Below are 123,079 nucleotides of genomic sequence, written 5' to 3'. Positions count from 1 at the left end.
GTGGGGCTGAGCTGTGTGACGAATTTGCCCTGTCTTGCAGGACCTTCCTGCAGCTGAGATGGGGCCATTTCAGTGCCCAAATTCTGCATTGTGAGCCATGGGAACAGCAGCACGAACGAGTTCTGACAGAGCTGGCTCAGGTGCCCTCTTCGAAAAAGAGGATTTCCCTGCTCCTCTGTTTAACCAGATTGCAGGAGCAGTCCTGTCCCCTCACACAGGTGCCACGAGGCTCTTTTTCCCTGGTTGCTGGCCTGATCTGCAGTCTCAGGGTTGGAGCTGTGGCCAGTGTAAGCTCTTTGCTCCTCTTGTAAGGCAGTTTAAGCCAGCATCAAGCTAAATTGCTGACACAATAAGAGAAGTCCTTATTTTACAGCTTTGCAGCCCTCATTATACATGTGAAGAGCTAGACATTTTTATTATTATTACTGTTATTATTAATTGTTTCTAAATATTAAAAGAAAAAAAAAAAAAGAAGGATGTACCTTGAAGTGTGAAGGAGTCTTGTCTAAGCATTCTGGTGAAATAAGTACTTCCGGAAATTTTCATTTCTTTTTTTTTTTTTTATTCCTGTCTCCTTCAAATTGCACCTGTCCCACATCTGTATCAGGGGCTGCTTCTGGGCTGGGGTCAGAGCAAAAACCAGAGGCTCTCCAGTCCTGTGCAGGGCTGTCACAGTCCTGTTTCAGTCTGTGCTTACTTGGAGCCCCACAGGGAGGGACATAATCAGTCATTTCCTTTGAAATTTTCAGCATTTCAAAAACATGGGGGCCCTGAGAGCCAAAACACCCTGCTTTCTACAAAACAGGCATGCAAAATATGTCCATCTGCATTTCTGTAAAAAAAAAAAAAGGAGGAAATACCACCTGTGTCATTGCATAGGACAAGTTAAAAATCATCCATACACACATCTGCATACACAGTGAGGAATATAAAAACTGGTTTGGTTCTTGATTGGTTGTTTTGTGGGGGTTTTTTTTGGGTTTTTTTGGGTTTTTTTTTTTTTTTTTTTTTTGGTTTGGTTTGGTTTGGTTTTTTTTTTTTTTTTCCCAACTACACCAAAGCTGTTCTGAAGCTGTGTGCTGCCCAGAGACACTACTTGATTGTTTGCACTGAAATGCTGAGTTTCATCTTACTGCAGCAATGAACACAAGCCACCTTACTGAAGCTATTTGCTGCTGAAAGGTTTTGCTGCATTTTGTGCTGTATTTTTATTTGTGGCCATCACTGGGGCATTACAGCTCAAACACAGAAATATTTAGTTTATGCAGAGGGAGCATGTGTGAGTGTGAGGGGCAGGAATATTTAGTAGGAAAGCAAATTAACCAAGTATAAATCTATATCTGGCATGAATTTTTACAGGAAATCACAAAAGGATTTCTGTGGCAGGTGGACTTCCCCAAACTTTCCCTTAGCAGCAGCTACACAGCTTGGAGTGAGCAAGGATTTAAAAAGATGTCGTGCAGCATGGGCTATTTAAATTTCTTCATCTGAACTCGAGGAATACTTTCACAAGTACATGGACAATATGTCTCTTCCTGTGGCTTTCAGGAAGGAAAATCTCCCAGGATCAGCTCCAGAGCACCCAGGGAAAACACAAAACAATGCTAGCCAGGTACACATGGGGAAAAGAGGAATCAGTCTGTTTAGAGGATTTTTTCAAAAGCATTTGCCCACCCACTTAACATAGACCCTGTTTTATTTGCAGCCCCTCCATATCCCTCATGCCAGGGATTAGTGCAGCCTCTGACCACTCTGTCTCCATTTGCAATCCTGTCACCAGCCCAAGATACATGACCTTGTGACATGTAAAAAAGCACACGAGGTCTCTGATTAACTTCAGAGTATTTAATTACTTTTAAGGAAAGAAAAACACTCCCAAAGAATAACTCTGGAACAGAAGCGAGTTCACAGCCACCAGCAAGTGTTTAACAAAATTACCAGGGAAGCTAAAACGAAATCAATCGATGTGATGCTGTCTATGCAACAGCCACAAAATAAACTGTGACCCTAGACCATAGCTGTGGCCAAAGTTCTGGCTGGCAGGGGCTGTCAGAAACATTTCTGACTCAGGTGTAAGGACTCTCTAACAAGTACTTTCTGCTTCCAATAATTTCTGAGCAACTTAAGCTCAGTATTTATTTATCTTTCTATATATATATAGTTGTTAGTGCTCATGCTGTTCTTCATCTCTGTGTAAATGACTGATTCTAGTTTGTATATTAAGTCTTAAACTTTTCTAGTGGAGTGAGTTCCACAGTCAGTCACACACAGAACAAAAATTATTTTACTTTTTATATGTTTTCTACTTTTTGTTAGCATGAATTGTCCAAATTCTGTCTTTAGAAGTAGCAGAGCAGATGTTCCCACCTTCTGCAACCACATCCTTTTTAATTCTTTTACCATGTTACCTTTTCTTTGTCTCCTTTCTCATGAACAATCAAAATAATTTTAACTTATTTTCATACACAGTTTTTGCAAACTGTACTTAATATAACTGTTTGCCAAGAGGTGCTGCCTTTTTTTTATTATTATCCTTTCTGTGGGAAAAAAAAAAAGTAATAAATTCCCAGAGCTTTTTTCTCTTCAGCTATCTGCAACCCATTCTTCTGCTTGATCTCCCTGCTGTGAGCAAGAATGAAAACATCACACCAGTATAAGGATTTGCCCAGAACACAAACCTTTACTTGGCACTTGGTGTCATTGCCAATCCAAGAAAACAGGATCACAGGCCTCATCTGATGAGATGCCACAGCCTGGGCGAATAAATTATTTTTTTATATTTCAGCTGAAGCAGAAAACCAAGGAACCAGATGTAGGAGGGGGCAAATAAAACAGTTCAATCCACACAAGGTGGGTCCACAAAGTTTGTCACAGAACCAGGCACACCTACCTGGTAGAAACCTCTTCTTACAGCTCTCAGAAATGAGTGGTTTGGCTGCTTAAAGAAACATCATCAAAGGTATGGGCAAAAGCAGTATGAATTAGTATGAATTTGTAGAAATGCAACTTGAAGAGTTTGATGGCAAGGTTCACTCTACTATTTACTGCACAGGTTAAAGCATAAAAAGGAAGATCAAATTAGAAGCAATTTGAAATGATTTATATGGAATCTGGGAATGCCAAAGCAGGTAAAGGTGTGAAGAATATAGATGCAAAGATAAAGCATCCATTAGCAGCACTTAATCATTGAATTCTTTAACATTTGCAACAGTGATTCAGTAGGGCTCACTACAACAATGACTTAACCATAGATTTGAGACAGTAACATTCATGCCACAGTCAATTCACAGGCACACAAGTAAAATGATGTGCACACTGATTTCTATGGCTCTAAAGGTTTGTATCAAAAATTCCCCTCAGGTTCAATGAAATACTCACACCAAATCATTGTACTCACCCCAAATCATCAATACTCACACTTTGCATTTCCTGACAGGCAAGGGTTTCACTTTGAGGAATGCAGAGATGTGGTGGGGTGGGGAATCAGCCTCAGCCTTGCTGTCAGAGATGGTTCCTTGAGTACCACAAGCTTGGCTTGGGAGCTCTGAGAGGTTCCCCAGTCACAGGGAGGTGCTGGTGCTGCTGCTGCAGTCCAGGAGAACTCAAAGAGTCTCACTTAGGACCAGCATTTATAGAGTCTCAAGATGATTGACTTTGGCCATCAGTAAGTTTCCCTCCTGACCACAACCCAAGCCAATGACCACTGTGCTTTTTTTGCAGCTTCCCAGAGTGCTGGAACAATGGTACCATTGCACCCAGGCTACAATTCACACTGGTGCCACTCCACTCAGGCCACAGCTCAAGTAAGTGGTTTACCAAGGTTACAGAGGAGAATTGCTTGTCCTTTGTTTCCCACCTTTTTTGGGTGGGAAGCTGATGTTTCTGGTACTTTCCACCTCTATCATGCAAGAGCTCCTGGTACAACCAGGGAGTGTCTTATGGCTGGACTGGTGTGGTCAAGGGACACTTCAGCTCTCAGCTGGTTCCACCAGGGTTTATCAGGAGCTTCTGAGATCACAGAGCAGGCCCAAGGATGAGGAGGGTGGCAGATGAACCACCACAGCAATCCAGAAGCATATCACCAAAGGTGCATGAAAAACAGTCTGTGAGATGGATGGAAAACCAAAGGGAAACTAATTTTCCAATTTTTTCCAAAAAAAAAAAATGCTAACATGAATTTAATTTTTCCCTAGGGTTGGTATCCTTTACATATTACAAGATTTTTTATTAGTCTAGTTACACGGGGATGAATCCAGCAAAAAAATTTGCAAGGGAAACCTTGTGGAGGTCTTGTTCTTTTAAATTACCTTCCACATTTTTTTTTCTATTTTAGTGGACAAAAAGTAGAAGGAAACTCATCCTGGCAAGCAATGAGTTGGCAAGTCGTGAGTTGTGGCTCCAGGGATTCAGACTGGATATTGGGAAGAATGCCAGCCAGGACACAAAAGAGAGAAACAGGTTACTGAGGTCATACCTGGCTATAAAAATGCTGTTAGAGAGGGAAACAAGTGAAGGATAACCTGGTGTGTGTACAGAAGCATGGAAGGATGTCCTCATGGTTTAATTCAAAAGCCATGAAAATTAAGAAGAAAAATTACGAAAACTAAGATGATGAATTCTCATTTTTACCAGAATTTGTCTGATTCTGAGAGCACTGTTAGTCCTTTCATCCCCTCTGAAATGGAGATGCTGATTCTCATCTAAACCTATTCAGAAGGAGGTATGTGTTCTACTTACACTGAAATAAAGTTAAGGCAAAATTGTGATCAAAAATTTGACAGCCACCATAGTTGACTCCAATTCAGTGTTAGCACTTATTGCCTCTTGTTAGCCCTGGTCTTTCTCTATTTATTTTCTTGCCTGGTCTCCAATTTAAACCACCAAAGGGTGTCTACCACTAGACAGTCATAATCTCCTTGAGGCCGCTAAACAATTTCATAAACCAAATCCTAAATGGAAATGAGAAACAGCCAGGAGAATGAAGTGTCTGTTGCCATAAAGAGCTAAGGAGGATAAATAGCCAATCCAAGGCATCCTGAGTGCATGCTCCAAGATAATCTCTATATTTCTCTGGACACAGCATTGTGAACATCCTCAAGATCAGCTGATTACTGAGATGAATTAGCAAATAAGAGCCCATTACATCAGGTGTTGAGAAGGACTTTAATTGTGCTCTGGCTCCAAATGGGAAACTTTATACTGTGTCACAGCTGTTAAAACAGCAGAGCCTTATGGAAACAGTCTTGGATTACTGGCCCCATGGAGTGAAACATTTTGAATGGAAGGGATTATGCTTATTATTTCTCAGTGCATTGTGTTTTCTTAGATATTTTTACTGTCATTATTATTATTTACCAAGTTAATTGATAGATACACATGCTTAATCATGTTTGCATGTATATTTAATACTTTCTTCTACTGGTATAATTTGAATGTGGTCATAGGGAAAATAACATGAGACACATGAAATAGTTGCCCTTTGTTAAGGTTAAGATCCTAAGAAACTTGGTGAGTTTGCTTCTCAGCCACTTGCCAAGTGTCCTACTGCCTTTTACCTGATGAAATCTGATCCTTTGTCAGGTAGAGTTTAAATGGTATTTTGTGAGAAGATGATCACCATAAAGGGACTGCCTTCAGTCTTAGCATAGGCCATTTGTTTCCAGAATAATTTTCTCTTTTATCAGAAGAGCCAAGTGGGGAAAAACCCAGAGGAATTGATTAAAACTTTTAATCATGTAATTTGTCTGTTGCAAAGGGAAAGCACCAGACTTGTAAATTGCATTTCCAGTTCATCTGTTAGTCTGTATTTCATTACAAATCTGAGCTCCTGAAGTTTCTAAGTAGAAATGTGACAATCTGATTTAATGCTCTTCAGGGAAATGCCTTGGACTCTGTGCATAGACTTTCATAGAAGCAAGGGCTAATTTGTGTATATAAAAGATTATATGGCCATATAATCACATAGTAAAAACTCTTCTATGGCATATGTCAAGTTTCTTAGAAGCATGTTCAATGCTGAGAACAAATATGTGAAGGTTATTTGAGAAGAGTGGATAAATGGGGAAAAGATGAAAAATCAATGGATACGGTATTTATCATAAAACACAGTTATAAAAAAAGGAACCAAGTAAAGAAGAAATATTTTCACTCTGTTGGAAGATGCTCAAGTCCAGCTGCCCAGCTATGTCTATAGGAATCTCTCCCTGCAAATAGGAGTTTTGAGCATGTATTTATCTTCTATTTTTGGGGCTTTGTGGGCCACTAAGCACTGTTTCTGTGCTGAGATGGTGCTACTGTCTCAAAACTTCTTCACGAGCCAAACCTTGCATCCCTCTGGATATAATTAGTATGAAACATAAGGTGTGAGCTTTATCTCTATCTTTTTATCCACAGTTAAGGCAATTATTCTAATGTTCTAGCTAAATTTCAGCATGTTGTTTTTGGACAATCAGACACGTGAATCAAAGAGGGAAAACACAATGCAATGCTCCAGAGCACCAGCTTAGCCAGAGAGGCCTCAAGGCATAACAATTTCAGGCAAATGGTCTTTTTCTGCAAGAGTGTCCTACACACCAATGACGCTGCAAAAACAAATTATGGAAAATGGAAATATCAATATGATTCCTAGGATCCATTTTACGTGTAACTGCTCATGTTCAGAGAGGAACCTGCCCCGATGCACGCCCAGCTGTGCTGATGTGGGACCTTGCCTTGTGCCTGGCAGAGCCTGTTCCCCAGGCAGGGCAGGAGCTGATGGAGGCAGAGCCTTTCCCCAGGCAGGGCTGGAGCTGATGGAGGCAGAGGTGTTCCCCAGGCAGGGCAGGAGCTGATGGAGGCAGAGGTGTTCCCCAGGCAGGGCAGGAGCTGATGGAGGCAGAGGTGTTCCCCAGGCAGGGCAGGAGCTGATGGAGGCAGAGCCTTTCCCCAGGCAGGGCAGGAGCTGATGGAGGCAGAGCCTGTTCCCCAGGCAGGGCAGGAGCTGATGGAGGCAGAGGTGTTCCCCAGGCAGGGCTGGAGCTGATGGAGGCAGAGCCTTTCCCCAGGCAGGGCAGGAGCTGATGGAGGCAGAGGTGTTCCCCAGGCAGGGCAGGAGCTGATGGAGGCAGAGCCTTTCCCCAGGCAGGGCAGGAGCTGATGGAGGCAGAGGTGTTCCCCAGGCAGGGCAGGAGCTGATGGAGGCAGAGCCTTTCCCCAGGCAGGGCAGGAGCTGATGGAGGCAGAGGTGTTCCCCAGGCAGGGCAGGAGCTGATGGAGGCAGAGCCTTTCCCCAGGCAGGGCAGGAGCTGATGGAGGCAGAGGTGTTCCCCAGGCAGGGCAGGAGCTGATGGAGGCAGAGGTGTTCCCCAGGCAGGGCAGGAGCTGATGGAGGCAGAGCCTTTATCCCAAGCAGGGCTGGAGCTGATGGAGGCAGAGGTGTTCCCCAGGCAGGGCAGGAGCTGATGGAGGCAGAGGTGTTCCCCAGGCAGGGCAGGAGCTGATGGAGGCAGAGGTGTTCCCCAGGCAGGGCAGGAGCTGATGGAGGCAGAGGTGTTCCCCAGGCAGGGCAGGAGCTCCGGGGCCGCTCAGCACCGCGGACAGCGGCGGCCGCACCGCGGGTCCGGGATGCGGAACCCGGGCTGGGCTCCGGGAACGGGACCGCAGGGAATCGCTCCCACTCTGCAGGGCAGGGCTGGCACCAACACAGGCGTCTGCTCTCTGATCTTAAAGAGGCTTTATGCACATTAAACATCACAGGGCAAGCAGCCACCATGAAAGGAGAGAAATCCATCACTCCCTGAGACACACCAAAATCAAATTACTGGAAGCACGGGCACAGCAAAGCCTCAGCAACAGTTTCAGGAGGCTGTCGCTGTCTCTTTCCTGTCTTCTTCAGGAAAGAGAACTCAGGAAAGGCAAAATTGTTTCAAATGAAAGGCTTGGTTGCAACTCCCTTTTGATACCACAGTGCACATCTTCCTTTGGCAGGTTTGCCTGCTCGGTTCTGCCCTACAGCTCTAGCCACAGAGTGATCTTCTTCCTGCAGCTTTGTATGCCAAGCATGATGCCACAGGTAGGAAATACTCAGGTGAGCAGCTGGGATCAGCTGTCCCAGATGTCCCCCAGCTCTCCTGAGGAGCAGAAAAGGCTTTGATTCCGTGCAAGCACTGCTCAGCAGTAACAAAAACATCCCTGAATTACAAACCCTGTTTTCATCACACATCCAAAACACAATCCCACATCAGCTGCTGTGAAGAAACTTGAGTCAACCACAGCCAAAGCCAGCACACCATGTTTCATAGCCTCCATATGATCCAAATGTACATGAAACACAATTCTGTCTTCTCACAGTTAACAGGAGCAAGACTATTTCCTTGATATCACTTAAAAGATATTTCTAAGATTCATAGGAGATCAAGTTCCTTATTTAAAAACATCAAATGTTCTTTCCAGAACTATGGTTGCATGTCTGGCAAACTTCTGTGAGAAATGACAACATTACAGAAGTTCAGTGGGGACAGAATGGGCAGACCTTGGTTGGTAATCAGAGAGCTCCAGTTCCATCACTTTGTTCATTTGCTTTCCCTTTCCATTCTGCTCCCACTCTTATTTAGTTTATCTGTGAGATTTGCAGGTAAAAATTCTCCCCTGCTGTGCATTTGCATAATTAGGGTAGTCAATAAGCACTTGTTTCATATTAATAACAATAATAAATAGCTTTGTTAGTCCTTAAGAATACAGTAAACAGTGGAAAGTCTTCAGCCACAAGTTCAAACCCTTTAAAGAACTGTTATGCTAGTCTGTATTAAACTCAAGATAAATGAAAATTTTCTACCTGATCATTTGTTTTCACAGTTTAGAGGGCAGATATATTTCTCTCTAGATGCATTAGCACTATAAAATATTCCTGCTAATACCTGTGGGACTAATTACTGAAAAAAAAATTCCAGAGTTCACCTATCTAGAGCTTCCAAGAAGTTTAATATCTGGCTATATGTGAAGACAAATATGCTTCTGCTAAGAACAACCCTTGAAACAGCCTGCACTCTGTAGGTAATTGGTATGGATATGCAGATAACACAGAAAAAAGTTCAGTGGCAGAGAAGATTTTTCAATGTCTGTTTGTGCAGGCTAAAACAGAGAGTAACCCAACAGAAGAGCAAATCCAGGAAGCAATCTTTGGTGTAAAGCTGAATATTTTTTCTTTGTTACTCTGAAATTTAATGCATAAGATTTAAAAATAAGAGACTAACCTAAACAACCAGATCAGGGGTTTTATGACATTTTCATAAAGAACTATTAGGTGTTTCATTGCAAGTTCTTGTTGTGTAAAAATCAAGAGGTGACAAGTACCAGAAAATGAAGAAAAACGTATTCAACTTATGTAAAAGAAATATGTCTGCATCATAACAAGAGGACAGGGGAGTTCTGTACTTTCAAGGTGTGCTTTGGTGGGTGGTAGTGTTGTGGGGATCACCCAAGTGTGTGTGGGTTAGTATTGTGTCTATTAACTCTTGGTAGTCTGGGATTGGAGAGGAACCAAAAATATCTTTTGCAACAATGCTAGTAGGCAATACTTTCAGTCTGGGTTAATTCAAGAGTTAATCTACTGGTGAACTTCTGCAGTAATTTTCTAGAACTGGTGAGTTATGCATCACAAAACAGTGCAGGACTTCAATTCTCTCCATAGCTAGAACTGTGTACAATTGCTAATTAATATAATGCTACTTGGTCTATGTTGTTCTGTAAGAAATATTAATCTCCATGTACACAGTGTGCTTTGAGAGAGGAAAAGGGAATAGCACAGGCAGCACCATGATTTCTTGAGTTATCTTGCAAACAACCACATTGAAAGGACTCAACAGTAATATTTTCTAAAATTATAGGGAAAGAAGAGATGTCTTTAACTTAAAGGAAATAACTTACCAGCCTTATATGACCACCTGTTTTGGTTTTTTTTTTTTATGGGGAGAGTAAAATTTTAAAAAGAGAAGTTTGAAAATCTCTCAGTGGAGAAGTTCTACCCTGTATCACAGAGATGCATTGCAGAAGGCTGGAGACAAAGCAAAGGATTTTGAAGCCTCCAAGTACAAGACACTGTTTAGTCAGTACTTAATAGTGGAGCATGATCCCACAGCCCCATTTACCACAAATTCTTCTGACTGTATTTAGCAGCATAAGGCCTTTGGGGTCAGGGTGCTCACTTTACAGTTTTGCCCTTGGAGTCTCAGAAGTAAGGAAGCATTTCAAACCTTGAGCTTCAGAAAGAATTTAAGAAATGCACAAGAGAGCCAACTTTTAAATGAACTGGAAAGATTTTATGAGGACAGAAGATCAACAAGTGACCAGGACTCCAACTGTGAAAGAAAATGTGAGAAACAAGCACCTCTTCTAGTGTGAAATTGGTCTAATTCTTGGGGCCTTTAGAGTGGCAGTATCAAACAACTGGCCAATATCGTGTACACTTTCTGCCATCACATGGCATCAAATCCATTACCACACTCTGTGAAGCAGTCCAATCTGCCACAGGTTTGTTTAACCCCTCATTTCAAAGAGGAGATGGAGATTTTTTTCCCCTCACCCAGAGCTGAATTTGTCTTTCTTAATGCACCTGGAAGCCAGTCTTAGCATGCACCTCAGTGCTGCACACAAGCAACTGCAGAAAAAACCTCATCCAGCCAGGAGCTGAATGGAGTGGGGTTGCAGGTGCACCTGGTCTTAAAGGGGGTTTAAAAGAGAGGTGAGGACAGACCTTTTGATAGTGTTGGTAGAGATACAGCAAGGGGCGATTATTTTAAATATACTGAATACATTTTTTACAATGAGGGTGGCCAAACAGTGGCCCTGTCCCTGGAAACATTCAAGGCTAGGTTGGATGAGGCTTTGAGCAACGTGGTCCAATGGAAATGTTCCTGCTTATTCCAAGGGGGTTGGAGATGGCTTTTAAAGAGCCCTCCCAACCCAAACCAGTCTGTGATTTTATGGCTGCTGGGTGGTGGCTGCATTGGTGAACAGGTAACTCCAGTTGTACCTGGAAAGAGGCACCTACCTCAACTAAGCCCTGAGCAAGCTGCTGAGCTGCAGATCACCAGCATGGGGCTCACAAAGGGGTGAAGGCTGCCACACCATTTTGGATATTTAGACATCAGATGTATTTGCTGGTTTTCATTTGGAACATCTGACAATGCATTTTTATAGTTTTGAGGGGTTTTAGGTGTGATTAATGAAACAAACTGGAGTTTTGTCAAACCCTGCTGTGAATGGCGCTCACAGATCTATCATGCTTTTCACTCACCCTGCCCTGCTTTGCACCATCACCTGGAGGAGCAGGTGTCATGGGTCTGCTTGCTGGATCTGCCAGTGCTCCCAGCCTGTGCTTGTGTTGTTAAGAATTCAAACAAATCTGCTACTGCAAGATATCTTGATAGTGAAAAATGCAGTCTGTAGAATAACTCCTCTCAACTCCTTCTAGTCCAGCTGCTTTTACTGCTTCCGTGGCAGCATGCAGGAGGAGCACTTTGAGGTGTGTGTGAGTGACAGTGCCTCTCTCTGCTGGGCAAGGCAGGTAACACTGCTCCTAGTAAACAGAGATTTGTTAAACCACTGCTCTGATGCCCTTGCCAACACCAACTCCTATCAGATCCCAGTCCACAAAGCAATATTGATCATCTTTCTAAAGGGTGGAATTTCCACACTGATATTGTTGAAGGAAGGAGGAACATTTTTTCGAGAAGAGGTATTTCAAGGCAAATAACCCTCCAAGGAGCATTCATTTTCAAATCAGCAACACACAAGTATGGCTAACTCACAAAACAGCAGCCAGTTATATATACAGGTTTCAATGAGGCTTTTAGGAGAAACAATGGGGCTGGTTTTAAGGGTGGTTGGCCTGCTGAAGTGCATTTCTCTGAACAGATACAATGCTGTAGTGCTGAATGGATTCAATAGTGCTGTCTCAAACATGGCCAGGAGTGTCTGGAAGTGGGTGGAGGTAGAAAGAGCTAGTGGGACTCTTCTTATGGCTGGCTCAGGCTGCCTCCTCCAATCCTTTCTTTGCCCTGGCAGGGGCCATGGTTTCCTTCCCCTTTCCCTCTGTGACAAGTGTCCTTCTCTGCATGAACAATCCCCATCTGGAAATAATAGAATGAAATTTTTAAAAATGTGGGCTTAAAAAAATTCAGGCATAACTTTGTCTGAACAAGATGTCTGGGCTGCAGAAGACTCTCCTAAGGGAAGTGAGTATATCTTGGTACCTTGGCTGTTTGAAACTGGGAAGGAAAAATACATACACGGTTAGAATATAATGTAGGAATCAATCCTGCCTTGGCCTCTGTAAGGAAAACAAGTGACCTTAATGATCTATTCTCTCTCTAGAGCACTCACAGAGAAAGCCGTGCTCGCTCCAATTCAGCTGTGTGCCCAGCACATAACACAATGGACCTCACTCCTCGGGAAGCTCTAAGTGCCACTGAAATAAAAATAAACAAGTCCTGCACAAGATGGTGAGGGCACCAGCAGCCTACAAAAAGCAGCTCTCGGGGGCCACACAAAGTCTTGGAGTGGGGGGTTGTGCAGCAGGAGAATTTACGGAAGGAAATTCACTTCCCTCGTTGAAAGATACACTTCAATTCAAAATGCATGCCTCTTTTTTGCCATTACAAATTTCACATGCACATTCCTATCTATGTCAAAATAGAAACACAATGGCTGCAAGCTTATGGGTGACACCACTGAACAATGCCATAAAATGCAAGACATGAGACAGAAATACACAAATAGCTGCAGGCCATGATCTGCTCTCAACTGTTTATGTGCTGCTCCATTAATACTAATAGGAGTTAAGTGTGCAGAATAAAGTGACAGCTATTGCCCCTCAGCTCTGCCAACAGTCCTTAAGGTCCAGCCAGCACTTCTTGGTGCTACACTGCCACTGGGCTCTGGGGAACAGCACAGTCCATCTGCTCTAACACCGTGCAGGCTGTTTTTAAGATTCCTGTCTCCAGTCTCACTATGAGCTGTTGTAACGTGAAAGTAACAACAACAGTAATAGTGCAGTCTTGGTGTGCTGATATTTCTTTCAGGAGAGGAGTACTTTGACAGAGCTTTGATACTGAAAATGGTGCTAAAAGGTGGATTTGGGTGTCCTGAAAAATGTCTTGGATATTTTTCAGCAGAGAAAGCCTCAGACAATACCATGGTAGTATTATGTCCCAGCCATCGCATGGTTTAGGGGTTTTCTGGGGGAGGAATGATAATATTGTTTTTCTTTTTGGTGACATTGTCCATTACCTCTCTGGGTTCTGAGAAGGAATTACAAACCCTGCAGGAACAGCCTTGGGATAGTCTGCTCTCCAGGCAGTAAAATAAACGACAATGATCTCCTGTACTGGATAGTTCTCATGATGTGCCACTCTCTCCTTACCAAATTTCTGAAAGCCAGGCAGCTAAAATACTCCCAGTGGCGCAGAGATGATGTTCAGCTAACCTCTCCTTCTAGTTACTCCTCTGTTCCTAGTCCACATTTTCCAAACAATTTTCCAATGTGTGTTGAAATAAATTTTTAAATACAGCTCAGCTAAACCTCACTTCAGCCTCCACTCCTGGCAGCAGAAAGTTTCTATCAACTTCAGATGCATGGAATCAGGCCAAGTGCAAGAAGTTACCACCATGTGAACCACCTGAAGCTTTTATTCCTCCTAAGGTTTGAAACACATAAGTGTTCACACATACAGAAAAAAAAGTATCTTTTGCCTGATCCACCTTAGAACAGATTACATTTGGATTTTTTGCACACCGGGCTATCCTTGCTCTGCTGCAAGCTCAGAGCTGTAGCAGTGTGGGAAGGATGTTGTCCTGCTGCTCTCTTTGCTGGTTCTATGCTTTGCTAGCCCCAGCTCAGCCCCACACCATCACAGTCCTTGCAACCTTGTAGAGCCTTGGTTTTTATGCAAAAGCAAACAGAAACACTCATGGGCTTGGGGCACTGTGCAGACTGGCACCCCTTGAGGGGTTCTCAGGGACCTCAAAATAGACAGACACTGAGACAAAGCATTTACTGCTAAATGAAAACTAAAGTCAGACCTGCAAGGTAGATTTGCTTTTAATCCACAATTTAAAGGGAGTGATTTCTCTCTCTTGCCCTACTGCGCTGCCCACTGTGCAAGCTGGGCTCTAGAAGCAGAACTTGAAGCTTACTGTGCCTTTTGAAAGAAAATGTCTGAGGGCCTCTTTTATCTCTTTATTAATAGGTTTTGACTAATCCTCTATTCATTGATGTCCATTATAAGATTATACAGCTAAAATTAAGTTAGTGCATACAGTATGTCTACAATGAATTCGATAATTGTGTGTTTCCAAAGCAAAAATTTGTTCAACAATTATGGCTGAGATCAGCAACTGGCATCATGGTCTTTGTTGCTGAAATGTGGCAGCATTTCTTTGCCTGCACAAGTTAAACCCCCAAATCAAGGTGGTTGTGCTCTCTGGGAAGAAAGAGTGAGAAGTGAGTAACATGCACAGGGTACAAACATGCATTTTGAGGAGGAATCAAAAGCCCCAAGCTGGCACCAGTGATAAGTGTGGTGTCAGGAACCATTCTCAGAGAAAAGACGCATTTGCAGCTCTATTCAAGGTTTATTTCTATCAATAGGATTTGATAGATGGCAGCAGGTCAGGAAGGCCAAGTGGTCCAGGGCACTGCTGCTTTTTTATGAGGAGGTGCACTAGATGATGCTGAGTTAGTTACTTTAGTTTATTTTGTATTCAGGGCCTATTATGAGGCTTGACAGATACAGGAATCTTCCATGCTTCAGACATGAGAAGATGAAACCAGCATGCCTAGTGTATTCCTCCTGCCTGGTCATTACACAGGTAGGTAAAATCTGGTTACAAGTGCTCATGTGAGGAACTTCCAGGAAAGGCAAAAATTCAGAATAAAAATTGGCAGCTAACTACAAAAGGGGAGTTAATTTTTCCAAGAAAAATGCATTATACTTCAACTAGTTGCATACTGTGCTGAGCAGGTAAATTTTAAGAGCTTTATGGGACACTTGTTTATAACTAAAATAGTTTTTGGGTTTTAAAATTTCTCCCCTGTTTTCACAAGTTTTCCAAAGTTATTCCCTGGTCCTGACTGGCTGGTCCTGCTCTGCCTGCCTTATAAAACAATTCTCTTGGGGGCTGGCTTGTCAAAGCACAGGGTCACATCTGCAGCCCCTACTCAAGCAAAACTCACATTGGCTCACCACACTTCACAGAAATAAGGTCTGCAGAACCTGGCCTTCCCTCACAGCCAGAGTAATATGTCTCATTAAAAGGGGAATCACTGAAGAAGCTGCTCCAAAGAAGCCAACAATGAGACCTTCCATCCTTCTGTGTTTATAGGGAGTGAAACTCTGCCCTCTTCAAAGCCAGGGACATAATTGACTCTGACGTACAGAACCAGAAATTTCACATTTTAAGTAGATTTGATATGATTTCTGCAGATGCCTAGAAGAGCTGCAGGACCATCACAAATGATTTCCCTCTCTGAATATGATATATTGAGCAGACTCATGCCACTCACATTAGCTGTGCTTCTTCACAAATCCAATCTTCCCATTTCATGTCCCTGGTATATATATCAGACCTGAATGGGTCTGCATTTTATCTTCTGTTCCTCCATTTACCCTTGCATTTAGAATAGAGACTGATAACTCCCAGACCAAAGGATGGCTTTGAGACAGTGCTTCCAGACTTTAAGCTGGGAGTTCTGTTTAAACACCAGCTGCATTTTTCTCAGTTACATTCTGCTACACAATATTTTGCTTTCATTCTGGATTTTTTGTTGGCAATGCAGGGGATGCAGAGTACCTCAATCTGGCTAAAGAGTCCCTTAAAGAGAGAAATTCCCCTTGGAGCAGTAGGGAAATGCATTCCCTCCCAAACTCATACAGCCTCTGAGCAGCCAAAGCCTCCTAAAAACCAGGGAAGAGCAAGCAAGGAAGGAGTGGATCAGACCAGGCAGCTCACTGGCAGGGCAGGCCTGGGGTCCTGCCCTGCATGCCCTGGAGGATATTTCCCTTTCACTCAATTCCTCCATGACAGTGATATCTGCCACATCCAAGGATCAATGCTTTTCTGTGGATGAATTTTACACTTTCTGAATTAAATAAAAAACCAACCAAAACCACACAAAAATAAAAAAAACCCCACAACCCAAAACCAAAACAAACCAAAAAATACCCAAACCAAAACAAAACAAACAAAACAAACAAACAAACAAACAAAAAAAAAAAAACCAACAGAAAACTCTTTCCGAACCAATACTAAGATTTAAATAAGAACTAACCATTTGGTTTTTTGTGGCCTGTATTTTAGGAATATGAGGAAAGGGACACTGAGTTCAGTAACAAGGCTGCCTGGAGCCAGCATTTCACCCCCTGTCCCCGTGCTGGTGCTGGCAGTGCCTTGAGACAGCCTGCCAAGGTAAGGCTGCACAATTACTGGAGCTTAACTTTCATAGCCATAAAGTGTCAGATGGAGATTTGCAGTTCTAGGATTGCTCTAAATATTCTTTATTCTTGTCCTACCACTCCAAAATCTGGAGCAATTCAAAGCATAGCAGGTAGCTGGAGCTCTCAGTTTCCTTCCTTATGATTGCACTGCCTCAGTGAGATGTGGTGGCACTGTGTTTAACAGTGCTGGTGAACACTAAATCCCTGCCACATGCAGAATCTGGAGTGACATTCATGCAATAGCCACTCTGAACAGCAGATCAACTTGAAAAAAAGAAAGGCAAATACTTTCTTTCCTGTATCCATGCAAAGAAAGAGAGATGAAGTCTTTTTATTTCATGTTACTGGCTATAAACTGGCCCAGCCTTCATAATCACACACAGAGACAGAGCAGAGAGGGATAAACACAAGTGGTGTGTGCCTCTGTTTCTAGCAAAAGGGGAGTACCAGAAAAACAACTAGGAAAAAATCCATTATGAAAATATTTTACATTCTGTCAGCTTTTGCCTTTGTCAGGGAAGAAGTAAAAAGGCAGGAGAGCATGATATTAAGATGCCACTACCTAATAATTTCTTGATAATTGCCCTTCAAGAGCAAATGACAATGAAATGAGTAAGGTAGAGCTTTCACCCACTCTATCCTGATTTAGGCAGCATGCTTTGGTACACACTTCCTTTGAGTAAACAGTACCTATAGTTATACAGGATCTATTCTCCCATTGATGTGCCAGGGATTTATGTAGGTGAGCCCCATTAATGTTAATGGAAGTTATGTGTGTAATTCCCCTTTTTCAGCAATGAGAGAATAGACCTTTATGTTTCTAAGGTAATTACAGCCTTAGCTCTGGCTAGGCTGTTCTCCCCACCCTCCCCCCTTTGATAACTTCCTTGCTTCCCTCCCCAGCATTGACTCTGGGAGAAAAAAAAAGGGATAAATTCCTCCATTCAGAAAGGAAAATTGGAGAAATAGCTGAAAGGTGAAACAAATGTAACTAGATCCACTCATTGTGTGAAGGAAATGCAAATACAGGAAGCCAATCACATCCGCTACCTTTGCTGTGCTTTTGGGGACAGATGTAGATTGATTTTCCCTAAATTGTGTATTCACTGGGTATTCACTGTTTTCTAGGCATGTAGGTTATTTAGAGAGAACAAGGGTGGTTTTTTGGTACTGCATTGTTAAGCAGTTTTAGAAAAACTACATGTATTGATACTGCCAGACTTCTGCAGAAAATGGTAAAGTGAATAGAGATTTTCAGAGAAGGAATTAATTGATTCACAAAACCACTGTTATCATCTGAATCTGAGCTGGGGGATGGTGTATCCCATGTGAGAGGCTAAACATTCTGGAGTTTTGTGAGACCACCTTTAGGAGGTTTCTTAGCCCTGGGTTCAAGGCCAGCAGGTTTCAGAGGGTGTGCTGTAGGGTCAAGCACACCCTCTGAAACACCAACACCCCTCTGAGATTTTAAACATTATATTTGTGATTATGTGACAGATTATCTCTGAAAGCCATGTGCTAGCTTTTGCACTGAACCTCCTCATTTCTAAAACACAGATACCAGTGTTTTCCACTTGGAGTAGGATGGGAGAAGTTTATCTTGCTGGTACACCCAGAGTGTGCAGAGAACACCTCTAGTATTTAATTGCTTCATCTTTCTAGGCATTTCTGACAATAAAATCACGGCAGGAATATTCTGCATCTTTCTGAGGAGATCAGGTTAGCGTTGCAGTCCTGCTGCCTCCGTTTTGGCCCCTGCACTGCCCTCCAAAGCTGGCCCAAGGTGTCTCACAAGGGATGGGGGCACTGGGGGTCCCTGCGTACCTGGCTGGGGCTGGGGCAGGACCTGCAGGCTCTGAGCTCGCTGGTTCTCTGCCTGCTGGTGCTGGTGTGCCTCTCTTCCCCCAGCACAGCAGCTGGCACCACGCACAGCACGGCCCCTCCTTCCCAGCCCAGCCTTTGCTGGGTGCTGACATTGACAAAAAGAGGAACAAGGGCATTTTTTACACCCTGGAAATGTGCTGCCCTCCCCAGCTCTGCTCTGCCAGTGCCTCCAGCCAGCCTCGATGCCAGAGAGGTGTTTAGATGAGCAGCATCCTTTGACTGCTGGTGTGAGTGTCGTTGTGATTTCCACCAACGCCCCTCTAAAGCCTCAGATGTAAATTCAAAAGCAAAAGCTGCAGCTTTGGAAGTTCCTGGAAGCTCTGTAGCAGGCAGCTCGAAGTTTTGTGGGTGCACCAACAGGGACAAGGAATGCCACTGCATGCTCTCACTCATTTTTCATTTTTCTCCCTTTTGTTAAAATTCTTTGCTTCATCCTTTTTTCCCCAGTTATTACAGAATTCAAGGGGGACAGATGGGTGCCCATCAGGATCAGGCCCTCATTTAGGAATCCTTCTATTTTACTAATCTCCTGCAAAAATAGGAGTTGTATACTCTTGTGGTTCTCTGCCACCTGGCAGGGATAGCAGAAAATATCCAACAGTGTCTTATAGGCTCACCCAGAGTTTAATACCCCTCCTGCCACATCAGGAAAAGAAAGGAAGAGTGGGTGGAAACTTTTTTTAAAGTATCAAATCAGTCAAAATGCTGATTTATTTTCTTAAAAGCTTGGTGGAGATTAACCCCTGTGACATTTACAACACTGGATTACAACATTAACTGGATTGAAATACCACTAGAGCTGTAAATGTGAGGGGGAGTGGAGGGAAATGATTGGAATGGGGAGAAAAAAAAGTTTGACATATTCACCATACACTCACCTCCCAAAAGAGGAAGGAGTGGTTTTCAGAGGCTGCTTCTCTCCCTTTTATTTTTTTTTAAGTGCAGGAATACTGAGGGGAAAGTATAGATCCACACACACCAGCAGCAGCTCATAAGCAAAGCTTCATCTGAAAGCTTTCTCTGAGCAGTCCAGTGAAAAACCAGAACCATTTGGTGCCCTGGAGCAGTTAATTTTCAATCCCCTTGAAAATAAAAACGATTTTTAAATGTTTCTAATGACCTGCTCTGATTTCCCTTGCTTTGAGGTAAGGTTTGTCTTCTGCTCTGACCCTGTGCAGTGCCAGAGAAGCTTGCAGAGCTGGGGGAGACACAGTGGGATTTGCAGGAGGATTTTTTGGGTTAGTTTGTCCAGTCACTTCTGCTGCATGAGTTCAGGCAACTTGAGGGCTGTTCTATAATGAGGACTCACATGGGTGACCCTGGAACAAGCCCTGCTCACCTTACTCATGTGAATAATCAGTTCAGGTCAGGAGACAGAGCATGATTCACCTGCAGATCACTCACAGACTGAGGTCTAGGTTTGACTCCGATTTTCTAAATTAAAACTCCTCAGAAATGCCACCTTTTCAACCAGCAGATGCTCTGTGCTTGCTGAGCAGCTCCTCCAGCACATCTCAGGGGGTGCACATGGGAACACCCAAACTCTGTCTCCCTGTGTCCCTTTGAGTTCCTTCCTGTCTTTGCTTTCATTGCAACATTATTTGAAACAGAAATAAACCCATGAAACATCCAAAATTATTAAAATATGTCTGTATACTTTAAAAATAAAAATACATTTTGGGAAAATTAATGCTATCGGCATTTTTACTCTGCATTGAGGTTTTAACATTTCCCTTCATTTAACTTTTCAGCTTCCAAGGGAATTCTTTTTTATCTTGATCGTCTTCATTTTCATCCATTTTTGAGGTGCTTTTGTGGTCCCACCTTATTTCTGAGATACACCTTACCATAACATTTTTAAGCAGCTGATCCAGAAAATGCCATGCCAGAGACAGAGTAATTTTATCATGATGAGAGCAGTGAATCAGGCATTCAAATCAAAAAGGCACCTTGAGATAACTGACCAAGATTAAACTCTGATAGCTGCCCTTTCCTAATTTGGCATTAAAATATACTCATATTTTTATATGAGTCTGGAAAATGCTAACAGTGTGATTTGCAAACTTTAGCTGCCCAGAAGTGCTTTAGGAGGTCGGCAGGAGAATGCAGCACTTTTTGCTGCTCTCTCCAAATGGATACTCCACATTTCTTAGGCGCTTTGTGTTCGGGGGGTTGGTTTGTTTGTTTTACAATAATTGTGCAAGAATCGTGGCTTTGTCTTACCTTCCAACTCTAACCATGGGCCCCTGTTCTTTGAGCAGAAAATCTCTGCTGATTAAGGAATCCAACATTTTATATGCCCTTTTTTTCTCCTTGTACTGCAAAGGCTCATGAAAAAGTACATCTGAGTAGTTGTTCTTTGGTGAAAGAATTGCTACTGTAGCTTTTTTTCTGTGTACATTGGTGTGCTATGGAAGCTTTTATTACTGGGTTTTTGCATTCAACACCTTGAAACACTTCCATGAAAAGAGTCTCCTGAGTGTTTTGTCCTTGCCTAGAGCAGTGTCTAATGAAAAATAATCGTTATGAACAAATTCGGAGAGGAAAATATACCTAATATATCCTACCCAAAAACTTGCATTCAGCAAGATTATAATAATACACACAGACTGTATATCTCTCTACTTTATCAGGCTGTGGGAGGCAAACTCCTTTGACCTATGAAGTTGATCTGTGAACTGTGTCAAAAAATTCAAAACCTCACGGTTGAGGTTTGTGCATTCTATTAGCATAATTTACCACCCAAGCTGTAAATGTACATTTTGCACAATGGCATGCTGAACAGATAGCATTTTACAACTTCCTAAGGGGGAGTGTTTATATCTAACATTTCTTGTGTACATTTGATTATAAGTTTGCCATAATAGCTGCCTTTTTTCCCTTCCCCTGTCCTTCCCGTCCTCCCCCTCCGCCCCTGCCCCCGCCCCGCTTGCTCTGGAAGTACCTAATAAAAAAATGTCCTCTCTACTTCAGGTCCTGGATGCTTATTTGTGCCACATAATGGGCCAGCATAATCCATAGGGAAACTGACTTTGGGCTGGATTTACCCAGCTCCTTCCGAGGAGGAGGACAGAAAAAGGGATGTCAGACCCTTGGGCTGCATTTGGGCTCCTTCAGCTCCGAAACAGAGTTAGTGCATTGGGAACAATAAAATGGAAGAAAGATCCAAACCTGAAGCTGAAATATAAGAATATCTTGGCTTTTCATTTTTTGTCTTTTTGGATGTGTGTGTGTGTGTGTGTGTAAAGGGTGTTTGTAGAGCTTACTTCATGGTTACTAAAGCTTTGTATGACCAATTCAGAATCAGCAAGATGATGTGTGCCATCCCCCCCTCTGCCCTAACCCCTCTGGCTACACCCTCCCCTCCCCTTGCTTTTTCTTTTTTTTTTTTTCTTTTTTTTTTTTTAATTCCTGAAATTAAAATGTGTTGGAATGCTCAGTGCTGCTTTTCACTCTCTTTTCAATGGGCCCTTTAGTTTTTCACACCAAGGTGTCCTTTGGGGTGCCAGGTCAGGCTACCAAAACAGCTTCTAGGAGGGGATTAGGACCAATTAACATCTTTGTACACAAAAGCCACTGGCAGCTGAACAGGCGGCCTGGTGGCCTGCTCGGGAGCTGCATTTTAAATAGGGGCCTTCTGTACTTGAGCTCAAGTGGGAAGAGGCGGAGAAAGTTTTTATTTATAATTGAAAATGCTGCTCCTGGATAAAGTCTAATGAAAGGCAGAGTGGTGTTCAAAAGTATCTAACAAATACCATTTGAATATTGGCCTTTATTGTATGATTTCCATCAAGGATAGCATAACAATATAGTCATTTCTCCTACATATTGAGATGAAGTGATTTTTCTTGTAGAGGAAAACAGCTTCATCCACACATAGTGTCAGCCCTTCTGGTTTTCATTTCATGTTTTAAATTCAGCTTTATATTGAAGACGCCTGCTAGGATGGCTACTCAAGAGTGATACAATTCCATAAATCTGTTTTTGAAGGGAATTCTGCCCTTCATTTCCCTGATCCAACAAAGCTCAAGTCCATGGAAGAAAAAAAAAAAGAGAGAGAATTTAAGTATATGCGTCAGGATGGAGGGGGAGGGAGTTCTACACGGAATCACAGTGTTTCATATGAGTAAATTTGCATTTATAACCCTTGGATTTGTGCAAAGAGGGAAAAAAATAAAGAGCTCCAAGTCTGAAGTGCTGAATTCAGCTGAGTCAGACCCTTAGCAAAGGTAATGGCCTCAGCAGCTTGGCCCTGGGTGCTTTGCACCTGACTTAACATCTTTACTTCTGCTCCACTTTGTTTTCAGTGGATATCACTTCTAAATCATCACTCCTGCAATCTGATCAGGCATTAAAGCAAAGGGAAAGGGAAAGAAATATATGGTGTGAGAATTACCGTGGTACGAAACCCAGCAATTTACAAGGGCTCGTAAGTGGGAGTTGTGTGAGCTCGCAGCAATGCCACAACGTTTGTAATAAAACTGATTTCTCTGTTTTGGGGATGAGCTGCTTTCAAACACAATATTTCTAATCTGCATAAGCATTCCTCCTCCCACTTTCACAGCAGTAATAACAGGACACTTCTGTGTACTTTTATCACTCGGATAGGAAAGTAATTTCTAGGAGTTTTCTAACTGTGTGTATGGTAGGGGAAAGACTCAGGGCAGGAAATAACAGCACAAATGTGATGAGTTCACTGGGCAAGCGGGTACTGACATCCTGATTTATATGATTTCAAATGAAAGAATTGTTAAGGTGGAAGGATGGTGCACAGAAGCTTTAGAGAGGCTTGCAAGTGGCTGGCTGAAAGTAAATGAAAGGGAGATGAGAACTTCAGTCAGCCTGTGCTGGCTTGGCTGCACTGCTGCACATGAAGGATGCAGTCTGCTAGAACAGCACTGGAGGAGTCATTTTCCACTGGTTTTTATTCACGTATTTTTGGTAAGCAACAAAAATATGGATTTCTTTCTGGGCTGACGTGAACAGAAAAACCCTAATCACGATCATTTTCAACCTCCTGGTTTATACAAATAAAGGGAGATTCCACTTAGCGCGATGTTCTGCAGCAAACATTAATACACTCGCTATGTGTGGCTTTGCTCCTTCCTACCCCCTCTTTAGTTTCAGATACTGTATTGTATTTCTTCCGACATGTTGATTCTACCTAATGTTAAATGGTAATTGGCAGTAGTATAGGTGGGGAGAGAAACATTGTTATATTTTGTTCATTTTTCACACTTCAGCAGTTATTCCTTTCTCTCCACGGCTGTACGCTTATTAGTGTATGAAATGCAGGTGTGTGGGAAATGGCAAGCACACATTGACAGGTTATTTTGTTGGCCACTGCCTAATTAGTAGCATAGTGGATGCACCCTGCTAAGCTTTAGTGTGGTGCAGTAGAGCTGGTCTGTTCTAATTTCCTCACAGCTTTGATATTCAGCAAGAGATTGACGGTTAGCACAAAGAGCCAAAGCGCGACGGAGGCCTGCAGAAACAATGGCCCTTCTTGCTTGTAGACACCACAGATGTGAGAGAAAGCTGACTAAAAACAATTGGCCGACACTGTCTAATTGTCTCCAATGTCAGCATCATTAATGTTTTCCCATGTAAAAAGTAAAAGGCCAAGGTTGTATCCTCCCTTTATTTTGAGTCACATGATTATGTAACTTACTGAGATTCAGATTAAGTGTTAATTGTATTTGTGCAATAAAGAAACTGAAGCTACCTTGAATTTAATGAATATGTACTTAATTAATTTTGACAGCCTTTATCTTTATTACCTATTGAATAATCACAATCAGAATTAATAACATTTATAGGCAATTAAAATTACAGCCTATTTAATGATAATATATGTTTACATCTTTTGCTGAGATACAAATTATGAATACTTATTAGCAAAGAAGTTGTTTCCCTGCCAGGAGGGTTTCTTGTCTGTGTTAACAGCAACAAACAACAATAATCAGTTCAATGTGTAATAGTGCCTTTCACATCAGACAATCTCCCAAAGCACTGCACAAGGGCACATGAGAAAAGGCTTCGTGGAATTTAAAGGTAATCACTAAATGGCAAAAATTGTAGTGTGCCTGGAACAAATGCTTCAAAATTACATGCAATAAGGCAAGGCCAACAACATTTGAGTAGTTTCAAAGCTTTATTTTCTCGCAGAAAAAAATAATGAGGATAAAAAGGGTCCATTGAGGACGCAACATCAAACTCTTTGCTGACCCAATAATATCAGACCAAAGATTCAATATCTCCACTGGTACCAGCATGGCTAAAAGCCTTTTGGCTCTGAGATCTTACATAGAAATCCTCCAGAAGAAGAACAGACACAGCTCTGATTCTACCAGTGCCCACAAGAGTAGGCGGCTTGATATCAAATAGAGTATATCACACAAATAAAGATGCTTTGGAACAGTGAGTCCTCTTTGCCACTGTCCAGAACTAGTAGGGTTTTTTTGCAAAATTAAAAGAAAAACGAAATATATGGTCCAAAGAAAGAAGGGGGTTCAGGCCTGGGGTTTGACAGGCATGACTCAAACCACCAAATGCAACAGAGAGAACCCAAGTGGTGCATGTGCCCACAGAGCTGCTGCACACACCTGCACACACATGCTCATGTGTCTGCACAAGCCATTTTATTCCTTGGATGTTTGTTTTCTTACCATCTCTCCCTTGTCTTTGTCCCACCACACAGCCATTATCCTCAGAGAGCTGCACAACTTTCACCACATGCTGGGACCTTGCAGAACCCAGCTCGGGAGAGAACTGGGTCTGATACCCACGAGAAACAAGCAGCTACCTCACCAGGCCTGAACACACAGCAGTGTGGTAAATCCTTGTGAAGGATTCAAAAGAGGCATGTCCAGACTTTTGTGCTCAGAAGGAGCTTTGCTTTGCTTTCCCAATCTGCTGTCCCTGGTGCCCACCTTGATTTTGCAGGGAGAAACTTCTTTCTCACTTCTGGCCCCAAATCAGCAGGCACAGCCACTGGAAAAACCTGTGTCAGCAAAGTAATACTGAGTGCCTAAAATCTCAGTGCAGGAGAGAGCAGAGGGCTGGGTGACACCCATGTCTCAATCCCACTGCCCAACACATAGGCTGGTTTATGCTAATTAAAAAAAAAACAGACCAAACCAAACAAAACCCCAAAATCACCAAATTAGCGAGATGCACCACAGCCCTTATGTTATTTAATGTATTTTGAAAGTTAAAGAGAAGCCCTAAAACTGCAATTATTTTTGTCTCAAGCCACAGTGTACCTAAGAAATACCAAGGGCCACCTCCATGGCCTATCAAGACGACCTAGCCCTGAGCAGCAACATTACAAGCCAGGCTGAGCCTGCTGACCCTGGGGACAGTGATTTATTCCTGGACTGCCTTTGTTTCTCAGCACAGATTCAGCCTTTGTAACACCTTTCTGAATGGTCAACCACTAGAAAACAGCACTGCCTTCAAGGTAAGATTCTGCCAACTCCCTTCTTGCACAGGGAGACAAATAACCAGTTACTGCTGGGCACTGACAGAACAAATAAACAATACATCACTTTATAACAGCTACTGTGCATGAAATCATTATGTTATATTATAAAATCAATCTCTATATATTGTTATGTTATTTGTTAAGCTGTGAAGTGCATAAACAGCAGTTTCACAACGCTGATTGCCTGCTGCATTCTCTTTATTCCAGTGCAAGATCTGCCTCTTAAAGCCCATAATTCATCAACTTTATTACACTTAAGACATTGACTTCTCTTTTCCATCAGGCATAAGGAAGTGAATCATTAATCCTTTTATGCAGCTGTGTGCTTTTAAAGCATCTTTTTTTTTTTTAAATGTGTACTTGGTTGTATTTAAGAATATTGAGAGCTCCAAGCCAGGTTTCTTCAATCTAGGGTTGAACATAACCTTTCCTGCACTGCAAAGAGGCTGCAAGGAGGCTATGCTTCTCACAGAGCTACTCAGAAAGTGCAAACCAGGAACAGATCCTGCCTGTAGCAGAAAGTGACCGGTGAGTCCAGGGCTTGTTTGACTTCTGATGGAATGACAGCCAAAGGTGAGACCTTGGGGGTGGTTCTACAACTGATTATATTCAGGAATTTGGGGTTTTTTACTCATTATAATGTACTGGAGTTCAGTCCTAGCCAAGCAGTTAGTTATCAGTTATTGGCTGCATGATGCTTTTCTCTACATAGCCAGCAGGGTAACTAACGTGGGGCAGGGTGAGCATGCCTGAAAGCAACCCCAGAGTGCCCAGGGGAGCTGAGGCCGTGCCCCTGCATCTGTCAGTGGGCACAAGGCTCCCATGGACAAGTCTGCTGCAGTTGGAACTACAGGGATGAGAGCTGGAACTTGTCACACAGCAGAGGTACTGGCCCACGTGGAGGGATGTGCCCTGCTGGCCAGCCAGGGGACATCCCCAGTGCTCCCTGTGTGGCACAGCAAATACGGGATAAGCAGGGCCTGCAGCACGAATGCACTGCTCAAAGCACAGCAGTGGGCACCAGCTCACTGAGCAGAGCTGCCCAGCATTACTAGCCCAGGCACTTTTGTTCTTGCTGCAGAAGACATTCCAATTATCCTTTCCTCAGATACCACCTGCCTTGGAATACAGGATGCCTTTAATTGTGGTTTACATTAATAAATATGAGGCATCAGCTTGGTTTTCCTCAATTCATTTACTGGCAAAAGATAAACTCCAGGACTTTGCAACTTCCAGGGCATTTTCTCTCCCTTTTTGTGGCAATGTACTACTGAATGACCTGTTTGAAGTGAAATTATGCCCTTATAAACTACCCTTGCATTCCTCAGAGACATTCAGTGGCTGCACAACACACCCTGCTGCAGCCATACCTGACAAAATGACAGAGGGTGAGCACTTGGAAAAAATGTGGTCATAAAAAAAAAATTAAAAAATCACAGGTTTTGCCTGAAGTGCACATCTACAGGAGAAAGGTCCCTATTAGTGCAGGACATTTTAAAGAAGTCTTTAGCAGTGTCTTCACCATCTGCTTTGGGAGGCTCTGATCCCCAGATGTTGCTGCAGGATACAGAAACTAGGAACTTCTGTACCTAAAAAATTCTAATGTCTCCTTAAAAAAAACATTGGGATCTTTACAAGGTACAGATTACACTGAATTTCCTACCAAAAGAACAAACTTTAAGCTATGTTTCAAAACCCAACCCTCCACAAGTACTCCCATTACCTGTTTTCAGTGCCTGTTTTATCTTTCCATTCAATTTTCACATGAATGCATTTTGTTTAACTTAATAAAAGGAAGTTTCAATAAATGGCTCTGTTTCATCCATTGCTATGGTACCCATCAGGGAGATCAATAAATGAAGCAAATCTTAGTAGAAATAAGGAGGCCAAGGGGAAAAAAAAAAGCAGGTGAGTTTTGCAGTTTCATCCACTCAGATAATGGCAGTCTGCAGTAATGTATGCAAGAACAACAGTATCGACTTGTAATCCATTATGAACCAAGGTGTTCGCTTTGCTGCACGGTCTTGCTTTCATTTTTTAAGATTTCCCAGTGGCTTTTAGTACTTTACATCTTCATTAAGGATTTTAAAAGCAAAGATCCTTGCTTACATCTGAAATACTTTCCTGGTGCTGTGATGAAGCACACTAATGGATTTCTGAATGCCATTTTCATTATAATATTTTTATAAGACCCCTTTTTTTCTCTATTATTACATTTGCTTTTGTAAAGTGATTGAGACTGCTCATCATGTACTTTAGATCCTTTAAATATTGTTCCTGTTTACCATCTTGGGAGAGAGTTGGTATTTTATTCATATAAGAATAAATATTCCAGTTTGTATTTGGAAGCTAAGTGAGTTTTTGCAGAACCTACATTTATCTCTGGGATGGGTTAGGCCATTCTTCAGTAATAAGTAATGCAGTTAACTTCAAACCATTTTCATGTAATATTGTCTGAGGCATTAGTCAATGCAGTCTTCATATTTGTAAGTGTCCAGGGTTCCATAATTCCATAATTCCATAACAGTAAACTCGACTTCATGGGATAAATGATATTTAGGGCAGCTGAAGTATTGGGAACCTCACTGTGTCTGTCTATGAGCAAAGGGAAGATGGAGCACTGCAGTGTCCTCACCCACCTGCTAAGAGGTGGCTCCTGCTCTGAGCTCTGAGTTGCCAAGACACAGGTGTCTTAGTTAAGGTATTTTTGGGTCATTTCCTGTTCCCAGGTAGGAAGATCTCCCACTCAGACATCCCTGCTGGTCTACAGACATAAAGATGCCCTTTATTTAATCAGTCAGACCACAAACCTGACTCCAGTCCAGCAAGACTCCACCAGCCCAAAAGCCTCTCCTGGGGCTGCTTTGCTCCAGCCTCTTCAGGCAGCCCTGCAGCTCAGGGGCTGAGGGCTGAGAACCCAAACCTCCCTGATCCACACAGTGGCCAGGAGCTGTGAACAATCCCTCCACTTCTGCTGGCTGTGTTGGACTTCTTGGTGGCTCCTCCAAGGTGTTCACTAACCCCTTGAAAACACTGTGTTGGATTCTCTCCTGACAAAACAAAGTGGGAAGGCAATCGAGCTGGTTATAACACCAGCATTTCAATGGCAGGCTCTCTGTCACTGTCCTTTACTGCACCAACCTCTCTTGATTTAATTTCATGGGAGGAAAGACCTGACTTTTGTTCCTTTGATATATTTCTCCAAGTTTATGTCAATAGAGATGTACTTTAATAATCTAAAATGAGTGTGGTTCCTGGCTGCTCAGGACACTGAGGAAACCTATGAAAAATGACTGCTGTATATATCAATAATGTTAAGTTATAGAGGTTTATTACAGAGATTTTGCAATGTTTTTTTACAAGTGTTTTTCAGTCATTTCTGCCCCAGTATGTCAACAAGCTGACTCAGAGGCTCAGGATTTGCTCCAATGGGTAGAAGTCAAGGAAAGAAAAGCATTTCTTGAGATTGATGTGTGTTATATTCTGCCTTAATGCATCTTTTAGCTGACCTGTCAGAAATATTTCAGACCTATATATCGTGAAAATCTTATTTCAGTTCATCTGTGATATTTGTGCTGATAGCTCTCCTCTCTTGGACCAATGACAACAATGCTTTATAGAATTCCTGCATAGTTAAAAGCAGATGCTACCCTTATCAGGCTGATGAATCCCACATGTTGAATGTGCCAAAGCAAGGACAAAAGGGCCAGAGTCATGAGCTCAAGGTCTGCTGACAGGCAAAAGGAAATGGGAAAAACAGCAACAGAGGCAGACTAATGACAGCACTGGTATTGCCTCCTTTATACCAGTCTCTGCATTATCTACTGAAGCTGACTATTTTTTGGGGGGGATTAGGGTGGAGAGGTTTAGCTGGTATAGTGTCTGCAAGAGTTTTTATAGCAGCTGGGATGATGAGCACAGCGTTCAGGTAGGGTTGGTCAGGTGCCATTGCAGTGCCAACAGACTGAATACAGCCCTGAGCAATTCCAGGTATGAAATCCCATAGCTCCACAGGGTGGGTGGTGGGCTTTATGAGCAGAGGGAAACTGGAACCTGAAGGGACGTGGAAAATACCTCATCAGTGCAATGTTTTCCATTGGCTGAGCAGCTGAAAGAAATGAAGAGGGCAGAAATGCAGGGGAAGACAAAGTACACACCAGAATGTTGATTTCCTGTGCTAAAGTCTGCCCGCCTTGTTGTACTCTCACTCCTAGGATTTGACCCAGTCTTTGATATTTCCCTTGCTGTTCTCTTTTTCATACATTTCTGTCCAACTTGCATTACTTGACCATTTCTACACACCTTGAACTTGCTGCAGCTCCACTGAGGCAGTTGGCTTCCTCCCACACATCAGAGAACTGGAAAGCAATTGGTATTTTCAAGATATTTCCTCCTGAGCTCCTGATGGGAGGATGAGTTTCCATTGTTTGATAAAATCCGCTTAGTTCTTAACCTGGAACTCAAGGCTAAGACATATTTCAAAGTATTACTGAGATGCTAATAGACCAGAGACAAAGACAGTAGAGCATTAGAAACAGCATAGTTAGAAAATTTATATTTACTGAAAGTGTGGCTTTCAGTAGTTCTGGACACACAGGAATTTGTTCTGGTGAGACTGCATAAGAGAGGAAATTGAAATCCAAACTGTTCATCTTTAGGTTGCTAACTCAGACTGGCTCAAGATTTATTTGTTGATAAAATAAATCTAGCTTCTAGAAAGAGACAGAAAGGTATTAGTATCTGCCAGCATGGGTAAATTGTATGAATGACTTGTGAGTGGGATAATTTAGAGTGTTTTTTGACTGCAGTCTGTTGTTCTTCAGCAGAAAGAACGGAGACTAAATCACCATTGGTGCCTGCCAAGGACTTTATCAGATCTGGATGGGCCTGAGACTCATTACTGACCCTGATGCTGGCACCAGAGCCAGGGCTGGAGATCTCATAGACCCACAGTGCCAGCTCTCCCCAGACGGACAGCAATTCTCACTTCTGCAAGCTGCCTTCATTTTCAGACCCTTTCTACCAATGGATTTGGTCAGAGGATCACCCTCACTTCCACAAAATGGAGCCAGTTCCTTTAGAGAAGTAAAATAGTTATTCATAAATGATAGGGCAGAACAGGCTGCTGAGACAAGCTTGGCAAGCTGGACTGTCTCCCACACAAAACACAATTGCCTGTGTTTTTCACCAACCACACCAGAATGCCTTCCTTACCAGATTAATAAGCACTAGCTAGTTAAACAGACACCATTCTGAGGCACCACAGGAAGCAAAAATGTAAAAGCATTTTTCTGCCAAGCATTTGTTCCAAAGAAATCTGCTGTTCAATACAGACTGCCTGGTTTTGGCTCTTCTGATGCCTCTGGAGTGGCTTGGAGGCCTGTGAATGTGTCTGGTGGAAGGGAGGCTATCTTCAAATGCTGCTGTGGCTGTAGGTCAGTGCATTCAGGGCGAGGACCCAAAGCCAGGGTGGAAGTGTGCTGGTGTGACATTTTTGCTACAAAGCCATTCTATACCTATTTTCAATACCTAAGCCATTCTACACCTATTTCAACAGCTAGTCTGGAATCATCTTGGAGCTGGTGGTGTTGCACAAAGTGTAGGAATGAATCTCTTGTCTCACATAAGCAGTGTCATAGGCATGGGAGACTTGATTTCAATACCAGCAGAGAGTGGAATGGCTCTGCATCTTCCCCTCTCTGGAGGGGATGCAGCTGCTTGGACTTGCAGCTGTAATCCTGTCCTGAGACAGGAATGCATGTTACAGCAGAATGGCCTAATAGAGGGGTTAGTGCCCCCTTCACAGCATTCCCTTTTCCCTTCCTTCATCCTGCACCTGCAGCTGTAAATTCCTGCTCCAGCGAAGAATTGCCAAGATTAGAACCTTTGTTCAGGGCACACGTGCCCAAATATTTTCTTTGGAAAGTGCAACACCTGACAGGTCATCTTCAAAAGAGTAGTTGTTTTGGGTTTGTCTTATAAAATCACCTAGAGGTATTTCCTAATTTATAGAATATTAATTTCCTAATTTTATAATTTTTAAGGTATTTTCTAATTTATAGCATCCTCTCCCTAGGGAGGAGAAGGACAGGAGGCAGGCAAGGATAGTGTTCAGCTCCCCCCTACATGAGTGACCATTTAGGATGGATTTTCCAGAGCCCATCCCTGGGCTGCTCTGACTCAGGGCAGAGACTGTGCTCTCCAGGATGCCCCTGCCCCATCTCCCCCAGTGTTCTGCCTTGACAAAACCAAACTGTGTGGCCAAGAACTCTCCCAGCCACCACAGGGATCCCTGGCTGGGTTTTTAGAGCTGCCACAAGGTGGTGAGGTGCTACAGCTTCCCAACCAAGCAGCAATAATTTGTTTTGGTTTGGGCTTGATTTTTTTTCCCTTACAGAATGAAAACTTAGTGGCAATGTAATCACTGAAACAAACCCAAAATTTGGTTTTACTCAAAAATTTGCCACTGAATGCTTTAGTCCACATCATTAAATTTTGGCAAGTCTATAAACAAAAGTAAACCTTATAAAGACACATATGCAACACAGCTTTACAGTTGTCTAAAAGGTTTTACTGTGGGTACAGAAGTGTTTTACAGCAGGTACAGAAGTAGGTACAGTGCATTCTCACGCATCTGTATATAAATAAAAGATCTGAATCTTTGTAGGAAGTGTCCAACAATTAGTTAATTACAGGTTTTGGGGTTTTTTAAATTTTTCTATGGCTCTCTATTTGAGGACAGCCTTGTCTAAAGACAAGTTCACATTTCCACCCACCAGCCCAATCTTTTCCAGTGCCTGAGGCCTTTGGCATTATGTATGAGATCATTCACCGAATGGTTTAGAAACTGTTTTTACTCAATTTTCAGTGACACTTAGCATCAGCACATCCCGTTGGTACCAACACCTCGGGATTCAGGCCTTAAATGAAAATAACTAAGGAAAGAAACACTGTCTCTTCAGTTTCCTCATTTGAAGTGTAAAATTTTTAAGATCAAAGCCAACCTATTCTGTGTGAGCTCCTCTGCAGTATTTTGGCTCAGGAATGCGAAAGCAAGATTATTATTATATTTTTTAAAGTATTTTGCCTGGATTTCTGCGCATCTCCTGTAAGTGGCTTTTACTGCAGAACAGTCTGATCTCTTCTCTGGCACCTTTTCTCTAAAGCTTCATCAAGTGCTGCCAATCACAGCCTGGATGGATTCAGAACTTTGCCTGTGGAGGTGTGGGAGTGGCAGGAGAGGTATCCTCAGGGAATGTCAGGACCTCCAGCCATCCTGGTGGGCTGTGTGACACCCAGGACACAGTGACACACCCACAGCATGGTGGTTGGGCATGTGCTCCCCAGGCTGTGCTGAAATGTGGGTCAGAAATACTGCTTGGGTCACATTTTGCATATGCATTTTCTCTAAGATAGCCTGATAGAATCTTCATCTTATCAGAAGATGCTTGGTACAGCCAATGCAAATTACATACTCATCTTCCTGCAGCAACAGAAGGAGAAAATAACAGAATAAGGGATTGGGTGTTTACTTTGGCTTCTAGTGCAAAGTGTAAGTGGCTACCATAGCAATGTGAAGCAGATTTTAATAATTGTAGTTTAGCAGATAATCACCAATGGCAAACATTGCTGCTTCACATGTAAGGCAGAGTGGGGAACAGATGAAAGCAGGAGCTGGGGATATCTCAGGCAATGACAGTGGAACAGCCTGATGCAAACACCCAGCAAGACGCCCCAAATCCCTGAGCCTCACTTAGGCAAGAGCTTCTCAGTCCGGCCACATCTCAGGGATGTGGCTCAGAGGCCAGAGCTGCGAGTCTGAATGAGGGAGTGAGGTCAAAAACACCCAGCACAAACCAGATCACAAGCCTCTCACTCGGGGCTCCTCGGCTGAGTGCGAGTGGCAGGGAACAACACAAGATGGCTCTGCTGAAGGCTGCAGTGCACTGCCACACTACTCACATCAGCTGCTTGCAGAATTTCTTGTCTCCTTTCCACCTTTTATCCTTGGGAATAGTGTTCTTAATGAATCTTTCCTTTTATAAATGTTCATCATTATCTAAATTCCTTTTCTCTTTCAGTTATCACTGTCTCTTCTTGTAGGTGGTGTTCACAGGAACTTCTTCCAGGGAGAGGAAAATGACGAGTAACCCTTTGTTTGCCTTTCCATCTTTTCTTGATTTTAATAAGACATGAAAGGCAAAAATCTGAGACATCTGTTGTTTCTTTCAGTCATTTCCACAGAGACATTAGATAGCATTTCAAGCACTCAACTGACAAAACAACTCACCTTGTGAGAACACTCTGATTTATTAGATTGTTTCATTGCACTAGTTTTATACAATGTAGGAAATAGCTTTCTTCTCTGAGACTACCTCCATTTTTTTGCATAAAAGCAGTATTTTCACACATCTTTAGGGTATTTTATTATATTTATTGTATGTTTATTATATATTTATTATATATGAGTAATTATATGCTTGATATTTGGAACATGAAACAAGTCAGTTAAAAGTAATGCAATTAAGCCAGCACATAACTGACTGATCAGACCCAGAGATGTGGCTAATGCCCGATTTGTCATCTATCTTAATTTAAAAACCTTAATGTAGAAAAATAATACAAATCAAAAGCACTGAAGGAGTGAAAATATCATATATACTACTTCTGGTGATAGGAATAGTATACACTCTTATCCAAGGAATTTGTTTTGATAAAATGGGTTGAACTGGGAATAATTTTAAACTCAAGATGGTTACTGAGAACCAGCATGACAAGCAGGATTTTCCTACTCATTGTCACTCTTAGGAGGTATTGTATGACCTGCTTTGATAGGGAAGACATACTGGAGTGTCCTGTTGACCAAAAGGCTCCGTGGGAGCAATCCCCAGTGGGCACACTGTATTCCATTTTCACTGTCTGTGATTCTTGGTTTCAGACTCTGGTGGGAACTTGCAGCTTTTTGAAAGGCCATTTAATGCTGAGAAGCCACAGGGCAAAGCTGGGAGTTCTCTTAAATTTTAACATTCTGGGCCAAGTTTAGTACCAGTAAGCCTCTACTGAGAGCAGTTTTTTATCCTTCCTGAGCAGCCCTTTATAATCCTCTCAGGCTTTCTAGTTCAAGGTTCATTACAGAATTTCTTTATCTCTGTTTATAGCACAGCCAGGAGCAGTGCTGGTGTGAGCTGTAGGAGCTGGCTTGTGGCACTGCAAATCAGCAAAAGCAAGTGTTGCAAAGGATGTATTTCTCTGCTACCTGATGATGTACAGTTGGGCAAGTGGCAGGAAGTATGTGGGCTATTTTTATGGAAATAAATTTGCTTATTCCTTGGTGCCTTCTGTGTTGTTGAAGGACTTCCAGAAATGCTGGTTAAGCAGGTGAGAATCCTTATGGCAACTTCGAGGTTTGTCCCTAAATTCTTACAAAGAACCCAATTTTCTGCTGACATGAACTGATAGAGTTCCACAACACACAATAACGCCATGGTGATTTTTATCAGCAAAATACCTGGCATAATTATCTTAGTGTAGTAAGTGTGGTCAAGTGGTGTAATGTAATCCAACACCAGCTAAAGAATGCATGTGACAGCTTTGTTTTGCAAGAAGGGAGTAGAAAGGCTTGTTGGAAGGAGAGCCCAAATGCCTTTTAATTCAGGGAACTAGCATCTGACCCTAATTATGTGGAAAAATGGAGGTAGTGCAAGCACCAGAAAAGGGACAAGTCTGCAACAGGAACAAAAGCATCAACTGCTGTTGAGCTGTATGCAAAGTTCAACTGAGAGGGAGAGAGAGACAGACAAAGTGGCTCCAGTTGCACATAAATACGAGATGGAAAGTGTGTTGAGGAAGCAGGGCAATGGGTTATTTTTCATAAGCTGCAAAATTGCTTAATAAAAGTGAAATGACTTGCCCTTTCTGTAGAAATTAATTATGATGGCAACTTTGCAGATCAGCATAATAAAGATGTAGGCAAAATAATAGTGGCATTGAATTCAAAAGCTATGCATAATGAATGGTCTTTTAAGATGCTTATGATCAGTACCAAAAGACCTTGACTGTTGTATAGTAATGTATTTAAGTTCCTAACTAACTGATTTTATTATTTAGTTTGACATGATGTTAGTTGTTTATCAAAGACCAAGGTATGAAATAGTACTGCAAGCTCCAGGAATAACTTACTGAGGAATAAGGTTTTTGCATTCAGTGACACTTCATCAGCTTGTAGTGTGCTGTTTTCCTAAGATTTCTCCCATCGTAAACACCTGTTCACACCAAAGTCAGATTATGTCCATGTTTCACCATGAAATTATGAGCACAGAGATATTTGATCCTATATGGCTAAGGTTTTTTCCCCTTTTTTTAAAATAGATCATCCCTTGCTCCTATGGGAAAAAAAAACAAAACCAAACTTTTTTGCTATTGTCATTTACACCTAGTGGTTTAAAGAGTCCTGTACAACTTCTCTTCTTTTTTGCTCTGGCAGCCCAGTTATCCAAATTGCTGCAGAGCAAAGCAAAGAACCCCAGAGGAGAACATAAAAGCCACTGCAACAACAGCCTCCCCACTTCAGGAAAGGGCTCTGAAAAGTGACTCAATTTCTAACTCTCCAAAAGCGTGGTATTTGTGTCTGACAGGCTGGAAGCATGGGAGATCCCATTAGTGAGCTATTTGCTATCTCTAAAAATGTGTCCTGCAGGTGTTGGCAGATGTTCACACCTCAGTGGGTGAAATCCACCACCTGGCTGTGCTTAAAGATAGAGGATGCACCCATTTCAACCAAATTATTTGAGGTGAGCATCCACAAAGTACAACGAACTGCTAGGAAGGTGAGTGGATTTAATTTGCCTAGTTATAGTTTACAGTTGCAAATTTAATATCCAGGATTGTCAATTATGGTACAATTAGAGCATTTAAAAATGCCATGATAAATACTTAATCTTCCTCTGATTTATCCCCCAATCAATTTGTGCCTTTTTGCTGTGCAGAGACAGACATGTTTGCCATCCTAGATGGAGATGACTAGCAAAGATCATCCTAGTGTCTCTAATCAAATGGTTAAAGTTTTTCAAATGAATCTGTATTATCTGAGTTTTTTTTAATCTTTAATCATACTTATACTCCAGTTTGAATGTGTGCTGATTAGTTAGTTTCTATCCTAGGGAGACAAGAAGTGCTTATATTTACCCTGATATATTATGCCGGTCATTATTCAGCACTGATTGGTTTGATGGAAAAATATACATTACCTCAGCAAGACAAGCTGCTTAGTCTTATTCATCCTGTTAATTAGATGCTCAAATAGCTACTGCCATTTCTCTCTTTTTTTTTTTTTTCCCAGTTTATTGATGGTTGTTTATCTGTGCTGTGATTATGTAGTTTATTTTATCTTGTCCCCCCACTTCTCATAAAATCTGTTCTGGAAGTAGCAAACAAATGGCTGTAGTGGTGCCCTGAGGATGTGCTCAGCCTGCAGTCACGGCTCTTTCCACCAGGTAGCTCTCCTCAACAGGAGGGTGATGAATCCTCAGGAGTCAATTCAGGCTTCGCAGGGGCTGATGGACTGCACTGCTTCCGAAGGGAACGCCTTTCTCTCCCAGCCAGAGGGGATCACTGCTCCCTTCCTTGCTCTTTGCTCTTGGAGATGTTGGGCGTTTATTTATGTGGGAGAGGTAAGGCTGCCTTGGTATCCCTCAGAAGGATATCCCAATGTTATCCCAAAATGAGGAATGGGAATATGCATATGATAGTTAGATAGATAGATAGATAGATAGATAGATAGATAGATAGATAGATAACAACCACATCAAATTCCTGACTGTTGTACCTATTTGATAGGGTACCAAAATCTTTACTTCTGTATGCCCAGTTATGAGTGTTGTTATGCTAAACAGCTACTATGTAAGAAAAAAAAATTCTAAGGAATTATAGATAAAGTTCACACTTTCTTGATGGTCCCAGGACAAAATTGTTCATACACATGATAATTGTTTCAAATTTAATTATTCAAAATTTCAAAATTCAAAAATTCTATTATGCTATGAATTCCTAGGTCTTCACTCTAGATCCTATAGATTTAGGAGTTATGTGACTAATCACTGCAACCTGCTCCAGTTCGTCATTATATAATATTTTCAACTTGCCAAGTCCATAATTTGACTATTCATCAAAGTCCCATCCAAGAGGCGAACCATGGAAAAAGTTGAAAAAATGTTATGCAAGCAGGTACAACAGCCTGAATTACACATACCTCTTGGGATCTGATCATTTGCATCAGGTTCAAGCATTAGTCAGAATCACAGGAGGTGTCCAGCATCTCACTAAGATCTATCCCAAAGTAAGACAAAGTTAGAACTACCAGTATTTTTTATTTTCTTTCTTTTTTTCCCCCTGCAATTAGCCTAATTTATATGACTGATGGCTACTGTGTAATTGAGAATATCAGACAGATTCTCATCCATTGCAACCATGAGTTGGTGGAACTTAGAGCTGTGATGAATCCATCTGAATTTTGGTCTCCCAAAGGACATCAATTATTAGTAATAGAGTTAACTTTTCAGCTATCTCCTAACTTAGAAAAATATTAGCAACAATTGATTAATTTATTATTATTATTATTACTATAGTAATAATAATACTACTGCAGTGACAGCCATCCTATTCTTGCAACCAGCATGGTCTGAAAAAAGGAGATCCTTGTTTTAAATGCTGACTTTTCAAAGTATTTTAACTGGATGTAAATATAAGTGAATAAAAACAAAACCAAAAATTATGAAGCCCTGATATAGAAAGTATGGGAAGTGAATTCTTTTGATGTGGACATATTACTTTAACTTGAGTAAACAAATAAAATAATGGAAGAATTGACTTGCAGCCTTTGCAGATATCAAAGGGATTTTATGCCCTGTTCTGGCTGCATACAACAGACAGAACATTGTTGGAGGATGAAAATGTTCGGTGCCTTGGCACTGTGCAGGGATAAGCAACCCTACAATGAGTCTTTTGCAGATCCTGCTATTGCACTGCATAAAGGAAATTGGTTTGGAAATGAAAGGGAATGATATCGGCAGTGGGAAGAGGGACTTGGAAGGAGACCTGTGGCTGAAGGGAAGCCAACAAGGCAGCCCAAGAAAGGACACTAAAAAGTAAAACACTGGCAAAACTGCTCTGACTTAAAGTGGGGGCTATTGAAAACCAAGGTCATCCCAGAACTCCAAGGACCTAAATAGGACCTCTGTGTTCCTTCAAATGGAGGCATTTATTGATGTGTGGCTTTATTTGTAGTTTTTATGTTCAGCTTCTGGTTACAGACACAGATTCTGGTTGACTCTTTTCCACTAGGTTGAAAAGCCCTCAAATATTGAAACTGCCATAACCAAATAATTTGTTTCCTTTTTGCTCAATTAAAAAGACGAGGGTTTGAAGTCTCTTGTTGCAAAGCACTCTCCTCAAACCTTAAGTATTTTTTTTTCTCTTGTGCTTTCTTTTTAATTTTTGGTACCATTTTTTCAAGAACTGGATACAGAACATTTATTTTGGTCCTGTCAGTGTTGCAGAAGAAACTTTTTACCCTGCTGTCACCATCCCCTCCCTTCTTTTGCAGCAGTAACTTTCTGACAGCACTTACATAATTGCTTGCACTTTGCCTCCCACTTCCTCTACAGAGCCTTCGTTTTCCAAGGTCATTTCCCATTCTTTGCATATGACTAGGAGCACAAATTCATAACTTTGTAACATTTGGTGCAGTTTGGTGTTTTGTGCTGACTAGCTCAAAATAAGCTGACTAGCCTATGAACTTGCCTCCTCTGCCTTACAGGGATCATATCACGCCTCTGAGACATCAGCACAGCTCACATGGCTCTTATGGCTTCTTTCCAGGATGTTACACGTGTCATTAACTACCTGTAGCACAGAAAGTGCTGTAAATAATCCATATAGAGTCTCTTCATGTTTTAAAGGTTTAGTAGATAAAAATGTGAAAACTAGAGGACACTGTACAGGAGGAAGGAGGCAGGAGGACTGAGCAACTTTTTTGTAGTAGGGTCTTTTTCCTTTCACTCTCTGGTATTTCTAACGTTGCCACGTCGCTGTGTTCTGACCTGCCTGCCACAGGGTTGATGGGTGCTTGCCAAAGAAGGAGGGAGGGAGGGAGGGAGGCATATGAACTGTACCTTTGCCCATGCCAGTCAGGAGATAGCTGCTGCTCAGCTGACTGCTGAGCTGGAGCTCAACAAAACGTATAAACAGAATCAAACTCTGCATCGCACTTACTGTCAGCCTTGGGGTAAGCTGGGTAAGGTAACCATTTCAATACAGAGATTATCACTGGATCCCTGCCTTTTTCAGAAAGGGATCATCAGAGAATAGCAGAGAGAAGTGTGTTCTCCTGAGGTGAACACAGCAGGTCTCTGTCTAAGCCCTCTGCCCTAATGTTGTACCAAAGTTTCCTTAAAGTGCTGGACAGTGGCATGCAGTTGTTTTCCCTTGGATCCTCACAAACAGAAATGCAAGGGGTTTCTTAAAACCTTTTAGTTTTCTTTGTACCAAGATACTCAAACAGCCATTTTATGTCCCCCCACTCCTTTGGGCAAGAGCTCCTCGGTGGAAAGCTGTGTTATGCAAGCTGTGCAAAAAGGCACATTAAAAATGCAGCCACACACGGGCAGCTGTGTGGGGAGTGGTGCAGGAGGGTTTAATCCCAGCTCATGGGGGACTGACGCTGTGGGAGACCCTGCCTGGGGTCTGCAGTGGGACCTGGACGGGCTGGATCGATGGGCCATGACCGACAGCTTGAGGCTGAGCAAGGGCAAGGGCAGATGCTGCACTTTGGGCACACCAAGCCCTGCAGCAGTACACGCTGAGGGAGAGCGGCTGGAAAGCAGCCCGTGGAAATGGACCTGGGGGTGCTGGTCTACAGCCAAGAAGGCATCCTGGTCTGTATCGGGAATAGCGTGGCAGCAGGCCCAGGGAAGTGATGCTTCCCCTGTACTGGGTACTGGAGAAGCCACGCCTTGAGTGCTGTGTCCAGCTCTGAGCCCCCAATTCAGGAAGGACACTGAGGGGCTGGGGTGAGTCCAGGGAAGGACACAAAGCTGGTGGAAGGTCTGGAGCAGATGTCCTACGAGGAGAAGCTGAGGGAGCAGGGCTATTCAGCCTGGAGGATGCTCTGGGGAGATCTCCTCACTACACAATTCCCTGAAAAGAGGTTGGAGCCAGAGGGGGGCCAGGTTCTGCTCCCTGGAAACCTGCGACAGGGCAAGGGGGCACAGTCTAAAGGCAGGGGAGGCTTAGGTTGGACATTACGAAGAATTCCTTCACAGAATGGGTCATCAGACATTGGATGGGCTGCCCAGGGACGCGGTGGAGTCACCATCCCTGGAGGCGCTCAAAGAAAGTCTGAACGTGGCACTTGGTGCCATGGTGTGCTTGACACGGATGCGTTCGGTCACAGGCTGGGCTCGATGACCTCAGAAGCCTATTCCAGCCGAAGTGACCTGCGATCCCGTTCGCAGCCGGGACCCCCGCCCTCAGCACGTCCCGCCCGGCGGGGCTGCCACGGGCCGGGCCCGCCGTGCCCGCACCCGCACATGCTCACTGGGGCGCCGCGGGAGTCTGGGCATGTGCAGAGCGGAGCGGGCCGGGCCGCTCGCCGCGCCCGCCGCGCCCCGGGGCTGCGGCCGCCGCCGCCCGCCCGCTGCCAGGTGAAGCGGCGCTCGCTGGGGCGGAGCGCAGCGGGGCAGCCGCCGGCCCGTGGCGGCGGCGGCGGGGCAGGATGAACAGCTCCGACGAGGAGAAGCAGCTGGAGCTCCTCGCCAGCCTGAAGGACCAAGGTAGGGGCGGGCGGCGCCGCCTTCTGCGCTGGAGAAAGCGGCTCCCCCCGCTCCGCCGCGGGCCCGGGCTCGGCCGGCGGGAGCGCGGCCGCTGCGGAGCGAGGGCCCCGCGCCCGCCGGGGGAACGGGGCGAGGCGGGGCTGGAGCGGCCTGGGCGTCCCCCGGCCCCGCTCCCAGGCCCCTTGCTCTGCCCATGCGGAGGGAAATAATAAAAGCCTTGACGAAATAAAGCAGGGGAGTGGAACGTGTTGGCTCTTCCCCGTGTAGGTGCCCGCCGCGGCTGCCTCGCCCCCCGCAGGTGCCCGCTCTGGCTGAAGATGGCTTGGAGGGGATCATCCCAGGGGGCTTTTGCAGCCCAGCCGGTGGAGCGGGCGTCGCGGGGGCCGATGGCGGTGGCGGGAGGCGGTGGTGGCGCACATGGGCCCGGCAGTGGGAGCTCGGAGCCCGCAGGAGCGGACAGCTCCGGGGGTGACAGTCTGTCCGCCGCGCTGTCCCTCCGAGGAGCTCAGCCTCGCCTGGAGCCGAGCCAGGCCGTGCTAACCTGGCAGCGTGTCCCATGTCCCGCTCCCATTGCAGGGTGCGGTCCTGGCCGACCCATGGAGCCCTGCCGTCCCAGTCCCCATCAGCGAGCAAACTTGGCGCTGGTGGCTCAGGGCTGTCCTCATGCGCTGTGGGTTTCTGTAGCACTTCAGTACTTCCATCCTTCGGTGTCGTGTGTGAGTCAATTTCGGTGCTTTAGTAGGAAAGGCCAGAATTTCAGCATGCTCAATTTCTTGAGTGTATAGTTTGACTCAGAACTCTGTAATATTTAATCCCCTTCAAGAAGGTGCATGGAAAAAAGTTGGGATGCTCATGAGCCATTTTTAACTCTTCCATAGTCAGTCTGTCCCGGAGCCAGGTTGATCCAGCAAAGCTGCAGCCTTGGTTAGGTGGGCACATTCAAATGTTTGAAGACCTCTTTGAATTGTGAATATCTTCCCTATATGGGCACCAAGCAGTCGGTGTTGCCTCCTGTGCCACAGCTGTACGTCCAGGAGGTGTGAAGGAGCCACGCTGGAATTCACATCTGGTAATTCCCACACCTGAGCTCTCCTGATCTTCCATGAGCTGGGGAGGGCAGTTTGGAAAGGAACTATTGGACAAAGTTGTGTAAAAGAGTGAAATTATAGTGCCAATCTTTCTGTCATTCATTCTCACCATGAATGTGCTCCATCACTTTTGCTATATAGCAGAAGCTTTTCCTAACCAAGTTCCATTTGAATATTAATGGACTATTTATGACCTGCTTTATCACTTTTTGGGTTTTCCTGTACACTCAGCTTTGGAAATTCATGATTACCATCAGCACAAGATAGATTCATTACGTGTAAAATGATAATGTTACAGCTGAATGTTTAGGTAATCTGAGACCAAAAAATAAGGCTCAAAATCTGGTTCTCTTGCTGACTGACTGCTCCCCTCGGGTACTGTTGCCTCCAAGAGAGGATTTGTTAAGATGACAATAATCAGTTGCAAAAAATACAAGTTTGTGTCACTCTTTAGAGAAAACAGCCTGTTGAAATTGTTTAGAGCAGGGCTTCAGTTCTGCTCCCTGAAAGTCTTCTCCTCCAGTGTGCCAGGTTTCCTTAATGTCTAAGGAAATTTTACAGGACTGGAAGAATTAGTTCAAGGGAAAGTTACTGTAACTTGAAGACTGGCTGTCCCAGATCCACCTGAGCTGTTGAAACAGAAGCTGTACTTGGCAGACCCAGTCCTGTAAGGCTCTGTTCTTGGTGGATGTTCATCCTTAAACACAGGAGTTTTGGTGTGTTGTTGTTAGGCTAACGTACACTTTTGTGATGATGCAGCTGGTAAGAAAGTTGTTTTATGTAGGCAAAAAGTTAGTCAGTTGAAAAAAAAATCAGTAGTTGTGCTAACTGATGAGTCTGGTGCCTAGAGTGAACAACTCAAGCAGTGAAAAAATAATGAGATAAATGAAATTATTCTAATAGTGAAATAAAATACATTGTTACTGTAGATAAGTAAATTTGCTAACTCTTTATAGACTATAATTTGGAATAGATAGTGTCCCCTCCATTTTTATTGATAACAAAACAAGACTATTTGTTAGTTCTGCCAACTTCTCTTAAGTAATTTTAGGATGGTCTGTTGAACGGAGTCTCTTAATTTTCTTGTTTATTGCTTCCAAATGCAGATTACAGTATTATTTTGGAAATAAATGCAGTTGGTGGAAGGATCTGCTGGATCTGAATATTTGGGGTAATGGGTACGCTGACTTGTCCTACTTTTATTTTGTTCAGAGCGGTGTACGGCTTCAGGTTTTTGTAACATTTTCATGTGTAGTGAGATTTCTGAAAAATGCAAATGGGTTTGGAAAGGTTTCAGAAAACATTCATTCAGTAGACATTGGCTTGGTTTCTTTTTCAGGATGTGTTTTTCTATTCTTAAGGCTTGCCTGGCACCAGGTAAATGAGATGTCTGAGGAGTGGTGCTGAAGGTGGGTAGCAGCATCTGTGGCTGACTGCTGTCACATTTCAACTGCTGCTTTTACCTCTCCTCACCAAGGTCAGGAGATTGAACCTGAGGCAGGTGTTTTGTAGCTGCCCACTCAGTTCTCATGGCATTTGTGAAGCTCTCTGAGGCTTGGGCAAATTTGCTTGGCTGTTTAGCAAAGCTCTGAGCAGCAGCAAGGACACTGAAGCCGTCTGTGTGCAAGATACTCTTATCTTTCACCCATGCTGAATTTTCCAAGTCCTGTGTGTTAGACTCAGATACCTGATACTGATCATTCTTCAGCTTGCTCCATTACTAAGTTTAAGGTGAGCATCGTGAAGAAACAAGATCTCTGTATTGATGATATTTTGGACTTTAAAGTGTTGTTTGAGTTTTGATCCTCAAATAGTTTTCTGAAATGTCATGGTTTAATAAAGCAGTTTCACTATAAATATTACTATTGCTTCCCCATACTGTAAGTGATGTTTCCAGTGATGCACACTTCTATTCAACTGGCTGTTATATTTCTATGGGTAAGACTTAAAACAAAAAAAAGCAGATTGGCAAAACTTTGTGTTATTAATGGTTGGTTGTAGAACCTGAGGAATGGTAGCAAACTTGACTAACAGCTGAATCATAACAGTAGCTGATTACCTGCCTGGAAGATTGCCTTGTTTATCTTTGGTTTTATTGGCACTGCTGGTGCCCTTAAAAAAACAGAGTCATCTTCTGCAATAGTCCCTTTTTTGTTCAGGTGAAAACAGGAGTCAGTGATCAAAGTGTCTGGAGTTATAAACTAGGTAAAATTATACTTCAGTACTGTCATAGTTACATTTCTGGTCACTTTGCAAAATTACAGTGGTTAACAACTGTGCTAACCACACATACACTAAAGGTATTTATGTTGCCTGGATTTTTTTCTTCATTTTCAGATGGTCTAACTTTGCTCTGTGTTTGTTGGCTGGATTTGATGAAGTGTGATGATTTCCAATCTCTAGTCCCAAGCACTGTGGCTCTGTATAATTTTCTTTATTAAAATTGTGATCTATTTGATCTCTTTAAACTTTTTCTTATAATGTCAGTACCTTTGAATAAGGGAACTTCTTATATGTATCTTCTTAGGAACAGACCAGACTGCCAATCTGACAGCAATATCTCAGAGCAGTACCTTTTAAATGTATGCTATTGACCACCTCCTAATGTGCTCCGACAAATCCATTCTACTTTGTGGCAGATGGGTAATTTTTATGGCCAGAGGAATTTCTTAGGACACCGTCTTGGCTGCTGTCTTCCCTTCTGTAGTCTCCTGCTCTATAATTTATTTTCCCCCGTATACCTGTGTGTATATTTCAATATACACAGCCATCATTCCCCAGCAGAACCCATCCTGCTTGACAGTATTAGTGTTCAGATGTTTTTTCCACTTCGGTTTCTTGTGTTGAAGCCTATCTTTTTTTTCCAGAAACTTGTGAAGGCAAATCTTTCAGTGTGAACTTAGTGGTTGGTCTTTATCAGGCAGGTGTGTTTAGTTTTCCTGCCCTGTTTTTTCAAGGAAGGTGTAAGACCGCAAGATGCAAATTTGGGGTTTAATTAAATTTACTTGTACACACTTTCACAAACTTGAGTAAAATCAAGGCATATGGGAACACAGATACAGGAGCTGACTTACAGTATTTGTATCTAACACTTATGTTTGTGTACTTACACAGGCGATTTTTTTATTTCTTTTTTTTTTAACAACTGTGAGGTAATTGAGCCGTGTAGGTTTCAGCAAATGCAACTGATAGCTGACCAAAAGCTTGGTTTGCCCATGCAAGCTTTAGGCCTGATAATAGGTTTGTGTACTGTGAGTCAAGATTTGGAGTCGCTGTAACGTGCTGGGTGTAGTGTAATGCTGTCCCATAGATTCCCCTTAAGAGAAGGAGGTGTTAAAAATGCCACCCAGGCATTATGTGAGAATAGCGTGCACCTGCCTGGTGCTGCTGGTCCCTTACTGCATCCTGTTCAAATACTGATAAGTTGGATTTAGCAGAAGCGATCTTGGAGCCTAAAATGGTCAACAAAGGAAAAATTGATCCCTTTTGGCTTTTTTTTATCCTTTTGACAGCACTTCACAGTCTTGTGCATGCTGTACATGTAGGATGCCATTGTTGTTCAAGAGTTTTCACAGCACTCTTGGCCTGATTCTTCCTGTTCCATGTGCACTGGGAGGAGCAATGTGGTGGCAGCAATTCCATTAAAGCTTCTGGTGCTGACAGGGGTAATTATGTCTCTAATGATATATCCAAAAAGCCAGGTGTTAGTTTACTTCTACCAGCAAAATATGACTCAGTTGGGAGAGCTTGTTTCATCTGGAGAAGACGACTTGCACTGTCAGCTCTTTGTCCTGCCTGTACCAGTAAAGACATGCCTGGTCCATGGTATGGAAGCAAAAAAGTGGAGTGACACTTGCTTCCTTGGACAGCTCTACTTATTTTTTTGAGTAAATAAGTAGATTTTAAATCCTGAAGTGGCATTACTTATTGATTTGGCATGGAATGGCTCTCAGTTGACTGGAAGGCTGCCCTGCTTTGCAATATAAATACTGAAGTATATGCATGTAGCATTTTTAAAGTTTGGGGTTTTTTTTCTTTAACTTGTGTTTTTTATATGCAACTTTAGGAAAGGGGTTGATTAAGTTTTTAATAAAAAGAGTAGGAGGAGTCACCACCTCACTCTGTGTAAATGAAGGTGTCTTTCCTGTTGTTCATTGTGAATTATAGTCATTATATACTTTAACCCTTATGGCCTTGTTTTAGTAATAAGTCCTATTCAGACATAGTAAGTACCTAATATTTAAAACATCTAATTAAGACAATACTTACATTTTGTTAGCAAAATCAGATTCAGGAGACACAGGTTCACAACTGAAAATCAAAAGACTAAGTTACAATTAAAGGAGCTTCTGCATACAAAGTTACCTGCTTAATTTAATACTGATAAAGGGTATTGATATATTTCTAGAACAGTCCCTTCTGGCCAGCTGAGCTGTGGAGGGAGTAGTTGGTGAATAAGTGAGGCCACTGTTGTGAAGGAACATGCTGTGTTCACTCATGTTGGCTGCTTTGGGGTTTGACTCTTTTACTGTAAGAATGAGCAGGGTTGGCTGAGAATATTTGGGTGGGTTAAGAGCTATAGCCCAGAATATTCTGTTATTTTCTCCTTTAGGGCTAATGAGTCAGAGTTCTGTTCGTGGGGCATGTGAAGAGAACTGTCGAGGGTGGAGCAAATCTGTATTTACATTTTTCAGTCATTTATAAAGTATTGAATGTCAAGAATGACTTTGCCTTAAAGGCGAGCAAACACAAGCAGTTTTCAAGTATGAAGAAACTTGAATTGCATCTGTTGGTACAGTTTGCATTCCTTTTCTAGCATCTGAATGGTAGAAGCCTCTTTCCTTATTTTCCTGAAGGGAGCAGGAAACAGCTTGGCAGTGGAGCAGTGACCAAGGGGCACAGCCTTTGTGCTCCTGTGTAGGAAATATGTGTGGGTTCTTGTTTGTTCATCTACCTGTTGGTTTTTTGTTGGGTTGTTTTTTGTTTTTGTCTTTGTTTTGTTTTGGTGTTTTGTGGGGGTTTTTTTTGGTTGTTGTTGTTGTTTTGTTGTTTGTTTTTCCTGCTTCTTGGGCATGGAATTTTGGGTACATAAGGAGAAGTGGGAACAAAGTAAAGGGATGGATGGGAGACCCTGGTTTTACTGGTGCACAGATCAGCTGCTCTGCAGGTACCCATATATTGCACCAACCATTCATCCTAGGATTGATCTGTAACCTGAGCCAGTGTGGTTTAAAATGGTCACTGCAAACCAATATATCCACCTTGTAATTTTTGAACTCAATCAATAAGATTGTTTAACTCTACATTGATCAAAAATTGATTGTTTTGGGAGCTACCATCTTTTTCAGACACTTCCTAATTGCTTCAATTCTAAAAGGCTGTCCAATTCATAGGATATTAATAGGCTATTAATGAAGTTTATGACCCATGTTATTTAAGAAGTCTGCATAGACAAACAGAAGAGTTTTCAATTTAATCAAATAGAGAGCTAATTTGGGAAGAGGTACTGCTATATTAACTTTTTTCTTTTTTGCCCCTTTTATAGCTATTGGCGAATATGAAGAGCTTAGAGCAGAAAATAAGAAAACGAAGGAAGAGGTTTGTATGAATCAATTATTCATTTAATACTGAAATGCTAAATACCAGAATGCCTTGTGGGCTGTGGCAGATTGTTGACAGCTTTTTTTAGTTCACTGTTACTTAAAAATAATAAGTATTACTTGTACCTGTGTGTTTTATGGAGCAGTGAATGAACTCGCACAACTGTTCTGGGTGTCCCACTCCTGAAAAGTTCCTGTCAATATATTTTAAGTGGTTGTTGCTTTACCAGATTTGCCTGTGATAACAGTGGGAACATAGACCAAGTCACGTGCTCAGATAAAATTGTTTCTCTTTGATCTAAGTCTTATTATGACTTCATTTGCACAGGGGACTTAATTACTGAAAAGAAAAGAAAAGAAAAAGAGCAACTTCCCTTACCTTCTGAACATTCATAATGTAGGAATATGATTTCTGAAGGTAGGAAGGAATGCAGGGGAGTCAGTGCTACACTGTATTGTAAGCAAAATTTTCCTTTCTCCAGTATGAGTGAGCTGAACATGTAAGAAATCTGTTGGTTTTTAAATCCCTGTTAGCTTCCAAGACGTGTAGGTTTAATTCAGCTTCTTCTGAAAGCATTTTGGAATGGTCATTTTTAGTTACAAATGTTTCAATTCAAGGCTGTATTGAGAAGACCTTGTCCTTAACTCTTTTCTTACTGTTGAAGAAAATTTGATACTTATGTTCACTTATGATTCAGCAAAGATTATGTGTATTCCTACTGAGGTCAGCACAATGTGCTTCATTCCCTCCTGTGCTCTGACCTCCTTGTCCTTTTCACTTTGGTTATTGCTGCATTCCTGTTCTGCTGACCTTATCCCAGGAAATCTGTCTTCTCCCTTTGGAAGAAATGCACAGAAGAAAATGAGAATAAGACTGACTTGGACCAAGACTCCATCCAGCCCAGAATGCTGTGTCTGAGGCATGTAGCAGCATGGTCAACACCTGGGCAGGATTCTCTGCAGTCTCCAAACCATTTGCAGCCTGGAAGTGCTTTCAGCATCCTGCCCTGCACTGCTCTGTTCCTTTAGTTTGTCCCGTGCTGGCTGTTGGCTTCTGTCACATATGGGGAGTGCCATGCCAGGACATGTGTACATGAGAAACAGGCTCCCCAGCTTGCCCTGAACCCAAGTCATATCAGCTTGGGTGTTTCTTCAGCAAAGCTTTGTTTAGCTTGGGAAGAGAGGAATGGGGAGACTTCCTTTGAGCTACATTTTTATTTAATTTTTTTTTCTTCAAAGGGAATTTCAATAAAAAATTTTATTTGCGAAATTGAGATGGAATGAGGTGTTCTGATGTTGTTTTTTTCCATTCTCCTCTTGCCTCCTTGCTCCTCTTTCTCACAAGGCTTCTTTCCTACAGCTGCATACCTCTAGCTACTTTTGTGGGTTTCATCTGGAGGCTGCTTTGAACTTTTACAGAGTTCTTGCATAACACCCAAAAATCCCCCAAGCCTGAGTGTATGGGGATTACATTCCCAGCTTAGCAAATCAGTTAAACACGTGCTCAGGGCTGGATTTTCAGTTATTATGCAAGTTTTGTCCCTCCAAAGACTCCATCCTGCAAATTGGTGTGCTTGTGCAAGCAGTTCATTGTTCAAGTGCTTGGACTCAAGTGGTTAAGTGTAAGGCTCTAAAGTGCATTTCTTCCACAAAAAAACAAACAAAAAAACCCCAAAAAAACCCTCAAAAAAACAACCCCTATTCCTATGGCAGGGCAGAGTAATCCTAATGGTCCTTAGCATCTCTTGCTTTGTATCTGTTTGTGCTTTGCAGGATCAAACCTGCTGCTGGAAAAATGTAGCACAGACTTTCTCTGCCTGTGGGTCTGGGAAGTTGTGGGTGACTTCTGTTCCTGTTTCTGCCACTGTCTGTCACTGTGAATGTCAGCAGATGGCTTCCTCTATCAATTGTGGTCACATAATTGTGTGGACAGGAGAATGAGATGTTTGTTTTTTAGAAGGTGACTTGCAGACTGTGTGTGGAAAGCACCACAGAGGAGTTAAATAGCAGTGTGTGTGTGCATGTGCTTTTGGTACACTTGGTGGAATACTTTCCTCAGTCACTGCTGTGCTTGTATGGCTCTGAAAGATGAGCTGTGCATGCAGAAATTGTCCTAGTTTCCATTAGACACACAGAACTTAGTGGATAATGGGCAGCTAACTTAAGATACAACGTTAATTTTGAAAAATTTATGGTCTTAGTTCTGTATTTCTTCTTAAAATTAGGAAGTAAATTGACTTTCATGTGGCTTACTTTGTTCAAAGCACTGCTGCTTTGAAAGGGATGCTAATAACCATGAAAATTCAGGAGCAAAACACAAGATCTTTGATCCACGGTGTCTTTTCCTCATTGCCTTGCAAAACTGCCAATTTGGAGACCACTGGTGGAGTCTCTGACATTTCCCCAGACATTTTCAGTTAGTGTTCTTAAATACTTTTAGGAACAATGGAGGCAAAATTATATTGGTAGATTACGTCTCTTAGGTCACCTTTCTTTATTGATGGAGCCAACAAAACATTCATACCAGCCCCCCAAAAATGGATAACTAACGTTCAGCTGCACACAAATGTGGGTAACTTAATGTGCAGTTCTGACATATTCAGAGCCAGATCATGAATAAATATTTGACTACTTGCTAATCAGACAGAAATGACTCTGAACGCTGGTTTTGACAGTGTTTTGTCATGCTGCCAGTAGGGGAAAAAAAAAGCAAGACAGCTATCCAAAACAGTAGGTGTAATACTGTATCTCTGATACATCATTCATGGTGTTTGCTCTGTTAAGGCACATGGAAGGAGTGGATTATATGTTTTGTCACCAAGTGGGAATGGGGATGGGATTCTGCCTTGATGACATGCTCATTGTTTCTCTACGTATTGCAAATGTCATTGGATACTTCTGAGCACTCCACCAAAGTCACAATTTTAGAACAAGCATTAAATCTGCATACATTTCACAATCTGTGTAAATGGGAAAGAATTGTGTCTTGTGTTGCTTAGCAATGGTTTAATTGACTATATGACTACTACGTGAACTTCTTGCATTTTAATATCTGGGCTGAACAATCTCCCTGTTGTTTTTGCCCTTTGAAGGCCTTTTACTGAAGTCTGTAGGAGCTTATGTGCAAAATAGTTGACAAAAAAGAAGCCTGTTAGTAACGCATAGACAAGAAACTAGAAATTAAAGTATTGCATTGTGTATTGGGTACCTAGAAGGCTAAAATCTGAAAGGAGTGGGATTGAAAAATCTTCTGAACTTGTGCCTGCAAAGATGAAGAATATATGGAGCTATTGACAAAATTAATTTTGGCAACTGGACTGTTAATTTCTAAAAATGCAGATGCTATGTATTTTTACTGCTAGGAGATTATCACTGTGCCCTGAAGCCAGTTCAGGACTGCAGTGTTGTCTGTTTGCATTGTTGGGGTTTTTATAAGTGAGATAATGGTCATATAAATATTAGATTACTAATGCTAGATATATTAAATAAAATAGAATAAATGCTTATTTTACTTTGCAGAGAAGCTGGAACTCTTAATTAAGTTAAAAAAAAAGAAAAAGAAAATTGACTTGCAATCCAGGAGCTGAAAACTTTTTAATTTTTATTCAAGGGTACTCTTTCGTTTGGAGCTATCCCTTAACACTGAAAAATGGAAGCTTAGTAAATACATGGAAACTGTTTCTCCTCAGCAGTTGCATGTGCTTGAATGTGGAAAGTGAGCAGTAGATTTTATAGTACTGTTATGCTATTTGCCTTTTAATATTTAGGAATGGTGATACTTGTGTCCATTAATGATTCTATTGTCTATGCCTCAAATTGCCTTTTTGAAAAGTGAGATGGTTATGGAACTTTTAAGACTTCTGTGGAGCATTTTTGTGAAGCATTTTATGAGCAGCTCATACATCTAAATTTTGATTTTTAAGCTTTTCAGTTTTAAAGGTAAGATCACTTTATTTTAAAGGGTGACAGTATTTTTTTATTATGAAGCATAGTTTATAGGCTTTTTATTTTTGTGTAAATTTCAAATTTGAAACAGTTTAAGTAGTTAAAGAAAATACCAAATTTTTCTAATTCTTAGAAGATAAACTGGAGTGTTTTTGGAAGGACCTGTAACAGCTCTGCTTGCATGGCTCTGATTGCAAGACAGAAGGCAAAGTGCTTTCCATTGATCATTTCAGCAAGGGCAGCAATCTCCCACTCTTCTTTTCTTCTGCTTCTTTCATTCTGAAGCACAGTAGCAGCAAAAGGAAGGTATTGAGAAAACTGCAACTGGGAGCAGGAATTGCTCTGCAGAGACCCAAGCCTAGAGACCCTGATTGTGCAGAGAAATGTCGCAGTTATGAGGAGAATAGTCAGCTTGCCGTGGTCCAAATGGAGCTCTCTCTGCAAATAGCACTCGAGGTGAAGTGGAATAGGTCATTTAACTTCCCCTTTCTCTGCACAGGGAAAGCTGCTTTGCCTTACAGCCTGCTGCCTGGAGGATTTTAAAAGGAGGTTTTGCTGCCTGGAGGATTTTAAAAGGAGTTTTTCCTGTTGTTGGGATAAGGGAGTGTGCTATGTCCTCTACATCAAGGTTTCCATCAGTAGGAAAGTTGTTGACTTCCACAGGCAACAGATGAAATCCTGAAAATGCTAATGTTCCTGGTTTTTAAATTGCTCACTTAATGTGCAGTGGGCTGAAAGCTTGCAGTGTGCAGAAAAATCATGTGTGGGTGAAATATGTCCAGGGTCTTTCTCGGGAAACCCAAGGAGGCAGCAGCTCCCACCAGTTCCCTTTTGTGGCAGAGCTGTGCTCTGCAGAACAGCCCAGAAACACCTTCTGCATCTTTCACTGCCTTCTGCTCTTAGACTGCACTTCTGCCACGAAGGTAACACAGATTTTTGCTGGGGAGACGGAGGGAGGGCAGCGAGCAGCAAGATTTGTGCAGAGATTTCCCTTCCCCACCTCTCCTCTGCAAGATTCTCTTCACAGGTTCTTTAACAGGGCCCCAGGAAATGGTGAGTCCTCGTCCCGCTCTGCTTGCTCAGCATGTCTTTGCTCCTTCTGCAGCTCTGCCTCGTTTCACAGTCCTTACAGCAGCTGGTGACTGACCTGTCCCCCTACTCAGCCCCTGTCCCTTGAAGCCTCATCACCCCAGTGCCATGGGAAGAGAGATTGCTTGTTGAGTGCAGCTCCTTTTGCTCCCACGGACAGCCATCAGCTGCCCCTGAGCCAGCACCAGTGGCATCCTCGCCTTGCCCGAGAGCAGATCCTTCTTTGGGTCTCATCCAAGGTCCTCTGGAGCTGATAGAAGAGTTCTCTTGAATTTGGCTGCCTTTGAATCAGACTCTCCCCCTTCTTGTTCCTTAACAGCAGGCTCCTTTCCCAGCTAACTCAAAGTGGCTCCTCATGTGGAAAAACCGAAAATCGAGCAAAATCATTTCAGGGCTGGTTTCTTTTTTTGGTGTTTTTTTTTTTTTTTGGCCAGTTCTGTTCCAGTGCTGAGGATCCTTGTAATTGGAGTTGCACTGTAAGGAGCTCAGTCACACAGACCTCTTCCAGAAGTTAACTCATGGTCTTAGGTTGATTTATTGCTGTGAACATGCCCAGCCGCATGTGAGGAAGGATGTGTGTGTAGGGCACCTTGTGTGCCAGTCACACTTCCCCCTGGGTCATGTGTTTTTCATACTGTGGTTAATCACTGACTGTGTCTCTTGTGAATTTTACTCATTTCTTTGAGTTCTTTCATTTACTTACAGAATGGGTTTTCTTACAGAACTCTTATTTCACATCTGTTTTATTCTTTCTTTGTGAAGAACCTGTTCCATCATAAGATCAGTGATTGCAGGCCTGTGTAGTGTTAGCAATAACCACAAAATTAATAAAACTGAGGTGATGGGAACTCCTTAAAGCATGAAAATGAGTGCCTTTCTCTCTACATAAGCTGAAACGTTGCTCATGATGTAATGAAATTAAACAGCATGTCCCTGATGATTGGCTTCGAGGTTATCCCTGCACAGGGTGGGTATAGAAATGTAGGCCTCTTTTCTGAGTCTATTTGTGTTAAAGAAGCTAGACTTAAAGCCTATTTTTGACATGCAAAGTATTGGTTCTGCTGTTGGTGTAACATGGATGACTGCTTATATCAGTTTTGGATAATGTGTCTCTTTAAAATATTTTCAGAGTAGCTCTGAATCAGAACCCAAATCAAGTACAGTATGCCAGTTTGGCTAGGAAGTATTCTGAGTAATGAATTTTTATCCATAATTTCCATTGATCATACATGGCTGAAAGGAAAAAGAAATGCTTTGATAGGCTTCTGTACATTATTGTGCTGGCAATTGATCTTGGTTGATTTTGCATGTTGTGACTGACTGCTAATTAAATAACTGGGATCAGTGTTTCATTTCAATTTTCTCTTTTCCTACAGTGTGACAAAATCAAGCAAGAACGAGATGAGGCTGTCAAAAAGCTGGAGGAGTTTCAGAAAAGTAAGCTGACAATGTCAGTGGGATTTTCTTGACGTAGACAATTATGAACATAGTTCTGCACACTCTACAGCAGTACTAAGAATGCTGAGATGCAGTTCCACTTGCTGTTTCTCCTTGAAAGCTGATTTTAAGGAGCTAATCCAATGAGACTTTGCCCACGGTAGTCAGAATAAATGCTGTTACAGCATTTGTACTCTCTGGCCCAGACAGTCATTCTGAAGTTGCAACGTGGTGAAAATACAGTGGTGCAAATGTGCCTCTATCTCACCTGGGTTCTGCAGGTGACTTTTGCATTGATGCATGCTTGAAGTGGGTGGGGTTTGATGCTGTTGCTGAGATTCCTAATAATTATAATCATAATAATAAAAATGGCAATTATTTTCATGAAGGAGTAATAGTACTTTAAGCATAGACACACCAGGAAAGGTTTTTAGGATGAACTGCTCTCACCTGCTAATTTTTTAGAGCAAATTCTGTCTCGTCTGGGCTGTGAGAACCTCAATAGTCAGTTTTGCACTTTTATGGTAATGGTTCTATTGAAACTGTATGGTGTCTGGAAGCAACAAAGCACATCTAATGGGAGTGGAAGTATCCTAGTGGAATAGCTCCTTAGAAGAGACAATTACAATGGGATTGTGGTCTGTTACGTCTGGTTTGTGCCAGTACAGTGAACTGCACGATGAAGCATCAGAAATGTGGATGAAGTTAATGCAGGAGAAGGAAATCACATGGTCTGTACTTTTGTGTGACTGTGTTAAAGAGGAATTTGCTCACTTCTGTTTTATAATAGTTCGTGTGATACAATTATGGAAAATAATCTGAAATCAACAGGAATTGTCTACTGCCTTGAATGATCTTAGGTAACCAAGAATGTTCTCTAAGAAGCACAATTCCTCTGGAAAAACGGCTGCCTGTTTTGTTTTTGTTATGATATGAGGAATACTGGAGTGTGGCAGAAAATGTCAAGTAGTTAAGACTTAAAATTTGAGGTAATATTTGATGTTGTAAGATTTTATAGGTTTCTTTTATCTTCCTTTCACATTTTTAAAGGACATACCTTGTAAACATAGTGATAAAATGCCAGGAATATTAGGATTTTAAAGCAATAATAGAGCCCATTATTTAAACGACAATATAAAAGGCAATTATATTGATGAAGAGCTACATTGGCTTTGTGTCTGTGAATAAACTTGGCCTGTACTCAGCTTCTATTTGTTCTCCTGGCATAAACACATATTGTGTGTGATTCCAGTTTAATGGGGCCCCGTTTGTATGCCAAGCAGCTGCATTTTAGGCCCTATTGCGTGATTTCATAGCTCTCTGAAAATTGGTTCTATTGAGCACAAGAGATAGAAGGTGGTGGTGGGGGGGAAAGCTTCAACACACAATCATTTCTTTTCAATTGGAGCCAGCAAGGTTGATGACAACATGACCATTGTGTTATAATGATAAGACCACTAAGGATCTGTACCTCTCATCAAGGCTTTCACACAACAGCAGATACAATTTAATTCACTGCTCTGTCAGCAGTGCTGATACCATTATGCCGTCTGTCTCCACAGTTATAATCACTGTCCTCCGAGAAATGCAGTTGAAATGATCTTGAGCAGTCAAAGAAACTCTCAATTAAGGCTGCCACTTCCAATGTGTCAGATTGTGTCTTATGCACTTGGTACAATTTTCACTTCCAATCCTGTTTATTTACAATGTCTACCAGTAATTATGCTTAACATGTCATTTAGTGAGGGTGCCCCTGCCAAGGAGATTGTTGGGTGCTGCGGTACCATTGAGGGGGAGTTTCTCGCAGTCAATGCCATCAGCGGCTTTTAGTCCCTGATGGGATGCAGTAGTAATGTTGATAATGCAAGTATCGTGCTCATCAAGTCATAATTAGATGCCACTCAAATGTGCCACTTGTAATAACAGTGTTGATTCATGTTTTCTCGGTGACTGCAACTACTAATTAGTTAAGTGGTTTTTGGTTGGCCTGCATTTGCTGCGGATTATTATTACCCCTGAAAAAAACTGTCAAGGTTAGAGATGTTTCAGGCCACTTAGTGCTTCTTTATGAATATTAATATTAACATAATAAGAACTTTGGACAGACTTAGGAAATAATATATTTTTTGTATTTAATTTGGAAAGACTTTTTTCCCCTGAGTTAATCATAATTGCAGGTTAATTAAGTTTAAATGAACCAAGAGTAATCCCTAGTTCTGCCATGAGAGCCCGATCCTTGTTTCCTAACTTCAGCCTTGCTTGAGGCCCTTAGATTCCTGTCTGTAAAATGAAAGCAGCTCTGTATCTCCACTGCTCCCTCATCCAGCCCAAAGCATCTCACTGCTCAAAGCTCCCAGGGCTCAGAAGAATAAAACCACAAGAGACAGGGAGATGTACTGCCTGAAACTTTTCCTCTCTCAAATTGTATGTATTGTACATCTCTCAAATGTAGCAGCTGGTATCACACATTTGGAGCAGATAATTTCTCCATAGTCAGGAGAAATGGAAATAAAAAGACAATCAAAGAAAGAGATCTGGTTGCACTGCTGGTAGAAGACATCATGTGAATATAGGTTTTAGACCAAGATTTACCAGTACACTGCCCTGCCCTTTCTTTTTTGTAGATTTTTGGTCTTTTGTGCAGCTACTCAGCAAACCGTGTTGGTAGTTTACTCTGGTAGCAACAAAACTTCAATAATGAAAACTTCAATTGATGTTAAGTATAAAGCTGCATAAATAACATTTGTTAATGATCTTCTTTTTCCTATCATGAAGTCCTGTTTTATAGTCATTAAGATGACCTCTGTATATTAAGATGGCTTAAATATATCTCTTCAGTCCTTGATCAAACTCTTCCAAGAGGGCAAGGGGGATTTCTACCCAGTGGTATGAAATCCCTAGGTTTTAAACCTTATCTTGATGAAAAGGAGAAGAAATACTAGGAAAAAATTCCCCTGTATTTACACTGTATTTTCCAGCCTTGTTCCTGCTCCAAAGTGCTGTTCAGTTGCAAGTAGTTCCTGTCTGAGAATTGAAGTCCTGACAGTAGGCTGAGGGGGAATTTGTGCCATGCAGTGACTTGCAGAATTAGGGTCCAGGCTGCTGTTTAGGATTGGATGGGGATGCCAGGAGCCAAGGGGGAATTGCATCAATGAGCCTGAGAAATGGAAACTATTCTTGTTTTCTGCTTTGCTCCCCTGTGCAACCTTAAATGTGTCCCTTAAGACTTTGAATACTCATAAAGTACATATGTACTGCTGGAAGATGAGTGGAATTGCAGGCCAAAATGTATCTGTGCTTTTAAATTCTTTCTGATTCCCATTGGTCTTCCATGTTACAAAATGAGATTGTTCCAGAACTTCTTTTGCCTGTTTTTGGCAGAGTGATGTGCACCCACAGTTGTCATAGGGATTCTCTAAGTGCAGAGGACAGATGTGTCTCTTGCTCCTCCAGCTGTGACATCAAATGTACAGCCATGCATTCCAGCTGCAGTCAGACAGCCCAGTCTTGGTTTCAGGGAAGATTTTGGGAGTGTGTTGAAATCAGTGTTGTGAACAATGAAGACAGGTGAGACCATAGTGCTCATTTTAGGGCCTGCTCAAGCACAGAGAGACTGGGAATGAGAAACAGACCTGAAAGTGAAAAGGAGCTTTTTAATACATCTCTTAAGGGATTACCCTAAAGGTGTCATTCTGATTCCTCCAGTGTTAGTGAAATGAAGAGATGGGTGAGGTTTGCAAGGAGGCTCCTGCTGGTCCTCTGCTTCCATAAGTTTATGCTCAGTTCTACAATTGCCCCTCTAAAGCTGCAAACATGGCATGAGAGAATTGCTTAAAGGGACAACCCAAATATCCAATGCTCAGAACAATTCCTGTCTGTGGAGATTATCTAAGTATGTATTTCCCTGTGTTTGAAATGCTCACAATGAAAGTTAGCAAAAGCAAATATGCTATTTCTGATCATGGGAGGCATGTGTCAGTCTCAGGAAAATACTGACTAATTTTTGAACTCTTCCCTTAGTTTCTCACATGGTTATTGAGGAAGTGAACTGCATTCAGAACCATCTTGAAATTGAGAAGACATGCCGTGAAAGTGCTGAGGCTTTGGCTTCTAAGGTGAGAAGAATTATGGTGATGCTGGTTTTTTTTTTAATCTATTTATTCACCTGTTTATCTGTTTATTTATTTAAAACTTGAAATTGTATGCATGACCCTTATATGTTTCTGTATAATCTTGTGGAGCTGTGAAATAGTTTGGAAGTGGCAAAAAACTAACAGCCAGATGTGAGATGCAAAATAACATTCCTGCCTTTAAAGGAAAAAAACCCCACCATTTTAATGTAATTTCTATTTTCATGGACCAGCATCCTGATCTCTAGTTTTCATATGCATTTAGGTTAAATGGAAAATAAGTTTTAGAACTCCTCTGTGTGAAAACAATAATGAGCATTTCAGTGTCTAAATCAAATGGAAAAAGTCAACCACTGCATTACATTTCAGGTGATTGTTTATGAAAGCAAAGCAAGGGCAGGGGAAAGGTGACCTCCACTGCTCTGTTGATTGCGTCTAGTCTGATGAATTTAGCAAGTGTGTAATTTTCTATATTCCATCTCATCAGAAGTGCATTATTATTAAAGAATGTTTTTATCTCTCTTATATATTTTTGGTTGTGTAAAATGCATCTGAGCCACTTCATCAGAAAATGGATTACAGCAATTTTGAACCAAATTTCATTAGCAATGCTGACTGCCTTTTTTTTTTCCTTTTTTTTTCCCCTCCCTCCCCATTCCCTGCCCAAAGTACATCCTTAGATATGGTAAAAATCACACCAGCAAGAAATCACTTTAATTTAGATGCATTAGCAATGTACTTTCTGGAGGTATTTACTTAATTGTTTGCATAATGACACTATATTAGAATTCATAAGATAGACAATCAGCATATAAGTAAGAAAATGAACACATTTATGCAACTTGTCTTCTTCTCTGCACTTTCCCTGTAATGCAGGGACAAGGGCAGTTCAAAGACTCCCTTTGCTCTGTGGGGCTGTTTGTCTGTGAGCTGTCTGCACCATGCGGGGCTCCTCACACCACTCTCCCCACTTGCTCACTTTCATTCTTCAGGAAGGAGATAAGAAATTCCTGAGCAAATCTCCCGTAGTTGAAGGGCTGAGGAAAAGGGGGAGTAGAGATTGTTGCTTAGATGAAAATTTGGGGTCAGATAAACTGTACAGTCTATGTTTTCTTTGAAGGTGTATATTGGAGTTCTGAAGTCCATGTTGACTTTGGCACATGGTGTGTCATTAGTAGAAAATTGAGTTTCATTCTTGAACCTGAGCACAGGGAATACATGGCTGGTGGGTGGGCAGTCACCCTGACATTTACCTGAACACTCCTGGAGTGTCTGCCTGCAGGACAGTGAAAGAAATTATGATAATTAAACCTTTGCAGTGACTCCAGTTCAGTTTTTCTTGATCAAGACAGAGATGCCATGTAGAATCTCTTCTGTACCTTGCACCAACCAGTCCTGTGCTCAGGCATCCAGCCCAAAGTGGTTTCTGACTTGTGCTCTGACCCATGAAGAATTGGTTCATGAGATGCCTCTCATCTTACATATGTTGACTCTACAGTTATAACTCCAAAGAATTTTGAGATAATTCTGTTGTGACTAGGAATACAGTAGTGGTAGTATTTGTAGCTTATAAATTATACCTATTTTATATATTATATATGTAATATGTAATTATATATATAATTATATAATATATAGTCTGTACATTTTTATTGTTTATTATTATAGTTTATGTATTATTATATATATTTGTAGTTTATATATAGGAGAAGGTAAGAGTTTTTATTTAACCAATTGATCCAACTTGGAAAACCAGATGAGCTTTCAGGGGCACAAACTCTTCCCCAGGTCATTCATTTGGGACTCCTGGTACATGTTTAAAGGTGAGGAGCTGAAGCAGCTGTCACAAAGCCTGTGTAGCATTAAGTCAGCTTGATAGTTGATTTGATTGATTTAAACCTACACAGTATTTATTAAAGAGAAGTACCAGAGAGGAAAAAAAGGCATGGATAAAGCATCATGTTGAATTCAAGCCGCTCAGAGGAAAAAGTGGATAACCACCCTATCTTCAGCCCATTCTAATGTTGAATAGAACTTAATCTAATGTTAGTTCTGACTTCTTTGTTTGATAGATCTTTTAATGATAAAGGACAAAAAACAGTTGACTTTTTTTTTCTTGCCCAGCAGCTTAAAGACAGACTAACTAGGTTCTTACTATTTGTACTTCTCATCTTTCAGCTGAACAAAGAAAATAAAACCTTGAAAAGAATTAGTATGCTTTGTATGGCCAAACTGGGCCCAGAAATTATCACTGAAGAGATTAACATTGATGAGGATGAGTCATCCACGGATACAGAAGCTACCTCTGGATCATGCAATTCTGTGCACTGTCAGCAGCAAATAAAAGGTGAGCATTGCTGCTGATCCTACACCACCTGCAAGGCAGAAGTTGTCTGAAGAACAGCAGTGTTGGTTTGGACCAGAGACTGGTCTTTTTCCAAGTCATGCTTCTGGAAATGGTTAGAATCAAAGGATTTCCAGGAAGGACTAAGAACATGGAGGGCTGGTAGTGTGTAGCATAAATGGTGGGTGATACACAGCCTGCAGAGGAAGTTAAATGCAATAGGAAAATGAGATCTACCCAGCTAAGAGAGTTCAGTGCTACTGAATCAGTCAAAGAAACATTTCCTATAACCCTTAAAAAAAAGTTAAGTAGAAGGACAAGGTCACCTTCAACTGCAATGTCATTATTTCAGAGCTTGTCAGACAGAACTCTCCATTTCTGTTTCCATTCTGTACCTTTGTATGCACAAACTTCATTCATGTTCCAGAACTATTAGCAAACAAGCAGCCCAAAGAGGGACTGTTGTACTGGGTAAAACAGCAAAGCTGGAGAACATGGAAATATATTGATAAGACAGATCTATGGGGTTTTTTGTCAGAAATTTCTGGTTCTTTTTTGAAAGGCAGTTAATATGCCCATTGTCCAAAATCAGCCTTATTTCTCATCCCTGTGATGAAGTCATCATGATTTTCTATATTGTGTCATAATGTCCAAAAAAGGGGAATGCCAACATTCTGGATTTTGTGACAAGATTAAGTGTTTAACGTCTTTAAAAAAGGGCTTTAATCTTTTTTTATTGTAACTTGGAGCAGCACAGGATGTTTAAGTACAATTTTTTGAACTTTCAGTTTAACCTTGTTAATTGTTGTCTTTTTAATGCAGTAGCTGCAGTGGAGTAGTACAAAGTGTCATTGAGGAAAAATGGTGTGTGTTGTAAAAATGCTTGTGAAACAGTCCAGCTGAAGAAATAGGGTGTCATAGGACCCTTCTGTAATCAGTTTTCTATTCTCTAGATGTAGGAAAAGACAGCAAATGGTGTGATGCACACCATGCAACCCATCTGAATGGGAAATGAGACTTTGGAATACCTCCTGCCTTTACTGGAGAGTGGTGTCAAGAATATATTTAGAGAATAAACACTGGCTGCAGATCAGATGGGAGAGTAGCAGGGTCAAATTAGAGAAATATGGAAGAAAGGTTTTGATCTATCTGCTTTCTGTCTCGATGAGCAATTCATTAAAGCATGAAAAGTTCTATTTTGGGGATCTTCTAAGTCCTTTAGCCTTCTCACCATTCCAGAAAGCATTGGATGTTTCTTGGAATGATTCCTTCCCTCCCACCACTTTTCTGTAAGGATACACAAATAAGGTAGTAAAACCTGAGGCTCTCTGTGGTATGTGGATATGATTTCTTCTCTGCGTAGTGAGGTTGATATATGTATTGTCAAACCAGAATTAATCCAAGTCCCATAAATTTCAGCGAGACACTTTTTCCCCCATTAATTTCTCTGTAGAGAACAAATCCATAAAATGGACAATGTGTTTTCTGAGAAAACAGGTCTTTTTATTTACTTTAGAAAGTCTATGCTTTTAATTTAGAGGACAATAAATCTGAGGCTCCAGAATTGGGAGGGGGGATGCTGGTGTAGAAGGGACATTTTCAAGATGTGAGACCTACCAGAATGACAGCCAGCAAGTCATCATCATCATCTGCAATTGATTAGCCACAATTTTCTCAACTCGTGGCTGGTATTCAATGAACAGCAGTGCTGTGAAATACTGGAAGCAGGTGGGGAATGAGAGCACTTACTGAAAGCTAATATGTATCAATAAATTTTGATTTTTGTGGTGATTTTATGTTAACCTAAACCTTGATATATTATGTATGCAAACTGATCTCCTGTTAAGAAGTGATTATAATCAAATGTTTTATTCCATTGTGAATTTAATTTATTTCATATTTTAATAATTAAGGAACAAAAATTCTGAGGGGAAAATTACAAGCATTAGCTCTTCCATCAGTAAAGGTTATATTCTGACTCTGTTCACATAATGTTACAAAGGCTATAAATTGGCAGCTGTTCAGGACAATTTCTTCTGTGAAAACCTCCCAAGTATTAACTGCCTGTTGTTTTGTTTATTTCCCTCGTGACAAGAACTCACGTTCCAAAAAGAATTGAAGTGCATTAATTTGTTTTAAAAGATGCTTCTTAAAAATTGCTTTCTGCTGCCTCCATACCAGAGTCTCTGTGATGTGACAGTCTCAAGAGTAGGACTGAGGACTCTCTGTGGTGGCAGGGCCCTGTTATAGCAGGAAATGAATCATTCAAAATGCAAATAAAGGCAGCAGGACTGAACAAGGAGCTTACCTCAACAGAGTGAATCTGAAACTGTGACCCAGTTATAGATCTGTTACTTGACACTTGTGCAAAGCTCATAAATTATTGAGGCTGTTCCTTGATTACGACTGATGCTTGATACGTAGTTCAGGTGTTTCATACTCAACTGTACTTGCATTGCTGTGACATTTCCTTTGTTGTTGTTTTTCAAATAAAATATATTCTTCATTTCCTTTCTCAAACCGTAGAGCTGCGAGATCAAATCGTATCTGTTCATGAGGAAAAGAAGACCTTGGCCATTGAACTGGAAAACCTGAGGTGCAAACTTGCAGAAGTAATTGAAGAAGTATGTATTGTACCATGGAAGGCGAGACCATGTTAGCCTGGAGGCTGTCCTTTCTGTAACTTTTAGCTTATTTTGCTAAAAACACTCAGTTGTGAAGTTAATTGAATACTGTCTAATCTCAAGTCCTGCCAGTGATGGATCACTTAGGGCATGTCCCTGGAAGGGACTCTCTACGTCACAGTCCAGTCTGCTCCTGTGGCTGGCACATGACTTCTCCTTACCTGTTTGATCTGTTCTAAAGCCCATATTACAGCTGTCACCTCCCCCTCCTGACAGCCTCTCACCCGTCACAGCCTGGGGTTTTTTTTTTTTAATTTCCTTAAATCCATAGATGTGTAAGAAATACTTTTGTAGGACACGTAGTTTAGTCAGGATACATTGAATGAACTGAATGAAATACTGAAATACAATGGCTGAACTGAAGGATACATTGAGTGTATCCTTCAGTTCAGCCATTGGCATTGCCATGTCATGATAGTTAGACCATCAAATTGACTTTTCAAGCCAGAAGAGTTTCATTCCTGCTTGAAAACTGGATAAGCCCTGTACTGATGCAAATCAGGACTTAGTTCTTTCTATGCAGAACTCGCATTCAGAAAGACACAGCTGACAGCACTTGGACAATAAACAGAGCACAGGGAAAAAAAAAAAAGCAGAACAGGGGTCTGAGTATATTAAAATGCAAACAGTCAAGTAACTTTCCAACCAGGTGCTATGGTGCCTGATCCTGAAAGGTTCCAAAGATCATGTATTTGCAACTGTGACTGGAATGTGCCATGGGAGGGTTAGTTCATAACCCTTTTATGGCATCTGTTACAACATTTGTAAGGTGGAGTAAAAATGCTTTCCATCCCACTGGAAACCCCAGCATCAAGGCAAACCTAGGAAACAGAGCTACTGACAGCAAAATACTGCTTGAGTTATGTATGTGCTTTGTGCCATTAATGGAAATGCTCTTGGTTTTGATGTGTTCTTTGTACTTTTCTAGGTAAATAAGTTGAAAGAAGAAAAGGCTGTTTTGACGACTGAAGTTAATAAGCAACAAAAACTGCTGGAGAAATGTAACAGAGGTGTGTAGTCTCAGCAGGATCTCTGAGAGTTTGCTGCATCCTTTGCAGAAGCTGCAGAGCTTTTCTGCTGCAGTACAAAGAGTAGGTTACAGCACTGTGACTGTGGTCCAGATGTAACAGTCGAGCTGATTGCTGCAGGCACTGCATCAACTCATGGACTGTTCCAGACTTTCTGTATCCAGGAGAATGTGACAATGTGAATAGCAAGTCTTATGTGACAATATGGAAAGCTCTTCCTGTGTGCCACAAGTGGGAAACCAGGTCAGGGGCACAGTCCTTCACAGAGATGGGGTTTGAATTTAATCTCCTGCTTTCCTAAATCATTACACCAGTCTTCCTTTTTTTGGGATGCAGCTTCTAATTTTGAATGTCTGAGGTCTTGGGAGCAACTTGTTTTATGTTCAGAGGATGATGAGAAAAAGGCAGGAGTGTTAGAATATGAGAAATAAGATTTCCAAGTTATGGAAGAAAATCACTTATTTTCCTTTACTGGAAAGAGAAGAGAGGTAAAACCGGGGGAGGAAAAGACTAAAAAGAGATATAGCTCAAAAAAGGAAAGCTTTTGCTTAATGAAGGTGAGTGCTTCTACATGAGTAATAGTTGATTCCAAAGAAGTTTAGAGGAGAGGGAAAAGTTTTTAGTTTTTAGATTACTCTGCCTTTTCCTCTTGCTGCTTACTAAGCCTTAAAAAATTAAAAATCGTTTGGTAAATAGGTAGGTAGCCTCATTGGGTGTTCCCATTTTCCTGAAGTAGCTGAGATATAGTAGGGAATATCCTGTAAGCCTTCTCCAGGTGTCCATCTCTTACCCCTTCTATGTGTCTGCATTTCTTAACCTATGGCAGGCAGTACTTGAGGGCTCTTAAAACACCAAACTTCAGAACAGTTGATTAAACAGATTAGCTTGAAGATTACGATGGGATAGTATGGCAGATGAAAATTTTTCAAAATTTTTTTCTTTTTTTTGAGCGTTATGGAAAGAACCCCTAGTTTCACATTTGCCTGTTTTCCTGGAAGGAAGAGTTAAATTAAAGCAAAGGGGTTTTTTTTTAATGCATAAAATGAGCTACCAAAGTATTCAATACCTCCTGTATCCTGTGTTTATGTGGCACTGTGTTGGAGCTGTGCACTCACTGCATTTCAGTCAGAGTTGATGAACTGATCTTAAATCTTTCTAAGTATGTGGGTTGTTTGTTGGGGTTTTTTTGTGTGTGTGGTTGGTTTTTGTTTATTTACTTTTTTAAGTTAGAATCACTTGGAGAGTCAGGTATGCTGGGATGTGTATCCCACTGTCTAAATTACCACTTACTGTAACTGCCTTTAAAAAATGTTATGCTCATCTCCAAACCAGGTAAACAGATGTGGATTTCTCAAGAATAACATCATCTTTGATAGATACAGCAAAGCTCTTTTGAGGCAAAGAGAGGCAAAATCTGGTCTGAGGTATTTGATGCCTGTTACTGGAGATTTTGAGTGTGAAGAGGAGGAGTATTACTCTATTCAGAAGATTAGTAATTGTGCGTATATGTGGTGAGGTTTAGGAAAATACTGCAAAGAAAATTGTATATGGAATATAAAACTAGGTCATGCTGTCAGTCAAGGATCCATGGTACTGGGGAATAGCAGCTTATCTGGGAAAATCAAGCAGTACTTCTTTTGATCTGTTTCACTTTTCCTTCTGATCTTGTTTAATTCATATAAACAGTGTCTGTGCTGGCAGTAGAGGAATATGAAGAGCTTCATGAAAACTTTGAGCTGGAAAAGAACCTGCGGAAGAAGGCAGAGTCATTTGCACAGGAGGTGAGTAGTCAAGGGAAAAAGTAAGACATTTCACAAATGTCTTAAGACATGCAAATTGAGACATTGCAAGTGGGCAAAACCTTACCAGCTTGGATGACTTGATTTAAATTCCCAGCTCTTGTCCAGCCCCAGATACTACTTAGGTAACATCTGTATTTCACCCATAAAAACGAGTTTACTGTTTCAACAAGCACTTACAAAGCACTTCGGAATTATTCATGCAGTCTTATCTATGTTCCCTTTCAAGGCAAGGCTTTGAATTTATCATGGGCTTAGTTTGCTACAACATCCCAATGTGGAATATGTAGTGGTTGGAACTGGGAGGGATTAGCTGTCTTTCTAGTGATATAATTTGAAGCACTGTTTTTTTTTCCATAAAAAACATGTGGACTCCTAAAAAAGGTGTTGAAGACTACAGTATCAATTGAGGGACACATTTTGAAAGATTCTATTGAAAGTCCTTTTTGTAATTGACTAACAAGCTGACAGCCAGCTTAGGTATAATGCCAGAGAAATGCTGATTATTTGCAAACAGCTATTTCTTGGGTTTTGTCATTATTCAGTTGTTGCCTCTTCCAGAATATGGGCCCCTACTGGTGCAGACTGTCAGAGTAGCTGTTCACTTTTAAAGGTTTTCCTTTAAAATTCCCTTACCCAAAATGGAATCACTACAACAGTGAACTTCAGGCCTGTGTTATTCTTCCCTTTCTGTACCTGTTTGTCTTCCTGTGGTATTGTGCTGCTCAGAAAGATTTTTACAACAGTTCTTAAAATACATGTCCATATGACAACAAAGCCATTGCTGATTCTTGTTTGGGAAACCAATATTTAAAATTACTTTAAAAACCTGTTATCATTGGCCTCGTTTCCCACTGGTGGTGTCCCTTGAGTGACCTGAGGCATTAGACAGGCTCTGGCCACAACTGCATCCAGAGCAGCACAGCTTTCTGCTCGAGTGAGGCTGTGTCAGCTTCCTCTCACAGGGATCGTGCTGCAAGGTCACAGCTGTGTTTGGAGAGCTAAGTTTTCTAGGATGTGCTTGCAGTAGCTGTGTTTGGATTATGCTAAGGATGTTCAGGGATTTTTTTGCCTGCTTGCATTAGCCTGTTTTCTCTGTCTCTATAAAATGTTTCTTTTAAACCTCAAAATTTCTGCAGGATTTTTGCTTGGATTTTGCAAAAGCCACAGTATTTGGTTGTGATAAACTGTGCAGTGTCAACAGAAGGAAGAGCTCTGGATAAAGGGCAACACTGCATGTGCAGTGCTTTGTTCTTGATTTGTTTGGAGCACTTGGAGAAAGGAAAAAGGCTCCAAGTAATGTGGCTGTCACTGCAGCTGAAAAATTGCACATTTTAGTGTTTTGTGTTAGTGTTTGTGATGTCTCAAACAGCCAAATGTGTGTTTTAGCTCTGTAAAATTCAGAACTGCAGCCTGTGGAGGTGCCTGTGTGGTGGTGGGCACGTTGTCTGTCCAAGGGGCTGAAGCACCTTGAGTTTGCCTTCATGGTGTGGTCAGCCCGTGCATTCAGACTCAGCCCTTTCCCTTTCTCCATGGCATGGCTTCATCTTCTTTGCACCACAGCTGCCCTGGGAGGGGCTGCTTTTCAAAGGGGTGTCTTGGCCTCCTGCCTTTCTGACAGATGAGGAGGATTCTGCCCAGAACAGGAGCTCTTGGGAGTGCAGGTGTGAGAGGGAAGGGCAGGTGAGCGTGTGTGCAGAAGCGAACACAGATGGGGGAGAGGAGAGACATGGAGGGAGCAGGCACATATAGGAGTGAGGGAATGCTTGAAAATCAGAGCTTTTGATTAAAATTTAAAAAAAAGCCCAATACAGCTTTAATTATAGTCATGCTGCTGGCACCACCATAATATATATTTAATTAATCAAAAGTGATCCAACTTCAAACATTAGAATTCATGCTCTTTAGAGGTTCTAAAGAAACTGAGTAAATATTGTCAGCTGTGGTGTGGAGAGGGGGAAGGAAAAGGAGAAAGGTTTTGAAGTGAGTCACAATCCATTGTGAAAGGTACAGGAATCTGCATAAAAGAGCTAAATAAATAGAGTGTGTAAGGGGCGGAGGCATGGAAAAATCTGTACCTACCTGAATAAAACAGGGTTGTTAACACAGGAATCTTGGCAAGCTTAACCAGAATTCTAGTGTCAGGTTTTAAGAGACACTTGAAGATCTCTCAGCTGTTTGTGAAGCAGTTTATAAGAAAACAAAGGAAGGCAGAGAGTATCTTGAAGGCCATTGCAATAATATAGAGGTAGCCCTGAAAAGCACTCTCCCACAAAGATGAGCAAAATGCAGTACATGCAGCCAAAGCAAGCCAAAAGGGGAAGAACACGGTGTGAGAAGCAAATTGAAACTCTCAGCCATGCAAAAATCTCCCGAGTTTAACAAAGTAATCTTGCATAAGTTGTTTATTAAACATACATCCTGCCCTGCAACGATATTTAGTAAAGTGATGTTGGGGTTTAAACCCAGCTTGGCGACTCAGCCCCACACAGCCACCTGCTCACCTTCCCCAGGCAGGGTGGGTGAGCAAATGGGAAGTTAAAAATGAGATAACTCATGTGTTGGGATAAAGACAGTTTCCTGAGTAAAGCTAAAGCTGCACCCAAAAGCAAAGCAAAACGAGAAATTCATGCACTGCTTCCCATGGGCAGACATGCTCAGCCTTCTCCAGGAAAGCCGGGTTCCATTAGGTACAACAGCCACTTGGGAAAGCAAACACCATCACTCTGAGTGTCCCCCTCTTCCTTCTTCTTGCCCCAGCTTTAGATGCAGAGCATGGTGCCACATGGTCTGGACTATCCCTGTGGGCAGTCGGGCTCAGCTGTCCTGGCTGTGTCCCCTCCCAGCTCCTTGTGCTCCCCCAGCTCACTCACTGTGGGGTGGGGAGCAGAAAAGGCCTTCACTCCATGCAAGCACTGCTCAGCAATAATGAAAATATCTTGCTGTTATCAATACTGTTTTCAGTACAAATCCAAAATGCAACCCTATACCAGCTACTGTGAAGAAAATGAACTCGTCCAGACAAAACTAGCAGAAGTGACCTGTTTGTTATTAGTGTATGCTGGTGGAGAGATAATCCCTGAACCTGAAGTGCTCTGGAAACCTCATGGAGAAGAAGCAGTGTGCTCTCAAAGTTGACATGGAGCTGATTTTTTCCCTGCCCTCTGTATTTTGGACAAATAGAAATGAAGTGTCAAACTGCTGATCAGTTTCTTGGGGTTCCTTTCACTTCTGAGGCTCGTGCAGGCTTTTTGCTCAAAATGCACAACTGGAAAAAGAAAAGAAAGGTTTCCCAAGTGTTTATGATAACCTGTAAAATAGTTTGCAGTTTAGAAGCTGAAAGGCTGCATTCAGAGGAAATACAATCCAGATGAATTAAAACAGTTCAGTGAATCTCTAATGTGCATCGTTCATCTTTTCTTTGACTTTCCCTCTTTAGTGCTTACACCAACCTACAGCTGTTTGTGCTTTTAAGTAACTACTGCACAACAAAATGTGTGTATTTAACTTGTTTTCCTTAAAATTCCTGCATCCCATACCTGGGCCAGTGCACAGCTTACTTTACTTACTCTGGGACTGAATCTTCCCATGTGAAAGATAAGAGGTGGCTGTGAACTTCGGGAAAATCATTGTCACTCTTAGCAGGTGTCTGCACTACTCATGAGGTTGAATGCAATGGTTTGGTTATCTTGATGGCATGAGCTCCCAAAGACCTCTTCCCAAGATGCATTTGTGACCTTTTGGTTTATTTCTGAGGACTTTTGCATTAACATATTACATCTGTGAGTGGATACTGCAAAACCAGCACTGGAGAAGCAACTCCGTGCTTGCAAGTGCCACTCTCTGTGCTTTACCCAGGACAGTTCAACTGCAACTGGTATCTGAAGATAATTAATTTGCAGTCCAGCTGACTGAACTGGATTAATAATTAAAGAGACATAAGTAGTTAGTACTTGAATTCTCCTGAGCTTGGATGTTACCACTTTTGAAGCATGATGTAATTCTAATTTGTTTCATCAAGCTTTTTCCTAGGAAGAGGCTTGGGGAATGGTAACAGATGTATGCTCTAGGAAACTCTTTGGTCTCTTTCTTTCCCCCCACCCCCAACTCTTTTTGTTCAGGCAATTAGTCTACGGGGAAAAGAAATGAAGATGTTTTGAAGATGTTTCCTCCTTTTTCACGTGGTGTATTGTCTACTTCTGAGTCTGTTAGATGTCTAAATGCTGTAAGGCTGTGAGCAATATAGAATGTATCACTATGCTTCTACCGTGACAAAAAGAAAATGGCAGGAAATTAAGAAATAAATAACAATAGAGATTATATTTCTCTTGTATTTCGTGCAGTTATGCCTCATAAGTGAAGAATGAGTGCTGTAGTTTGAGAAACCCTTTTGTAGAGACTGGGCTGGTAAAATAAATAATGCTCTGTTTTTAAGGAAGTCACATTGTTGATGGGAGTACAGTCTGCTCACACTCAAAAGTACATGCTCCAAGCACCTCTGTGGTGAGAGGCAAACAATGGACAAAAAATGGGCTTAACTCATCTACTCCAGTTCTCCCATTCTGACTGAATTAGACCTCTTCTTTTGAGCCACAAAACTTACAAATGCTGCAGCTTGTAGCTCTTTCAAAACATTCCCTTCAGAAGCTGTCTGGCAATTAGCCAGGTAACTAAAATCAACTGGATTTTATCTTTATTGGTCAGAATTATTATGAACCATCTATGAGTGACTCTTGGCTGTCCATGTTATGCCTATGTCCTTTTTCATGGTCACACTGCTCGCTTAATACAACCAGATTAGACTTTGACTCCACTAAAGGAGTTTTTTGTTAGTTTTTTTTTTTTCCCTGATTAGCCATTGTATTGAAAACCATACCTGGAGTTGTATTTTAATCCTAATTTTAGAGCCACTTAGTGGCTGTCAAGCCATAATTAGACATGATCACTCTGTCCTCCCCATCACATAAAATACTTCAAACAGCCTCTTCTTTTGGGGAGATACAAATACCTTGATCCTACCTCTCTTGGGACTTAGTTGAGGTCTGAACACAAGCTGTGAGGCTTTGGGGTACACATAATGCAAATGGCATCAGCTCCTGCAAACTGTGGCAGATGTGAATGGGAAACCCCTCTGGGACTCACTGATTCCTCAGTAGCTTGTGGAGGGGATGGGGCAGTGCTGCTGAGGATTGAAAAGAGGATCAGCTGCTCAGCTGGGTGATCTTCTCTTCTGTTTGACACTTCCCAAATTTGACTCTGCCTTGCTACTTACCTTTTTTTTTACTCTCTATATAATGGACAGCATGCCACTGATTTTTATTTTACATTATGCAGCCATTGATTACCTTATTAGAACAACACCTGCTGTAGTGGGACATTTTTCTCCTTTAAACTATAACTAAGACAAAAAGGTTATTGCTCAAATACCCAAAGGATGCATAGGTGGAAGTGTAGCCACACACATGGATATTAAAGAATTGCCTTTGTCATTGTTTTGCTCCTGGGAGAAAGGTTGGTTGGAAAGTATCCAGTTTTATCCTGAACCTTACTTGAACAAGGCTTGGTGTTCTCAGGGACTTGACACTAACAGAGTTGCTTTCTAACTTTTTTAATGAGGAAGAATTCCTTTTTCAGCCCTGCTGTAAACAAAAAACAGCTGCAGTGAACGCTCTGTCGGGTAAGGGCCTAGAGCAGGGGGCTGAGAATGAGCTGTGGCCTCACTGAGGTCAAGGGAAAACCTTCTATTATTTTCACCCCCTTCTTCCCACCTTCCCAGCTCTTGTGAAAACTCTGATGGAAAGTGGCCTGCTCCCAGATTTCCTGTACTTTGCAGCTTCTCTTTCTAAACTCAGGGAGAGGAAGATACATAACTGGTTTGCACAACAATGGGTGGTGTTAAAAATAAGACTGATAGGTGTAAGCAAATTGTTTTTCTTTTTGGTTTCCTTCAGCTGCAGTTGTGGTTTTCAGCAGATTCCTGCACTATTGGCTTGTGTTTCCAGCATTGATTGGGATGCTCTGCAGATAATTGTCTAGCAGGTGGCAAAGTCGGAACTAATCCATCAATTGGTTAAATTCCACCTAGTCCAAATAATCTTGTTACTAGCTGTTTTGCCCTTTCAGCAGTCACTTTAATTAATATTCAAGGTTGTGCAGACAGGCAGGTTTCCGCCCTGCTGAAGCAGAAATTGATTTTTTTTTTTAAATTTTAAGTTAGAATTAATTTGCAAGGATCTTTTTTGTCCTATGTCAAATAGTGCAGCCTCCCAAAAACTTGGAATCAGTTCCATCAGATACAACTGTCCTGTCTGGTTTTGTCCCTTCCACTTAGAATATGTTGGCATTTTGAGAAATTATGTAAGTAACTTCTGAGATGGATGGGACTCCCTGTGAGAATTTGGTTCCCATGTGTCTGATTGCAGCATTACCTTATAATCAAAACTTTTTTCTTTGTACACTTCCTTTTTTCTTTTGACACTTTCATATTTATGAGCAGGAAAATATTTGCAATATCAAGAAAGCAATTTATAAAGCTGATTGAAAATGCAGGACTTTATATGAAAGCTTCTGAATGAAAAAGTTTTCATCCAGGTCTTCAAAAGGATTTTTATCATTCTGTTGCAGAAGAACATGAAACAAAGTGAATATGAATTTTCTACACTTGGTGAAGTATCTGCTCAAGTTGAAGAAATCAAGTTGTTCTACTTGATTTCTTCTTGTTTTGGCAGCTTTCTGCTCCCTCAGGCTGGAACAACTCTGGTTGGATTTAGTGGCAGAAACGTGGTGAATAAAAATTGGGAATTGATCACCTTAAAATATTTTTCAGATGAAAAAAAAAATTTAAAAAAATTCCAAGTTTTCACTTTGCTTTGAAAGTTCGCAGTGGGTAAACTGTGATGTTTGCTGAAGTTGGCTTCTGGAGAAAGGTTATTTTCTGTCAGGGTTAAATAACTTCTGTGAGTGATTTGACAGGAACAAGAAAACTTTGAGACAGTATTGAGTTGTTTTGCAGTGATTTAGAGGCCTTTCTCAAGTATAATGCTCAAAGATGCTGTTTCTTTTAAGAATATTCCCAAGTGTTAAATGAATCAGTTGCAGTACAAAGGCAAACCTTCATGTTGTGGATGGCTTTGATTCTGAAATTTTCTTGCCCTTGAATTGTTTTTGCCACAGCCCTTCCAGTAAAAGATAAGATAAGCATATGTGGCAGAATGTGGGGACAGGGAGCTGATGTCCAGTGCACATTTGCCTTTGCACTGTCAGCAGTTTGCTGGGTAACAATGTGCAGCACCAGCACCCACGTTCATCATTTCCTCTCCATCAAATGCTTCCAGTCCTTTGCTGCCTGCCCCCATGGCAGAGCTTTGCCCAGTGGAGTGTTCACTGCAGGTTTCCTTGGTGTTAGGGCTGCATCAGTGGACTCCTCCTGGCATGCAGGGTCACACAGGCTGCGAGGGAGGTAAAAGTTCAGCACGGTCACTGGTTTTCTCAGTCTGTGCACAGAGCTCAGATGAAGTCTCTGGGCAAAGAATGCTTGTCACAAGCATCAGCTCATACTTAATATTTAATTGTATTAAAAGAAATAAATCACAGAGCATTGCAGTGGCACCAGAGGTGAAGAATCCATATATTGTATCTATAATTCTGTTTTGTGAATAAACAGAACGGAAATCTGAAAAGATGTCATAGCACTTTTGTATTTCTAATACTTTGTTCTTAAAATATCTCCTTGATTTTGCTGAGCTCTACAACAGTGTTTTTGCAGTCTGAGGGAGTACCTGCATTCTCAGGCTGTTCTCTGTTCTGCTGACCTGTGCACACTCACATGAAACCTCAGCATGACCCAGTCCCTGTTTCTGCTCTAAGAACAGGCACAGCTGAGTTTGTCGAGTGGAAGCCCTTGTTGCCTGGGGGCAAACCTGAAAGAGATGTCAAGGTGCAGAACAAATTCACTAGGAATTTTTTTTTGTTGGGAAGCAATCTTTTTTTTTTCCTAGTTCCTAAATAGTCTGGGAGGAACAGATCTCACAGGGAAACTGCATATGCTGACAGCTTCTGCACCTCGTGAGGCCTAGAGATGTGTGGGATTGTTTTATCAAAGTCATGTTTCTAGGCCTTTTGATTTTTGCCTGCCCCCTGCAATTTATTCATTTGCCACATCAAAAATATAACTTGGTAAGAGGAAGGAACACAAGGATCAGAGCGAAAAGGCTGAAATTGTCCTAAAAAGCCTTTCCCCAGGGCAAGTGCCTACACTGATTACACAGACATGGACTGAAACTCGTTTCCTGAAGAAATGAATTTCCATCATTCACATATCCAGCTAACCCTCAAGTGAGTGGCTTTATGCCAAGGCTTGCAGATGTCTTTGAGGAGATAGCCTGTGAATTCATAGATATTTTATCTTCCACCTAGAGTTCTTTTAGTCTTTCCATAGCTCCCAGAATGGGGCTCATATTGTTCCCATTTCCCAAACAGAATTGAGAGATGTGTTTAAATTCTGAATGCTGCCAACATGTGGGTAATTGAGGTGTAGCAGTGGGTGGTTCTGAGCAAACACCTGGTTCCTTTCAGTGTGAGCTTAGCTCTTGTGAATTTTGCTCTCAAACTTCCTTTCCCCTTCCTTCTCAGCTTCTTCCTCATTATCTCAACCACATTAACACAATGTTAATATCTTATTTTCTTTCCAATTGCCATTTTAGCATCAGACTGTTCTTGCCTAACTGTTGTTTTTGTTGGGCGTGGGCTTGTTTTGGCAGATGTTTATTGAACAAAACAAGATGAAAAGGCAGAGTCAGTTGCTTCTGCAAAATTTTGCTCCTGATCAACAGCTTTTGAAGGCTTTGGATGACAATGCCAAGCTAACCCACACATTAGAAGAAGAGAGGCTTCAACACCAGCAAAAGGTAAAACAGAATTTCTTTTCATCCCATCTGGAAGTCTTTGAAAACCTCCTGAATTTAAGGAGTGCTGTGTCTTAGGTTCAGAATTACTTGAGATCATATCCCTGTAAGAGCTTCGAGTTTCAAGACTAAATTTCAGAGGAGGTTGTGATTCCCTTCGTCTGAGTCACTGTTCAGAGATGAGTACAGAGCTGAAAGGCTCCTGAGCCTCAAGGCTCTGGTTTAGGCAAGTGTTTTATTCTGGGTGCCAGTGAAGTGCAGTTACAAGCAGTGAGTCAGGTTCCATTAAGTGGAGAGATGGCAAGAGCATATTTTGGACATTGAGTAATACAAAAGGTGTCTTGGGGGTGTAAGGAAGGAACAGGAGGTGAGAGGTAGGCAGAGCACATTAGTGCCTTGGGTCTTGCTGAACAAATGGATGGGGGAAAGCCACACAGACACACTGGAGCAGGGAAGTGTAGGGTGAATCTGCAACGTGCTGTGAGATGATCTAAAAAATTTATTCTCTGAAACAAGACTAGATCAATCTCTTTACTGGAGAAATCACCATTGCTTCCCAGGAAAACTTGAAAATGAGCTTTGTTTAGCCCTGAGGCCTGTTCCTAAAATGCTGTTAGTTGAGTAAGAGTAGGGATAGGTGAACAATTCCTGTGCTTTCATCAATGCAGCAGTACTAAGACTATGCAATCTCAAATGCTCTGTATGAGTATTTTGGAAGAATCATTTCCAGTTCATAGAAAACCTCAGCATCTTTGGCTACTTTGAAGTCTAGAGCAAGAAGTATATATTTAGGGAGCTGTGAAGTTACTGCTACTCTGCATCTGAATGCTGCCTCTGAATCAGATATTCCATAATTTCTCCACTGGCATCTGCATGAGTTGAGACAAGGGAGTTTAAATAATGAGCCTGTCAGTGGAAGCAGTAAAAGAACAAAAATGTCAATGTTCTCGTGCTTCAAATGAGGAAATGTTCTGAAATTAATTATGTGATAAAAACTCCTCTATAAAAAGAAAAGGGAACAATGTAAAGCTAAAGTACTTTGGAGCTAAAGACATACTTTAAAGAAGAGATAAAGCAAGTTGGGATCATTACAGAAAATTCTGACATCTCAGAAGAATCTTTCCAGCTCTCATTCAAAAATGAGAGAAAATTCAAAAATTTTCCTTTTTCTGGGACTTGTGCTTCACTCCTGTACTATAACATGATGTTTTCAGGCATAACTGTGCCTAGTGGGTTGTTTGTCAATGGGAGGACAGAAAATGACAGAAAATGCCTTTTATTGTGACGAATGCTCTTGTTTGCCAACTGCAGATTAAAGAATTAGAAGAGCAGCTAGAGAATCAGTCACTGCATAAGGAGATTAGTCGCCTTAAACAGCAACTAGAACTTTTGGAGGAAGATAAAAAAGAACTGGAGCTGAAGTGTCAGCATGCAGAAGAAAAAGCTAGGGACCTAAAGCACTCAGGTAAAATTGTGCAATAACTTTAATTTTAGGGGTAAGGTGTACATGTATGGGATGGTTGGTGTAGATCTACATTTGAGACCCTAGAAGCTTTTTTGTAGCTGTGACCCAGACTTTTGCTTCACTAGACAAAGTACAGCAGCTTCCTTCAGCTGCAGAACAACTGTGTCCAAAATGTGTGTGAAGAATAACCTTGTAAAACTTCTGTAAGGAACAAAAATTTGTGGTTAGGTTGCCCTGAGTCTTACAGCTGGATAAATATGAGAGAATAAGTGTCTCTGTGAAAGACACAAAAGATTATACCTGGACTTCATCGTGACTCAGTTGATTTTTAATTTTTTTTACCTTGTAAAATTTAAAAGCAAGTTTAAAATACTGCAATTTTAATTTGAATCCATCACTGCAAGAACAAAGAACCATATCCACTTTGGAAATCATATTTTTACTTCTGCCATTACCTACTGCACACAAAACAGTTGCTAAGGATTTCTGTAACTAAAAGAAATTCAGGACTTTTTTTTTCTCTGTTTCTGCCCTTCCCCAGTTAATTATATTTGACAGCACTTCAAGTGCAAAAAAGCAATTTCCACATTTTAGATCTGAGATAAAAACAGGAGAGAAAAAAATCCATTCTGCCACGACCCAATTTTGACCATTTTTGTGGGGAAGGCCCACACCACCAGCAAGACAGAGACAAGTCTGGAGGTTGAAATTGTTAATTTCTTTGATCTCTTGTTAGTTCATTCTCAAATACAACCTCAGATACACCATTGCAGAAACGGATCGAGTTTTCCCTGCTCTATCATTTTATATGAAGAATCCTGTGTGAGAGTTTCAGTAGTAACTCAGGTTGGAGGCAGCTGTTTTAATGGGAATCCTGTGCATTGTTCTTGGTAGAAAATGTCAAAAAATGGACTTTGGGCAGTTGTGTGGTTTAGTCTTGTTTGTTCTTTAGTTAATCAGTAGAGCTTTTTTTTTTCTCAAACCATCAGAGCTGGTTTTTAGAGGGGATGAGAGAGCCCAAGAGCTGACTGTGGTTTGTTTCTTTGCAGTTGATGAGCTTCAGAAGCGAATCCAGCAGTCTGAAAATCCTGCCCCGCCTCCTCCGCCGCCCCCACCGCCGCCTCTCCCTCCTCCTCCTCCTCCCAACCCCATTCGGTGAGTGCCCCCAGCCCGGGCAAGGCTGTGCTCTCTGCAGAAGCACAGCTCCTTCCATCAGCTGGCATCCAAGCACAAGAGTGTGTTTAAAGGAAAAACCTGTCAGGGGCTCCTGGGCTGCAGGAAACACTCAGTGCCCCACCTGCCCCCAGAGCAGTTCTGAGCAGTGCCTGCCTTGCCAAGCCTAACAGATTGTCTAGACTGTCATTTTGGAGGAGGAGGGATACCTGTCTCCCCTAAATTTAGGAGATTATTTTTTTTCCTATTCACCTGATAGCTGTAATTATAGACTTGTGAAATGCTTTCTATTGCCAAGAAAACTCCTTTGAACCAAAGGATATATTAGATTTTTGTGTGTCCCTTCATGTCAGATACTGATGATGAAAATGCAGACTCCACTGAGTTCCCACAATTACTTTCATAAGTTAAAAAGGAGGAAAAAAAAATAACGAATGAAAATCACCACCCAGTCATCAAGCATTTTGGGGCAAAATTATCAAAATTTGGCTTGATTTCTACAAAGGACTACAAAAGAGGATGACCAGTCTATGCTGATGTATCAGGCATTAGACCCAAATTAATTAACGAAACACTAAAGGGTGCTTAGTTAATTTTAAAAACTCAGCTAATCTTCATGTTGTCTGCTTAGGTTTAAAAATAAATGGACTTTGATGACAGTTTGCTGCCTTCTGCAATAGAAATGACATCCAGGAGTCTCGTTAACTACTGTGTTAAACTCATTAATAGATGTGATTACTGGGGAGAATTAATCCCTTTTTGCATCTTGCATTGTTTTTAGAAACTAAACTTTTAGGACATAGGCACTGGATGCTGCATTTTTCTGGGGCAGAGTTTTGACCTTTTAGGCAGGGATGTCACTCTGCTGTGTAAGGAATGATGTTCAGCAGGGAGTGACTGGCCTCACTGGCACATCAGATGTGCACAGGAGCTTGTACTTGTTCTTGAAGATGAATCATTTGCTGCTGTGGACTTTTACATTGTGAATATAGTGAGGGGATAATTATTTGACACCGTAAGAAGATTACAAACGTGGAAATGGTGAGGAGATACTGATCACCATATTTAAGTGTCCTCTGCAGAACAATACTTCAACATCTACAGCTCTTCTTTCTGTTTATTATGCCAGAGCAGCTTCTGTTTGTCGTGTGTCACAATGAGACCCTGGCTTTTAATATTCAAATCTGGAGTGTTTTGATTTGTGCCTAATGTCTGTTAAAAAGAAATAAATTTCTCTGGTGCATTTTGATGGGAGGCATTGTGGGGGGTAATTCAGTGCATCTGCATTCAAGAACCATTAAATGAGTCTTTTGTAAGTGCTGTATAATCAGGTGTAAGCAGGCTGGTGGTGTGTCATGTGCAGGCTCATTCTGACAGTGGGGACCCAGGACAGAGTGACAGTGGGGACCCAGGACAGAATGACAATGTGCAGTTTCATTTCCCCCCAAGGTCTCTCATGTCAATGATTCGGAAGAGATCTCACTCCAACACCAATGTGAGCAAGAAGGAGAAACCTCCTCAGCAGGAGTCAGGTATGGCTCATCCCTTCTCAGGCAGTTTGGGTTATCCACTGGACTGCAGGAAAGGAGCTGGGGGTAAAGATGGTGGTTCAGATGCTTTTGACTGTCAGCATTAGTACAGCTCTCCATGTCCAGCACATTCCCTCTGCCTTGCAGTGCAGAAATGGGATTGCAGCCCTGGAATTTGTGCACCAGGATGGGATGTGGTATCTTTGGTACTGTAGCTTTGGTATTCCCAGGAGGGGTGGCTGGGGACTCTGGGCTTGTCTGGTTCAGAGAAAAGGAGGCTGAGGAGTGACTTTATTGCTCTCTGCAGCTCCTGAGGAAGGGACAGGGAGAGGGAGGTGCTGAGCTCTTCTCCCTGGGATCCAGTGACAGAACACATGGGATTGTTTAAAACTGCATCAAGGAATGCTTAGACTGGACATAAGGAAGAATTTATTTATGGTGAGAATGGTCAGACACTAGAAAAGGATTCCCAGAGAGGTGGCTGGTGCCCCAAGCTTGTTAGTTTTTGAGACCCTTAAGAACATGCTCTAACTTTTGGTCAGCCCTGAGGTGGTCAGGCTGCCAGACCAGATGGTCACTGCAGGGCCCTTCCAGCTGAAACATTTTGTTGTACTCTACTGCAAACCTCCTTGAGATCCCAAGTAAATTTGTGTGGTCCTCATAGGCACCTCTGCCTCCACAACTGAACTGCACATCAGCATCCAATTTAGTTCTTCCAAAAGGATTTGAGTATGAGCTCAAATCCACAGTCTTTGAGGCTGCAGGTCAAAAACCTCAAGGGAGCACCCAGCACTTGCTGTAAGTGGAGAAAAGTTCTAATCCTCCTGCTTGAGCTGCAGCATGTGCAGGGCTTTGTGCTTCCACAAGTTACCTGGAAGAGGCAGAAGACCAAAGCTACGAGCATTAAACAGAGAGCAGGTTATATTTAGCAAAATACAGGGAAATTTCTGAACTTCCACATGGCAATTTCTTCTGTCCAGAGCCTCTCCACAGAGCTTGTTTTTTGTCCTTCAATTCATATCTTGTGAAATTACCACTCAGAGTTGATTGTAATTCTAATCCTTTAATAATACTGAAAACCTAAAACAAAACAGTCTTGCACTAAGGTGGCTCTGCATGCAAAGTAACAGCTGAAATTGCATTTTATTGTTGTTAATGGAAGCTGGAAACTTAGTAGGTTGAGAACAGGAGTTAAGTACAGATTTGCAAATGACTGTGAGTGCCTGAGGAGTCAGGGCTAGTTAGACAGGCATTGCCAGTTAAATAACCAAGGGTTTCCTTGCTGTTTCTCTCTTCCTTCTGAAACAGCAGGAGTTTGTTTTTAGTGAATTGCTTAACTCATTTGCTGCCACTTAAACAAAGAAGGGAACCTGGCTGAAATTATAGGATATAACTGTTAAAAAACCCCCTGCTGTTAGCAGAGTAATGGTATGTAAGTCAGGCTGGATTGTTACATGGAACCAACAGGCAGGAAGTGAGGAAAGAGAGTATTACTCCTCCCATTCTCAGGTGAGGAACTGAGGAATGGAGTGACTTGGGCAGGTCCCTGGGGGAATTTTTGGGAACTGGTTACCAATCTGAGAGAAACAAAATGATTGGTCTGGATAGAATAGTTAGAGAGATGACCTTGTCTGAGATCTCTGATGAAGGGTCAATCTTATCTTTCAGTAGAAGTCCAATTATGGTGCCTTGATTTGTCAGGGTTCCTTACCTTGAAGCATCCTATATGTTTTGATTACACCTTTTTGTTGAGACTGTCACAAGCAGTGATTGCAGGAAATACCACTCTTAAGTTCTCAACTCCCCATTCTTTCATTATTTGTTAGTAAACTTAACAGTTCTGACCTTTCTTCAATTACATATAAACTGCTTTTCCTCTTAATAGTTGAGCTGTCCTTAAAATAAAAATAAAGGGAGAAAATTCTTTCTTGATCTAATTATTATATCAAACCTGAGTCTTGTTTTAACCCCTGTTAAGGACTTAGAATGAGTGATTTCTATGCCACACCACCAATTAAGCTTTTATATTTGAAACAGCCTGTTTGTGAAATTAAAGCCTGACATTAAATCAGCTTAGAATACATAAACCTCATTTCTATGAATCATCAATAGTACCCTGACAAGTGAAAGAGCAGAAGTCTTTTTAAAATTCCTGTTACATAAGGTACAAGGCTGCAGCTTTGAATAGCATCAATCCTATTTCTCCAAGTATTTAAGTGCTCTTCCCCCCCTCCCCTTTCTGGTATGTTAAGGGTCTTTTATTATTTTTGAACACTGAGAAGTTAACAGGTATTATATATGTCATCTGAATATTTTGCAGTTCTGATAGCAGAGATCCCTGTATCCTGAATGAGAACATGGTTTTTACTTTGTACCATTTCTCTGAAGTTCCTGTCTGAAATGTGATCTGTTCTTTGACTTTTTTAGCAGGTGAAGAAGTTACAGATCTGAAGAGGCAAGCTGTGGAAGAAATGATGGACAGGATTAAAAAGGGAGTTCACCTGAGACCAGTCAACCAATCAAGCAGGCCTAAAACAAAGGTTTGGAATAAGTAGCAGACCAATAATTTTAGCTAAGTACAGTAATTTACACTGAAAATAAACTTTTCTGTTATATATTCAGAAGAGTACATTTTCCTCCCCTCATTTACTTTGTTTGATTTTGCATAAAATGAATTAGAGCAGCATATTTCTGAAGAACAAAAAAAAAAATAAAAAATGAAGGCAGCAATAAGTAAGTAAAGGCCAGTTTCTTTGACACAGAAAAGAAGCTTGTAAACAAAGAGCTGGTAAGAAACAAAAAGCACAGAGAGAACACCTGAAGTGGTTAAAGGGGATGATCAACAAGTAGACTGCATTAACACTTTGTTTTTCTTTTATGCAACACTTACACCTAATACCTGAATGTGGCTACTGTAGAACATTGCTTACCTCCTTCACAAAAGCATAATCTTTATTTGTAGTCTGTGGTTCACAGTGCTGAGAGCTGAGGCTTTTCTCTTCATCTGAGTAAGGAAATAGATGGAATGTTAGCCCTGTGCCACAGAGGAATGTCACACAGCCACAGGCCTGGGCAGCAGCCCCTGTGTGAGGTCTGTCTGCAGGTACAGAGTCTGTCCTGAGCCACTTCATGTGACTTTTAACATTTCTGTGTTGTGTTTGCTTACAGCCAGAAACACCAAAGCCCTCTGAAAGTGCAATGAAAGAGCTAAAAGGGATTCTGGTAAGAGGAAACTTTCATATTATATTTCATTTTCTTCTCTTTGAGCTGACAGGGCCTTCTGTGCAAACTGTGAAACTTGTGCATTTTGGGTTGAAGCCATAGAAGCAAATCCCCCAATCCCACCTTTGACTTTGGTTTGACATAAGGACTCAAGCTAGGAGAATTTGTTTTTGCACTCATCTCTGGGTTTGTGTGCTCCTGCCACTAGAGGGGATTTTGTGGTCTGTGTCTGCCATAGATTCTTTGGAGAATTTCCAAATACTCACAGTGGGGATGCTTAGGGATGGAGAGGCAGCTGAGGATCTGTACCTAGTCCAAAGTAAAGCCCCTGGACTGCACATATAGTAGGTGTAGAGTTGTCCTCATCAGCTGGTCTCTTTCCTGTTGCACCAGATTTCTTGTTAGCATAAGTGAAGCTTAAATAAAGCAATAGCTCTGGTCATTTATATGTAGAAAAAATGGATTCTGAATAGCTGTCCATATAACCCCTTATCACAAAATAAAAAAATTAGGCATGTTTGGTCCAGCTGAGAGCAGTGTGCTCCTGTTGTGTCTTTTACTCAAGTCATTGCTTCTTTCTTTTGCACAAGAGCTAAAATTGTGTCAGAAGGAACTGTAGTTCTTGCTCCCTGACTTCTGTAACCCTGAAACTTTTGAAGTGCCACTTTGGCACATCAGGTGAAATTCTGCTGGTATTGAAGCAAAATGCTTCACTTCCACTGTAGAAGGTGAAGCGAATCATTCTCATCACCCTGTGGTTAAACAGCCCATACAAAAAACAGTTCAGTGGTGTTTTGGGGGATGCAAGACACTACAGCAGAAAGTAGCCACAGCCTGTGTGTGATTTAAAATCACCAGTGATGGGTTAAAGTTGCTGTTCTCCAGTCATGTGAAAGCGGGGGAAGAAAGGAAGAAATGATCTAGAGAGTCACCAGACCCTAATGCTGAGCCTTAATTAGAGGGACAGTTCATTAAATGTGGCAGTAGATGGGAAAGGAATAAAATGCAGCAGTGAGACTGTGCTTTAAGCAGAATTCCATAATTACAGGAGTGGTGGGATGTGGTGTGCTGTTTGTGAGGGTTGGACAGGGCTGTCCTGCCCAGGCTCCTTTCTCTAATAGCTGTTTTATTTCTCCAGCACTGTGTCACTGACATCAGAGACTTGATTGTGCACTCAGGGGGAGCAGGGAGAAACCTGCAGGCACTGCATTTCTGTGTCAGGCTGCTTGCTTTGGAGCCTTTCAGGGTATTTGCAGTGCAAGACAAACTGTATAAAATGCAGCTCCAGTCTATTCTTGAGAGCAGTGATTATGCACAGTCAGACAACAAACATGGGGGTGGAATGTGATGGAGTAAACATTTGTTGTTACTATGCTAATTATGCATTTTGTGTAGACCTCCATATAATTGTTACAAACAAAACACATTTATGTTGTGCAAATTCCAGAGTTTGAGTGACTCCCGTTTTTTAAGTTGCATTTGTACAGATCTGGAGCATCCTACTAATGAAGAACCTGCTCAATTAAATTTCAAATACTTTTGAAACAAAATGTTTTAACTTCTAAGCAGGAGTGAAGAATTAAGAGCTTCTTTGCAGGGCTCCTGAAAATAGCACAACTTTTGCAACTTGCGGTGCTATTTCCTTTTGTCCTTGACTAGTTCTGGTCAAAAGTTATGTGCTTATCAACAAAAGATGTCAATAGAATGTTATTTGTGGTTTATGTTATTTATGGAAAAATGCTGTATGAGTGTGACGTGTTTTGGAAGGCTGAATAAATAAGATTTATGGGAAGACTCAGAAAGAAGGAGAATAAAATAGTGTATGGGTATTTCCAACTCTGTTAAAAACATTTTGGGCAAATTTTACAATCAAGTAGGTCCTGATCCAACAGCTGATTGCTGTGAGTTGGGAAATGTATGCAGTATGCACTAAATGTGTGTTTAAATTCCTGGAGGCAAGGTTGTGAGGTTTCAGGCTTTGCTTAAAGCCTCTTTTCCTCCCACTTTAAGAAAAGTGCTCCTGGACTTGCAGCTTCACTGATACCACATGCTAGCCTTGACATAAGGCAGTAATAGCATTTATTTATGTTCTGTATGTATGTTTCAGCCTGAGATCTAACTCTGTGTGAAAGAGAAACCTTGAAGTATATAGACATAGGGTCAGGTTTATGGCAGATCAGCTACATTATAGGATATAAACTGCTGCAGTTGTAGCTGAAAAATACTGACTTCTGCAGATACATGTACACACCAGGATGCAGCAAATCAGGACCATACTAAAATATGAAACCCACTGGAGCAAGAGCAGAGGTTAATTATGTGCATAATAACTCCCTAGCAGTTTCTTAAGATCCTTCACATGTTAACATGGAGGAAGTTGGCAGTTTCCCACACACATCAGAATGTGTTCATCAGTGGCAGGGCCAGGGCATCTCTCTTCAGCCTGATATCAACCCCTCATGTGTAGTGAGTGTGGTTTATCCCTGCATGACTGATCCAGGTCGGGGTGGGCTGGTGAGTGGATCCCAGCTCCTCCTGTTCTTGGCACACTGCTCTGGAACCGCAGCGTGAAAGATTCTGAAGTTGTGCACATGAGCTGCATGGCATAATCTGTCCTCAGAGAGTTTCTCATGCCTTTCTCTTGCTGTAGGAAACACTGAATAAATCCACCAGTTCCCGAAGCTTGAAGTCCCTTGAGACAGACAGTGGTGAAACAGAGCTGGAGCGAGTCCTGCGACGCCGGAAAGTGACCACTGACCAGGACAGTGGCAGTAAGTGCTGCACTTCAGGAGCCCTCTTCCTCTCCCTGCTTTTACATTCTCTTCCAGACCACTGTGGAGTACTTCACCTTCTTCTACAGTGACTCCCTTCCCTCTCTCACGTGTTGCTTTTCATCCCATTTTCTCCAAGAGATGCCTATGTCAGGATTTTCTGCACACACAGACACATACACTCAGATTCCTCTTTCCATCCTGGAGCTCAGATGTTATTTGCTTGAACCTACTGTGAAAATACTCTTGAAAGTAATGCTAGCCAGAGAAATGAGATTTAGGACTGGTGATTTGAATTAACCTCCTCTGCAGACCAGGGGTCTCCATGCTTTCACTGTGTTTTTGTGTCATCTTCTGTAAGCAACTCTTGATGTTCTGCTTGGCTACAAACACAGTTTGTGTAAGTCCATGTCATAGTTGATGCAAGAGCAGGCTTTTCTGCAGTCAGGCTGGGAGGGCACCAAAGCTGTGCCTGGCTGGGGCTGAGAGCAGCAGGATTTACCCCCAGGGCAGGAGGATCAACACAGCAAGTGCTGCCTCTGGTACAAGCAAGGGAGAGCAGGAGCTGTAAATGCAGTATTTTGATATTCTCTTCCACTGGATGCTGTTCATTAAAATTCCATTTTGATTTCTGCAGTTAGCTTGAGTTCTGCTCTTGTGCTGTTTCTAGACCAATCTGGGTAACAGAAGCATTAAACTTTCTTTGGATTTTAGGTCCCACTGGAATCTTGGCCACGTCAGAATCAAAGTCTCTGCCTGTGCTGGGTTCAGGAGCCAGTGCCCCACAGGCAGCACTGGACAAGAAAGATGTAGAGACAGATTTCACTTCCAAAGTACCCAACTCAGGTCCTGTCCCCAACCAGCCTAAGGGTGCTACAGGCTCCAAGCCTACTTTACAGTAAGTAGAATATTGATTTCTAGATATATTGTAGTACAAGATGTGTTCAGCTGGTGTGTTTGGAAAATTATTTAATATCAGTTTTGGTTACCAAGATAAATGTACAGTCTGCAGCTGTTTACCACTGACTCCCCAAATAATTTGCACTCTCATGTGAAAGGAGAAATTAAATTCTCTTTAATAAAGTTCTTTTCCTCTAAAACCTCTGAACATTCTTCCAAAAATCTTCCTTTTCTCTGTCAGAAAAAGCCCTCAAGAGATTTTGAAGAATAACAAGGTTAAGGGTTTTTTCCATATCCTGAAGAGGGATGATAGTTACATTGTTAACTCTTGATTAAAAGTAGTTCTGGCAAATACTTTGAAAAATACAATCATGTGAGTCATCTTGGTCTATATGCTGGTGTGCAGGGCAGTTTCTGTTGAACCAAAACAAGTCCTGACTATTACTCTTAAAAATTTGTTGGTAAAAATTTAGAATTACCTTGAAATCTCAAGTTAAAAAAAAAAAGAAAAAATGCTGCATTTGCACAGATGGGCAGCAGAATCTTTCATCACAGCAAATTGAAGACCTGAAATCACCATCAGAGTTAAACCTGCTTCAGCAATATTTATTTCAGATTCCCTGGAGGATTGGTTTGTTCCAGGCTCCTTTTGGAATTAGGCTGTGCACTTCTCTTGCCTTGCCAGGTTGCTTGTCAGTTTGTCATTTCAAGAAAAGGAAAGAGATGAGACAAATCAGATTGGCAAAACATTGTAGTTATGGCTAATTAAACTTCTGATTTCCTGCTCTGTCAGTTAGAAAATACCACCAGTACCAATTCTAGCAAGTCTCCATTGCTTTGTTCAGAGGAGGAAGTCATGACAAATGAGCTGAATATTCAGTTTACATTTATTTTTATGAACTAGTACTTCACTCCTATGCAGGTACTTTCATTATTTATTTTTGAGTGGATAAAGAGCCCAGTTTTCTTTTGTGCTCTACAGTTGTATTTAATTCCCACAGAGAATTAAAAGCAGAATGCAATTTTCAATCACATGTATCTTCCCATTTTATTTCATTTAAGTATCCTTAGAAGAAAAATGATCTTCATTTTAATTTAATCAGAAAGATGAAGATATTTTCAGCAGTTGTTTAGACATGAATAATGCCATTGCATTTTCTTGAGCAGCTACCCTTGACAGAAAGGTGAGGTTGTTCCTGAAAATTGTGTTTGTAGTTTGTGGATTTCTGTGATTCTGAACAAACCAGAAAATACAAGACAACTCCTGCCACCTTTTGTGTACCTTTATTCCACCGAACTAAGTGGAAATTGCATTTACAAGAAAGGAAATGAAATAATTGCAGGCCCCAAGGTCTCGCAGAATGCGTGGTGAATTGACTGTGGAAAGGATCTTGTGCTGACAGTCACAGTTGTTATGTGTTATAAAAGCATATGTGAAGCTCAATTTATTTCTCAGCTTGCCTATTCAGTGACATCCCGAAAGACACATTTCACTTTAATTTATCTGTTTAAAGCATTAAAACAAATGTGGTGGGCCAGAGTCCTTAGTGCTGCAGGGCTTGCTTGCACTGAGTCACTGGTGTGAACCTGCTTAATTGGGAACACTCATCCTTGGGGATGGATTTCCAGTGAGAGAGGAGGTGCTGGGGCTCTCCTTCTCTTGTGTGGCCAGGCTGGCAGGAGGAGCAGGGATAACCTGCAGGCTCCACTCCACATTACAGAGCAACTGCTTTTCTTTTCTCTCCTGGCTGCTGTTTGCAGCAGAGGTTGGTAGAAGCAGCCTCCAGACTCTCAGGTGTGAAAGCTGTTGGAAACAGGGCTCCATGGAAGCAGGCAGCAGAGGGAAGTTCATCTGGCCAGCAGGTCTGACAACTCAGCTCTGTAATTAGGCAGTTTTCTGGGCTTCCCTGCAAGCAGCTTAGTTTGGATCAGCAGAGCACTTCTGAAGCAAATCTCACTGTTGTCTGTGTTTGCTATGCTTTCATTTGTAGTCTGGAGTGCCCTCAGTGCATCCTGGATCCCTGGATTCATGGCATGAGTGAAGCTAAACCAGGGCATGTGATCCATCCATGATTTTGGATGTGCTGGGGGGCCACACAGTGAATGACCCTGAGCCTTGTGCCCTGCAGCAGGGGCTGCTTCCCTCCACACTCTGCTCCTGTGGCACACTCCATTCCCTAAAGAGCACTGAACACTCAGTGCCCTGCCTGGACTGGATACCCTGCATGAGAAATCCTCTTCTCCTTATTCCCACGTGATGTTAAGGATACAGCTCCCATCATTTGCAATTCCTTGAAATCTAACCAAGGGGTGACTTCTTAATCTGTTTGCAGCAGCTGAGCAAACCTTTCCCATCACAGGGGAGCACTGAGTGTCTCATACTTGCCAGGTATCTCTTGCAGGGCAGGATTTAGTCTTTTTTCTTCACCTAGATTTTAATGTACTTGCTATAGAAAACAAGGGTTTAGAACTCCTAGGTGAGGTGATATTTCAGTGCAAGAGGTTCTTGTGTGTCTGAAGCCATCAAGGAGATGGTTTGGAATGTGTGAAATTTTGCTGAGGTGGTGCTTAGGGTGGAGACATCAGTAATTGTGTCCTGTAGAGAAGCTGAGGCCTCACCTCAGTGTGCAGGTAACTTCCTCTGCAGATCTCTTCCCCAGTATTTAACCCAGCATGAGTGTAATTTTGGGACAACTGCTTAGAAGAGGTGACAATTTATTTCCCTTGGCAGCAAAGCCAGTTCCTGTAACCCCCTGCAGTGTGTAGGCACAGAAGGAAAAGGTGTGTCTGGCTCTGCCCCCAGGTTTTGGGTTGTTTGGTGGGTTTTTTTTTCAGCACTTGGTAAACATTGTGTTTCTGGGGTGCAGAGTTCTCTGCTGACAGAGTGCACTACAGAGAGGGTTAGTCTTAATCTGATGATTTTATACAATTAAAGGATTTGTCCTCCCTCTCCCAGCTGTAATCTTAGTACCCCAAATCATCTACCAGCTCTGCAGGGAGCAGCTCAGCCTCAGCTGGAATGAACTGCAAAGGTTTTCCAGTGCAGCTTGAGCGTGGGCAATTTAGTTTAAACAACAGATGAAGAAAACAATGGGATGTTCTGGAAGTTGGAGGTCTCCTCAGTTTTAACTGATTTAAAAGCTACTAAGGCATTTTTCTTAGCTTGTACTCTTTGTGTGCCCTCTCAGTGTAGGCAGAAGCTCTCCAAGAGCTTCTTTTTTTGAGCTTTTTCAAAAGAAGCACCTGAAATGGGAACCATGTCCATGCTAAAGATTGTCTGCAGTTCTGTCCTGCTGCCTGCTATGCTGACCACCTTTGCACTCAGCTGGGTTTAGCAGGGGCATTCTGAAATGGAGAAGGTTTCTTGCACTTCCTTCACAGATGTCTGGTGTTGCAGGTAGCACTGGTACTGCAGTAGGGAACAGAAGGCTAATTTACCTGAGTCACTGTTTATATTCCCTGTAATCACTGCTGGACAAATACTGGTAGTGCTGTGATGGAATTCTTTGTTCATCTCAGACTTTCAAAACTTGGAATTGGTGTTTTTTTTACTGTTGCTCAGTATTAGCTTGTGCTTTTCTCTGGTTTATTCTCCTGCCTTGTTAAGAATTCTGAAATAATAGACACATATGCAGTTTTTTGCTTTTATTCTCAATGAATACTGACATAAAATTCTGTTTTCTAATGGATGCATATTACAATGATTTTACAATGGTTTCATGAATAGAACACTGACCCAGGTTAAATAATGCCAAGGTTCTAATATTACCAGAGGAAACAAAGGAAATCCAAGTCTCAGTTGACAATCTGATCCTTAGTTTGTCCTTTTATACTCCTACTGTAAATTTTATGCAAAGGTCAGAGCAGTGCTACGTCACAGGCTTTGGTAACCCTTTAGTATTTACACATTTTGTAGGTTCTGTAACTATATAAACAGAACAGATTGCTTCTGATAATCTTACATAACAAAGCATGGAATATTGCATATTCCATAGAATTAATCTCAAATGCATTTCTCATCTAGATCCATATTTCACAGTGCAGATGTATTATGTTTAGTCATTAAAAAAATACATGCAGACTTGTGAGCAACTGTGGGAATGAGTACAATAGAACTAGAGTCTCAATTTCTGGTTTAAATATATAGCTGGACAAATAACAAGAATAATGGGAACAACATTAACAATCTCAGTGAGGGAAGAACAATGCACAGAACTAAATGCAAATACCTTGGCTGGACAAAATTTAATTTTTCAGAACTGTGGCAAACTCTGTCTTTGCTCATTGCTTTTCCCAGCTTTATTTGTACAGTAGATGCTGTTTTTTGAAAAGGAGCACCAAAATTATGTTCATTCTTCACACTGAAACATTCTGCTCTTGGCAAACTGTTGAAAGTAAGCTGTGAATAACTGATAAATAGGGTTAATAATTTTTAACAATGCTTCAGCTGTAACAGCAGCATTGTCAGGCTGGTGCTGCACCAGTGTGAAGGATTTGAAGAAGGCAATACTGGTACAACAAAGTCGGATAGTAATTCGTATTTTTATGCTGCAAACACTGATTTAATCACCGGTTTTCTCCATTAAACTACTTTGTATCGACATCTTTCATTTTTCTGTCCTTTGAAGGTGGTAAATATGATTGCCATTTTATCCATTTTTGTTATAAATGAAACAGACTTCAGAGCGTTTGGCTGTGCATCAGTTGTTGGAATGCTGCCATACACTAATGCAGACTCCCCACTGTGAGCCCAGTGAAGAATTATACTTTGATTCACCAGATTGTATTAAATAGTCCAGCTGTTGGGATTTGAAAGATAGTTACCTCCAAAGTGAAATAAAAATGAACTTGGCATTTATGGCTTTGACCATTTTTATAGTGTTGGGCAATCAGCTTTTGAAAAGTAGCACTTTTTAAAATAACCCTCTTCTGGTTACACTGCTTTAAAAAGTTTAATTTGCTGTAACATTCAAAGTACTCCACCTTGTATTTTTCTGGAATGATTGACAACTTTTGCATAAAATAAGCATTATTTTCCTTTTGAAATCACTAGCTTCTGATGATAATCAAATGAGTCTGAAACTGTATCTATTAGTGCCAATTTCTGCATTAATTAACTTATACCAAAATTCTAATGTTAGAGACAATTCTTGTAATTAAAATTTGAACATGGAATTTCATTTGTTCTATCCAGTGCTGCAGCAGCAAGCTAAGTAAATTCTTTCTGAAATGGAAAGTGCAGCAACTGTTGTTTCTGTGATTATTTTTTTGGTTTTAACCTGCTCATTTACTCTCTCCCCATCAGGTGGGAGCTGGTGCAGTCCCCACCCAGTGTTCTAATCGGGGTGGGGGGGTGCCCCCTTTCTTCTTTGTCATTTTCTTTAGGACAAAGACTGTCACAACAAAGGGCAGTTCATGGCAGATGGATCCTGTAGCTGAATTTCTTTCTCTGGCCTCCAGTTGATTCAACCTTTTCCTCTCAAGAGTGTTACCTTACCAGAATGGAAGACTGTTCCTTAAAAATAAACATGAAAATTTAGAGGGGAAAAAGGAAAGGCTACAGTGCATGTAGGACCTTCCAGCTTGAGGGATTTCAGCACCTGCCCAGTTTGGGCTCTGTGGGTGTGGGTGGTGCATCCATAGTGGCCTGTAAGGCTGAGCCTAAGGATGGGCCAGTGGCTGCCATCCCTGAGCCTGCCCAGCTCCGAGCCCACCGGCACTGGGCTGGGGGCTCTGGGGGATCAGAATCTGGGGGGCTCAGGCTTTGGGGGCTCAGGCTGTAGGGATCAGACTGTGGGGGATCAGATTCTGGAAAGCTCAGGCTTTGGGGGGCTCAGGCTCTGGGGGTTCAGGCTCTGGGGAGCTCAGGTTCTGGAAGGCTCAGACTCTCGAAGGCTTAGTCTTTGGAGGCCCAGTCTCTGGAGGGCTCAGGCTCTGGAATGCAGGGTGCAGGAGGCACAGCCTGTGCTCTCAGGCTGTGCTCTCAGGCTCTCTCTCTGCCCACCCAGCAGGGTTAAGGTGGCAGTGGGGACACCCCAGTCTGCCACTTGTTCAGGTTGAGCATTCCCAGTGTTTGCCATGTTCTCTGCTGGTGCATTCCAGCTAATCTAAGGATTTGCCTGCATGTTTTCAACATCAGTACAAAGCTTCTGAATTCACACAAGTGCTTTTAGTGTTTATAGGCTGATGCCAGCTTTGACAAATAACCCAGGTGTCTCTGACCTTTCCTTCCTCCCTGCTCAGAGGCTTTTTATCCCCACGAATCCCTGCACTGCAAACAATGGTGGTGTAACCCCATTTCTGCAGCACAGAGCGCGGGTCAAACGCCCTCGATAGTTCAGCAAAGCCAGTGGGTGAATTTCCAGAAATCATCAGTGCTTCTCCCAGTGAGACCAGCAGCAGCCAAGGGAACACCTGGTTATGCTGTGCCTCAGTCATGCAGTGCAGCCCCAGGCAGGTGGCTCTGGGAGAGAGGTGTGGAGAAGCCATTTTCAGTGCCTTGTGAGTTCATTTTTCATCTTCCATGCCTGGCTTAACAAATGATCCAGGAAGGGGAATGTGACTTGCATTTTGTGTGCTGCTATCTGTACATAACAGCTGTTAAATCCATAAATCTATTTATTAGCTTAGCAGACCTGTCTTGGTTGTATGTGCTACTAATAGAAATGCTTTTCTGTGTTTTTATGCTCTTCTGAATATGTGAACTGTCATTTGTATTTATATATTTATTCTTTTTCTTCTAGATCAACTAGTCACACAGAACTGACAAGAAAAGCTTCTAGCAGCGAAAAAGAGACAGAATCCGTGGTAGTTTTAGATCCTGTGTCCACCAGTGGGGATCAAATGTCTGAAAATGCCCTGAACCAGAACAAAGTGAAGGAGGAAAAAAGCAAGCCACTGCATAAAGAAACTAATGTTGGGAAAATAAAAGAAACAGATAGTTCTAGCTGTTAATTGTTACTCTGCAAGGCTGTACCTTTTGGGAATCATTATCTGGACATGTGAATTGCTTAGGTGTGTTACTAGGGGCCACGGTCTGTACTCCAGACAGAAATAATACAGATTGAAATGGTCTTTTGTATGCAGCTTTTGTTACATGCACTGAAGTGTTAAATAACTGTGTGTCACTCAAAATCCCTTTCCCATTTTAATTTTGCAGGTATGGTTATTAATTTCTTAGATTGTGTCAGTTACCTTTAAAAATGGATTTGAAGAGGCTTTTTTAACTCTTCTTTTATTGAGAAGATGCCTTGTTGAAGGTCTGTTCCAAAGCTTGCCAGAAGCCCCCTGCATCCCTCTTGAGCTGGACAGGTTTGGGTTAGACCCTGTAAGTGATAACACCCTCATCAGCTTCAGGGGGTGTTACTAATTATTAATAAAAATATGTTTAGACACATTGCTCTAAAAATGTTTTGATACCCACTTAAACCAAGATCTTGTTGCTGTCCCCACACAGGGAGGAAATGAAAAGCACAAGCACAACCCTTCTGTCTCAGATTGTCAGGGGACAGAGACTGAAATGCAGAGGCAGTGCAGCATCTCATTGTGGTACCAAGATTTTTGGCAGTGATAGCCAGAGTCAGGGGTTTGTGGGACTGGTGCTCTCAGTTGGGTTAAAAGCTTTGCAAAGGAGGACTTGCTCCTGATTTTTCTTTTAATGTTACACAGCAGCTTTTGGGACTGCTGCAGCTGGAGTCTGTCTTTGTTGCTGCACAAAAATAACTTGCCTTAGGCTCCAGTGGGTATGGGCTGCGTTTGGGATTCATTCCAGGACTGCAAGTTCTTGGGAATCATCAACATTCTGAGAACTCCCAGCTGAAAGCTCACAGTGCTAACAAAATGAGCCCTTGCTTTGAACCTGGCACACACTGGTGGCATTAATTTCTTTATTAGGTGACACTTCAGGTGTCTGTATTTGATAACACAAATCCCAGTTTCCCTCAGCCCTTATTTCCTCTGACAACGGTGAGATAGGAACATCATTGATTTGCTCCACTGCCAATTCACATTCCATTGTAGTCCCTTTAAATTCAGCACAGTATCTCATTCTTTTGTAATGAACAAATGGAATCAGGGATTTACCTAAAGATTGGTGTAACTGAAATTGGGTGGGCACGTACTTGAATGCACTTGGATTCTTTTTTATTTAATTATCTGAAACAGTGATAGTATTGAAGGATGAATGTTCTGAGTTTGTTGGTTTGGCTCTGCATGCAACTGTCTGGTGCTTTTCCTAAAAATAAAATGATAGTAATGAGTGTGGTGGTTTCACATCTATTTTGGTGGTTTTTGCATGTTTGCTACGAAAATCTTGGACTTGATCTAATGACTGAATTACATACAGTTCATAAACTTGTGGAAATTTGTCTCTCATTTATATTTTTATTTCTTGGGGGCAGTTGGTTCTGGTTGTTAATTTTTTACTTAGTTGTCTGTTACACTGAACTTAAAATGCAAAATTTCATATATGTATTTTTTCCTCAAATTATTGCTGCTGTATTATATGTTCAGATTTTCAAATTATGCAAAACCCAGAAGTTTTTCAAGAAGCATTTCTTTTACTTAAACTGTTTTGTTACCTAGAACATAAATTATTTCTTTAACTTTTGTTGCTTATTAAAAAGACTCCTGACAAGTTTCCCAGACCTTGTGGAATTGACTTGTTACTCACTGCTGACAACTGCTGTGATGCCAGTCACAGCTCTGTGCCCAACATTTGGGGTTTGCACTTGTCTTGAGGGCTGCAAGTGCAGCAAAATCTCCTTTGCAGGCTGGATCTCAGAGCAGCACTGAGGGGGTGGGGAGGATGGAGCAGCATAACACTCAAGGCCTTTGTTTTTTTGTAAAATGTGGTGTTCTGTTTGTGTTTGGGGTTTTTTTGCTGTTTGTCAACAGCTTGCTCTTTGTCTGCAGGGAGATTCTGATTTTCTCAAAACAAACATTTAGTTTTGGACTTAACGCAGCAGTATTTGTATTGGCAATTTGTAAACACAGCCTAGAATTTTGTGGTATTTTCAGACTATAGTCACTGCTCAGTTAATTTGGTTTCAGCTGAAGGCAATGGTCCCTGGGAAAAGAGAAGCCAGTATTTGAAATTCTTAGAGATATTTGGCTCAACTGCTCGAAAATAAATGGATTTAGGAATAGTTAATATGTGAGTTTCTTAGTAAAATGTTTTTCCTTAGAATTTTATCCCAAAGTTAATGTTGACATCCTAGGTTAGTGTGGTGTTCTCTGGGAGGTGAGCAGGCAGGCTGTGAATCTGCAGGGCTGGCTGTGGAGGCAGCTCTAATCCTGCTTTGGGACAGGAAGCACATCAGGAGGTTTTCCTGGCTGTGACTCTTCAGCAAAATCAACAAATTCAAATTTTGCTTTACCTGAAATAGAAGGGAAAAAAAAGCAGCTCATGTTTGTTATAATGGGGTTTGTTGTAATGTTCTCTGGTGCACACAGATGTTTTGAAAATGCCACATGATGCTTACAAGACTGGACACACCTTTAAAAGTCTGGTCCTTCCTTAGAAAGGAAGAACACTGATTACAGGACCAGGACATGGTGCAGTGCAGCCTGAGCGGGGGTTTTTACTGCATTCCTTTCTTCACTGATACCTCACCTTGCTGCCTTCTGCTTTCCCCCTGCACCGGTGCTCTTGCCAGGTTCCCATATGGACTCTGCCCATAAGCCCCTGTCCCAGTGCCGATCCCACAACTGGCAGCTCAACTACTGCCACCAACAGCTCCCAGCTTTCCCCCTGCTCCGGGGCTGCTCCCAACACCAGCAGAGGGGCCAGGCGATGGCAGAGCCGGGTTGGATGCTCCTGAGCCGGCTTTTCATCAGATATAGGTCTAAATGCTTGTCAGACTCGAGAGCCTTTGCTTAGACCGTACTATTTGAGGAGGCAATATACTGATACTACTGAGGCAATTGACATCACAGTTCTACAATTATCTATCTTATTTTTGAAAAGTGCATTCTGTGAAACTATTAGCAAAAAATTAAATTTCCATGTTTCTGTTTTTTTACAATGGTTATTTACGAGCAAGAGGGAGATTTCAAAAAGCTCAACATATTTTCAATTTTAAAAGAATTTCAACTAAAAACTTTGTTCTACAGTGTGCATGTCAAGTGCTGCTACCCTATGTGTAGAACACTGGAAATTATTACAAACAGGAGGGTAAAATGACTTAATTCTGCTTCGTGTTTCCTTTTCTTAGGCATAATACAATTCCTGCAAACCCTTTCCTTCCTTTCTTCCTCTCCTTGTCTCTGTGCCTCCCCTTTGGACTGCACGTCTTTATTCTGGCTTGATTGATACCTGAGCAAGTGAGAAGTGGCTCTAATGAACTGTTAAGCATTTAACAGTGCCTTGGTACAGTGTAAAAAGAAGATGCAGATCCTGAAACAGGCAGGCAGATGCATACAAGTGGCTAAGGCTGAATGTGCATCGTCAGCTTGGGGTTTTCTTGCGTTTTATTTAAGGATTACCCACGCAATTGTAGCTTTCCAAACACATTTTGCTGGAAATGTAACATACAAAAGAGGGTTGTGAAATGAAGTTTTGTTAGCAATATATGTTTCGGGCCTCGAGGGAGGTGGGGTATTTGGCCTAAAATTCCATTTTGGCAGCTTTTCGACACATTATATGCACGGTTTTTTGTTTTGTTCCTTTTGCACCGTGGGCTTCAAGACTCCAACCAATTAATTCTGGGGAAAAAAAAGCTTAATGTAGGCTACTCCTCAAGAAGGGGTCTATTTTAACATTCAGTAAACAGATAATCCATTAGGACAACAATATACATTGTGGCAAGTGCTATCCTAGGCTTTTTTTGTCAGCCCTTATTTATAGCCTTTTGATTCCGCTTCCCTCCTGGGGTGCAGTTTCAATCATTCTCCCTCCAATCTTTGTGCCCGTATTCATGGCAGGCTGAAAACAAAGTAAGAAAGAAGCTCGTACGCAGCGCTCCATTCGCGGCCAGCTCCTCCTCTATGGCCAGCAGCCGGTTGTATTTGGCCACCCTTTCTCCGCGGGACAGACCTCCCAGCTTGAGGAACCTGGCACCCAGGCCCACGGCCTGCAACGAGACACGGCCCGCGGTGAAACTCCCCGCTCGGCCACGGGAAGTCATTCCCAAAAATTCAACGCGGTATCCCAAGCCAAACTGAACACCCTCGTCTCTCCGCAGAGGAAGACAGGGAAATAAAACCTCTCCGTGAAAGATTTGCCGGATGCAAACAGTAATTTTCGCTGGCGTATGAAAGGGAAAATTTATTTGCAAAAGATTAAATATAGTAGTGTTAAGGATATTTGCTTAAAATGTTGTTACTACGCAGGAATGTTGTAAGTAACTCACAGGTTTTTTGTAAACTAATGCAAGCAAATGGATCATACACACTTTTGAATATACTCCCTGCTTTGGCAAATTTCCTGTGTGCTCTCTTTAAACTCAAAAGAATAACCACTCTCTGTGGGAGAAAAAAACCCAACCCCCTAGAAAAAGCCCATTTTGTAAAATGTTGTTTCTTTCTCAAGCACAAAAAGGCTTTCTCCTTAAAAAAACAGTCCATGTTAAAAGCAGTATTTTTGCAATTCTGCAATTGAACAGCTTTCAATACTTACCAGATCCACGAGGCTCTCATCTGAAGATTCTCTGTCTGGACTTCCTAATATGGTGATATGTCTTTGACCTGTATATTACAGGAGGGAACACCTTCATTAGAGTATATTTTATATATTTGACACAGAAATTGTTTGGACTTCTCATTCATTTTTTACCCTTGGGCTATCCAAGCTTAAATACAAACAGGAGTAAACCCCACCTGATAAAAATGTAAACTGTATTGCTGTATTTGCTATTTGCTGCATTAGCATTCTGTTTTATTTTCAGATGGATAAGGGAACGTTTAGCATCCTGTCCTGGTCTCTGTCTCTCACTGATCTGTCTGATCAGGCTGTGCTATGTATTTTAAATGTGTTCCTCACTATAGTAATTATTTTTCTTCTATTCAGAAAAGAATTTACCATCCTGACTGAATGGAATCTTTTAGTTGCTATTTACTCACTTAGATACAGCAATTCTGGGTGTTTTTAAGGAAGAAGAAAAAAAACTAAGCTATATTAAATTTGTCCATCTATTCATTAGGTATAAAAATGAATAAAGAAAATCTGATAGAAAGAGAAATCTTACATATGAAGCTGCACAGGTTCTTAATACTTACCACAACGGCTCAATAATAGGTAGTCAACAATCTACCTAAATGCATTTTTAAACAGCTTACATGTGTCTGAATTTTTTAATTATTAATGCTTAAATTATTCAAAATTAAGATGAATTGATCACATCTCTCTTATTTTCTTAATTCTGATATCTAACTGTGTGACACTTAGCTGCAGTGTCAAAGGGCACCCACGTTCAAAACATTCACAGTGTATTAACTGACAGTAGCTGAAGCCTTGATTGCTGTTTTAAGCCCCTTGAAAGGGATTTCTGAATCAAAACTTGAATTTCAGTTTCTTCTGACAAGCATCTTCTAAATTAGAATGTATTTAATTAGAATAATTAAATGAAAACATGAAATATTTACAGGTGTGGCTTGGAGGGTTTGTTTCAGCCTTTCCCCCCTCTACTCACCATCCAGAATTCCAGTCAGTTCTATGAGGTCTGACACCTTGGTTTGGTTAATGTACTTTAGGACAACACCACTGCACATTGCTATGTTTATGTTTTGGTCGCTTTTGAGTTTGGAAATTTGCGTGGCAGCATCTTCAGCAATCAGGAAGCATTTGGAACCAAGGGCACAACAGATCCTACTCCACTGTTCTTTGTCCTGCACAAACAAATTGAGCAAACAAATGGAGTTTAAAAAACTAAACTGAATGAAAACTCTAATTGAGGAAGTAAAAATTGAATAATAATTTGGGTTTAATCCTAAATAAGCCCTTCATATAAACATACTACATTTTATACTGTATTTTAAATCTGTCTGCCTAAGAAAAACATACCACTTGGATTTTCCTTGGGTTTTAGGATTTTGCTAGAAAACATAAATTTCAATCTGAAATCAATCAACACTATTTGCACAAAATATAAATAAAAGATTTAAATTAAATTAAGTGTAGGGGTCTGCTATTTTGATTTCCCTACTGAAATTTATTTCAACTTGATGGAACATAAAATAATTTTTTATTGTTTTATTCTAATGACTCATTTTTGTGTTAATATTTCAAGTGTCATAGTTGTTTGAACATAAAATAATGAACAGGAGACATAGACTCAATGGCAGGACCCATAGGGAACAGAAGAATACAATGCTCTCTTTTCTTGCAAAGCTCCATTTTTCAGGGTCTTTGTTTCTTTTTTTTTTTAATGCATTGTCCACATGCTACATGGTCCAGGCTAAATAAAGGACAAGGATATATAAAGAATTTGAAAGAAGACATTTACGAATTAATTTGCTTGCTTTGTATCCACAGAATGCAAAGTTCTCACATTAAAAACATCTCTATTTCATAATTCTGCCATTCTTGGTCTGTGGATCAGTTTTTTATACTTATGTACTTGCAATCAACATCAGGTGCCATTCCTGTATGGATTTCAAGCCTGTGCATAAGAGAAAATGAAGTTTTTGACACTTGAACAAATGTTTGAATTTTAACACCAAAGTGGTCTGGTGTCTGGCAAGGAATTATTGAATTGGTACCAGAACTAATCCTCAAGGATCTAATTATCAGGGGCAAGATGTGGCATGGGTAAACCTTGGAGATTTAGGAGGAGGAGGAGAGGCATTTCCCTTCACTCTGTTCCCAACTGCCCTTCACTGTGTGCTGTAATTCTCCTGCTGATCTCATCTTGCACACTTTTTCCTTCATAAGAATTCTCAAGGAAGTTTGCAGCCCTGGCAGGAGTGGGGAATGACCTGGTGTTTTGGAATGTGGTAATTCAGGGAGTCAGACTGAAACAACACAGGGAGGCAAGGCTAACCAGAGTGAGGTAATACAAACACAGCTATTCAAAAAATGAACTTTTAAAGTTCCAGTTAAAGACAAAATCAGATGGATTTTGCAGTTCATCAGTTTTAGAATTATTGTTTCAGGCACTGGGCAGATTCACAGAGCCAGCATCACTTTGCTCCTCCCCTCAATCAGTCTTTGCGTTTTCTTCATAAAAATGAACTCCCTCTATTCATTTTTAAGAAGATAAAGTGAAATTTGACACCAAGAGCAAATTTTGTATTACGTTGTGCAACTGCAGAATCTCAATCTACAACTGTAGGTTCTGCAGCAATTAAGTTTTCATTCTTTTTTTTAACAAATGGAAATTTAACCTCACGTATAAATGTGAATAATTAAGATTATACAATATCTTTTATCCATCTACAGGTGGATAAAATGCTTAATATTATTGTGCTTTATTGTTGTAGTTGATTTGCCACACTAATTAACTCTTCTAACTTTGATCACAGAGGTGTCTTACTCCCACTTGAAAAATTCTGCAGAGCAATGGTGCCAGTGACAGGACTTTGGTTATAAATATCCATCACAAAGAACTGCAGCAACAACATATTCTGATGTTTTTTGGGCTGAATATACAACAATGCTCAAATGTTTGCTTCTCCAGCCTAATATAATATTGCATTACACATCAATTTTTGCAATACACTTGAATTTTACAATTTCACCTTTTAATTTGAATAGTGTACATAAAGAGGAAAATGTAATCAAAATAACAGTGGTTTAGCAAGTAGAATCAGATTTAAAAAAGCAAATTCTTGTAATTCTTTCAGGTACGTGTACTGACCATATTCTGTTAATGCCAGGATTTTCCATCAGAAATTATGTAAAAAATACTGAAAAATTTGGATATTGCCAATAAAATATATTCAAAGAAATTGTTAGAGGCATTTTCTAGTGATATTTTTGTGCTTAAAAACTTGAAAATCAGAAGCTTTGTATTTTACATGTTTAGTAAAAATGAGAAAAGGTCAGTGATATGCCACTGAACAGTACCACCAGTTTTTAAAGGACTGCACTGTGGTATCTTACCTCTTTTCTTAAAGGATCTATTAATGCAATAATAAAAGGAAAATTTTTAATCATTTCCACATACATGGCAACCATTTCATCAGGACTTTTGAATGTTCCAGTGAGTATTTCATATTTTTCTTTACCCTAGAAAGCAAAGTAAAAAGCATGAGAGATAAGTAAAGCAGGGCCCTGAAAGGCAGTGTCCCCATCTCTGTGAAGGCAGGGGCTGTGTGTGCTTCAATCAGGAGGCATTCACTCATCTGCCTCACCCTGTGTCTGAGTTGTCAGCACATTGTTAAAGAAAACTCTGCCTAAAATGACACTGTGGGCTCCAGTGGGCTCATGCCAAAGGCTCTGAACAATGCCACTGCCAAAGGAAGAGAGATCTATTTCAGCATTTTCCAGGCAACGCTGCCAGTTTGACATAATTGCAGCATGAAGTTAGCAAGATTTGATATTTTTATTGAATCTTGTGTTAAAAAAAATCTCATTTTTCTCTTTAAAAAAAAAGTTATTTTTTTCTCCTCATTTTCATGAAGGAAATATTGCTGGGGCAAGGAGTGCACCCTCAGTGCTCAAAACCAAGATACTGCCTTTCCCTGCTTCTTTCCCCTTCCAAAAAAAAACCCCAAACATCAAAAACAAAACTAATTGAAAACCAATGTCATCATTCTGGGAAGCACAAACTGCACCCTGGGAGGAATTTTAAGGGCACACTGTAAAACTGTGCCAGGACATCCACTGCTTTAACTGCTTTAGTGGCTTTGACAGTTCAATAAGAGAAAGTTACAGCATTACTGGTAATTCAATGGTTGAGATTTTGCACATTCTGGTATAGGACACAGATATCACAGCCAGGAGAGCAACTGCTTCCACAAAAGATATTGGTAATGGAAGCTTTGGCACTACAGAACACCCAAACACAAAAAAGCTCATGAGGTACCAAATGGAATTGGAAGTTCCTTTTTCTGCTTAGAGAAAAACTTGATTGATCTTGGAATAAGGGGCAAGAACTATAAGACTTTGTCAGGAGATAAATATATTTTGTCAAATAAAAACATTAAAAAACTGATATTAAAAAATTAATGTTGATGCACAATGAGATGGGCACTAATTTGTATATAAAGATACCATAGAAGAAATACAATCAAATGTTAGGACAGTTTGAAGAAAACAAGATATGTATCTTAACATAATGGAAAAACAAGCAAATTCAGCCAGTATTTATAAATGCAGAGATAATTCCTTCTGTTTGCTTGATTGCTACCTTAAAAAGGGGAGTTAGGAGCTTGTAGGTAATTCTACAGCATAATAATAATGTTAACAAACAGTCACATTTATTTTAAACCCCAAGAAAATAAAAATTGAAGAATAACTTACATAATCCATTAATTCATGAGCAGCACAATTTATTGCTAAGTACATGTCTTTTCCCAGCTCCAGACCTAAACTGTTGCAAGCTGTTTGCATTTGGAGTACCAGTTGTTCTAGACTATCATATCCTGTTGTCATGCAGCCTAAGTGTGATATTCTTAAGGGTGGTGGCTGAAAGCAAAACAAAATAATCACTTTATTTACACACATATGTGTTATACATATTTATGGGCTTTTTTTCATTGTCATTTCAGTCTGCATTTAGCCATCAAATTATAGATTTGTTCTCACAAATCTCCTTAGCAGCTTTAAGGACAATTTTCTAGGAAAGAGGGATTATCAAGTGCTAATGAGCAGAGAGCAATAGTCCTTGGAAATATGTCTAGTCATGATCTCAGTCTTGTATGGCTAGCACTGGTTTAAAAAATTATATAAAGGCACTCTTAGCAACCACAGGGCTGCCATAAATGCTGTGGTGCTATGGACCAACCCTCTGCCACAAAAACATATCTTCCACTTTTAAATAGCTTTTTCTCATTAATCCTCAACTACAGCATTGATAATGCCTCTGGGGAGTGTTCAAGAAACTCAAGAATCTCCCAAGACTTCTAGAAGGAACAAATTTCACAGAGAAGCACCTCCAGCCCAGCTGCACACAGTTTTCTGCTTCAGGGACAGTATTGCTGGACATCAGCCACATTTGCAAGTATTGACCAAATATTTCATGTATTTCCTTCTGTCGTCAGTTTTTCTGTAGGTTTTCCAAACAATGATTTTTAACTTTAAAAATCTGGGAATTTTGGATTATAAAGATGCAGCAACAGAGAGTAAAAAAATGCTGCAGTCTTCCTGCACTTCAGATAGAGATTAAATCTGCAGTTTCATGTGGTTTTCAAGATGTCTTGTTACATTCTATTAAAAGCATTGTGTATATAAACATTTTGTTCTGTTTAGTTTTTACTTCCTTAACTAAATAAGTTCTTCTTCACTGCCTACTTTGTCATTTCTCCTTTTTTTCCCCCTCACAAAAAAAATTCAAACTAACATGGTGGCTTTATCAATTTTTAATTCAGTTCCACTACTCTCTCCTTTAGTTTTCTCCTACTGAAATAAATGGAATTTTTTTTTCAGAGAATCTAATGCATTGTTTCCTTGTGTATATTTTACAGAAATACTCTACCTTATGATTGCAGTACATATTGTGGTACTGATATGGAAACTACCCACCAGGAAAACACTGGCCAGCATCTTCATGATGATGAGTTTTTTGTTGTTTTAGCAACCATAAAATAGGAAAGCTTTTCTTGATCCTTTTTTTTATACTTCACAACAGTAATGATTCTCACCAGATAATATTTAAATCATCTTAGAATGAAGAGCAAAAACCTGCATGGCATTTCCATCCCACTATTGGGAAAACTCATCAATAAGCTACCAGTTTTGAAGGGATAAAAAAGATCATTTGAGCCATATAAAATAATGTCCTGTGCAATACTGTGAGTGCTGCCCTTTAGCTTCTGGTTTGTATCTGCCATTATCTCTAACCTCAGACTGGACCTGGGCACTGAATGCAGCAGGATAAAGAGGGGAGTGATGTTCCCAGGGTTGGGAAACAGCACAATCCACAAATCTTACTGGTAACAGTTTTATGGTCTACATGAGAAGTTCTCTGCTGGTTCTACATGCCTGCAAAATGCTCATTTGGATAAATTACCAGGATTTCTATCTGAGAAAAATTATCAGATCCGAGAAATTTCCCCCTATTTCATCTACTGCCCCCAAAGGGAAGGTATAGTCAGAAGAATTTAAATTATTATGTAAAATATGAGCATTTGGAATATTTAAGTCTAGACTTGACCTTTCCAAAATGGTGATGTAGATTAATGCTTCCTTTCTTAAGAACATTTTAAGTTCCCTGCTGCTAATACCTTGTTGAAGGCTTAGAGTTAAAATCTCTTTTCTTACCAGGGCTTTTTGTGCTTTTCCTTTCCTACTGTCTGCTCGTGAACCAGGCTGTTGGAGTGAAAGAAGATAGAAATCAATTCCATGGAAAAATACAAAGAGAAAAAGAAAAGAAAAGAAAAGAAAAGAAAAGAAAAGAAAAGAAAAGAAAAGAAAAGAAAAGAAAAGAAAAGAAAAGAAAAGAAAAGAAAAGAAAAGAAAAGAAAAGAAAAGAAAAGAAAAGAAAAGAAAAGAAAAGAAAAGAAAAGAAAAGAAAAGAAAAGAAAAGAAAAGAAAAGAAAAGAGAAAAGAAAAGAAAAGAAAAGAAGTTGACTGAATTTTTGTCAAAAGAGACCAAATATTTCAGTTAGGAAATAGCTTTATTTAATAGTTTAATAGTTTTATTTTGTGGTGGTTACTAATTTAAAATGTTTATTTCTATGTGGACATCTGTCCAACCATCATTTGTTTTTCAAGATATTCTCACCCAGCCTATCAAAAATACAGGGGATCTCCAAAATGAGAATCTAGACTCTGTACCTGGAGAAACACAACACTGCTTTCCAAAAAGCACATGCACACACTGAGACTGATTTACTGCTACAGTGATAGTACCTGGAATAAAATATGTTCTGTGTGAGAGGTGTAGGAAGGTCAGAATATATATTGTACATGCCCTCTGATACCATTCACTCCCAGTATATTTCTTCAGGAAAACAGAAAGCCCTATGCTTAGAACAATGATTTGTTCTAAATTTTCTGATTTAGTGTCACCAAATGGCCAGTGTTTTATCCATCTGTCAGAGAAACACATCCTCTATTCTGTGTCACAAGCCTGTAACAAGCTAAGTGTTCCATGTGGATGTTTGAAAGGATAAGGGTAGTAAAAGACCAAATGAAGTACAATGTCACTGTAGGAACACATTTTTTATTGTACCGTTTTGGCTGGAGACTCCAACTTTCTTGTCATTTCTTTCTGAATTTCCAGAACTCTTTCTATGCCCTGAAATTAAACAACAGTAATCTTAAAAAAAAAAAAGTTATATTAATTCATTTTAGCAGCTTAAATCACGAGAGAGAACACTTAATCTAAATGAAAATTTTAATATAAAGTCTTCAAAAAAGCCCAAACCATTACAGATTCCTTAACACAAACTCTCCTTCCACAAAATGCAGTCATGTCCAATGATAAAGGGTTAGTAGCAGTGGAATGAGCAGGAATATTTGATTATGGGATGTCAAGGAAAGCAGTCTCCTCCCCAAAGGTAGCCCTTCAGATATCTAACAAGTAAAAAGATCTGGGTCTGTATTTATATCTGAGAAGTGGGAAGGTGATGATCCCTGTTCCCAATTGTGACTCTGCCTAAAACTTCCTAAACTCTGACAAGACTGAGTGCATTTACCTTCAGAATAGTTCCAAGAAGCAGGGGAAAAGAAAAAAATCACTGTCTTGATTTTAAACACTGGGAAACACTCCAATTAAATGAATTCATTGCTTTTAATGCAAGGCTCTTTTTCCTTTTCAGCTGAGCTAGTAAATGTTATTGGTGTGAACTTAGTAAAGGACATTTCAGATTTTCTCAAACTGTGCCAGTAAAGGAATACTTTAGGGGGCAGAAGTCAGTCACAGCTGGCAACAACACAGGACAAACAGCTTCGAGTTCTGCACTGCAGCAAACACCTCCCTCCTCTCCCATGGGCACTGGGAGGCATCCTGGCTTTGAATGGGGCAGAATTAGGGACCTTGTTAACAGCTCTGGGGGACAATCCAGAAAAGTTAAAGGAAAAGCAAAAAGAAAGAGAATCGAGCTCAGCTATTTGTTCAGGTCAGCAGCACACAAAGTAGAAATCACAGCCCTAATGGAGGCATCTTGTGCAGATACATTCTTTAATGCAACACAGGGCTAAACAAAAAGAGACAGGGCTGATCCCATCTGTCTCACCCATCCTTCTTGCTCTTTGAATTCCCTTCTAGTGTCACAATTTCATTTTAAAGCAACTTATTCCCAAATATTTAATGCTTTCCTGTGAAATTGTTATGGGTTGTTTTGTATGCTATATCAAACAACTGGTAATTATAATCTACTAATGCAAAATCTATTATTGTGTGACACAATTCCTTGACATCTTCAATGCACTGATTTTTCCTCTATACAAACATCCATTTTTAACTTAAATCTTCATGGTTCTTCTTTTAAAACATCTTTTTACTTAGTTTAATGTTATTAGTGTTAGAATTCTGCACCAACATCTGTTAAAACTTTGGCCTTGTAAGGTAACAAAAAATGAAAAATATAGTTTGTAAGGACTATATTGAAAAGACCTATATACTTATGTACATATGTACTTAGTATGATGTCTGTAGAATACATTTATTAAAAAAGGAAACAGTACCTGCTGGAGTGGTAACTCAGCTGGTGGTATAAGCATAACTTCTTTGACTAATTTCAGTTTTGTAGGTGAATTTTTTTCACAGTTCAACACAGTAATCATCGGGAGTGGTAGAGTCATTTCTTTAGGTGACTCCTGCAATTGGGAGTGCCAGGTGAAAATAAAAATGTAAAAATCAGAATAATTTCTTATATATTTTAGTTATGGTACAACATTCAAAAACTGCAAACACAGGCAGTGGTGTTAAGGGTATATTCTGTGAGGCAAATTTAATACCACTGGCTGCAATAGTTATGGTAACTAGAATGAAATAAACCAAATGGCCAAAGCCACACGTACCTGGCTGTGTTTCAGCAGTGCAGTATGTAAGTACAGTGGCACACAGCTAATGGTGGCCCCAGCCTTTGCTACGGCAAGTGATGCTCCCCCAATGGCCAAGCTGCCACACAGCACGGGCTCAGCAGGTTCTGCAGCTGGGATGGTATTCCCTCCCTCTGACACCTTCTTTCCTGCTACACAGAGAGCAGTAGCTAAACATTTCCTTGGTTCTAAATGTATGATTGTGGCTCAAAGTTATGACAGTAAATATGGTACTGTCATTTCAGTGCGTACTCAATGCACTAAAAACTAATAATTTATTTTTTTTAAACTTAATTTTGTCAGCTGTTTTATATGGAATGACCTTACAAGTAAGAAGAGTACCTGTCCTCACTCTGGTTTCAAATGTATTTCAGGTCTTTTTCTTTTGGAGATCTTTCAGCCACTGAAATAGGTATTTTTATTTATCTGTGTTTGAATCCAATAACATTAAAGCATTTTTCATGTTCCTTTCCAAAGCATGCTATCAGTCTTCTTTATTGTGCTCCTTAAATGCTCAGATTTTGCATAAAAAATGGCAGATTACATTATAACCTGATTGGGAGCACAAACACTTGATTTCATCTAGTAATGACTGTGAGAAAAAAATCAGGCCTATTACAATTGGAATTCCCAAAGAGAAAACAAGTCTTTTAAATATTACACATTAAATTTTCATAAGAATTTATTTCCCTTTCAGATACAATACATTTGTTCCAAATGCTTTATACCAAACAGTTCCCACTACCATATTTATTGTCTATAGGGCTTACATGAGCACTTAGGGGGAGCACCTGCTGAAGCTGCAGTAAGTGATCTGATTCCCAAGAACCACTGCATTGGGGCTGTTTGACATTAGCTCCAAATAGTCAGGCACTGAGTCTAACAATAATATTACAGTCAATGCCACAATTAGTGAAAACACATAACAGATGTACCAGCAGAAGCTTGACTCAAATGTCAAATAGACCACGATGATATCTGGATAGACCTGACAACTGCAGAAGTTAAATTTCAGGTGAAAGGTGAACTTACTGTGCACACATCCAACATGTGAAGTGGAGGTATTTTACTGACAGCATATGACAGTTGCAACTAAACTGATAAGAAATAATAATTTGCCAAAATTTTCTGCCCTTCCAACAAATGGCAACAACCCTTTTTTGTCTGAGTTTAATGTATAGATGGAGATAACACATGGTGGTTTTTACTTTGGGTTGTTTGGTTTTGGCTTGTTTTTCTACCCTTACACCAATTTTTCCTTTTTCCTCTAGTAGAATGTTTGCTTACTTCCTTTTACTCTATACTACCCCTCACTCCCATCTCACACTCTTCTTTCATTCTCCTTTACATTCCTCTGTATTTTCTCATTTTCTCAGTGTTAGAAGGAAACTTTCCTTCCTCTTTCAATTGTTTTCAGCTTCTATCTTAATTCTATTTCCTTTTTACTACTCAGATCTGTGATTTCCTTTTCTTTCCTTATCATTTTCATTCTTCATTTGCATCCTCCTCCATTCTTATTCCTCACTCTGAAGAATAATAACCTCCTGTCTAAACCAACAGTAAAACAAAGGCAGAAACTGTTCAACCAATGCATGTGAGTGATGAGGAAAGTGTATTTTCCCCTCCCTCATTTTACTGCAGAAACTGCTGTGATCAGAAAGGTCAGGAGAGAGTAACCAAACCCTCTGAACATGAGACAGGGTGTTGTTTAGGATCTTTTTCAATATCTGTATTGAAGAAAATATTAAAATGAAATAAAGTAAAACCTGATTTTCGTCCCTTTTTTTGCTTAGGTGTTGAGGCTGAACGGCACGAAGCAGGGGAAGTAGTGACTTTTGCTGCTTCTTCTTGCTCTTGTTTTTCTTTTTCTTGCCTTTCAATTTCCTTTTTTTCTTCTTCCTTGTTTGCAAAGTATTCACTGAGGGAGGATGCATAAAAATTACTGGGTCAAAATTTTGTTAGACATGTGACATACAGGCAGATGTGATGCAGGCTAAAGAACATGCTAGGAGGTAGATTAAGTGCTTGTGTTTGAGCTACTGCCATAGATTCCCTGTGTGAAGCTGGAGAAGTCCATAAATTTATCATATCATTCTTTTTTGGTAGTCATCTGCATCACTGATTAAACAAAAAGGACCACAATGATCTCAAACCTTGGTATAAGATTCATAAATCACTCTGGTTTGAAAGTCAGCTCTGAGCAGACAGTTTGAGCATGAAGGATTTATTTCCTCTGCATGGGTAGTAACAGATCCTGTCATAACCTCATGACATCCATCAGCCTGGCCTAGGTTAAGACAGTAGGTGAGTTGTACACTGGCTATTGTGTGGCTGCAAACTCAGAGGTGGCTGAATTTCAATTACATGCATCAAGTGAAATCTTCACCCACGGGTCACAGAAAGCCAACTCAGGCAAACTGAGTATGTGAGATATATAAAGTAGTGTAAACAATGCATTAAAATCTTATTTAGACTCACTTTCCAACTGAGTCCTTATTCCCTTTATCAAGGTTTTCCCAAATCTAGTCCACATGGAAGGCAATTAGGTCTGTTTGCTACAGCCTGTGTTCAGTGTTGCAGCTCAAAACAGCATGCTTTTTACATCATAATTATGAAAAGCAGGCAATAATGTGGTGAAATGGGTCTGAGACAGACCTTGTATCCTGAAAATATTTTTTAAAAAGTAGAAAATATTGAATATTCTACATGTCTTTCATTACAATATAAATTAATGGTGAATATTTCAAATATTCAAATGCAATAATTTTCATAATATGCAAGACCTACCCAAGAATCTTATCAGCTTGACACTGGTCAGTAGGGTCCAAGTCCCTTAACATTGTGTTCAGTGATTCACTGACCCATTCCACAGCAGTATGAACAGAGTCATTTCTTTCTTTCTCATCAGCTTCAATTGTTTCAGGTAAAACATTTTCAGGTATTTGAGAATGAGTAGCCATAACAGTGGAACAAATCCTCTGGAAAAAAAAAGAAAAACAAAAACAAACAACAAAAACCCCACCAAAACAATGTAAAAGGGTTAAAACACTATTTAATTTCTAATGTGGAAATGTCATTTGAAAGACTAAGAGGTATGTCCTTAACAACTCTACAAGTACATATCTCCAAATCTATTTGCTCCACTTACCTTTTCTCATCCTTTTTTTAGGCTCCTATACTTTAGTAATTACAGACATTATTCAAGCTTTTTGACCTAAAATTACAACTACATTGGCAAAACCCCTCTGACAGATCTGCCTTATGCTATCAGAACAGAATGGAGTTATTTTAAGGACCATACAGTCATTAGGACACCTTTTACAGCAGCTGTTGGTAGCCTGTGGTACCATGATTCATCAGCATTCCTGCTTAATGCCATCCCTCATGATCAATTACTTTTGTCTTACTTAGATAACTCAAACCTATCTTTCTGTACTGATGAACAACAAATTATATTAATAAAATTCACTTAAAGGAAGACATAATTTACAAATTTCCCACAGTTGCCTGCATTAACAGTATTAACTTTATATCCTGTGAATATCTATGAGGTTACATGTAATTCAAGAATTAAGTGAACCAGAGTTCAACTGAGGGAAAGTAGAAATAATTACTCCACAATGGCTAGAGCTGCAAAGATGTAGTTTGAATATTTCAGGTTGGGGAAGAGATGAGCCATCAATTCTGCACTGCAGGTGCTAAATGGGTATGTTTGACTTTACTGTCACCCACATCAACCTATTAGCTCAGTGTAAAAGAAGTGCCTCCATCTATACTGTGTTTCAGCTGTACTGTATTTTTCTGAAAGTGTCACACAAAGAGAAATATAAAGTTCTGAAAATTAAAGAAAAAGGTGAAATGACAGTGAACATGTAAGGTTAGTATGGGGTGTAAGGAAAACCTACATGATCATTAAGATAGAAAAAAAATTAACATACAGAGATACACTATCAGATCTCACTCACAAAACATTGTCTAATTCCTGGAAAATAAAGCTTTCATAGCTGCTGCCATTAACTTTTCACTACACCTTTTTTTTCCAAGTTGTAACACTCAACTGGGATTTATGTCTTGTCCTAAAGATAGAAAATAAACCATTCCTTGGGATGTGAGAAGAATAGTACTTCTCTCAGATATTGTCCTAGTAAAATAAATAAAACAAGAAGAAGCAGCTCATACCTTCTCACAGTTTTTAACTGTACAGTATATTTCCACTTCTAGTGTTGGCTGACCAACTCCATCAAGAACTTTCCTTCCAACTAATTTGCATATTACAGGAGCTTTTGAAAATTTAGAAAAGTAGTTAGCCTTAAATGAAAGAGAAAGAACTCAATTACAAGTCAATTTCCAGGCAATGAGGCTTTTATTCCATGAAATACCTTAGAATCAAATCCACCACTAAACAAATCCATTATGGGTCTCTTCCAACCCAGCATATTCTATCAATCAATCTACAATTTGTATGTTCCAGCAAGCTTTGAGCCCTGTGAGAAAGTGGAAACCATGACTTCTGGCAGGCAAAGTCCTCATTCTTCTTCCATGGTCTTTATTGGACCTGATGAACTATCATAACTCAATACATTTGGGTCTGTGTTTGTAGTTAATAAACACTAATGTTGGTTTAGAAAAAGGACTGCATTTTTACCTGAGGTTTCTACATACTTCCTTACTAGTTTCATTATTTAATCTGGAGAGTTCATTATTTAATTGAAGAGTCACCAAACCACAGGTTACCCAACGGGAAAAGTACAAAACACTTTGGGCCATGAAGAAGAGGAACGTGGCAGCTACCAGGCAAAGCAAAGAAAGGTGTCACCAGTTCCAGTCCCTTCCACTGAGGATGGCAAAACACTTGGAGACGGGAACAAGATGGAAGAAGGGAGATGGAATGAAGTATTTCCATTCCACAGCCACTCTCCCATCAAAGACCACATGAGAAATCTTTTTTTTCCCAAGAGCTGCTCACTATCACCATTAATTGAAGTTTCATTACGACTACTGTCAACAGTACTTTGCCATGTGGGAACAGGTAAAATTGCTCTGTTCTTGACCCTTCAGTGGGGCCCATTTGCCTTTCACCAGCAGCTGCAGTGTGAGCAGCACCCAGTCTCCTGTCACCGCTGGCCCGGGAGTCACCCCTGCTGAGCAGCAGTTTTGTCAGGGACAAACACCAGTCCATCTCTGGACTACTTTGTTTTTGTGTCGAGACAAGCAACCAGCAGAGGAGAGGCCCGGCTGCTGCGGACACATACTGGCACAGCACCCAGCTGCCAGGGGCCGCAAACACAGAGCCATGGCAATGGCAATGCTTGCCCGGGCCAGGGGACAAACCACGGAACTGTCACCGCGCCGAGCTCCTCGCTGCACCCCCGGGCTGAGGGGGCACGGGCTCGGCGGGCACCCACACGGCCCCTCCGCGGGGCCAGGAGAGGCCGCTCCGCTCCCCGCCCGGCTGCTTCCCCCCGCGATACCAGCTCCCCGTAGAGATCCTCGGGGTGCAGCGGGAACAGGGCGTTCAGCGCGTCCTCCATCCGCTCCGGCACACGGTGCCCTCGGTAATACTCAGCCGCCTCCCGCCGCAGCCGCCGCCGCTCGCCCGCCTCCATCGCGGGGCCGCGGCCGCTGCCGGGCAACGGAGCCGCCCGGCCCTTCCCCCGCTCCCGCCAGCCGCAGGGCGGGCCAGCGGCACCTCAGGGCGCTCTGCCCGGGCCTCACGTTCCCGAGGCTCTGCTCCCTCAGGGAGCACCCCGGGTTGGGGGCAGAGCTGCTCGGTTGGGCCCGGTTGGGTTCCTCGGTGCCGCTCTTCCCTCAGAGCCCGGTCACCGCCTTGCGAGTCGGGACGCCCCGACCAAGCGCTCCTCGGTTTTAACAGCGCCCGAGCAGCAAAACTCTGTGAGATTGTGGTCCTGAAAAGGGGGACAGGCTGTGTGTGGTGTGGGAAATGTCTGGTGAAGACGACGCTGCAAAGCGCCCGCAGTAACTCCTGTGTTTGAAAGCCCTCTATTTTCAATGAAAGGAAACATTTCGCGACCTAAATGATCATTTTTAGCCCGCAATTTCCTACAAAAACTTTCACTTTCTTACACTGTTCACTGGTAATTTTGTTGAAGTAACTGAAAATGGAGATACTTAAAAGCTGTTAGCTGCACGCTTCCCCAGCTCTAAAATCAATATGTGTGGACCTTTGGTTATTGTGTGCTCACTTCTCCAGGTGGGGTGATAATGAAGAAAAATCCCTAAGGAATCATTTTCTTTTCCTTTCACATCCTTTAGAAATACTATGGTACCTCTCCAGAGATTTAAACCCTCTTCTTTAAAAGCTGTTTCCTCTGAAAAAGTTTCTAAACTGACACTACCTGTTCCTTGAGGAGAGTGGGTAGCAAATGCCTCATTAGGTTTTTTTCCTTCAGGAGGAGTTGATGTGGTGGGTGGCTGCTCCTTTGGGCAGCCTCAGGAGGGGCTTGTGCACTCAGACGCCTTTGTGGCAGTAGTCACATAGTGCCAGATATTTGTCACATGCACAGACTTGCCCCAGAAAGCTCCAATTTGATTAAATATTCCTGGAAGAACATTACCTGGAGGTAAATGGTGCTGGTGTGGTGGTCTCTGAGCATAATCATATGCTGTGTAATACCATCCCATGTGAGAACTGTGCCTTCTGGTGTGTTTAAGTGCCTCTCTCTATCAGTTTTCCACCTTCTGCCCTTTCACAGGCTCTAAACAAAATGAATCTTCACAGTTTTGGGGAGTATGTGCAAACATGGCCTCAGCAGATGAGCCTGTGGGCTATGGCCTCCCCCAGGCTGAGCCTGGCCCAGGCTGATTTTCAGGACATCTGCTGGGTTTGGCTTTCTTGCAGATACAGTCTTCTCCCTTAGTCTTGTTTCCTTGTCCCTAGACTAGACGTAATTGAACAATAGTATCGTATCTGAAGTTCTGTTAGGCAGCTTAAGTCACAGCCCAAAGCTGCAGTCAGGTGGAGGAGGGGTGGGCTTGGGTGGTCTCAGCCTCTTTATACCATTTTGCCATAATGGGCAAAACTCCTTCATAGCAGCGTTTAAGTCATTACCCATAACATTTCAGTCTCTGTCACTGCTGATGTGTCCAGAGCCCCTGTGAGCCTTTGGACACAGTGCCACACGACAGACACCCTGAGCCCTGCACTGCAGAGCCCTGGCTTTGGAGGGTTTGCTGGGCAGGGCACGAGGACCTGGCCAGATGGACACAGCCAGGGAGCTGTGGTCAGTGGCTCCCTGCCCAGGTGGAGGCCAGGGATGAAGGGTGTCCCTCAGGGCTCTGCCCTTGGCCCCAGGGCTCTTGAATAGCTTTGCCAGGTGACACAGATGGAGCTCCCCCTGAGCATGGGGTTTGCAGGGGACAGGAGGCTGGGCAGGGCAGGGGCTGAGGAGAAGCACTTGGGGTGTGGATGGGGGAGAAGCTGAGCCTGAGCCAGCAATCTGTGCTGCCAGCCCAGAAAGCCACCCTTGGGCTGGGCTGCATGAGAGGAGTGAGGAGCAGCAGGTCAGGGAGGTGACTGTGGCTCCCAGTCCATTGTTTGAGACCCCCCTGGAGCACTGCAGCCCTGTCTGGGGCACAGCATCAGGAGGATGTACCTGTTAGAATGAGTTCAGAGGAGAGAAGCTGAGATGCTCAGAGGGTCGGAGAACCTCTGCTATGAAGAACAGGCTGAGAGTGTTGGCATTGTTTAGCATAGAGAAGACTCCAGGGGACCTTTAGAGCCCTGCCGGTACCTAAAAGGGCCCCCTACAAGAAGGGGAGAGATGGGGAGAGACTTTTTACAAAGATATGTAGTGATAGAAGAAAGGGCAATGGCCTTAAACTGAAACAGATACAGATTAAATATTAGGAAGAAGTTCTTTGCTGTGAGACTGGTGAGGCATTGGCACAGCTTTCCCAGAGACACTGTGGATGTCCCCTCCTTGGAAAAGAAGAAATCCATCAGGTTTGCCTTAAGTGAAGCAATGAGATGAAGCAGAATGATACTCATTTAATAACCCTGCACTCTTGTTTTCAATAAACTGTTGGAAATACTAGTAGGGAGTCCCTCAAGTATTTATCATTTTTGTTTCCTGTTTCATGAATGTTACATGCATTATCTGTATGGCCATGTAATTTCCATTAACAGTAATAGTAATTGTAAGCATGTAGAAAGAGGGTGGCTTATCCTGTGATCCTCCCTATTACAAAGTAGTTAACTGATTAAGGTTAGGATACCACAAGCCACTTCATACCATCCGTGAACTCTCTGCAACCCCATTATCTTCATTAGGCTTGTGTGGGTGTAATTAATTGGTGTTTAGTTACCAGTTGTGTTGAATGAAAAGAATTTAGTTCTATTTCTCTTAGTTTTATTGGCCCCATGGTGCTAACAGGCTAAAGTGTAATTAAAAACTCTCTAATCAAAGTATATGTAACAAGAGCCAAGGAACAAACCCAGTGAGGAAAAGCCTGTGATTGGTGTAACTCTGGCCTTTGAAAAATGGCTGGGTACAAATGACACCCTGTAGTAGTTCTTTTTGTTGTTGTTGTTTTTAAACACTGAAGATATTTCACTTATATCAACACATACATTAAAACCCCATCTGTATAGTTGCAACCATGACATTCCTAGGGGTGACATCATATTTTAATGTCTTCTCAGCAGATTTTGCACCAAATCATCTAGATTGCCTCTTATTTTGGTTTCAGACAGAAATGGGTCATGTTTCTTTTGAGAGCAACCGTATGGAGTTTTTTCTCACCTCGAGCTTCATTATAACTCTTGTGCCAGGAAAGAAATGACAACCAGCTTTTCCTCGTTTATGATACTGTGTTGTGTGTGTTCCCTTTTTCATGTGCATCTCCTTTGGGCATAAATACGTGGTGCTAATGCTCTACACCCAAGTATAATACCACATGCTTAAGGGTTGTATGAAGGATTTGCTTTTTGCTGTTCTAAAATGCTTCTTTAAAGATATAAACTTGACCCTTAAATCAATTAAGATCATGGTCTCACTGCCATCTGTGTTCTTGTAGGATTTCACAGAGGAGTAATGTGTGCTCATTCCACTGACAAGGTCTTCTTTGAAGTCAACTCTCAGTACATAAAAACTGCATAACATTTCAAATAAAATCGGGATTGTCTTTTTAGTTTGTTGATACAAATTCTCTTCTACAGATATATTACTGTTTTTGAAGAATTTAAAATTTTAAAAAAGGCTTTTGTAATGACTTTTTATATATAAAATGCTTCTGTACTGTTTCTTTTTGTTCTTAATATTCTAGATCCTCTAAAGAAAAAACTCCAGTAACAAAGCTAAATATAATTTTATGTATAAGATTAAACAAAAGATTCTGTCCTTGGACATGGCTGAACACAACATTTAGATTAGACTTTTAGTCTAGATAAAAACTTGCAAAGACTTAAGTAATATATATATGGCATGTTTGGAAATTCCTAATAATTATCTAAGACTTCCCCCAACTCCCCCAGCACTATTATTTTAATTTCCCAAGTACTCCTATGTGAGTTCATTTGCCTTGAGTAATCATTCTCCGCTCCAATGGTTACTTCAAGTTGAGTGGGCTTTAGTACTAATTTCTTTCTAAACTTTGAGGATCCTTCCTGTGGGTCTGTTCAGCTCCTGCTGTGCAAGGGTGAGCCTGGCCTTGTCTGCAGGAGCTGCTGAACTGCAGGCTGAGAGCTCACAGGCTCTGATTTATCATCCTAACTCCAAAGGTGGTTTGGAACACACAGTATTTAAAGACAAGTTTTTGAGCTGAGTTTTGAGTTTACAGAAGGTCGTCCTCAAATTTAGATATGGTTTTGTAGTGTGTACATTTTTTTATGTAATGCACGGGTTATTGATGAGTTCTAGGTTTAGTCTTGGAGATCAGGAGTTTGCTACAGGATTTCTTTGTGTGTGCATTTTGAAATAACTGTTGTGAACTTTGGGGCATTACTAAATCCTACGTAGTTCAAGGACCCTGATGTGATGGATTACAGGGATTTTTGTCTGCATTGTCAATATGCTGCTCTGAAATGTTAACACACTTGCAAATATATGCAGAGTCTGAATGTTATCAGGCTTTGTGAGATTCATATTCAGTACTTTTCTTTACATGAAATGTGTGCTAATACAGCAGTTACTGCATATGAGGTGATTTCAAATAGGATGTGGCAACATGGCCATAATACATTTATAGTACATAATTCATAATACAATTTATACAAATGTGCAGTCAAGCTCAGAGATAAACAGAGAGTTAGAAAACGGCAGACAGAAAATTTATTACAGTGGAATTACTATTTTCTACATGTTTGTTGAAAGAAGAGGCCCTTCTGAAAATAATTACTTCATACCTTTTCAAAGGTTATGAGCACTAAACCACCTGTTTTTCCTAATACTCTCCATTCATTACTTTCACTATGAAGAATTTTGAAGAAGACATTTTTTACATTTAACTATTTTTAACTTCACCTTTCATGTTTTGCATCTTCTTCTTTTTCTATTGAATTAGAAATCAAAATTTGCTTAAGTATTGGAGAAGTGGCACTTGCAGTTCCAAATGCAGAAACTTTTGGGGTGGTGGCAAGCAATTTGTACGTTATGTTACTGATCAGCAGAGCAAAGTTTTACATGGCTGAGAAGTGAAGCCTGCCTAGTGCAGATGAACTGGTGATCCGTGGGGTACATGAAAAATAAAGTTTGAAATCTGAGTTAGTTACAAGTATGTAGAAGCTGAGAAGAATATCACAATGAGTGAGAAAGTGTTAACTGAGTTCTCAAGTCCTTGTGGACAGATTTTAAGGGAAGCCTTTATGTTTCTTTCTAGGTAAAATGAAGCTGGTAGCAGAAGGGTTTAAGGAGTTAAAATAAAAAGATAATTTGTACATTACTGTAGGGAATTGTGGTATTCCTGCATCCTGTTATTTTTGTTGTTGTTTGGGGTTTTGGTGTTCTGTTTGGATTTGTGTTTTTTGGTTTTTTGGTTTTTTGGTTTTTTTTTCTTAAACACATTTTTTTGGGGAACAGACTGAGTCTGGAAGAAAAGGAAGAGTGGCATTTTTTTCCCCATGGTATATCTCCTGATTTTTACAACCTTAATCACTTGGGGCATGTCTTGAACTTTTAACCTTCTCTCCCCAGCACTGATGCAGTGAATAATGGACTCTCCTGCCTGACACATAACTAGATTGCAGTTCAAAGTGGATGTCACAAGCACTATTGCACCATCTGGAGCAAAAGCTTGACTATCATTTAGTGATAAGCCCATAAGATCATATGAATTTATAACTGACTTCATTTCTTCCATTTCAATAATTTAGGTTTCTTTAATTCAAAAATAGGGTCTGTTATTTTTCAAAAAACTTGCTTCCTGTTGCAGTATTTTTACACAACTCTGCAAAATTTTCAGATCTTTTATGAAAGTTGTGACATTTATAACCATTTTGATCCCTTTTTCATTACAAACAAGTTTTAAATAGCTCCCCTGGGGCTAGGGAAATGTTGTGTGAGGTGTGGAGGCAAAATTCCCAATGTTCCCCTATTTCTGTTGTTATCTTTGTTTTCTTCACTTCAAGGCTGAATTAATTAAAAAAAGAAAGAGGAAATAATGTTCTTACATACTCTATGGACATTTTTGAAGTAAGATGTGATTGTAAACTGAAAAGCTTTTCAAAGTCTGACTTCTGAAGAATACATAATATTAACAGTTCCGTATAAGACACTCAGACTTGTTTGAATGACATCCAGCTTATGCAATGAAATATACCTTATTTTGTAGGAAAAAAATCCATTGACTGGCATTAGTGCTTGGGGGTGTACTCATCCATGAAATACTATTTTTATAAATTTTTTGTACTGAGAGAATCCCATTAGAAGCTTGTTGTGTGGCTTGTCTCAAAGCAGAAGATTTTGAGTGAGCCTGTGCACCTTTGACTTCCATTGAAAATCGATGACACTTGTAAATGCATAGCATTTCTGACAGAAAGGCTGGAAATTAAAGAGTTCCATGACCATGAGGTCAGTCTGCTGGGTTTGTAGTGTTTTGGAAGAGATGTCACTTTTGGAGCAATAACCAGGCATGGTGCATTTGCACAGAAGGGATTAGTTCAGATTTCAAATATCTCTGTTTTCTAAAATTAAGCAGTGGCTGATACAAACATAGAGATAGTGAATGTTTCTAATACAAAAATGGCATTCATTATTCTCAGAAACTGATAAAAATGCTTCAAAATTCAAACACATATGGACCAATACAGAAATATTCTACTTCTGAATGTGGCTTGGTTTTGGAAAATATTTTTGGTTCAACTGAACAATTGAAAACTGTATAAATAAATAAGGTAATTAACATGATGACTTTTAGAAGAAAATGCTGTTTAATATTAACACAGCATTTCAGATTCCTAGAGCACAAGGGTACAGCTTTCAAATGAACTCTCACAAAATTTGATCTTTCTTTCCTGAAGCTACCCTATGATGTAAATTACAGACTCACAATAATTTAGGTTGGAAGAGTCCTTCTGAAATCATCCACTCCATCTCACCTGCTCAGGCAGGGTCCACTCAAGCAGGTTGCCCAGGACCATGTGCAGTCAGGTTTGGAATGTCCCCAGAGGGAGACTCCATAACCTCTCTGGGCCACCTGCTCCAGTGGTTGACTGCACTCATGGCAAAAATTATATTCTTGTCTTACACTGAATGTGCTATTTTTAAATTTTGTCTATTGCTTGTTGTTTTGCCAGTGGGATCTGCTGAGAGGAGTCTGGCTTTCTCCTCTTCATTGCCTCCCATCAAGTATTTACACACATTGATGAGAGCCCCCTGAGCCTTCTCTTTCCCTGACTGAAGAGTTCCAGCTGTTTCAGCTTCTCCCATTATGAAAGACACTGCAGCCCTTTAATCCTCCTTGTGCCCTGCATAGGATTCACTCCAGTAAGTCCTTCTCTTTCTTGCATTAATTGCATTGATGGAATTGCACAGCCCTGTTTGGTTATGGTGTATTGATATGGTGTATTTCATTATGTTAGTGTAAGAAAAGTTATGCTTCAATGGAGCGTAACTGGAATTGTGCTGAAGAATAGAATTGTCAGATTTCTGCCAGGATGTATTATTTATTAGAAAAATATGCTTGTTATCCACTCAAAATATTGTCTACCCGCTGTCTGTTACACTGATAGGAATGTACCTTTGACTTTATTCTAATCTCCATTTCTTACAAATAGCTAATGTAACAACATGAGGGGAGGAGTGAGAAAAAGAGGTTTTTGACAGAAGACTGTAGAACAGGAAGAAGGTAGTAAATTTGCATTTGTATGTTTTGTGAAATGCACCTAAAGCAATGAGAAGAACTGTGTGTAAAACTCATCAGGCTTCAGCCAGAAAACAATCACTATGCCTAATGTGCCCAAATATCCATCATAAAATTAATCATGTTCCTCAGCAAAGAAAGGGGATGTATTTTTTGTCAATTGCTGATGCTTAGTGATTAAGCCAAGTGTAGTACCAAGTGTACACAGTTTCTTGTCAGAGTGTAAAACCTTCAGGTTTTTTGACTGTGCCAGTTTAAAAATTCTCAGTTACCTGCTCCATGGGGAGAGAAGCAGGCCATCACACACAGACTAGAACATTCTGTGTGTAAGTAGGTGACACAATGAAATTATTTTGAGAAGTGTTTCTATTGCTCTATTTTAAAAGTTAAATGGTATCCTGGCACTTACTAGCTGAAATCCACAAAGGACTGTTGGATCATCTACTCCTCACCTCATGTGAATATCAAGCTTATGATCTACAAGTTCAAAGGCTTTTAGACTTAAATCTGAGCTGGATTACTACCTGCTTGCAGCAAAATATCTTAATAAACAGTATGGCTCTCAATTTTGTTTTAATTCTACCCATATTCTGTGAGGATAAGAATCAAGAAAAAGAGCACAGGGACATCTTAAATTCCCTGGCTCCTTGTCAGAAGATAGCAGAGCTTTCCTTTTGTATTTCCTGCTTCTAAAGGGTCATTTTTTTCAGGACTGTCATGAAGTGTTTGTGAAGCTCCTGCACTAGTCTGCCCTGTAATGGGAGTTCATTCAAAGGCCAAGTTGTTTCAGGACAAGCATCAGTAGCAATTACCACTTCCAGCTTTTCTCCAGAAGTGTGAGTTTTTGTCAAGGGCTCCAGAGTCAGACTGCTAGCCTAAGGTTCAGACACAAAGAGAGATCACTTACTCTCAGTTTCCTGTATGATATTCTTCATGTTGAAGTTTTAGGCAGAATTTCAACTTTGATTTTGACAAACAAGTTATGGCACTATTTTAAAAAAATTGTGCCTCCTGCAATGATCAAGTTTTCAAACTATACTCATGAAAAGAATAAGAGGAAATTATATTTAATATGTGCTAGGGCCTGTATCTCTCCAGATATCAGCCACTGACTGGGGTGCTGTAATCCCATGATGCTGCAAAAATCAACTGTCATATGGTTGCCTATGTTGGAGTTCCTCTCCAAAGAAAAGGAATTTCCTTATGTTGATTCCTCAGTAACTCAGCATATGAATAGCCTGTAATGATCCAGCTGCTGATTCAGCTCTCTGCTCTTTTCACAGAACTCTAAGAAGCTTTCAAAAGCTATTTATTCTTTATGAAATTCACAGTAAAAAGAATTGATGGCTATGGCTATGTGATGGTGTATTATTGTTGACAGTGCATAGGCAGTATAGGAAAAATGGGAAATGGCAAAGGATAAAGGATTAGGTTTTGTGTAGTTTTCCAATTGAGCTCTGAGTAAATTTTTGCACGTGTGTTTTTTTCTTTTTTGCTTATTTGCCCTGTCAGTCAAATAAATGGAGATCTTGATGTCATACAAAATCTCTAGAGCCTGTATACTTTTGTGATAAAAAGCATTATGTCTTTGGGTTTGCTCTTGAATTGTTCATCAGGGCGTAACACCACGTGGTTTTTGGCAGTGGCAGTGTGTATTTCAGGTGAAGAAGTGAATTAAATAGTGGCCCAAACTATTTCTGGTATTTTAATTGTACTTATATTTGAAGTGCAATATTTAAATGACCTTCGCTTGGTATGTCACTTTTCTATCAGCTGTCATTTCACCTCAGAAACTTTTGTATGAAGACAGTATTTTAAGATTAAATTTTAAGATTAAAATGAAATTGCATTAGTTTGGTATCTAGAAATGGAATAGGAAATGCAAACCAGGCAATTCT

The 123,079-nt window shown here is 41.1% G+C and overlaps 2 protein-coding genes and 1 long non-coding RNA gene across 7 annotated transcripts; 2 read left to right on the top strand and 1 right to left on the bottom strand.

Annotated features, from left to right (window-relative positions):
• The first annotated feature begins 41,470 nt into the window (after positions 1-41,470).
• Positions 41,471-95,421, top strand: SHTN1 (shootin 1). 3 transcript variants are annotated; one of them, XM_064431423.1, is made up of 17 exons: positions 41,471-41,669; positions 48,303-48,355; positions 54,768-54,828; positions 58,849-58,943; positions 61,137-61,305; positions 63,829-63,926; positions 64,915-64,996; positions 66,701-66,795; positions 75,573-75,719; positions 77,028-77,181; positions 78,231-78,336; positions 79,804-79,886; positions 82,314-82,423; positions 83,052-83,105; positions 85,756-85,876; positions 86,591-86,774; positions 93,520-95,421. In XM_064431423.1, the coding sequence occupies exons 1-17, from the start codon at positions 41,612-41,614 to the stop codon at positions 93,728-93,730; spliced, it is 1,881 nt and encodes a 626-aa protein (XP_064287493.1). In that variant the 5' UTR covers positions 41,471-41,611; the 3' UTR covers positions 93,731-95,421. The 3 variants fall into 3 exon arrangements, with proteins under 3 accessions (XP_064287493.1, XP_064287492.1, XP_064287494.1); XM_064431422.1 differs by having other exon boundaries at positions 41,472-41,669; positions 82,311-82,423; XM_064431424.1 differs by lacking the exons at positions 41,471-41,669; positions 48,303-48,355; positions 54,768-54,828 and adding an exon at positions 58,377-58,395 and having other exon boundaries at positions 82,311-82,423.
• On the bottom strand, positions 93,662-113,494 carry ENO4 (enolase 4). The gene is given in 15 exon segments (XM_064431425.1): positions 93,662-96,067; positions 96,070-96,153; positions 97,731-97,848; positions 98,394-98,461; positions 99,406-99,601; positions 101,817-101,942; positions 103,179-103,343; positions 105,138-105,185; positions 106,051-106,116; positions 107,508-107,639; positions 107,844-108,013; positions 109,631-109,782; positions 110,652-110,842; positions 112,044-112,172; positions 113,336-113,494. Coding segments are annotated over 15 exon segments (1,857 nt in total). The 5' UTR covers positions 113,471-113,494; the 3' UTR covers positions 93,662-95,990.
• On the top strand, positions 112,551-122,782 carry LOC135306849 (uncharacterized). 3 transcript variants are annotated; one of them, XR_010367601.1, is made up of 3 exons: positions 112,551-112,893; positions 120,616-120,805; positions 121,096-122,782. It is a non-coding gene; the product is annotated as an uncharacterized LOC135306849 (long non-coding RNA). The 3 variants fall into 3 exon arrangements; XR_010367599.1 differs by lacking the exon at positions 112,551-112,893 and adding an exon at positions 113,618-113,756; XR_010367600.1 differs by lacking the exon at positions 112,551-112,893 and adding an exon at positions 113,619-113,756 and having other exon boundaries at positions 121,892-122,782.
• The last annotated feature ends 297 nt before the right edge of the window (positions 122,783-123,079 follow it).

The sequence above is a fragment of the Passer domesticus genome, chromosome 8 (genome assembly GCF_036417665.1).
Source record: "Passer domesticus isolate bPasDom1 chromosome 8, bPasDom1.hap1, whole genome shotgun sequence".
Classification (NCBI taxonomy): Eukaryota; Metazoa; Chordata; class Aves; order Passeriformes; family Passeridae; genus Passer; species Passer domesticus.
This window is presented reverse-complemented; position numbering and strand designations above follow the sequence as displayed.

Bases quoted from the DNA above. Each gene is read 5' to 3' on its own strand.
- SHTN1 (XM_064431422.1), top strand. From the start codon at position 41,612: ATGAACAGCTCCGACGAGGAGAAGCAGCTGGAGCTCCTCGCCAGCCTG. The intron at 64,997-66,700 runs GTGTGTAGTCTC...TCATATAAACAG, and splicing joins GCTGGAGAAATGTAACAGAG to TGTCTGTGCTGGCAGTAGAG. The intron at 85,877-86,590 runs GTAAGTGCTGCA...TTTGGATTTTAG, and splicing joins CACTGACCAGGACAGTGGCA to GTCCCACTGGAATCTTGGCC.